Source organism: Macaca fascicularis, chromosome 6 (genome assembly GCF_037993035.2).
Source record: "Macaca fascicularis isolate 582-1 chromosome 6, T2T-MFA8v1.1".
Taxonomy (NCBI): Eukaryota; Metazoa; Chordata; class Mammalia; order Primates; family Cercopithecidae; genus Macaca; species Macaca fascicularis.
In genome coordinates, this window is record NC_088380.1 from 10,899,490 (window position 1) to 11,040,904 (window position 141,415).

Below are 141,415 nucleotides of genomic sequence, written 5' to 3' on the forward strand. Positions count from 1 at the left end.
ATATCCAGTTATGAGATTTCTGGGTCAAATGGTATTTCTGATTGTACGTCTTTGAGGAATCACCACACTGTCTTCCACAATGGTTGAACTAATTTATATTCCCACCAACAGTGTAAAAAGCATTCCTATTTCTCCTCCACAGCCTCGCCAGCCTCTGTTGTTTTTTGAATTTTTTTTTTTTGAGACTGAGTCTCGCTCTTGTCGCCAAGGCTGAAGTGCAATGGCATGATCTCGGCTCACCACAACCTCCACCTCCTGGGTTCAAGCAATTCTTCTGCCTCAGCCTTCCAAATAGCTGGGTTTACAGGCATGCACCACCACACCCAGCTAATTTTGTGTATTTTTAATAGAGACGGGGTTTCGCATGTTGGTCAGCTGGTCTCAAACTCCCAACAGGTGATCCGCCCGCCTCGGCCTCCCAAAGTGCTGGGATTACAGGCGTCAGCCACTGCGCCCGGCCTGTTTCTTGACTTTAATAATTGCCATTCTGGCTGGCATGAGATGGTATCTCATTGTTGTTTTGATTTGCATTTCTCTAATGACCAGTGATGTTGAGCTTTTTTCATGTTTATTGGCCACATATATGTCTTCTTTTGAGAAGTGTCTGTTCATCTCCTTCGACCACTTTTTAATGGAGTTTTTTTTTTCTTATAAATTTGTTTAAGTTCCTTGTAGATTCTGGATATTAGACTTTTGTCAGATGGATAGATTGCAAAAATTTTCTCCTGTTCTGTAGACTGCCTGTTCACTCGGATGATAGTTTCTGTTGCTGCGCAGGAGCTCTTTAGTTTAATTAGATTCCATTTGTCAAATTTTGCTTCTGTTTCAATTGCTTTTTTCTCTGCATGTGACAGACACATATGCCGGAAGAATGCCATGTGAAGGCACAGGCAGAGATCGGGATGATGTGTGTACAAGCCAAGGACGCCAAAGATCTCCAGCAAAGCCCAGGAGTGAGGAGACAGGCCTGGAACAAGTTCCCCCACACAGCCTCAGAAGGAAGCAACCCTATCAACACCTTGGTCTCGGACTTCCAGTTTGCAGAACTGTGAGACAATGCGTTCCTGTGGTGGGAACCCCCACTGCACGGTGCTGGGTTGCAGCAGCCATAGGCAACCAATACACCCCACAAGGAAGCTGAGCTTGACAACTAAGAGCTTGCAGTTTTCCAAGGTGGAGATGTGTTTGCTCATGTCTGTCCATGTTTTTCCTTTTATGGAACGGAGCCCTTGGTACACGTAGGGCAACTTGCTGAACTTTTGGAAAACTGATCACACCTTCCCTGCCTTCCAACAGTTCTCATTCATGGGGACAGAATGTACCTCATACCTTGGTGTGTCCTTAAGACTGTCTCCGTGTTGAGTGCTGGGTGATTTTACGAGCATTTGTATGTCCACCTGTGTGTGTGTGTGTGTGTGTGTGTGTGTGTGTGTGTGTGTATGAGAGTGTTGGGTGTGAATCTGCGTGTGTATGTGTATTTGCGTGCATATGAGTGTGTGGCTGTGTAGGAGTATGAGCGTGTGTGAGTGTGACTGAGCTCTCACAGGAAGTCTGTCAGGGGCTTTGGCCCCTCGTCACTCTGGAAGTAGAGGCTGGAGAAAGAGAAACCCTCTGCAGGGTCTCTTGGCTACACATAGGCAGGGCGGGTCTTGCTGTACCTGGGGAAGGTTTGGGTCTGCGAGGGGGCACCTCACCCTCAGGAGGAGCTGCGTGTGTCCTGACCCCCACAGCCCGATCCTCAGGGCCAGCTGCTGGGAGGCTTAGCTTGATGCCCTGGTCACCAGGGAAGCCCCTGGGACTGGATCCACAGGGCCAACACCGATGAAGAGGGGAAAGGTGGGTTGAAACATTGTTACAAGGAGAAAACACTGCATAGAACCCTATTGTTTTACGGCTGGGGCTAATTTAACAAGATACTGTATGTCCACATAACAGAAAATTATGCAGTCACCAAAAGTGAAATTTGACTAATTTTTAGTGCCTGGGAAGCTGCTTGTGATGGATAGAAAATATCAGAGTTCAAAATGGCAGAGTTCAACATAGCGACAGAGTCATTAGACTCCAGCGCTGTACAAAATTCCTGGGTTTGAATTTGGACTTGCCACTGGCTGGGTGTGAGTCCTAGGGCGTTACCAACCTCCCTACCCTGGTTTCTTCATCGGTTAAGTGGGAACGACAAGAGTACCAGCCCCACAGGCCGAAGGGTGGCATTTAAGGGGCTCTTGATGAAAAAAACCCTGATTTGTTGCATCTGCTGGCTTCCGTGGCAAATACTCCCATAATGGCCAACATCACACTCCCAGTGACTTAACAACCTATTCACAGAATTTCTGAAAACTTAAGTCACCCTCACAAGCCAGCCGGGGCTGACTCTAGCACAGCAACAGCTAGGGGCTTTGGGGATTAAATAAATACATGCTTTGAGCAATGTATAACACAAAAGATGAACAGGAGCTATCACATCTGCTGCATCCTATTTGGACACACATTACCAGAAAAATAAGTAAAATAAAAAGAGCAATGTGTGTGCAAACCATGGTATGTGGTAGACTGAGGGTGGTGACTGCAATTCTGTCCATCTGAGGTTCAAAGGATAACTTAAAATATGTATGTGCCTGGTTGGGCGCGGTGGCTCATGCCTGTAATCCCAGCACTTTGGGAGGCTGAAGGGGGTGAATCTCCAGAGGTCAGGAGTTTGAGACCAATCTGGGCAACATGGTGAAACCTCATCTCTACTAAAAATACAAAAATTAGCTGGATGTTGCGGCCCACGCCCGTAATCCCAGCTGCTCAGGAGGTTGAGGCCGGAGAATTGATTGAACCTGGGAGGTGGAGGTTGCAGTGAGCTGTGATCTTGCCACTGCACTCCAGCCTGGGCAGCAGAGTGAGACTCCATCTCAAAAAAATATATATACGGCTAAAAAGAGGTTCACGAAAATGCTGAGAGTGGTGGGATCATAGACCATATGTGTAAGTTGGCAATTTGTCCTAGTTTTGCACAAGGAGCACATGTGATACAATCATTTAATGTCATTTAAAGGAGCGAGGAGTTCTGAAGGTGGGCGCTCTAACTCTTGGGGTAGGGCCAAGGAAATGAAGCTCCCAGGGCCTTGGGGAAAGTCGTGGTCCTCACAGAGAGTCAGGGCTGGAGGGAGGCGGCTGAAAGGCCTGTCCCCATCACCACCCATTAGGTGGCTCAGCTTTCGTGACACCTTCACTCCTTCCCATCCAAAGGGGAGACTTTTTCTTGGCACAACCTGCCTCTTGGATACAGTGAGAGGGAATCAGCCGGGTTTTCTGTCTGGGCCTGTGGGTGGTCCTGACACTGGATTGAATAATGTCCCCCCAAAACTCATGTCCACTCACACCTCAGAATGTGGCCTTATTTGGAAATAGGGTCTTTGCAGATGGGGTTAGTTAAAATGAGACTATTCTGGAGCAGGGGATCTTCATCCCTGCGACTGGCGTCCTTATGAGAAGGGGCACTTTGAAGACAGGCGCAGGGGAGAAGGGCCTGTGGCAGCGGAGGCAGACACAGGAGCTGTGCGGCTACAGCCAGGAGCGCCAAGGCTGGCCTGGCCACCAGCAGTGGGCAGAGAGGCTGGAAGAGGTCCTCCCTCAGAGCCTCTAGAAGGCAACAGTGTTGCTGATACCCGGGGTTTGGATTTCTGGCCCCCAGAACGGTGAAAAAAACACATTTCTGTTTTTAAGCTACCCAATCTGTAATGTTCCGTTATGGGGGCCCTAGGACATGAACACACTGGGCCCAGGCCAGGAAGCCCCCTAGGTTCCCCCTCCCATCCCCCCCACTCTTTACCTTCGGTCCCTTCCCTGCCCTCCCTATCCTGGGATCCCCCTTGAAGCTACCTCCACTGGACGCCACCCCCAGCACCCTTGGTCCCCTCCCCCGAACTGCTGCCCTTAGTCCCCTCCCTGCCTCCGCCTGCGTCTCCACCCTGACGCAGGGCTGAGTCCTCACCCAGCAGCTTAGGGCCCCTCAGAACTGGAGCGGCAGGAGATTAAGGGTTGCTAATTTGGAAGCAGGGACTGATGTTCTATAAAAAGCAGGGAGGCTTTGGGATCTGTTTGGTTTTTAAGCCATTTTAGAAACTCGTCCTACACACAAAATGGAGAGGTCGGGGGGATCTGTCTCTGCCTCGCCCTTCCCCCCCCAGGATCGGTCTCTTCCCCTCCCCACCTGCCTCCCCCGACCCTCCGAGAGGAGGGGGCCTGCAGCAGCGAGAGGAGTGTCCTGTCCTGGAGGAAGGGCTGGGAGGAGAGGACCCTCCTACCGTTCTGGGTGGCAACGGTGGGAGGGTCCTGGAGCCTCTTGCACCAGGGCCGAGGTGGAGGGAGCGTGGAGGTGGGTGAGTGGCCCCAGAGCCCGTGTGCCCACCACGGCCCCGCCAGCAGCCTGTGCATTTCAGAAAAGCATCCTAGCCTGTGAGATTGTGGTGCCTGTGGTCCCAGTGCTTTGGGAGGCCGAGGTGGGAGGATCACTTGAGGCCAGGAGTTCGAGGCTGCAGTGAGCTAAGATCGCACCACTTCACTCCAGCCTGGGTGACGGAGCGAGATCCTGTCTAAAAAGAAAAGAAAGAGGCTGGGTGTGGTGGCTCACCCTAATCCCAGCACTTTGGGAGGGCGAGGCAGGCAGATGACGAGGTCAAGAGATCGAGACCATCCTGGCCAACATGGTGAAACCCCGTCTCTACAAAAAATACAAAAATTAGCTAGGTGTGGTGGCGGGAGCCTGTAATCCCAGCTACTCGGGAGGCTGAGGCAGGAGAATTGCTTGAACCTGGGAGGCAGAGGTTGCAGTGAGCTGAGACCATGCCATTGCACTTCAGCCTAGCGACAGAGTGAGACTCTGTCTAAAAAATAAATAAATAAATAAATAAATAAATAAATAAATAAATAAGAGAGAGAGAGAAAGAAAAGCTTTCTAGGAGAAGAACCCCAAGGAATGAGTCCTGTTGGAATCATTGAGTCCCAGGGGGAAAACATTTTGGGTGGGGGCCGTCCAGAGACGCTGTGGAAGTCACCATAGTACCTGCCAGGGACACACACAGACATCTGCGCCTCTTGAAGCCAGGGTTAGCGAGGCCTGGGTGGGAAGAGCAGTTTCCCTGCGACAGAGGAGGCTTTCGGTGCTGAAAAAGCCAGAATGTTGAAGATCGCTGTGAAATGTCATTTTACTCATTTTCCCATCTTTCTCATCAGGGAGCCAGGGAGCAAGCTCAGTGACTTTGGAAAGCAGCTGTGTGGGCCCACACGTGCACACACAGGCACATATGTGCACGCACGTGCCCACACACACCCATAAGAGAAAGTTGCTGGTTGTCTCAGCTCCGTAGTGAGCAGGTTACGTAGAATCCTGAAGCCTTGAGTGAACCCACTCCAGTTCCTCTCTGCTGGTGGAAAATACGTAAAGTGGCTTTTGCTTTTGTTTTTGTTTTTTTGAAATTCACTTGAAGTATTTTTTCTGCCCATCATAAGCCATTTCATTCATAAGCCAAATGCTCCTCCCTCAAAAGCTCGTTCCCTGTGACGAGGCCTTCGTGTTCTCGGAGAGGAATTCCAGGATGTTTGTTTGGGGACATAACATCTGCTGTGTAGCTATGAAAAGGAAGGATGCAAAGCCCTCAGGGCAGGAGGCACCCAAGGCAGAGCGGTGACAGCAGAGCCACAGGGCAGCCTGTAGCTCCTGCCATTCATATCACTATGTGTCCTCACATAACTAGGTGCAGGGAACCCAGGCAGGAGGACCAAGGTGTGGTAGGAGCGTCAGCCTAGAGATGGCCCTGCGCCTTGTCCTCTGGAGACTTGAGGCTGCCCCTGGCCTCTCAGGACACAGACCTGGGTGGGAGGGCAGGAAGTGACAGAATCAGAATCAGGGATGCCCCAGCCTGGGCATGGCACAGGGAGATGTTTATGGGGCATCCTTGTCCCTTGATGTCCCTTCTCAGGAAACAAATGGTGTCAGGCTGTCTAGGGGCAAATCCAACCCTAATCCAGCCCTTGTGGGTGGGTGGAAGGGTAGCAGGGAGCAGGGCAAGATGTCTGGCTCCCAGGAAAGTGCCGCCTGAGAAAACCCACCCCCCAACTGTCTTTTTTTTTTTTTTTGAGACATGGTCTTGCTCTGTCACCCAGGCTGGAGTGCAGTGGTACAATCATAACTCACTGCGTCGTCAACCTCTCGGGATCAAGCAATTCTCCCACTTCAGCCTCCCGAGTAGCTGGGACTACAGGCGTGCGCCACCACACCTGGCTAATTTTTTATTTTTTGTAGACACAAGGTCTCCCTATGTTGCCAAGGCTAGTCTCAAACTCCTGGGCTCAAGCGATCCTTCTACCTTGGCTTTCTTAAGTGCTAGAATTACAGGCACGAGCCACCTCACCCATCCCTAATGCCTTTTCTTGTTTTTTAATTGAGATGGAGTCTTGCTCTGTCGCTATCTTGGCTCACAGCAACCTCTGCCTCCTGGGTTCAAGCCATTTTCCTGCCTCAGCCCCCCAGGTAGCTGAGATTACAGGCTCCTGCCACCATACCTGGCCTAATTTTTTGTACTTTTAGTATTTTAGTAGAGACGGGGTTTCACCAAATTGGCCAGGCTGATTTCGAACTCCTGACCTCAAGTGATACGTCTGCCTCGGCCTCCGAAAGTGATCACAGGCATGAGCCACCCAGCCTAATGTCTTCTTTTAAAGTCAGTTTATTGAAATATAATTTTTATTTGTATGTCTTTTTGTAGCATAATATAATTGATAGTATTACATAATTCTATGATATAATTTGGAACAAAATTATATAGTGTAATTTACTGGTGTGTATATATATAGTATTATTTATTTTATAAAATGAGATAGTATAATCTATGTTGTATAATATGGTATATAATATTGTGTGATTTACATGATATACTAGTCTATGATTTTTGACTAATACATACAATCATGTGATCATTGTTACATTCAAGATAGAGAACAGATCCATCACCTCCAAAAATCCCTTCCAAATGATGTTCTTTGCAGGGTCCCCCGCCTCTGACCCAGTCCCTGACAGTCACAGGTCTGTTCTCTGTAACGTCCTTCTGCCTGGCTCCTTTGATAGACACAAGACCATGGAAATTGGCTCCCGTCATCGCAGTACCGGGTCGCTGGAGTTGGAAGGTGTGGCCTTTTCAGTGATCCTGTCTCTCCTCCTGTGTTTTGTTTTTGTTTTTAGGTTTAAATATGTTACTTGTTCTCAAACCAGACTTTATTGTAATTTTACTTTCCAGACTTTAATGGAAGCAAACCCAGCCATAACATTTGAAAATATACTTCTTAGCTTATCTCGTTTTCAACTGGGAGAATTGCCATGTTTGACGATCTGTCATACCTAGGTGACGATCTTAAATAATTTTGCATTCATTTCAACTTCCTGAAATGTGTTTCATAGAACCTCCCAGGGACTGGTATTGTTAAAATAAAAAACAGAACCCACAGAGGAAGTCCATTTCCAAATTTAGATAAGATTGCACTCAGCAAAATTCAAGAAGGCTCTCACGGCTTCTCCTCCTCAACCTGGCAACTGTTCTTGTCACTGAGAAGACTCCCCTGCCTTCCAGAAGAGCCTGTCAGCCACATGCATGGCACCAGCATGTCCTGAGGGGCTGTGGTCTCTCCCACTGCTGCTCACCGAAGAGTTCCAGTGTTATGCTCCACCGGAACCCCAAGGCCTGCATGTCCCTCTGCTGTGGCTTCTCTCCTTTCCTTTTTAAGCAAATGCTTATGTAATCCCACGCTCACTCTGTGACAGGTCCTGATAAGCCTTTCCCACATTAACTCATGAAATCCTGGTGAGGCCCTCAGAGCCAGGCGTTGCTCTGGGCCCCTCTGTGCGGATGGCTCCCCAAAGGGCTCCGACAGAAGGACACTGGCATTCACCATTTGCTGTGGCTCTTGGACAATAGATCCAGCAGGGAAGTTCTCCGTTTAGGCTAATGAAAGTCCCTCCTTGGCTCTTCCATGCCCCACGAGGCATCCCAGGCCACCATTCCTACCACCCTCAAAGGCACTGGGGAGAGGAGCCGGTTACAGAGGGAATCCAGGTCCATCCCTTTAAAGAGGGCACAGCCCAGACTGTCCCAGGGGAGCCTGTGCAGTGCCAGGGGTCCTGAAGCCGGTGGGCAGAGAGAGGACTGCTGGAGTCGGTGGGGAGGAAGTCACCCTGCAGCTCCGTGATGCTACCTCACGATGAGGATGCCCACATCCTGGGCACCCCCTTGGTCTCTCTCTGCCCACCACACAAACCCAGAGGTGGGAGGGAAACTCGCGGTGAGGTGAGGTGCTGTGACTCAGGAAAGCTGGGGTGTGGGCCACCCCAGTCCTGGCCTTTCCCGTTACTCTCCATCATCCAGTGACCTGCGTGATGCTTCCAGGAGGTGGAAGAGTTTCGGGGCAAAAGCCCAGACCCTGGAAGTCCAGATGGTGGCCATAAGAATGCAGGAGAGAACTGGACTTGGTGACCACCTGCAGTCCTGCACAGAAAAGCCCTGGAGAGAGGCTCTTGGGGACGCTCTCCGTGCCTGGTTGTGTTGTGCATGTAGGAGAGAGAGTGTCAGAGGGACTGGATGTGAGTGTGCCAGTGTGTGCATGCATGAGCGAGGCTGAGTGCGTGCATGAGTGACTGTGAGGGTGTGTGGGTGTGAGAGTGTGTGAGTCAGTATGGGCGTGTGAACACACAGTGGGCATGAACCTACACTTCTGAATGGTTTGTGAGTGTTCTGGGGGCTCCTGGTGCCTTCGTCAGGGGTCAGGATCTCTGGCAGTCCCCACCTCCATCTGGAAGAACCAGCCTTCTTTCTGACACTTTTCTGGGCTTCTGAGCATGGGGATGGCGTCCTCTCTGCAGCCTCCCAGCCTGGGCTTGGCGTCCTCTCTGCAGCCTCTGAGACTGGGCTTGGCGTCCTCTCTGCAGCCTCTGAGACTGGGCTTGGAATCCTCTCTGCAGCCTTCGAGCCTGGGCTTCGTGTCCTCTTTGCAGCCTTTGAGACTTGGCTTGGTGTGCTCTCTGTAGGCAACCACCTAGGGGGAGCAGCATGGAGCGAGAGTGGGCGGTGGGCGCCCTGACTCCATGCCACGCCCACTATGAAATGCTGATTCTAAGCTGGGAATAAATGCCTTGTTAGAAGAACATGCTGTGCAAGGTGGAAAAGGAACAAATAGAACCTCCCCACGCCTCCCACATGCGTGGGGCTCTGGCAGGGAAAGGGATGACTGATCGCTGAGGCAGAAGCGCAGATGCAGGGAGCAACCCGACCCACACCTCCATGGCACGGCAGGCTGATTAATGTTCTTCCTCATGATTTCTTATGTTGTGCTACCTCCAAGGAGTCACTGTAAACATTCATTGTAGGATTACTCCTTTCCCCTGTCCCCCTGTAACACATCCAAACATGTAAAACAAGTCATTTGAAAGTTAGACTGATAACATCCAGAATGGAGTAGGATACATCCAACACTTAGCTTAGGCTGGTTTTATAGATGTGTATTCTTGTGAAACAGGTCCAACTGTGTTTGCCCTTTCCGCAGGGAAAATCTAGTGGAGACGCGGCTGGAGTTGAGGCATTTGCAGGTGAGGCTGGATCATGGTCCACTGTGCCGGCTGAGTCCCCCAGCCCCACTTCCCCACGTGGTTTTGAAACCTTGCTGGGCATGTTTCAGCGGCAATACAGGCAAGCCTAGTCCCATGTCTTTGGGTTGACCTGGAAACCTGGCTGCTAGGAATGCCCACAGCCCTACCTCAAAGAACGTGCCCCGCTCCCAGGCCCTGCTGGCCCCTTGTTGGCTTCAGCTGAGTTGGTCAAGAGTGGATGGGCTCCCAACCCCAGAGAAACTCATGCGGCTGCCTGAGAAACACACTGACACACAGAGGGTTGAACAGGAAGGGAAGGACTGGGCTGGTTGCCTTTCTGGTTGTGATAACTGATTGGGTGGAGCAAAAGTTAAAGCTGCAACATGGTCAGCAGGTCAAACAGGAGCCATGAGAGATCCAAGGCTCGTCAGAGTTGTGTGAGTGGGAAGATTCAGTGAGCTAGAGAAAGCACTAAGCCAGTGCAGTGGAGGACCAGAGAGAAAACTGCTGTCTTGGTCAGCTGGGCTGTTATGGCAAAATACCACAGACTGGGTGGCTTACACAACAGGAATTTATTTCTGGAAGTCCGGGATTGAGGTTCTGGCTGATTTGGTTCCTGATGAGGGATGTCGTCCTGGCTTGTAGGTGACTGCCCTCTTGCCCTGTCCTCATATGATGGAGAAAGAGAGAGAGAGAGAGAGCGCGCCCTGGAGTCTCTTCTTACCAGCGCACTCATTTTGTCATGGCCTCATTTAAAGCTAATCACCTCCCCAAAGCCCCATCTCCTGATACCATCACACTGGGGGTTAGGGCTTCGGCACAAGAATTGGTGGAGAGACGAACATTCAGTCCATACCAGCAGACAGGGAAGACCTGACCTATGGCACAGACCTCCTCTAGTTCATTCCACGATGCTTTGTACCCACGGGATACCCAGTTCCAGTGTCGCCAAGGCCTGTCCGAACCACATATCAGGGTCTTGGGCATTAGGAAGCTCTGTCACCTCCTAATTTATTACTCCTGTGACAGGAAACTCCACCCTGTAACTTGAAGGAGTCTTGGGAGAGTCTCTGTCCCTTGGGGAGTGGGGGGGGAAGGGAAAAATCCAGGCCGGGTGGCGGTGGCACACACCTATTATCCCAGCACTTTGGGAGGCTGAGGTGGGTGGATCACTTGAGGTCAGGAGTTCAAGACCAGCCTGGACAACATGGTGAAACCCATCTCTACTAAAAAAGTACAAAAAAAAAAAAAAAAAAAATAGCCGGGCATTGTGGCATGCGCCTATAATCCTGGTTACTCAAGAGGCTGAGGCAGGCAAATCGCTTGAACCCAGGAGGCAGAGGTTGCAGTGAGCTGAGATTGTGCCACTGCACTCTACCCTGGGCAACAGAGCAAGACTCCATCTCAAAAAAAAAAAAAAAAAAAAAAAAAAAAGAAAAACTCAGTTAAGTAAGTCAGTCTTCTGCCAAGTAAGTTTTTGTTTTCTTTTTCTTTTTTTCTTCTTTAAATAATAAAGATGGGGTTTTGCTATGTTGCCCAGGCTAGTCTCAAAGGCCTGACCTCAAGTGATCCTGCCACCTCTGCCTCCCAAAGTGCTAGAATTACAAATGTGAGCCACCACACCTGGCCCCAAGTAGGTGTTTAAAATGCAGATGGTAGAGCGTCCAGATGAGAACTCTAGAGCCTGTCCACTGCTCTAGTTGGAGTGTTCAACCAGCTACGTCTCCCTCTGCCCCAGTGGCCCTCACCCTCACTCACCTACCAGCAGCCTATGAATGATTCGTATTAACTATTAGATGAAATCCAGTTCTATCAAAGTTTTTAGAGATTTGTTAAGGGCCTACTGTGTGCAGGGTACCATGTGGGGTCCCCTGGAGGATGCGTGAATGAGGGAGACACGATGCCAGCCTTCCGTCAGGAGAAGCACAGAAAGAATTTAGCTAAGAAGCCAGCAGGGAAGAGGGTTGCCAGGAGGACCCTGAAGGCCCTGCTAAGGATTAAGGCAATTATCTTTTACATTCCTCCGGAGACTCTGGAAGTAGAGTCTCCAACCGGAGACTCTGGAAGTAGACGAAGTGAGCCCCTGCGGTGAATAGTGACTTCCCTCCAAAGAGCACAGCATAGGAATGGGGAGGGCAAAGAGCAACATTGCCATGGGAAGACCTGACCATTGCCGCCTGTCACATGGTCAAGGTCAAGCGTTAGTCGGGTTGGCGACGTGTGCCCTTGCTGAGATGCGATGTGCGTGGAGCTTTGCCTCTGTGGTCTTCCCACCTAAAACTCACAGCTTTCATCTCACCATGAGAAAAAATCAGGCAAATTCTGATAGAGGAGCATCCTACAATATCCCTGATCAGTCTTCCCGAAAACCACCAAGATCGTCCAAAATCCTGAGTTAGAAACTGTCACAGCCAAGAGGGGTCTAAAGACACATGAGGACTAGATGTCATGTGAGACCCTGGATGAGATTCTGGAAAAGAAAATGGATATTAGGTAAAAATGAAGGAAATCTGAATAATCTAGGGACTTCAGTTCCTAATAATACATTGGTATTGGTTCGCTAATTATAGCAAAATTACTATACTAATGTTAGATATTAATAATAGGGGCATGGCATATGGGAACTCTGAACTATATGCTCAATATATCTGTAAATCTAAAACTTTTTTTTTGAGGAGCATCTTTTTTTTTTTTTTAAACCCTGCAGCAATGAGCTTTGGGATGGACAGCCTGTGAACCAGAATCTCCCTCTCTCCAGGAAATTCGGTGAGCTATTCAGCATCGTTTAAATCTCTTTCTTGCTTAGCCTAGCTGCAGTGAGAGCTCTGTTGTCTGCAACCGAGGATCTAGACTAATACCTGCATATAGTTATTTACATACAGTGTTTTAAAAAGAGAGAGGTGCAGGAGATTTGGTGTCATTTTCCATTTTGAGCTGTGATCATTTTTAAAAGGCAGGATAATGTCTGCAAAGTACCTGGGGATAGAGTCAGGACTAATGAGATAATATCTGCAAAATGCTTTGAGCTCCCTGGAGCTGCTAAGAGGCAAGGAACATGCATTATCATCATTAGAAAAAACGAGCTTTGAAAACTTTGGCAGGAAGGCGGATATAAGTGGAAATCAGTTCAATTACTCATGCCTTTCAAAATAGACAAGTTCTATAAAAGTTAAAGTAATTTTTTTTTTTTTGTAAATCAAATTCCTCTTCATTTCCTCTGTCAAACATTACTGTTCTATGATCTTTCAATTATTTTTGGTTGGACTCCCTTTGACAATATATTGAAGCAGCTTTCGTTTCTCTGCTTCCAGATTCTCTGGCAGAATATTCTCAAACTTCAAATCTGTCTCAATTTTGAGAAAATATACAAAGTATATGCTTTCTTTTAATGTTACTTGAAATTTCAAAACAACATGGTGACCAAAACTAAACCAATACCATGATAGGAATAGAAGAAAATTTTATTTTTATCTTTCAAATTTTTTATTTTATTTATTTACTTATCTATTTATTTTTTGAGACAGGGTCTTGCTCTGTTTCCCAGGCTGGAGGACAGTGGCATGATCACGGCCACAGCCTCCCAAGTAGCTGGGACTACAGGCATGCACCACCATAATTGGCTAATGTTTTATTTATTTTTGTTTTTTGTAGAGAGGGCATCTCCCTAGGTTGTCTAGACTGGTCTCAAACTCCTGGCTCAAGCAATTCTCCTGCCTCGGCCTCCCAAAGTGCTGGAATGTTCAGGCGTGAAGCCACCACACTCGGGCATTTTTAAAGATACATTTAAAAATATTGTCAGTTTATATATGAGTAAGCTTGGAGTCTTGCATTGGCATCTTCTGAAGAAGAGGGAGAACAGAGCTCACCATGACCCTTTCAACATCTAGCCTAATGCACTGTTTTGTTTTCAAAGTCCATAGGAAGGAAAAATCAAATATAGATGGGTAAAAATAGAAAAACCATAAGAATCCTTTGTCTCTTGTTTTAAGGAGGGATATTTTACCCAGCAATTCTCCCAAGTGCTTGTATCAGTTAAGACTTTGTTGTGATTAACAGGAATTATCAGCTCACATTCTACTTGGGCTGCCTTTGACTCAAGCTGTTTATCTTTTCTTCTAAAACCTTACAGAAGATCACAAGAATTAGCCAACACATTCTAGAAAATTTCCTAACACATCCCCTAAAACTATCGTAATAGATAAATGACCTATTTCCTAAGATATAATTGAAGACAATTTAATTAACCATTTTGCAAACATGTAATAAGAACTGCTCGTTTCAAAACTGGGCTAGAGGTATCCTCACTATTCTCTGGGCAATTTAGCTTGTTAGTGTTTATGATTTGCAACACTTACCTCCTGGCACCAAATTCAGATTTAGCAAAGATTCTTTATGTGGCAAGTAATTAGAAACCCAACTTAAACTGTCTTAGATGACAAAGGAGACTCATTGGTTCCCATTATAGAAGTCCAGAGGTGGGCAGATTTCCGGGCAGGTTGATGCAATGACTCAGTTATGTAATCTAGGAAGCCCGTCTGTCCTTTTTCTATTCCTTTTGTAGAGACAGTTTTATCTAGAGACCCATTCCCTTTATAGACTTGTAAATGTCAAAGCCAAGCCGAGTACAGTGGCTCACGCCTGAAATCTTAGCACTTTAGGAGGCCAAGGCGGGTGGATACCTCGAAGTCAGGAGTTCGAGACCAGCCTGGCCAACATGGTGAAACCCTGTCTCTACTAAAAATACAAAGATAGCTAGGCGTGGTGATGCATGCCTATAATCCCAGCTACTCGGGAGGCTGAGTCAGGAGAATCACTTGAACCCTGGAGGTGGAGGATGCAGTGAGCCAAGACTGTGCCACTGCACTCTAGCCTGGGTGACAGAATGAGACTTGGTAAAAAAAAAAAAAAAAAAAAAAAAAAAAAAGAAAGAAATTATTGAGGGTGTTTCCTGGTACAGATAGAATATTAGGAGGAAAGAGGATTTCTTGATAAGCTCTGAAATAGGATTTTTCAGCCATGGTATCTAGAAAAGAGTCCCCCAATTCAGCCTAAGCATGCACTAGGTAAAAGTTTATTTTTCCATGAAATTCTTTTAAGAACATTATGTTTGAAAGTTTTATGTTGAAACAAATAAATATACAATTTTAGTGATGATTCCTGACATCTGTGACTTGATTTGAGCTCTAAATGTTTTAATAAGGGAAAGTTCATATTCAAACTTTCGAACATAGTTGTCTAATATGATAAGCTTTGCTGGAAGATCTTTTAAGGAGCTTCTTTTCTCTAGTATTCCAAACATAGGATACCTGCCTCAACCAGCAGGTAAAAATGCTTATTTTCCTTTCACAACCAACAAACTCCAGTGCCCAGTAGAGCAGCCCTTTCTGATTGGGATTCAGATCTTCATCCAGAGCAAAGCAAAACCTCTGGGGGTTGACGCACAGCTTTTCATTTCATTAATCATCTTTAGTTGAAGTTCTCTTATCAATTTCTGGACAGAGTTTTGAAAGGTACCACTGATGGTGCATGACAGAGCACACACCAGAAATGAGTGTTTTCCTTTGATTTTCACTCAGTATCAGCAAACCCCAGCACATCTGGAGCACTAGCATGGCAAAACCCCATTAATTTTTTTTTCTTTTTTCTTTTTTTTGCTATTTAGCAAACTTGCTTAGAAGAATTTTCATGCAGTGTTAAAAATATCGTAAAGGACTGGGTGCAGTGGCTTAGGCCTGTAATCCTAGCACTTGGGGAGGCTGAGGCAGGTGGATTGTCTGAGCTCAGGGGTTTGAGATCAGTCTGGGCAACATAGTGAAACCCCGTGTCTATTAAAATACAAACCAAAACAAAACAAAACAAAAAAACCAGCTGGGAGTGGTGGCGCGTGCCTGTAGTCCCAGCTACTTGGGAGATTGAGGCATGAGAATTGCTTGAACCTGGGAGGTGAAGGTTGCAGGGATCTGAGATCAGGCCACTGCACTGCAGCCTGGGTGACAGAGACAGACTCTCTCTCTCTCTCTCTCTCTCTCTCTATATATATATATATATATATATGCTTTATATATCTAAATTTATATATATATATACACACATATATAAAATGGTTTTATGATGAACTCCAAGGTCCCAGAAACCACAATTCTTTTCCAACAGAATCTCGAGCCATTGTACCTAGACAAATGACCATGCTCAATTTCCTTTGTTATCATAAGTAACAGGGACAAGAGAGGTGTTATATCAATCTTTTGCAAAACTTGAAGTTTCACGTCCTAAGCTAATTCAGCTAATCATTGTTCAATTGAAAAATGGGACTGGCTTAAACAGCAATCTGAAGCATTTCATCAGATTCCTCTCCAAACAAAACTTTGGCAGCTGTCAGAATGCAAATTGTCACACGACTTCCACTGCCATGAAAGGTTGGCTTTTGTTGTTGTTAGTGTTGTTTTAATCTTGAGGATGGGAAAAGCTAATTCATACAGAATCTACAGCACCTTGTCCATTCCCAAGAGTGTGGTCTTGTTCTGTCCAATCTTCTGTGCTGCTGAAAATGCTCCTTTGATGGAAAAACAAATGTATAAACATACAAAAGTTCTTCTTAAAATATTTTGACTAAAATATTATTTAAATCAAGAATTTCTGGCATAATCACACAACATTTTTGGAAATGTAGCATACTGAAAGAAATGCTCCATTCTTTTGCACGAATCCATACATGACAGTAAACATTGTCAAAAATTTTGATGACATCTTCAACCCTCCCCACACAAAGCTCTGTAAAAGCGAAAGATTTTGGCAAAAACACTTGGTTCCATACTTGTAGAATGACAATATTGTATAGACTTGTACAGAGAAAAACCAGCCCATCTTCAAATTTGGTTACTAGGAGCAGGAAACTCTAATATGATACAGGAAGTATATTTGCTTCCATGGAAAACTGTGCATTTTCTTAGTAGCTAGAACTCCAGGGTAACTGATTTTAGCCTTTCGTTGTCTTTGAGCTATTTCATACTTCAGGAAGTTGTAGATAACTGTGTTAGTTACTTAGGGCTATTGTAACACAGCACCACAAATTTGGTAACTTAGCACAGAACCGAAGGTTCCAGTTCAGAGATTACTGAGACTGCAACCGACGTCTCAACAAGGCCATGCCCTTTCTAAAGGCTCTAGGAGAGGTTCCCTCCCACCCTCCTCCCAGCTCCTGGCAGTCGCTGTCAATGCTTAGTGCTTCTTGGCTTGTAGATGCATCATTCTGATTTCTGCCTCCATCTACACATTGCCTTCTCCATTGCGTGTCTGGGTCTCTGTGTCCGAGTTGCCCTCTTCTTATAAAGATATCAGCCACGTTAGACTTAGCGTCTACTCTTCTCCAGTATGACCTCACTTCACATTATTACATCTGCAACGACCCTATTTCCAAATAAGGTCACATTCACAGGTTCTGGGTGGACATGAGTTATTGGTGGACACTATTCAACCTAGTACAGTAACTGATTGCAATGAGAAATAACTCTTATTTATAGATATGCAAATTCTGTCCTATTCAGAAGAGGTTCAATTGACTTCTTGCCCAGCCACCTTGGAAAACCAGTTTTGCCCTAATTTGCATAATCATTTCCATAGTCCTGATCTAGAAACACATCTGCTCTTCGGATTCTCTTTAAACTGGATGGAACACCTGCCTGGTTCTTTCATTTATGAAAGAACATCTTTAATAAACATTCATTTTTATATCTGTAAGCGAGTCATGATTTTCTTCTTTTTCTTTTTTTAAAATTATCTTTTAACAGTGAAAAGGGGAGAAAACAGGAAGCACAAGGGAATTCCCTTCCCTCCTCATGGGCCAGGTCCAGTCCTAAGCAAAGTGCCGCAGAAGGGCAAGGCTCTCCTGAGCATCCTTGACCTCCTACTCAATACCTGCTCCAGGCTGGGTGTGGTGTCATCTCGGCTCTTTGGGAGGTTGAGGCAGGAGGATCCCATGAAGCCAGGAGTTCCAGACCAGCCTAGGCAACACAGTGAGACTTTGCCTCTAAAACAAATAAAAAATTAACCGGGTGTGGTGGTGCACCTGTAGTCCCAGCTACTTGAGAGGCTGAGGTGGGAGGATCCCTTGAGTCCAGAAAGTGGAGGCTGCAGTGAGCTATGATTGTGCCACTGTACTTCAGCTTGGGCCAAAAACACAAAACAAAACAAAACGAACAAACCTGCTCCAGCCTCCCAGTTCATCTTCTTGGGTTCTCTGTACTTCACCTCAAGTGGTGAGGGGTCCTCACTTGAGGCCCGAGTCAAAGGCTTTCTCCTGAATCTAGCCCACCTTCCCCCATCCAAATACTCATCATCCCCAGTGGCTCCTGTGCGAGCCACAGTTGGGAGATATTTGACCCCTTTTTTCCACCAAACTCCCCCACCATGCTGCTGCTGACCCAATTTCATCGCTGCTCAGTGTGATTTCTAGTAATGAATAATAATTAGACTCTGCGCCTGCTTTCCCCAGTTTCATCCTGTGCTGCCTCTGAACTCACGTCATATGGAAACCTTTTTTTTTTCTTAAACAATTGCTTCCTCCGGCATAGCAACATACAGATAGCTAGAAAGTTAGCTCTGTAAATTGAGAAACTTTTCAGATAAATCATTATTTGTATTTTTTATTCTTTATTTTTTTTCTCATTTGCCTCTTTAGTAGGTGATTTGGCCTAAGTTTTCAAAAGCCTTTCAAAGGTATATGGAGCCAGGTATGGTGGCTTACACCTGCAGTCCTGGCTATTCAGGAAGCCAAGGCAAGAGGATTGCTTGAGCCCAGGAGTTCGAGGCCAGCCTGGGCAACATAATGAGACCCAGTCTCTAAAACAAACACACAAACAGGAACAACCAAGGTATACAAGAAAACTTCTGTGATGAGCATGTTTATTACCTCAGTTGTGGTAACATGAGGATATTTATATGGCCACACTCACCAAATTGTATATGTTAATTAGGTACAGTTTTTTCATATGCCTATTATGCATCAATAAAGCTTGAAAAAATATATAAATAATTCCACTTATAGAAATAATTATAAGCATATAAAAGACAGTTGAGCCAAGATAGATACACAAGGCTGTGCATTGCACCTTTGTTTACAGTAGTGACCACTGGAAATAAGCCAGGGGCTCATCACCATTGGATCATTTGAATGCATGATGGCATGGCAATGCCGTTCAGTGCTACACGGCCATGAAGAAGGCTGCAGATTTGTGTTGTAAGCATGTGTGTTGGCATGTGTTAGCAGGTGTGTTGGTTTGCTAGAGCTGCCATAACCGAGTCCCAGAAACCAGGTATCTTACAACAGAAGTGAATGGTCTCATGGTCCTAAAAGCTGGAAGCTTGAAATCAAGGCATCTGCAGGACAATGTAGGGGAGACTCCTTCCTGCCTCTTCCAGACTCTGGTGGTTCTCAGCAATCCTTGGCATTCATTAACTTCGAGCAGTATCACCTCAACCTCTGCCTCTATCTGCACACGTTCACATGGCCTTCTCTCTGTGTGTGTCTCCCTCCTCCTCCTCCTCCTCCTCCTCCTCCTCCTCCTCCTCCTCCTCCTCCTCCTCCTCCCCCTTCCCCTTCCCCTTCCCCTTCCCCTTCCCCTTCCCCTTCCCCTTCCCCTTCCCCTTCCCCTTCCCCTTCCCCTTCCCCTTCCCCTTCCCCTTCCCCTTCCCCTTCTTCTTCTTCTTCTTCTTCTTCTTCTTCTTCTTCTTCTTCTTCTTCTTCTTCTTCTTCTTCTTCTTCTTCTTCAGATGGAATTTCACTCTTGTTGCCCAGTCTGGAGTGCAGTGCCACAATCTCGGCTCACTGCAACCTCCACCTCCCGGGTTCAAGCAATTCTCCTGCCTCAGCCTCCCAAAGTAGCTGGGATTACAGGCACCTGTCACCACGCCTGCCTAATTTTGTATTTTTACTAGAGGTGGAGTTTCACCATGTTGGTCAGGCTGGTCTTGAACTCCTGACCTCAGGTGATCCACCTGCCTTGGCCTCCAGAAGTGCTGGGATTACAGGTGTCAGCCACTGCACCCCGCCTTGCTTCGAGTGGTTTTTCTAACTTCAGGGCTGGGAAGCAGACACTCTGGTGGGAAAGATTATGCCTGCCCATAGGAGAGAGTGGCAGGGGAGAAGTCAGTGGGTTTTCCAGTTGTTATAGTGGAAGGAGCTGGCAACTCCAGACCACGCCTGTGGTTGTAGAAATCGTAAGGTTCTGGAAACGCTTCCATGTTTGTTATTTTTGTGCTCCTGTCCTGGGCCACAAGGAAAGAAGGCAGTCAGAGTGGAGGTGACTGTGTCTAACTACACAACTAGAGAAGGGCTCAGGTGTGGCTTCGGGAAGGAGGAACATGCTGGAGGAAAAGGATCCTGCAGGTGCTGAGAGGCTGGACCGCTGCCCTGGGCTTGGGGCGGTGGCCCCAAGGTGATTCTCCAGTACCTTACTTTTTGGCACCTGAGGCATTGGAGGTGTGGACACGACATTGATGACCTCTCTGCCTAAGCCCTTCACGTTTTTCTCTGCTGCCGTTTTTAATCTTCCAGAATTGCACCCAGGCCTCAAGTGACTAGTACCCTTGCCAAGCTGCCCTTGGTTTCTCCAATTTGTCTTCTGGACTCTAGTATGACCGGAGGCTGCTTGGAGTAGGTAGGACCACTGCACAGCCCCAGGACAGTTCAATTAGAGAAGCAATGCTCTGTGTTCTACCAGCAATAGCAGGAATGCCAATCCTAACGCTTATGCAATGCTTCTTATGTGCCACGTGCTGTTTTAGGAATTTTAAATAAATTAGCTCATTTAATCCTCACCAAAAAAACTATGAGAAATGCTCTATTCTCACTCCCATCTTTATAGATAGGAAAATAGAAGCACAAAGAGGTTAGACAGTAGCTGAAAGACGGTTCTACTTGTCAAGAGAAGCTGATACATTTCCTGAGCCTAGGGTGTTATAATGCCCCCCAGAAAAAGCCCATCTGAAGGCCAGTGTTTTCGTTTGTTTGTTTGAGACAGAGTTTCACTCTTATCGCCCAAAGCTGGAGTGCAGTGGTATGATCTTGGCTCACTGCAACCTGGGTTCAAGTGATTATCCTGCCACAACTTCCCAAGTAGCTGGGATTACAGGTGCTTGCCACCACACCTGGCTAGTTTTTGTATTTTTAGTAGAGATGGGGTTTTACCCTTTGGGCAAAGCTGGTCTCAAACTCCTTACCTCAGGTGATCTGCCTGCTTCGGCCTCCCAAAGTGCTGGGATTACAGGCGTGAGCTCTAGCGCCCGGCCAGAAGACACGTGTTTATTGTCAGTCTTGTTGTGGGCTGGGAGCTAATGAGCACGTTCTTCATCATCAGTGGCACTCTCTGGGTTAAACGTGCAGCCAAAGTCTGAGGACACCCGGGGTGGGCATTCCCAACCAGTGATCTGGCCCTGGGGAGTTTGGGGTAAACAATGATATGAATCATTAAGCTCAAGAGCCAACAAGAAATGCCTAAACTGTGAGTAGCACTACAAAGGATCCTGAAATCCAATGGGCTGCTTGGAATCCCCACCCGGAGGAGGCCCGGAACTGGGAGGGAGCCTTCCTTCCACCACTGGAGGGAGCGGGGCTAGGAATTCCATTCTCAGTGGGAGGCCACAGGGCGTGGGCACTAGCACTGAGGTGGTTCCCAGGGCGCCTCTTACAGGAGAGGGGTTACGGGAATCAGGAGAATTTCTGGGATAGGGAGAGAGCTGGGGCAGTGGGTTTAGCTTCCTTCTGCATTTGCTAAGTGTTAATTAATAATCACAGCTCATATTAATTGAGCGCTTGCTCAGTTTCAGGCTCCACACTAGATGCCTCTCATGCATTGCTTTCCTCTGTCTTCCATTACCACTTCATGAGGCAGGTGTTGGTATTCCTGGAGAGGGATACTTAACTTACCCAAGCTAAAAAGAGCTGAGTTTTTTTAAAAGGGCCGGGCATGGTGGCTCCTGCCTATAATCCCAGCACTTTGGGAGGTCCAGGCAGGAGGACTCTCTACAAAAAACAAACAAACTTATTGAAGGGTTGCAAACATTCAGAAAAATCTGAAGTATATACATTGATGAAATGATGTTAAAGTGAACCTATCAGGACAACAGATAGGCCATTTCTAGTGCCCCCAAAACCTCCCTTGTCCCCTTCCCAATCACTACCCCATCTTCCTGCCAAAAGGTAGACACTATCGTGATTTCCAGCACTAGCGATTAGTTTAGCCTGATTTCTAAGCTTCTATCGATGGAATCATACCGCATGTGCTCTTCTGTGTTTGCTTTCTTTTGGTCAACCCTAAGTGGGCGGCATTCCTTTCTGTCGTCGCGTGCAGCTCACCTGTTCTCACTGTTGTACGGTGCTGCAATGATGAATGTGCCGCGACTACTCTATCCAATCTATTGTCGGGGAACATTTGTTTCCTCTCTTTCTTTCTTGCCACGGTGAATAAAGTTTCTATGAACATTCCCGTTCATGGCTTTGGTTGGCCATATGTACACATTTCTGCCGGGTACGTGCCCAGGAGTGGAATGACTGAGTCACAGGGTTGGTGCTAAGTGGGGTTTTGAGCTTAGATGTGCCTACTCTAGACTCAAGAGTGGTGCCATGGCATAGATCACCATGTGGATGTGGAGGCCTACAGAGAAGACACCTGAGGTGGCAGTGGGAATGCAGAGGGAGGGATGAGAAGCAGGAGCTACAGAGGGAGGCCTCCTGGGCAGATGGTAGTGTCATGTTAGTCAGGCTTGGGGAGTCTCCAGGTGCCTGTGTGACCCCAGGAAGCACTATCCAGGGTGCCGTCTGGCTATGCCTCTTTAAGCTTGATGGGAACCCTAGGTGTGAGGGGGCCAGCCAGGGCTGAAGATTAGGTGCCTAGGGAGGGAGGGCACAGAGACAAGCCTTGCGCCTTGGGCCCTCCACCCCCACCACTGGAGAGTGATGTTGACTGCTCAGACGAAGTGGGGTGGGACTGAGAGAAAGTGGTGACTGTTTACAAAGCAAGGCCAAGTGCAAGAACTGCTGAGTGACTGGGAACTTCCTGTGTGCAGACCACACCCGCATTTTTTTTTTTTTTTTTTAGAATCTTGCTCCATTGCCCAGGCTGGAGTGCAGTAGCACGATCTTGGCTCAGATCCTGGGTTCAAGCAATTATCCTGCCTCAGTCTCCCAAGTAGCTGGGATGTTAGGCATGCAGGTATGCACCACCATGCCTGGCCAATTTTTGTATTTTTAGTAGAGGCAGGTTTTTGCCATGTTGGCCAGGCTGGTCTCAAACTCCTGACCTCAAGTGATCCACCCGCCTCGGCCTCCCAAAGTGCTGGGATGACAGGCGTGAGCCACCATGTCCGGCCGACACCTGCGTTTTTAAGTAGCCTTCTTTTTCAGCAGTGTGACTTTTGCGGGGCGGTCCTCAGCAGCGAGGATGGTGTGGGGCTTACAGATGCTTAAGGCAGGGCAAGGAGACAATTTGATAAGAGAGGCGTTCATGTGAGACCAGCTAGTGACCCGAGGCAGGAAAGGAAACAAACCAGAAGAGCAGGGTTGTGGTGCTGGGTGGTGAAAAGGGTTGAGCTATTACCCCTAAAGGGTGCCAGAAAGTGAAGCATTGGAGAGTCGCCTTGGGGCCACCGCCCGAGCCCAGGGCAGTTGTCCAGCCTCTCAGCAGCTGCAGGGTTTAGGAGCACAGCCTCAAACCTTTCGGGGCAATCTGGGTGGTGAAAAGGGTTGAGAGATTTAGGGGCAAGGCCTAGGGCAAGGTCAAAGGAGGCGCGGAGGTCAGGAGAGAGGCCAGGTGGAAAGCTCCCTAAGCCACCTGAAATAGCCACAGCTAGAATAAAACAGGCAGCCTTTTCCCAATGCACAGAAAAATGCTGGCTCTGAGGAATTCTGCCATCTCCATTTTCAGTGTCTTTTACGCCAACATTTACCGTTACTTTCAGTGCCTTTTACTGTTTAGTGGCAAATGTTCCTAGATGACCATGGGAATAAATGAGCAGTAAGCACTGTACCTATGACTGGAGATCCTTACTGAGAGACACACTCGTGCTTCACTGGAGAGCTTGTGTATGTGTATGTGTGTGTACGTGTGTGTGTGTGTATGTGTATGTGTGTGTACGTGCGTGTGTGTGTGTGTGTGCATGCAGGTGTGCTGGGTGGAGGGTGGAGGGCACTTGTTGTGATTTCATGTTGTGCCAATAAAGGTAGATCTTCCGCTGGTGAGAGTGATCCCAGTTCACGGGGTGGGATTAAACATATGTGTAATGGATGGTGGCTCCCCCGTGGACCTCTGATTGTGCAGTGATATCTGGGAAGTGTGAGAACCACGTCAGTGTGGAGTGGACTGGATAGGATGAGACGCTGGGGACGGTGGGAAGGTGCAAGAGGAAGAAGCAGTGGAAAGGAGCTGCCAGGTGTTGGAGGCAGTGTGAGGGAAGTGGAGGAAGTGGCCCCAATAGAGGGCCCAAAGCAAGGGTCCCTAGAGTGCTAGAGTGGGGAAAAGGAAGGGCTTTCAATTGAAGATATCATTAGGGCTTAGGAAAAAAAGACTTAAAAAATACACTGATAGGGTTCAGATACCTTCTTCAAGGGGTGGATGATCTGAAACTAAGGGAGAGGTGAGATTTGGTTCCATTCTTCTGACAACCTGGGGAAACACAATTCGGGCCCCAGAATCCGGAACTCAAAGAGAGAGAGTAGAGGATGAGTTGAGGTGCAGTGAAAAACTATATGCAAGACAGAGAAAGAGGCTGGGTGCCGTGGCTCATGCCTGTAATCTCAGCACTTTTGGAGGCTGAGGCGGGCGGATCCCCTGAGGTCAGGAGTTCGAGACCAGCCTGTCCAACATGGTGAAACCCATCTCTACTAAAAGTACGAAAATTAGTTGGGCGTGGTGGCAGGCGCCTGTAATCCTCGGGAGGCTGAGACAGGAGAATCGCCTGAACTTGGAAGGCGGAGGTTGCAGTGAGTTGAGATCATACCACTGACATCAGCCTGGTCAATAAGAACAAAATTCTGTCTCAAAAACAACAACAACAACAACAACAACAATAACAACAAACCTCCCCAAAAAAAGACAGAGAGAGAGAAAGAATTCTTATATGAAGTCAAAACCAGCTGTGCTGCTCTGTCCTCTGAGGCATATGTGTGTGTGTGTGTGTGTGTGTGTGTGTGTGTGTCTGGTCCTTTCCCCTCAACAGACCATACTTTCTGCTCCACCACCTAAACTCCAGAGCTTTACTGAGATCCTGTGCTTTTTGGTGACATCCCACCTCTTCAGCAACACCTTCCCGCCCTTCCCGTTTGAGTGCTCTGTAGCTGCACATCCGGTGAACAGGTTGCACACACAGGAATCTCATCATTATGAATAATTGCAAGCAGGATGACACCGGGATCCTGTTCTCTCCCTCTCAATGCCTGCAGTGGATGTCTGGACTACATATGTAACTGATACATCAATACTGAGTAAATATTATTGAGGAAAACGTTTGCAAGGGATGGGAGAGGAAGTCTATGCCAACGAAGAGACCAGAAGCCACAAGCCCCGAGGCATCCTGGCAGGTCTGCTGTGGGGCCTGGGAGCCGGCTGCTGACACAGGGAATGTGGGCATGAGTCACCAGTGGGGGCCTCTGAGGAGGAAAACCATGACAAAATGTGCATATTGAGAAGTGGAGCGTGCATCTGCTGCGCTCAGTGAGCCAGTTGACTGAATAACTCCAGATTAGGAGAGAGAATAGAATTTGGGAATTTTTATCATTATAAACTTGGGGTATTTTTGGTTCTAAAAATAAAATACCAAAATGTTCTGGTGAATTGTTTGAGAAAATCTATACCCTATATGCATATACAGCCATGGAAACAGAGGCAATCGTACTCAAGTGCAAAAAATAAAAGTGTGCTAATGGAAAGTAGTAACTGGCCAGGTGCAGTGGCCTGCACCTGTAATCCCAGCACTTTGGGAGGACATAGCAGGAGGATGGCTTGAGTCAAGGAGTTTGAAACCAGCCTGGACAATATAGCATAGCGAGACCATATCTCTACAAAAAATGAAAAGTTAGCCGGGCATGGTGATACACGCCTGTGGTCCCAGCTACTTGGGAGGCTGAGGTGGGAGGATTGCTTGAGCCCAGGAGTTGGAGGCTGAGGTGAGTTATGACTTGCCACTGCATCCCAGTCTGGGTGATAGAGCAAGACCCTGTCTCAGAAAAAAAAAAAAAAGAAAAGATGAAAGAAAGAAAGAAAAGAAAAGGAAGAAAATTAGTAACCATCAGCTCCACTGCAGTCCACGTCTTAGGAGCATGGATTTAGTTCCCACACACTTTGTGCCAGCGTTGAGCTGAGCTTTGGCACTGCTAAGCATGTCGCTTCCGGGTTAGGTAGATAGAATAGGTTGCTTTAGGTTTAGGGCCACAGGAGAGCTGGGCTGGCTCAGCCATCCCTCCTTCACTTAGTCATCAGAAATGTTTCCCAGGCACTTAGGGCCACCTGCTGCTTTAGGATACAACAGGGAACAGTCTCTGTTCTGGAGAATTCACAGTCCGCAGCCCTGCCCCTCTGCAAGGCTGTGAGCAGAACTCCAGGCTCCTCTCCCTTCCTGTGGTCTCAGGACTGCCAGGGGCGTGGAGTATGGGGATCCCCACCTTCCAGCTCTGTTTGCAGTGCTTGGATGACCATAGTATGGACAGCTGAAGGGAACCCAGGGGACCGTGTCTGTATTTCCTGGAGATGATCACTGTTCAGGAAAAGTATGGGACACATGTCGTCATCAAATTTGGCTCAGGGCTGGAAATGTCCACTGAATTTCACAGGAAAGAAACCCTTGTGGGATCCTTGGGGAAGCCAGGGATGGTGAGGGTGGGTGGGGCAGGAGCAGATGGCAGCAATTCAAAGAGCAACAGGAGGAAATGAAAGTAAAGGCGTTACCTTCTTTAAATTTTTATTTTATTTTATTTTACTTTTTGAGACAGGGTCTTGCTCTGTTACTGAGGTTGAAGTGCAGTGGTGTGACAACAGCTCACTATAGCCTCAACTTCTCAGGTTCCAGCAATCCTCCTGCCTCAGCCTCCCAAGTAGCTGGGATGAGAGCTCTGCACAGCCACATGCCTGGCTGACACCGCCTTCTTACTGTGTAGAGCATAATGTTTGTGGGTTTTCCCAAGAAGCGTGCACGACTTTTGTAATTTTCCATTATATGTACATACATATGTCAAATGAAGAAATGGAAGATGAAAAACTGCAGCTTGTGCAGATCTGTCTTGCAGAAGGTTCAGCTGTGAGCTAAGCTGGTGGGGGTAGCGCAGGAGCGTGTGGGGGCGTAAAGTCTGTTGTGTTGTGGGGATCTGGTGGGCTGTGGATGCAGAAGCAGATGCCAAACCATGACGGGAGGACCTCAGGAAGGGTTGGGGGGATCCAGAGTCCCAGGGAAGGAGGGCTCAGGGTTTGGCTGCAGGGGACGGTCCTCTTCTCCGTTCCCAGAGATCAGAATGACAAAGTCAGGGATGCTGATGGCTGAGCCTCCTGACATGCGGTCGCTGCCCAGCCTGCATTCTCCCTGCCTTCAGCTTTGTCCCCATGGGCACATTTTGACCAAGAGAGAATAAGCTAAGTGACAAGGGAAGCCAAACTGTGTGATTCACCACAGTAGTTTAAAATCCTGATTTAGGCTTTGCTTTGCTGACTGAATGTATGCTCAGTTAGGGAGAGGATGGGGTGGCAACTTGTAGGCCTGGCATTAAGCACACTGGTCCCAGCTGAGAGCCAGGCACGATGCCCCCATCCCTCCTGGTTCACAAGGTGCTGCCTCTATCAGCTCCAGTCCCCTTGCTTGGTGCCCCCGAAGTCTCAGTCTGGCAGTTTTACTCGTGCTAAGGCATGAATCCAGCTTTACAGAGGGCTGTTGATCCTCAGAAGCTGACACAGAATCTGAGTATCCTCCTGGGTCCCACATTTACCTACCTATGGCAGGAAGTTTTTTAAAAAAGTCCTGAAGATACAAAGACTTTGAAGTGTAAGTGGCTAAAGAAAGCTCAGGTTCCTGGTGATCGGCTGCTCTGTGCTGACCTTGTGTACATTCAGAAGGCTCCAAGATGCAGCAGAGCCGGGTCTAGCAGGCATCGCCTTCTCTTTTGTTTAACGCATCTGTTGAACATCAACCAAGGTGGTGAGGCATCCTTTAGATGCTGGGGATTCAAAAAGAAATTAATGAGACCTGGTTCCTGCTTTTGGCAAACTGTCAGCTTACAAAGGAAGGTAGTTTTACAAAAACATACGGGAAAGCAGAGCAATAAGAGTGATTATAGGCTGGGCAGTGGTTCACACCTGTAATCCCAGCACTTTGGGAGGCTGAGGCGGGAGGATCATGAGGTCAGGAGATTGAGAACATCCTGGCTAACGCGGTGAAACTCCGTCTCTACTGAAATATAAAAAATTAGCCAGGCGTGGTGGCGGGCGCCTGTAGTCCCAGCTACTCGGGAGGCTGAGGCAGGAGAATGGCGTAAACCCAGGAGGCGGAGCTTGCAGTGAGCTGAGATCCTGCCACTGCACTCCAGCCTGGGCGACAGAGCAAGAGTCCGTCTCAAAAAAAAAAAAAAAAAAAAAAAAAGAGTGATTATAGAGGCATGTAATAGGGGAAGTGATAGGGAAAAGGGTGGAGTTTCTCCTGCACTTCGGGGAATCAGGGTGGGTCATGGGGAAACCCTTGATTAGTATTTTTTTTTTTTGAGATGGAGTCTTGCTCTGTTGCCCAGGCTGGGCTACAGTGGCATGATCTTGGGTCACTACAACCTCCACCTCCTGGGTTCAAGCAATTCTCCTGCCTCAGCCTCCCAAGTAGCTGGGATTATAGGCACGTGCCACCATGTCTGGCTAATTTTTGTATTTTTAGTAGAGGTGGGGTTTCACTATGTTAACCAGGCCGATCTCAAACTCCTGACCTCATGATCTGTCCACCTCAACTTCCCAAAGTGCTGGGATTACAGGCGAGAGCCACCACGCCTGGTCGACGAGTAAGTCTTTTAACAGGCTGTCACCTCATAGGACTCCCTCAACTGGCCTTGTGAATCCAACCACATTTATTCTGTTGAGTAAAGGGGTCCGTTGACAACAGACCCAAGGCCTTTTGTTCTTAGAGTAGGCATGGATTTTCTAGTGATACCCCACTATTGCTAATCCCATGCAGAGCAGGAAAAAGGTGGCAGAACTGGCAGTTAAGTGCACATGTGCATTTACTTCTAGATATTTAACCACAAAGGCAAAAAACTTCCTTAAAAGAAGCTGAAGTTCCGAAATGGTGACATGAATTGAGATTATAACAGGAGGGATCTAGTTGCTGTCAGTTGAACGGAGTGAGGCCCAAACAGCAACTAATCTCTTTAATAGGGAGATCCAGAAATACACAGAGAGCTTTCTTTACATTCCTAAGCTGATGAGAAAGGTAATCTGGCCCAGCGATTCTGCAGGTTGACTTCAGGACACTCTAGGTTGCTCCCACGAGTGTGGGAATCAACTCGGAGAAATTTGCAAAAACTCCAAAACAAATCATTTTGGTTTTTAAAAACATGAGTGTTTTAAAACTGCTTTTTAAAAAATGAGTGACTAAGAAATGTCCCATTCCCCACTCACTTCTTCTCTCGTAGGCAGTGGGAAAGCTGGAGGAGCCTGTTACAAACCTCAGCTCATGAGCATCTCCCAGCTCTGTCTTTTGAGAAGATGACTTACAGGAAGGTGGTACTGAGAAAACAAAGCATCCAGCCTTCGTGAAGCTGAACCTTAAGGTCACCTCTGCAGCCTGGACTGACCCCAGACCCTCGTTTTCTTCTCTGGCATCCAACTTCAAGGATTGGCCTGTTTCCCTTTAACTATGGCTACCACTCAGCCCAGTTTCTGAAGAAAGCGGAGCCCACGCCTCCCTGGCACAGTTTCCCCTCGGCCACCTAAGGCAAGCGAATGAATCTTTTTCATTGTAATGAGCTGTATTTCCCTCACTATGGAACAACAGGGGCTAAACCAATTAATAACTATGCTCAGCTTTTCCTTCTTGGTTTGTGAATTCTCTCTACATTTTGGCTATCATCCTAACCACTTGTCACAAGCAGCACAATTAATGATTTTTTCTGAAATTAATGATTTTTTTCCCCATTTAGCTTTTTTTCTTTCTTTCTTTCTTTTTGTGCTGGGATTACAGGCGTGAGCCACCGTACCCGGCCGAGTTTTTTTTTCTTAATATGCTGTTTTGCTGAACTGAGTTTTAGTTGCTAGTAACAGAAACTATAGAAAGCTTTAGTCAATGACAATGAAAACAACAGCAGCAAAAGAAATGATCAGATGGTTGTTATTTCATGAGATCTACTTTAGATTAGTGTTGTCATGTTCCCCTCCAAGAATTCACACAGGAATTTGGTCATGTCATTTCTAGAACAGTACGAAGACAAATAGGATCTTTAGAGCCCTGAGTCTTCCCATCTGAGCTCGAGGTATGGCTCTCCAAGTCTCTCTCACTGAGAACAATTTTTACACATAATGCTGGGGTTTAAAAAACTCAAGCCACTTGAGGTGGGATGTTTTTCTGAGGAAATACCTGGACAAGAGTGCATTTGTGTCCTCTAAGGAAAATGCTGGAAATACCTTAAACATTAAGAATAGGAGATTGGTACCCCCACAGTAATAGACGTTCAAAATCCAGAACTATTATCATTGTAACTTAGCAGTCGTAAAGCCATAATTGGAAGCCAGTCTGTCTGATATCACTATCAGGTCTTTACCCCAAGCTACACTGCCTTCTATATGCATTTCTCATTCACTTCACCTGGCTGGTTCTCTCGGCAAATAAGGCAATGAATCTGGAGAAGCAGCTCCTACAGAACAATTTATATCAAGGCGAATGGATACTTTAATTTTCATACTAATGAAAGTTAACACTTGCTGTTGCCAAACTCCAGACAGTGTGGGAAGGTTTTAAATCACTCTTTCTTTCAGTTCTTCATTTAGCCTTGGGAGGTGGGAGCTGGTTATTTTCTTTTCTTTTTTGAGGGGGATGGAGCCTTACTCTGTCACCCATGCTGGAGTACAGTGGCACAATCTTGGCTCACCGTAACCTCCGCCTCCCAGGTTCAAGCAATTTTCCCGCCTTAGCGTCCTGTGTAGTGGGGACTATAGGCGTGCAGCACCACATTTGGCTAATTTTTATATTTTTAGTAGAGATGGGGTTTCACCATCTTGGCCAGGCTGGTCTCAAACTCCTGACCTCAAGTGATCCACTCACCTTGGCCTCCCAAAGTGCCGGAGCTGGTTATTTTATGACACTGGTTATTTGTAACACTGTGGTACAGTTGTGTGCTCCTCCACCATTAGGTTCCCCCCACCTCCCTCCTTCCAAACCAAGGTGGGGTGGGCCCTATAGGTGCGTGCAGTTTTCTCTCTCTTCAAGATAAACACACTGCTTGTAATTTTGAAAGGCATGTTACAGACAGATAACTGAGCTAGTGCTGAATTTTTAAAAAATGGTCCAAAGACAAATTATTCAACTAAGTGAACAAATTATGTAATTGCTATGTATATCCCAAAATCATAACAAAATAATTCATTGAAACTTGACAGTTGGATGAAGTATAATTTCTCAGAACTTCTCTTTTTGTTTTGAGACACGGTCTCACTCTGTTGCCCAGGCTGGAGTGGAGCGGCACCATCAGGGTCCAGTGCAGCCTCAACCTCCCAGGCTCAGGTGATCCTCCCACCTCAGCCTCCCAAGTAGCTGGGACCGCAGGCACGCGCCACCACACTAGGCTATGTTTTGTATGTTTTGCAGAGATAGGGTTTCGCCATGTTGCCCAGGCTGGTCTTGAACTCCTGGGGCTCAAGGGATCCACTAGACTCAACCTCCCAAAATATTGAAATTACAGGCATGAGCCACCACACCTGGCCTCAGAATGTTATTAACTTAAAAATTATCCTGAGTCGGCAGTTTTGATAAGCTACTTTCTCCTACCTATGCAGATTTTGTACACATAATAAATGTTGGCTTTACTAAAAATGTCCATGCCTGATTTTGTGTCTTTTTGCTTTTTTTTTTTTTTTTTTTTTTTTTTTGAGACAGGGTCTCCCTCTGTCACCCAGGCTGGAGTGCAGTGGCAAGCTCCGCCTCCCAGGTTCACGCCATTCTCTGGCCTCAGCCTCCCCAGTAGATGGGGTTACAGGCGCCCACCACCACGCCTGGCTAATTTTGTTTGTGTATTTTTAGTAGAGACGGGGTTTCACCGTGTTAGCCAGAATGGTCTGGATCTCCTGACCTCGTGATCCGCCCGCCTCGGCCTCCCAAAGTGCTGGGATTACAGGCATGAGCCACCGCGCCCGGCTGATTTTCTGTTTCTTTTAGCCCATCTTCCAGAAATGTCCAGACTCTACTGTCTTTGCTGTAAAAGGAGCATATTTTATTTTTTGTTTATTGTTTCTTCCTAGCAGTTTATTTTTAAAAGACAGGAAAATGATCAGCTTGCATCCTGAATCGGACCACTTATAAACGATAGTTCTTCTTTGGAGCAGACGATGACATTTTAGTTTATATTTAAGGGGAAACACATTCAAATGCTATTTGGACTCAAATTTCTAAGGAAGAAAAGGAAGTGGTAAACTCTGAAGATAGAGCCTCAATTTCCTTGCCGAGTGACGGGGTCAGTGAGCACCAGTCGCCTGGGGGAGGCCAGAAGAGGCTGCGTGGTGCCCCCCTTTCAGGGCCTGGTCCTGTCCACCCGGGCCCTGGTGACGCGCAGCCGGGACTCTTGCTGTAAAGTGACGCAGTGCTCTCCCTGGGAGGACGGTGGGTCCAGCAAACCCAGCTCAGCCCTCAGGGGGCACTTGAAATTGTAAATACCCCAGGCCTTTGGAAACAACCCTCAACCTTGAAAGGGGAAATTCCCAGTGGGAATTGACGCAAACTGTGGTCAGTTACACAAAAAGGTAGAGAATATACCGTAATCTGGGGGGTATTTTTGTTGCAGAAAGAATCCCCGGAGTAGAGAAGGCGGCCAGCGAGGCTCAGTTCGCCGCTCGCTCAGAGCCGCCCAGGTGCGGGGGCGTCTTCACCAGAAATCGCTGCTCCCGCGCGCCCCAGCCTCCGGCGCCCCGCAGATGCCGGGTCCTGGGCCGGCACCAGGCCCTTCGGCTCCTGCTGGAGACACTGGAAGACCAGGCGACCAGGACAGCGGGTCGGGCCAGTGCGGTGTGACACGGGGGCTCGAGCGGCTTCGCAGTTTAAACCTGTCCGCAGCCTACACCTCCCACGGCTGTTTTGGATTCGGTGCCCTCGTGCCCCCTCAGCTTGCCCAGCAGCACGTGGGCCTCAAGCCTTGTCCCTAGCGGCTGCGCCCGCCTAGCTGTGTTCACCTTGGGGCTGCGAGGGCCTCCCACCGGCTGGCAGCTGATGGACACGCTGTCAAGATCGGGGGGGAAAAGAAGGAAGGAAGGAGGCTAGGGGGACGCAGGGCTGGTGGCCTCCGCACTCTTTGATCTGCGACGGGCGCGAGCGCACCACCGTGCCTTTGCACACAGACTGTCCCCCAAGATTGGCTCAAGACGCCTCCGACCCCGAAGTCAGGGGCTCCCCGTGGCAAATCCTCACAGGCCCCCCTTCTCCCCGCCCATCCCCGGCGCCAGGACTGACGGGGAGAGGGCAAGGCCCGGCCAGAGGGGCTCTGGGCCTGGACTGCGGCTGTCGCCCGCGGCCCTTGCTCTTTTGGGCAGCCTCCGGGGGTGAATCCGCAGATCCCAGCACGTGACACAGGCCAGGCGTGGGGTCGGGGAACTCCTCGTCGTCCGTTCCCACCCCGATGCTCCCTGAGGTTCCGGAACACCAGGCTCCCAATCCCAGGGTGTGACCAACCCACAAGCCACGGCAGGCCCGGGTTCTGCGAGACCGGGGGACTCAGGATCGTCCTCCCCTCCCGGCTGGGACTCCCCCACGGCAGCCGACGGCCCCCAGTTCAGAGTGGCAGCCCCCCCGCAGCGCTCCCCTGGCCCAGGTCCCAGGTAGACGGCTCCGCTCCTGCTCCCGCCTCCTCCGCCCGCCAAGCGCCCCGGGGATTCCCCGGCCTCAAAGCAGCCGCTGCCGGGTGGAGTCCGCCCCAAAGCCCGGGATCCCCCGAAGGGAGAAAACTCGCTCGGCACCTCCGAAGCCGCGGGAGAAACTGGCCCCACCCTGGCGCGGGGGCCCGACGCCCTTGGCGGGGGTCGGCTCCAGGGGTCCCAAGTTCCCGAAGCTGGAGGCCGGCTCCACCCCGGCGTCCCCCCACCGCCACCTCCGCCCCCATCCCGCGGGCCGGCGGAGGGGGGGCGGGGCGGCTCGCCGCCCGAGACTCGGGTTCGGCTTCTTTAGTGATTGCTTCTGTTTCTCCTGCGCGAGCTGTCCCCAGCTCTGGGAAAACGCTGCCAGGTGCCCCGTCCCGGCGCTCCGGAGAGCGCGTGCCTGGCTCTGAACTCTGGCCAGGAACGGGCCCCGGGGAAGGCCCCGGGTGAAGGCGTGTCTCTGCGCCCCGCCCCGCCCCGCCTCGGAAAGCCCCCGCGGTCCCGCCCACCCCAGGGACTCGCTCAGCCTCCGGAGACTTTTTTCGCTGAGCGCAGCCGCCTGGCGCCGGTTTCCGCCGAGCTGGAGCGCGCGGGCCACGGCTTCCCTGGGGACGCAGAAGCGAGAAGCGGGGACCTCGGCGCGCGCCCCGCGTCCCGCTCTCGTTGCCCGCGCCCCGGCCCCCGGCCCGCGCCCCGGCCGCAGGCATGGTGCTGCTGGCCGGGACCGGGCCGGAGGGCGGCGGGGCGCGCTGCATGACCCCGCCACCGCCGTCCCCACCCCGGGGAGCGCAGGTCGAGGAGGACCCCACTGACTACGAAGAGTTTGAGGACTTCTCGAGTCTGCCCGACACCCGCAGCATCGCCTCGGACGACTCTTTCTACCCTTTCGAGGATGAGGAGGAGCAAGGCGTCGAGAGCGCGGAGAGCGTCCCGGAGGGCGTCCCGGAGGCGGCCACCCTCCTGCGCGCCGCCTGCGCCAACAACGTGGGGCTGCTGCGGACGCTGCTGCGGCGGGGGGTGAGCGTCGAGGAGGCGCAGGAGACTGACCGCAACGGCCGGGTAAGCGGGCGTCCCCGCAGGATTTGAGCACCCCACTGCTCCGCTCCCCTCCTCCCAACCACATCCCCGCGCCTCCCAGGTCCTGGCTCCGGACGGGTCCCTTGGTCACTCAGCCGCCGCCCAGAGCTCCTTTTCGCCGCTGTTTGGGAGCGCGGTGTGTGGGGTGCCCTAGGTGGCCTCTCCGTCCCAGGCTGGGGGACGCGGTGCGGGGAGGAGCAGTTTGCTCTGCCCGCGGTGGCAGCGCGGCAGGAAACGCCAGTCCGGCGTCCTCACCCCATCTCCTTCTCGTTTACCGGCCCCCAGGGACCTCCTGACTGAATTCGCGCTGGCGGCCAGTGCTGCAATCCAGGATTGGCTTTTTGCGGGGTTTCTTCAACCCGGGCCCCTCCTGACCGTTACCTTTCCCCAGGCCCCTGGCAGGGGACCATTCCTTCTCGCCTGCAGGAGACAGCCCCTCCTGCCCAGCGCCCCATTTGTCCCCTGGGCCCTTCGCGCCGCCCTTGTTCTAACACGCTGGGGCTCAGATCGGCTCCTCCAGTCGCAGTGATTAGGAAGCAACAGTTTATTCCCTCGCCGGGACAGCTTGGTCCCCTACCCCACCTCCGCTGAGCCTTGTGGCCCGCGCCGCGACCAGCCAACGTGATCTCTGACTGGTCTGTCCGCACGGTCACCTCCGCGAGCCAGAGACAGCCGGGGCTCCCCAGAGGCAGGGCCTGGGGAGAGCCCCAGAGCCGCGGGGGTAGGGCACTCCGGGAGGGCAGGCGTCGTGGAGGCAGGCACAGGCTATCCATTCGTTATGACCAGACTCAGAGAAAGCAAGAGATGTTTAGAAAAGAAAAGAAAAAGTTGACTTAAGAAGACCTGAGAAGGACTGGCTGGTGGAACACCTTCCACCAAGCAAAGCACTTCAAGGGAAAACTGCAGAGAGACCACGATGGCCAAGTGCCCATTAGTCTGTGCTCAGTGGGCAAATGGCAGCGTTCTCACCTGATTTTTATATTCCCCGAGGTACCTTGTATCTGCAGATGCAGCCTAGCACAAATGCAAATGCTTTTGCTCAGGAGCCTGCAGCTGATAGAAAACATGTGCTTTGACTTGGGGACCGGGGTGACCTTGTGCCTTTGGTTTATCCTGCAGTGGGTGGGGCAGGTGGTTTGCCCTGACTGTGGTTTGGGCTGGGCTTAGGTGGATGGGAAGCCCTTGAATGTCACTTTCTGCTTGTACTACATTGCCCCCGTGATTCGATTACCTCCACCTGGTCCCTCCCACAGCACGTGGGAATTCAAGATGAGATTTGGGTGGGGACACAGCCAAACCATATCCCACAGCATTTGAACTTGGAGGAAGGGTCTGCCCTTGTCATGTGTTAGGCAGTGAGATCAGATGTGGGGTCCCCGTGGGTAGCATCACCTGGAGTCCTGTAATTCCTGCTGCTGTTCCCCTTGCAGTGCCCCCTCCCCCAGCCCGGGCGACAGATGCCCTGGCTGGCATGTGATTAGGGCTTGGAGCCCCTCCCGAAGTCCTAGGGCCTGTTTCTCAAGCTCTACATTTGGTTTAACTGTGAGTTTTCAGGCACAAATGTGTGTATCAGAAACCTTGCTTTCTGGAAGCCGGTATGGGGACTAGCTTTAAAGGAAGCCCCACCAAGCTCATAAAGGAACAGGAGGGGTGGGTCTCTCCTGCTTCCTGGGCAGCCTGGTTGCCTCCAGTGGGCTGGAATGGGCACAGGAGGGGCCTGGCTCGCCCAGTCCCCACTCTAGGGCACCACTGGGCTCAGCTTTATATAATGTTTCCTTTAGGGGCAAAGTGTAAATGTTTGAAAACAGCTGCATTGGAGAAAACTGACAGCAATGTAAACCATCCCCAGGGGCTTGAGCCTAACAGACTGAGTCTCCAGGCCACACAGCAGAGAGGCAGGGGAGGGCTGTGGTATGGGAGGCTAGCTCCAGCCTCCCAGCAGCTCTCTGCCTCAGTTTCCTCATCTGTAAAATAGGGATAACGGCAGCCTCTCCTCCTAGGATGTGAGCATAAAATGGCTTAGTACCGTCCCGGCCCCAGGCCTGTGTTCACCATCTTGTTTCTCATTCACCTGCCTTCTCTTGGCTTGGAAGAGAGCACCTTCCAGTTTTATTTTGTTTTGTTTTTTGTCTTCTGCCAGGCAAGGCTTTTTCTCTCTCTGCTTTTCTTCCCCCTTGATGACAGCAGAAGTGAAGACTTTGTGTGTCTGTGTCACGTAAAATAATGATGTAGGCCCGTACATAGCCTGCTAACTTAGAGACCCCTGGACTCCTTCATCTTTGGATCAGAGGGAGCAGGACCTGTGTTCTGTGCTTTGGGGGGTCAGTGGGGGGAGTGAGGCAGGAGCCTCAAGGCTGTTGATCAGACATCTTCCTGAAAAACAGCTGAAAGAATCAAGTGTGGCAAAGCCCTGATGGCCCGCTCTGTGGTAAATGCAGTGAGTCATTGCTAAAGTTTACTGCAAACCTACTGTGCTCCCGCTAGGTGCTTTAGCAGACTCAAAGCTGAATCCAGCAGTCCCTGCCTTTGAGAGTCCTAGCCTTTTAGTGAGGAAAAGAACTTGCAGAGGAAGAGCAGCTAGCTAAGACCTAGGAAACTGGGAGACGGACTGCTTTTCGCATGATGGTGTCCAGTCTCCCCGACGGCAGCATGGCTCACTCCCTCACTGCCTGCAGGCTCCTGGTTTAAGGGCACCTTCCCTGGGATGCTTTTCTGTTTCCTCTCCAAGCCTACAGAACCTGAAAGCTGAACAAGGGTAATGTAGGCATTCAGACATTGAGGGCTGAAATTATAAATAGGATGATCATTTAGAGAGCAGGTGACATTTGAGCAGAGATGGTATCTAGGGGAAAGAGGAGTTAGACGGAGGGAACAGTGTGTGCAGAGACTCTGGGGTGGGAACCTCGTTGGAGCCTGGTCTCCAGGCTTATCATGATTATTGATATTGAAAACCTTAAAGAAGGCCGGGAGAGCTTTGGTGCAGTGGAGGGGTAATTGCATTAATGACAGAACGACAGCTCACAGGTACAGCCCACAGCCGCCTTTCTAGGAGGAAATGATCTCAAAAGGCGTCAAAACTTTTCTGGGACGTGCTTGTTGAGCTCTTCATCTCTGGGCGTTTAAGAAGGGAGCTTTGCCTGAGCTGACAGGCATTCCATTTGGTCTGGGTAACTAAGGGTCAGATGCGTTTTGTTTAAGAAAGTGCATTCTCTCCTGCCTCCTGAGATTGATAGAATGTTGGATGTGGCTCAGCACACCATTTTCCTTCTAAAATATTTATTGCTCTAAAAGCATTGCATGATTTAATATGCAACATGTAAATATTTGTCAAATAATTGCCCAGAAACATTCAAAGGGTGCTCCTGATCTCGTCCGGATTTATGGTGGTTTTGTTCCTTCTGACTTGAGGCAGTGAAAGCTGCCATAATTCTTTTTCTTAATTCTTCTCTTCCACTTATTATCACCTGAAGTTCACCTTTATGGCCTTGGTGGCTCTTGAGATGACAGTGAAAACAAACAAAGTGTGCTGTTTTAATTGTTGCAGAAGGGCAGTTTAAATGTCAGACAGCTCTTGGACTTAATTAGGTCCAAATATGTGTTCAATTTAAAATATTGCACTCCTGTCTTGATGGGATTCTGCTTCTGCATGTTTGTGCTTGTTTGTTTTTGAGGCTGAGTCTTACTCTATCACCCAGGCTGGAGTGCAGTGGCAAAATCTCTGTTCGCTGCAACTTCCGCCTCCTGGGTTCAAGTGAATCTCCTGCCTCAGCCTCCCGAGTAGCTGGGATTACAGGTGTGCGCCACCACGCCCGGCTAATTTTTGTATTTTTAGTAGAGATGGGGTTTCACCATGATGGCCAGGCTGGTCTCGAACTCCTGACCTCAAGTGATCCTCTTGCGTGGCCTCTCAGGTTCTGGGATTACAGGTGTGAGCCACCGTGCCTGGCCCGCTTCTGTATATTTAAATTTCCAGGGTCTCTTGGTGACGTTTTCCAAAGGCCCCTCCATTGGTTTGTTTTGTTAGGTCAGCAAAGCCCACATCACACCCAGTGTGGGTGTTTCCCTTTACTCTTGAGGTGCTTAAAATTAAAACTTCATTTTCATAGATTTATAGCTATGATCAGGGCTTTATCTTGAAATGTATGTGAGAAAATTTTATTTTTATTTTATTTTATTTTTTTATATGCTTCAGAAAGATTTATAAGCTTCAGAATCACTTTTCCCCTAAAATGAGACTCCAGTTACTGGAACAGTCCTTCATCCTTACCGGGCCTCCGTGCTCATGGCCTGTGTGTGCACTGAAATGGGCTGATTAGCATAGAAAGTGACTTCTCTGGTTCTTGTTAGTTATCCCAGAAAGTTAATTCTGACCTCAGGCCTCTGTATGCTTGCCGAGGGCCTGCAAGCACAAGCGAGAGGTTTGCTTTGCTTTTTAGGAATGTATGTTAGGCTGGGCGTGGTGGCTCCTTCCTGTAATCCCAGCACTTTGGGAGGCCGGGGCAGTCAGATCACTTGAGCCTAGGAGTTTGAGAACAGCCTGGGCAATGTGGTGAATGCCCGTCTCTAAAAAAAATACAAAAATTAGCCAGGCATGGTGGTGGACGCCTGTAGTCTCAACTACCAGGGAGGCTGAGGCAGGAGAATCGTTTGAGCCCAGGAGGCGGAGGTTGCAGTGAGTTGAGATTGCACCAGTGCGCCCCAGCCTGGGCGACAGAACAAAACCCGCGTTTGAAAATAAATAAATAAAGGCATGTATGCCAGTGTTTTAGTTGCATCACCAGATTTTGAACTGTGAGAAAGGGGGTGAGGAGGGCGAATTGAGCAGAATGCTAGACCGGGAGTCCGAGGGGCTGGAGTCAGAGGAGGACTCAGCTGAAGTGGGTTTGGTGGCAGGTGGGCGATTGGGGGCGCTCTGGGTCTAGCAGCAGTAGAGGTGCCCATGTGTTTTTTGTTTGTTTGTTTGTTTTTTGAGTTGGAGTCTCGCACTGTCACCCAGTCTAGAGTGCAGTAGTGTGATCTCAGCTCACTGCAACCTCCACCTTCCAGATCCAAGCGATTCTCCTGCCTCAGCCTCCTGAGTAGCTGGGATTACAGGCACGCACCACCACGTCCGACTAAGTTTTGTGTTTTGAGTAGAGACGCGGTTGCACCATGTTGGCCAGGCTAGTCTTGAATTCCTAAGCTCAAGTGATCCACCCACCTCGGCCTCCCAAAGTGCTGGGATTACAGGCATGAGCCACTGCACCCAGCCCCCATGTGTTTTTGATATAAGAGTGTCAGTCATCTGTGGCCACAATCATGTTGCCTAACAAATAGCTACAACATCTCACGGGTGTTTGCAACTGTAAATGTTTTACTGGGGGTGGCCTGGCTTAGCTGACGGAGGCTGGATTTGCTCATTCATCTGCATTCAACTGGTGGTCAGCTGCGAATGGCAAGACCAAAACAGTCTTAACTGGGAGGACTCATCGTTGCTCCCTTTGGTCTCTCATCCTCCAGCAGGCTGGCTCAGCTTGTTTTCCGTGGCAGGGGTAGGGTTCCAGGAGAGCAGGCTGAGCAAATATGGCCTCATGATACTTCAGCTTGGCTGAGGTTCAGTATCACTTCTGCTGAAGCAAGCCGCAAGGCCAAGCCCAGATTCAAGAGGTAGGAAAATAGACTCCTCTCAATGCAAAGTCACATAACAAGAGAGGTGTGGATAAAGGGAGGGGAATAATTTTAGCCATTTTTGCAGTTGGTCTGCCAGAATAAGGATGAGACTTTGATAGGGGTTTTCTGATGAGCTCTCCCTCTGGGGCATCTCGGGCTGGACATGTGGTCTGCAGTGTGCTTCTAGCTTTTGAGCTGGGGCTGGGGAGCCGTGGAGTCCCTGGAGGGGAGCTTGAGGTCCGAAGGAGTCAGTAGGATTTGCAGGAGTTTTCTGACTGATGCAGTGTGGCTGCTTTGTCAGGTATTGCTTCTTCATTTTATTTTATATTGAGATAGAGTCTCACTCTGTTGCCCAGGCTGGAGTACAATGGCATAATCCTAGCTCACTGAGCCTTGACCTCCTGGACACAAATGAACCTCCCACCTCAGCCTACTGAGTAGCTGGGACTACAGGTGCACACCACTATGCCAGGCTAATTTTTATTTATTTTTTGTAGAGACAGGATCTTGCTATGTTGCCCAGGCTGGTCTCAAACTCCTGGCATCAAGCAGTCCTCCTGCCTCGGCCTCCCAAGGTGCTGGGATTACAGGCATGAGCTACCATGCCTGGCCTCCTTTATTCTTTTCAATGAGATTCTTTAACAACATGACCCAAATATCTTTTTTTTTTGTCAATTAGGACTCGTTAAAGAAGAGAAAACAGGCACTGAGTTTTAAAAAAAAATTCCTTGATATAAGTGTGTTTGTGTTTATAATATTGTAATTATTATCATTATTGGTCAGCTGCCAATATGAAAACAAACAGAACAGGTAGAATAACCCACTTCAAGTCTGTACTTACAGTGCTGATTTCCCCCACAGTCTGTGACTTTGCCCCTGATCTTCAGTGTGAAATGGAGAGGGGGCTCTGCTGCGTTTGGGTTTCTTGAGTACTTATTTTAAAATCTTATTTGTTTATTTATTTATTTTTTTGAGATGGATCTCGCTCTGTTGCCCAGGCTGGAGTGCAGTAGTACGATCTCGGCCCACTGCAACCTCCACCTCCCAGGCTCAAGCGATTGTCCTGCCTCAGCCTCCTGAGTAGCTGGGATTACAGGCGTGCACCACGACGCCCAGCTAAATTTTGAATTTTGAGTAGAGATGGAGTTTCACCATGTTGGTCAGGCTGGTCTCAAACTCCTGACCTCAGGTGATTCACCCACCTCGGCCTCCCAAAGCGCTGGGATTGCAGGCATGAGCCACCGCACCTGGCCTCTTGAGTGTTTATTTGAGCCAACAGGTGTCCACACTGGGGCTTGCGCCTGGACCCCAGAGCGTGCTTTTCGTTTCCTGGTCCTGATCTCCAGCTCTGATTTTTTAGATTGAGGAAATATCCATCACCTCAAGGAGTTAATAGTTTTCTGAAATAAATTTAAAAAACAAAATTTGGATAAATTTGAACAACAATGACAAAGTTTAAAAAAATGTGAGTCCAGATTTCTGAGGTGTTTTGCACCAGGTAGTCTCCCAGCGATGGTGGTTCCCAGCTTGGACTGTACATTAGAATCATCTGGAAAGGTCTGTAAAAGTCCAAGTGCCCAGGCCACATCTCAGAATTAACTGAGAATCTGAGGGTGAGATAAGACATCAGTATTTTCTTTTTTCTTTTTTCTTTTTTTTGAGACGGAGTTTTGTTCTTATTGCCCAGGCTGGAGTGCAATGGTACAATCTTGGCTCACTGCAACCTCCGCCTCCCAGGTTCAAGTGATTTTCCTGCTTCAACCTCTCAAGTAGCTGGGATTACAGGCACCTGCCACCACATCTGACCAATTTTTGTATTTTCAGTAGAGATGGGGTTTTACCATGTTGGCCAGGCTGGTCTCGAACTCCTGACCTCAGATGATCCACCCACCTCGGCCTCCCAAAGTGCTGGGATTACAGGCGTGAGCCACCACGCCCGGCCAGGACATCCGTATTTTCTAAAGCTCCCAGAGTCAATTCAGTGTGCAGCCAACATTGACAACCACTGGTGCAGACTCTTGAACTCAAAGTGGGGTCCTCAGACCCGGAGCAGGGGGTTCCCTGCTGGAGAACTTGTTAGGCGTACAGAATCCCAGCCCTCCCCACCAAGACCTGCTGAGTCAGGGCCTACTTTTCAGCAAAACCTGCCAGGGGCTTTGGGAGCAATGGAGCCTTTGAGAAGCCTTAGCACAGAGCATCTCATTCCACTCTCGGAGCGCTGAGATGTGGACGTGGGTGTCTGTGGTGAAAGGATGAAGTCACAGGTTCAGGGAGGTACCACAGGCGCTCCCGTGGTGGAACCAGGAGGCAGTTCCAGTGCAATCTGAGTCTGAAACTTCGCATCCCCACAACACATGGCTTCACCTACTGCCCATGCCACAGCATTAGTGACAGGCAGCCCGGTCTGGGCCTGTTCCCCAAGTGGACACTGGAATGCGACTTCTATCTTTCCTTGTCTCAGAAAAAGTGTGCCACCGTGAATGCACTTAACACCGTTCACTGGGCACCTCTGCTGAGCACAGGCTGACATGGTTATGCCTGCTTCTTCCTGGGCCTCCCTGTCTGTGCCTCTCCCAGCTGGAATGTCCCTTGCCAGAGGTATGGGTCCTAATTCAAGAGCCAGGTAAGCATCCCAGAGACAGAGGCCAGAGGGAAATGCTTCATTCTTCATTCCCGTGTGATCAGAGGCCTGCTTCTGATCTGAGTTTCATCAGACCCAACACAAATATGCCTCTGGAAGCATACATTGTTGTTTCTCCGTTTCTTTGAAATTGCTCTCAAATCCCACCACTCCAATCCAATCAGTTGCCACTGAGCCAGCTGTGACATGGGATTTCACTTCTACCTCAATTTCTGTATCTCTGAGTTAGTAGAAATAAGAAAAATCCACCTTCAGCTGTCCTTTAAATTCAGGGACATCATTTAAAAATAATCTCTTCCAGCTGGGCGCGGTGGCTCACCCCTGTAATCCCAGCACTCTGGGAGGCTGAGGTGGGCAGATCATGAGGTCAGGAGATTGAGACCATCCTGACTAACATGGTGAAACCCCGTCTTTATCAAAAATACAAAAAATTAGCTGGGTGTGGTGGCAAACTCCTGTATTCCCAACTACTTGGGAGGCTGAGGCAGGAGAATCACTTGAACCTGGGAGGCAGAGGTTGCAGTGACCCGAGATCGCGCCACTGCACTCCAGCCTGGGCAACAGAGTGAGACTACATCTCAAAAAACAAACAAACAAACAAACAAAAACAAAATGAACAAACAAAAAAACTCTTCCAATTCTTTTATGGACATACATACTGTATTAGTCTATTTTCATACTGCTATAAAGAAATAAAGAACTGCCCGGAACTGGGCAGTTCTTTATTTATAATTATATTCTTTATTTATAATTATAAGAGGTTTAATTGACTCACAGTTCCGCATGGCTGGGGAGGCCCCAGGGAACTTACAATCATGGCAAAAGGCGAAGGGGAAGCAAGGCGTGTCTTACTACATGGTGTCATGAGAGAGAGAGAGAGAGAGAGAGAGAGCGCGAGGGGGGAAGTGCCACATTAAAACCATCAGATCTTGTGAGAACTCACTATCATGAGAACAGCAAGGGGGAAATCCATCCCCAAGATCCAATGACCTCCCACCAGGCCCCTCCTCTGACATGTGGGGATTACAATTTGAGATGGGATTTGCGTGGGGACACAGGGAAACCATATCACATACTTAATTACATCAAGGACTCCTGACACGCTGCTTTATCTTAAACTCTGACATCATCAGATCTACAAACAGGTAACACCATCATACCCCTCCATTCCCCGTCACGACTCAAAGGGGCGTCTTCTCAGTCATGCTCTTCAGGTCTGTGTGACAGCCATCAACTCCTTCCTTGCCCATGGGCTCCTTTACACACGCACAAACATGAGTGAGCATGTGAATACACACACATACACACATATCATCCACCGGCTGTCTAAAACAGTGCCACCTTTTGTGAACGAAGCATATTTTCTTTGTTCACATATTTTAATAACTTTTCTACACCCTTATTTCTTTTAATTAAAAGGATTTATGTATTCTTTTACATATGGAATTGTCTTGACTTAATTTGGAGAAAAATTTCACATGGTTATGATTTAGAATTATTAGCCCAGTAGTCTGTAAAGCCAAGCTCAAGAAAATGCAAAAAAGTGGTGTCATAAACACCATATTCTCTGAATTTGGTTAATTTCTTTTTTTCTAAATCTAACACAATTGTAAACTCCTAGGTAAAAAGGGAAACCATAATATAAATTAGAGCTGAAAAGTAATAAAAATACTACATATCAAAATTTGTGGGGAAAAGCAAAAGTGATATCTTGAAGGAAAATTATAGGTAGAATAAAACTAAAGGAAGGAAATAATCAAATGAAAAGCAGAAATTGATGAAACGATGAAGATTATAGATCCAGGACAAAAGCTGATTCTCTGAAAGTAATAATAAAATAGATATTTTTGACAATAGTTGTCATAAAAAAGAGAAATAGCACAAATTTGAAAATACAGGATAATAGATTATAGCACAGTTATAACAAAGATTACAAAGAGATCCTATAAGAATGTCATCCTATTACATTTTAAAACTGGCCAGGTGCAGTGGCTCACGCCTGTAATCCCAGCGCTTTGGGAGGCTGAAGCAGGAGAGTTACTTAAGGCCAGGTGCTCAAGACCAGCGTGGGCAACATAGCAAGACTCTGTCGCTACCAAAAAAAAAAAAAAAAAATTACAAATTAGTCAGGTGTGGTGGCACATGCCTGTTGTCTCAGCTACTGGGAAGGCTGAGGTGGGAGGATCACTTGAGCCCAGGAATTCAAGGCTGAGGATGAGCTAGGATGGTGCCACTGCACTCAGCCTGGATGACACGATGAAACCCTGTTTCCAAGAAACAAACAAACAAACAATTCTCACTTAAGAGTCTTGCTGGCGGGCCAGGCGCGGTGGCTCACACCTGTAATCCCAATACTTTGGGAGGCCGAGGTGGGCAGATCATGAGGTCAAGAGATCAAGACCATCCTGGCCAACATGGTGAAACCCCATCTCTACTAAAAATACAAAAATTAGCTGGATGTGGTGGTGCGTGCTTATAATCCCAGCTACTAAGGAAGCTGAGGCAGGGCAGGAGAATCGCTTGAACCTGTGAGGTGGAGCTTGCAGTGAGCTGAGATCGCGCCACTGCACTCCAGCCTGGTGACAGAGTGAGACTCCGTCTCAAAAAAAAAAAAAAAAAAAAGGTCTCGCTGGATTTATTACTCCTTCCCCGTAGTCCTAATTCTATGCCATTGTTGGGCCTTACCTTTATGAATAAGTAAACAGAGCCTGGCAAATGAAACCAGTTTTCTGTCCTTTAGAGCTAAAGCTAAGGGTAAATGTGACAGAGTCCCCTATTTAAGTTGGAGAGCTTCCTGTAGCTTTCCAGAGTATGGCTGACACCATCTCCAGAGACCTTCTGCTGTACATTCAAGCACTTCCAGGCCACTCTGCTTCCCTTCACAGGGACACTGACTTACTCTTGCTGATTTAAAAATAAAGGAAGGACAGGGAATTACAGGGAGTGGAAAGAGCCAGTCTCAGAAGGTTATATGCTGTGTGCTTCCATTGACATCACAGTCTTGAAATAATGCCGTTGTGGAGACGGAGAACTGATCAGAGGCTGCTGGAGCCGAGGGTGGGGAGGGGAAAAGTGTTACCACAAAGGGGTAGCTGGAGGGGGCCTTTCAGTGCTGGAGCCGTTCTGTGCCTTGATTGTGGTGGTTACAGGAAGCTACGTGCATAGACGGACGTACACACACACACACACACACACATGCACGATTGTGTGCATACAGGTGCAATCTGAATAAGCTGCTTGGATTGCAGCAATGTCAAGTTCATGGCATTGTTATTATATGGTAATTGTGCAAGATGCTACCTTTGGGGAGGGCAGGTGAAGGGTACAAGTTCTTGTGGGGCTGTAACTATTTCAAAATAAAAAGTTGAATGAGCCTGAAAGGCTGCACACATGACCTTTTTTCTGTAGCTTTGCTTCCATCAATCAATCAAATTTTGGACATGAAAGCAGGGTCAGACCTAGTTGTTAATAGGTGGGAAGAGAACTCCCTGGAAATATTGGGTGACAGAACCTGGCTACCTTCACTGTGGCTCATGGGCCAGCAGCATTGGCATCGCCTGGGAGCGTCTACCAAATGCAGGATCTCAGGCCCCTGAGAATCTGCATTTTAAGGTCCTGAGACAATTTGCACATACATTTAAGCTTCAGTAGCTCTAGAACTTTTCTTAGAGTAGAAATCCAGTTTGTTGGTTACATGATCCTGGACAAGTCCCGTGATCTTTTGATCTTCAGGTTCCTTTAGATCCCCATCTAGAAATTGGGAGGCTTACTCTGAAGGTAATAACACCTCCTAGAGGTTCTAGGCAGAATTAACGAGTAAGTTATAGAGAACGTGCTTGTGCCATAATAGACACCCAGTAAACAGAGCTGTTGTTTCTAGGGGCGAATGAATCTCCAGATGGTTTTCCAGTACTGCTAGTTCCATTTTAGCCAAGGGGAAAAGTGGAAGCAAAGTGAATGTTTAACCAAAAAGGAGTAGTTAAGAAAATAGCACATCCACATGGTGAGGCCTCTTTTGTAACTGTTAAAAGTGGCAGCCAGTGCCATGGGGAGAAGCCCAGAAGGGAGCAGAGGAGGGTGCTGGGGCTTCTGGTGCATCTTGTGGGCACCTCTGATGACGCGAGGGTAGAGCCTGAGACGCTGGCCCAGGAAATGGAACAGAAGCCTATCGCGAGTGGGAGGAGATTCGGAAGTGGCATGAGGAGAGCTTTTCAAGGAGGGGGAAGAAGCTCGTGCCGGGGATGGTCACAAGCCTTTCCCTTTTCTTTCTTTCTTTTTTTTTTGTCTTTTGAGATAGAGTTTCGCTCTTTTTGCCCAGGCTGGAGTGGTGCAATGGTGCAATCTCGGCTCACTGCAACCTTTGCCTCCCGGGCTCAAGCAATTCTCCTGCCTCAGCCTCCCGAGTAGCTGGGATTACAGGCACCCACCACCACACCCGGCTAAGTTTTGTATTTTTAGTAGAAACGGGGTTTCACCATGTTGGCCAGGCATGTCTTGAACTCCTGACCTCAAGTGATCCACCCACCTCCGCCTTCCATAGTGCTGGGATTACAGGCGTGAGCCAGCATGCCTGGCCGCCTTTCTCTTTTCTTCAGCATTTCCCTTGAGTACCAGTTACTGCAAAGACCCCTGGAGTCGGGGTCCATCCTGGGTCTTGCAGGGACTGATTCTGTCTGGTGTTGGGCTATGCACAGGTGACTGGTGGATTCCCGGGTTCTCCCCACATCTGCTTCCGTTGAACGCTGTCAAGGCAGCCATCCAAAGGCCCTGGTCCTCTCCATGTGTAGCGGGAGGGTCAGTCTGCATCCTTTCCTTCTAGACCTTACAGCTTTTGCATTTTAAAACTCGAGGGACAATAGTCATCTCCTAAAAATAGCAGCAGTGACATAGCTCCGCAGTCAGTTTTGCTGGCACTGGGAATTCAGCTTTTGTCTCTGGTGTTAGATAATGGGCAGGTTTCTAGGAAATGAATTCCATGTAGAGCCGGGTTCAGTTGACCTCACTGGAGACCTTGACCCCACCTTGCGGCACCGTGGGGTCCTTCAGTCATCTCCCTGCTGACTTCCATGCTTTGGAGGGTCCAGGTCTTTGGGGGACGTGTTTCCTTGCGAGTGCAAAGGCCCTAGACACATAAGAGTCATGTTTTGGGAAGCTGGCACGGCCTGGGATGGGCCCTCAGGAGTGAGGGAAGGGGCAGTGCCTTGTCACCTGCATGTCCTCTGTTGAAGAGTGAACTGCACCAGGCCGTCTCTGAGGCTCTTTCACACACTGTGATGGGTGGAAGGCCACTTCCAGCTGCAAGTACAGGTCCTGTAGGCAGGCAGCTCATTCTGGTTTGCCTGGGACTTTCCTGTTTTTTGTTTTTAGCACTGAAAATCCTGCATCCTGGGAAACCCCTCTGTCCCCAGGGAACTGGGATAGTCACCCCGCCTATGAGCAAGGCCACCCTTAGGCTGAGGCTGCACACAGAGTGCTGCCTAAGAGAAGCTGAAGCACCCACCAACCACAGAATTTCTCCTTTAGCACTATCTGGCCCCTGACTTCGGAGGAAAGCAGCGTGTGAAGTTACATTATATGGAAGGAAGCATTGGACTAAACTTAGTCCCTTATACTGCGTTCTTTTATCACACAAGAAAGCCATCACCCAGCCAGGGGCAGGGCCCACACGGGGACACAGAAGAGATAGATCTTCTTGGGAGGATTTTGGGAGATAGGAGAGCCCTTGATCAGAGAGGGCTCATGGGGTGGAGGGTGGGACTGAATTGGAGCTGGGGAAAAGTAGATTAAGTACATTTCTTGAAAAAATTCGGTTACTTAAGAGATGCTAGAGAATCTACGGTCCATTTCTGTTTAATAGAAATCATCATTTTTAAATTTTATCAAGTGTGAACAAATTTGAACCATTGGGTTTGTTTATGAGGCACAAGTGTTTTGAGTTAATTTTGAAAAACCCCAAACCTATCTCATTTGTTAGAGACAGTGACTTACAGTGACTCTACTAATAATTTTATTGGGTCTAAGAATATTTAAGATACTCTTGGCTGGGCGCAGTGGCTCATGCCTCTAATCCCCCAGCGCTTTGAGGGGCTGAGGTGGGTGGATTGCCTGAGCCCAGGAGTTCAATACCAGGCTGGGCAACATGGCAAAACCCCATCTCTACAAAAAAATACAAAAGTTTTCTGGTCATGTGGCATGCATCTGTAATCCCAGTCACACAGGAGGCTGAGGCTGGAGAGTCACCTGAGCCCAGGAAGTCAAGGCTGCAGTGAGTGGTGATCATGCCACTGCACTGTAGTCTGGGCAAGGGAAGTGATACTGTGTCTCAAAAAAGAAAAAGAAAAAAAAAAAGATACTCTCCTTTTTTAAAAATTCCCTTGTTTTAATCTGGCAGAGGGACCTTGAAAATACTTAAATACTCGTATCATTCTTACGGATTGGTTTGGGTGTGTGAGTTCTAACATAGACAGGAAGGCTATGTTTCCTATCAGTAAAATCCAAGAAGACTGTGAGTAATGTTTTTTTTTTGGAAAAGAATAGATTTTCCTGAACTTTATTAAAACACAATATCACATGTTGAAGGGATAATTTTGAAATTCTGTATTTTGAGTGTCTTTCCACTCGCAGAAGAGGTATGTAGTTTTTAAAATTTCTGAATATAACTACTTGTGCATGACTTTGAAAAAGTCACTTTCACTCAAAAAATGCCAGGGTCTTTATCTGGAAAATTAATCGATGCTCAAATAGATTATCTCTAGCTCTAAAAATTGATGGAATTCTATCTTATGATTAAAAAAATTAAATGATTAGAATTAAATGATTAAAATAAAGTCGTCACGGGATGACTAGGAACAGAAATTTTTTTTTAAAGAAACCTAATGGAAAAGGTCAAAGTAATGGGAAATCCCCAAAAAGCATACTAAAAGGAAGTAATTTGAAAGGCAAAGTGAAGAAAGAGGAACCTTTTAAATAACAGCTGTATTGATACAGAATTCACATACCATACAATTCAACCGTTTAATGTTTACAAATCAGTGGTTTTTAGCATGTTCACAGAATTGTGCAATTGTCCCCACAGTTAATTTCAGAACGTTTTCATCAATTCAGAAAGAACCGCATACCTTTTAGCTTTTACTCTCTATTCCCCACCCCCTCCAGCCCTAAGCAACCATTAGTCTACTTTGTGTGCCTATTTACATGACTTATGGGAGGATTTTTATGAAAGAACCAGATCCTTATAACTTTATGTTACCTTGTCTTGATATTTTCCTCAGTAAGAGAGTAGGGCATTCACTCTACCCCCAGGAGTGGCTGCCACGTGCAAGACATATGCGGGTTCTACCTGTCAGTGTCTCACCATAAATTACCTGTCAATTACAGTGGAGGATGAGGGGCTGAGTCTTTTCAAGTAGGCAAAGCCCTAAGTCTGACTCATTCTGTGTTGAGCATTGGGCCACGCTGTCCGTTCATTCATCTCTAGTTGGTTTGCTGACCTGTCGCTGCAGAGGTCCTCAGGGTGTGGTCCCCACCCAACCTCACTTGGGACCTTACCTTAGACCCCTTGCTGGTGCAGGGTCAGCATCACTGTTGAGCAAACCCTCCAGCGGATTCTGTTGCCTGCTTACCTTTGAGCACCATGGATGGACTGCTTTCAGGACATCGTCTATTTTGATGTTTCTTACCCCCTCCACCCCCGGCCCTGCCGCCCCTACCCCACCACCCTTCAGGTTTTCTCTCCTGCTTTCTTTTCTGAAGAGAAGGTTGCGATTGGTTTCTCTGGGTCTTGTCTGTTCCCTTCCTCTCTTTTCTTTCTTTTCTTGCTCCTGCTTCCGGTTTGGGGTGGGGGAGCTCTGTGGAGAGTAGGCCATTTGGCTTTGCCCTTGGTGGGGTGTCCAGGGGTGGGGCTTGGGAGGGACTCGGGAGTGGACAGATGTTGATGGACATCTGCTTCTGCCAGTGGCTTGGGTCTGGACTTGCCCCTGGATCCGGTCTTGTCAGTGGCTTCCTCCCACCGCTGCCTCCATCCTTCCCTCTCTGCTGGTTCTTTCCCTCCTTTTCATGAACATATTTAGATCCCTCCTGTCATAAAAACAGAACCAACCCAAAACCCCAAACTCATTTGGCAGTGGGTTGGGCTCCAGCAGGTCCTCTAAATCTTCTGCTTCCCAAGGCCAAAGGGCTGCCAATTGGTGGGTCCTGAGTCCTCGTCCTGCCTCCAGCCTTGGGGTGGACTGGTTCTGCCCTTGCCAGCCCAGGGCTTCTGCCTTCTCAGGCTGCTTCTCCACAGCATATGTTGGCTTTATTGGTGGGTGTCATGAAAGCATCTGTGCCTGGGGCCTGGCCCTACCCCTTGAGTCCTGATTTCTTCCCCATCCAACCCACTGAGACTTCTCATGACCTTGGCAGGGCTGCCTCCTCCTCCCCAAGCGTTTTGGGCACTATTGTCAGAATTGGAACATGATGACAAACCTGCTTTGGGGGCTGGGATGCCAGGGCAGAGTCTCAGATTCCCTTGGCCCCTTGCCTCTCAACCAGGTGTCCTAGGTGTGAGCAGCCTGTTCGAGGTGCACAGTGGCCCGGTGCTCTGGGCTCACCAACACTGTAGCTCCTGGGAAATGCTCTGCGTCTGGGATCCTGACACCACAGCCTCCACCCTGGACCCGGGAGCCTCTTTTTGCTTCTTTACACTGCTCATTTTTGGTCTCCCCTGGACGGTCTGGTTTCCCTTCCTTTGTTCCACGAGGTGCTTTTCACGGGCTGGCCTATTTACTCCCTGTCATGGTTAGTTTTATGAGTCAGCTGGGCTAGGCCACAGAACCCAGGCATTCAGTCAAGGTGTTCTGTGCAGGTATTTTGTAGCTATAGTTAACATCTACAATTAGTTGACTTTAAGTCAAGGAGGTTACTCTCTATAATTTGGGTGGACCTCATTCAATCCATTGAATAAAAACAGGTTTCTTGGAGGAGAAAAATTCTGCCTCAAAGCAGAAACTCCTGCCTGAGTTTCCAGCCTGCCTTCCTGCCTGCCCTGTAGATTTTGGACTTGCCAGCCCCCACAATCCCATGAGCCAATTTCTTAAAATAAATCTCTTTATGTCTGTGTCTCCTCTTGGTTCTGTCGCTCTGGAGAGCCCTGACTGATGCATTCCCGTAGGAACACTGTCTGCTGGCAGAGCCTCCGGAGACTCACGCAGCTGGTGCCAGCTCTCAGCCCTGGACCACTTTCCTAAGAGTCACGTGTGCATTCAACCTCATGTGCAGAGTTCCTCCTGCCAGTCTTCTCCCAGCTTCTCCTTCTTAATGTGTTCCTGTTGACTCCGGGGCCAGCTTCCTGGGTGTACAGCCTGTGCAGTCCACAGGCCTGTGCTTCAAAGGGCCCTGTGTCTGGTATAACGCTCTGCTGTTACTGTTTTGAAATTCTTAATGGTTTTGAACCAGGGCCTGCATTTTCATTTTGTACTGGGGCTGCGAAGTACAGAACTGGTCCTGGCTGTCCCTGCATTTCTGGCTGCCCATGTTTACAGTCCAAGAGTCAGCCCAGCCTTCCTCGTCTCCTGTATCCAGTCACTTCCCAAGCAGGGGGATGTCCACCATGATGGTCTCCCATGTTTCACTGGGGTCTCACTTAAACAAGTGCTATAACCCCCTGCCCTGGAGTCTCTCACCAGTCTGTTCTGCTGCTGCTTCTAGATTTATCTTCATGTATGTGGCTTTTTTATTTTCTTTTTTACAGCAACTCGTCTTTGGAAACTCTCCCTGGAGGGCCCCTCCCATTAGTTCTCCAGATGCTTCCCTCTGTGTCACGGAAGCCAGGTGACTTGCTGTCCCCCCAGCCATGCGCTGTGCCTCCTGCTCCCTGATCCACCACAGTGGATCCTTGTTCTCCATGGACCACACACCTCTCCCTCCTTTGACTACAGGCCACTTAGAGGTCCCCTCCCATGGGACTTCCCGTGGGCCCCTTTGCTGCATGGCTTCCCCGACTTTGGACCCTCATTGCAGTTTGCAACTTGGCAAAGATGCCTTTCATTCTACATTGTTTTGTACTGATTGGTGGATATTTTCTCTTGAAGCTCGGTCAGCTGCATGAGGGAGATGCTCAACCTCATTCAGTTTCTGCCCTGTACAGTTCAGCAGTTTGTTGCACATGGTTGGTGGATGATGGTCCCTGCTTTTTTTTTTTTCTTTTCTTTTTTTGGGATGGAGTCTTGCTCTGTCGCCCAGGCTGGAGTGCAATGGTGTGATCTTGGCTAACTGCAACCTCCGCCTCCAGGGTTCAAGTGATTCTCCTGCCTCAGCCTTCCGAGTAGCTGGGACTACAAGTGCATGCTACCACGCCTGGGTAAGTTTTTTGTATTATTAGTAGAGACAGGGTTTCCCCATGTTGGCCAGGCTGGTCTTGAACTCCTGACCTTAGGTAATCCGCCTGCCCTGGGCCTCCCAAAGTGCTGGGATTATAGGCGCGAGCCACCGCGCCCGGCCTGTCCTTGCTTTTTGAACATGATTCAAGTACCATGCCCTGTTGCCAGTTACATACACTATTTTGAAAGTTCTTAAAAATAAAGCAGGTCTCAGCACAGTGGACGTTTCGGTTCCAATAATCCTTTGCTGTGGGAACCTGTCCTGTGCATGGCAAGGTGCTGAGTAGCATCCGTGGCCCTTGCCCACTGGATGCCAGCACCTGTGCCTTCCCCTTTGTGACAACCAAAGTCTCCAGACATTGCCAGTTTCCCCTGTTGAAGTCACTGGAATAGAGACTGAAGGGAGTAACATGGTTGGAGTTGTGAACCTGGGCGCCTTCTTACCTGGAAGGATCTGCGGTATTTGGCACTCCTCGCTGCTCTCTCCTGCCTCTTCCTCACCAAGAGTTTTGTCAGGTGCTTTTTACAGTTAAAGAATTTATGTACTTTGGTAGGAAAATTGTGTTTACCAGCCCCTCCAACAACAAGTGGTCCTATTCTGTAAGATGGAAAATACCTACAATTAGAGTTCCTGGCTCTGTAAATGATTCTCTTGTTTGTTATTTGGAGTGTTTGTTGTTTGAATCTTAACATTTGACCGTATTTTCCTCTTGGATTTGTAATAGGACAAGGGAGCTTTTAAAAGTGTAATCTGAGGAGATTAGCCCCAGGAGGCATGAAATATCCCTCTGAAGATCACAGTTGGTCTTTTGAGGACACCTGCCATGTTTATCCAGTGCCTGGCATGAGCAGCCTAGAAGACGAGTGGTGGCAGCTGCCACCTGCCCGGTGAAAATGTAATTGACAGGAAGTTAATGAGGGGCCAGAGACGACTGTTTTACACCTAACAGAACCGCATGACACGTGTTTTACCAAGAAACCATGCATTTGGCTTTGATTTTCAAAGTGATTTTTATGAACTAATAACACTTCAAGCAGGCACTTTCTCTGTTGGAATTCTCCCTTTAAAAAGAACTGTCAGCTGGGGGCGGTGGCTTATGCGTGTAATCCCAGCACTTTGGGAGGCTGAAGTGGGCTGGTCACTTGAGCTTGGGAGTTCGAGACCAGTCTAGGCAATATAGTGAGACCCTGTCTCTGCAAAAATGCAAAAATTAGTCAGATGTGGTGGTACATGCCTATAGTCCCAGCTACTTTGGAGGCTGAGGCAGGAGGATCACTTGAGCCAGAAAGTTGAAGCTGCAGTGAGCCATGATCATGCCACTGCATTCCAGCCTGGGAGACAGAGCAAGAAGACCCTGTCTCCAAAAAAATAAAAAATAGATAAAGAAATGTCACAGAACAGTTTGCCTTAAATAAGCCTCTTGATTCAGCATGAAGTTGCCTCTTTTTCAGTTTAATGTATTTATTTATTTAGCAAATATTTATTGGACGGGAGTACCTGTGCCAGGCTTTGTTCTAGGGGACAGAATGCCAGACAGGAATGGAGATTGCTGCTGAAGTGCAGCTTATGTGATTGTTGGGGAGAGAAACAATAACAAGCTTAAATACATGCACACCTTCTCAGGGGAGGGAGCAAGTGCTCAGGAGATGCGATAAGGCAGGCAGGGAAAGGGTTTTGTAGCACTGGGCTGAAGCTGAAAATTTCCATCCTCACTGAGGAAGGAACCTTTGAGTAAAGACCTAGAAGGAAGTGAAAGTCTTGCTGTTTGGAGGTCTAGGAAAGAGCCTTCCAGGCTGGTGGAGCAGGTGGTAGAGCCTGGAATGTTCTAGAAGAGCCAGGAGGCTAGGGGGACTAGAGCAGAGCACCGTGGGGAGAGGGCAGGAGATGAGGTCAGAAGTGACCAGTGCTTAACTCACAAAGGGAAGGACAGACTTGGGTAAAGATTGCTGGAGGGGAAGGAAGAAGACCCACCTCCAGTCGTTAGTGAGAGCTTTGCTAGCGTCTTGTGGAAGTTTGGTCCTCTTTCAAGTGGACAAAGTCTTCCAGGGCAGATCTTCTTAGATTCTGGTTGTGGTGAGCTCGTCTCTTATATTGTGCTTGATTAGATCAATGCCTTTTCAGTGTTTGTCTAAATCAACAAGTGTTTTCCTGGATGCATATAGAGCTGGAACCTGAGGTCCCCTAAACATTGTCCTTGATGGACAAATCCATATTTGGGATGCTGACCTGCGGTCCTCAGCTTAGGCGTTTTAAGTCTGACTTCGAGTCTCTGCAGTCATTTCCATTTGACAAAGGGAGTTTAAGCATGTGGTTAGATGGGGTCTGTGGAGCATGTGGCTTTGCTTGTTCTGGGGAAAAGAAACGCACTGAGAAACACCTAGAATTAGCACTTCCTGGGCGTTTGTGGCTTCCTCTGTTAGCCCCGGAGACGTGGCTGCCCCAAGGCCTGTGTGGCTAACAGGTGTGTTGGAGATGTCTGGGTTGTAGCCTTGCTGGGCACCCTCACGAAAGATGATGCCCTGGGCCCAGGTGTTTGATGGGTTACCATGCTGGGTGAAGGTGCTGTGCCAACAGCGTAAAGCATGGGGCCATGAGGGCCATGCGTGAAGCAGAGCTGTGGGCCTAGGGTCTGACAGATGGGACTTACCGCAGGGCCTCTCCTCTCTGTCCTCACCTTAAGCAGATGCAGCCATCAGTCTTTTGCCCATCCCAGAGTTTTGGTGATGGCTTCTGCATGCCAGGCTTTCCACAGGAGACTGGAGGCCAAGACAAGTACAAGCCATGGGGCTCTATCCTCAAGGACCCAACAGGCGGCAACACAGGCTATGGTGAAGAACCTGAATTCTATGTTATTGTGGGTCTTGGGAGTTTTTCTGTTGTCTCTGCTCAATGCCAATTGCATAGCATTTCTTTCATCCATTATGTAACACCGAGAAATACAGTCATTGTTCAGGACATGTGAGGAATTTGTTCTAGGACTCCCCCACCTATACCCAAATCTGCATATACTCAAGTCCCACAGTCCGCTTTGTGGAGCCCCTGTATACAAAGAGTCAGCCCTTTGTAGGTAGATTTCACTTCCTACTATTTGGTTGAAAAAAATCTACCTGTAAGTGTATTCTGAGAGTTCAAGAGTTGTTTAAGGTTCAACTGTAACGCAGCCCTACATGAAGAAGAAAGGTCTGGTGTTGGTGCCACAGCCTGTGGCTCTTTACTTGATTGGAAGTTCTTGTTTAGACCTGATACACTGTGAGAATACGATGTGCATTGGGTTCTTGTAACTTGTGTGTGTGTGTGTGTGTGTGTGTGTATATGTGTGTACTGCTTTCTTCTCTTTATTTTCCATACAGTTTATAAGAGGACATTTAGACCAACAAACAGTTCTCATCTTCAGTCTTTTAGTGCCGAATAAGTTTTGCTGTGTGGCATCTTAATGCACAATTTAGGAAATTGCTCTTGGTATCTTGCAGTCACAGCCAGAATCAGTTGGTGAAGGATCTTTCCAGTGCAAACATGGCCTTTTCCAATAATTTACATATCCCGGGACATTACTCATTTGTTTGCTGGCTTTTAACTTCACAGCACTGCAAATATGGGCCTTTTCCGATACATTTACATGGACCAGGATATTTGTCATGTGTTGCCTGGCTTTTAACTCAACAGCAGTATTTGCTTAGCTAAGAAGTTGGGAGAATTTTTTGCTTACTGAATTTAAAAAAGCAATGAATTTGGGAGTATGTGAAGTTTTCATTGTGGGAGAGTGTTTCCGATTTTAGTGATTTTATTTAATTAATTAATTAATTAATTTATTTATTTTGAGATGGAGTCTCATTCTGTTGCCCAAGCTGGAGTGCAGTGGTGCGATCTCGGGTCGCTGCAGCCTCTGCCTCTTGGGTTCAAGAATTCTCCCACCTCAGCCTCCCAAGTAGCTGGAATTACAGACACCTGCCACCACGCCTGGCTAATTTTTTTATTTTTAGTAGAGACGGCGTTTCACCATGTTGGCCAGGTTGGTCTTGAACTCCTGACCTCAAGTGATCCACTTGCCTCAGCCTCCCAAAGTGCTGGGATTACAGACGTGAACCACCGCACCCTGCCAGATTTTAGTGATGTTAAAGATCTTTCTGAGTAGAGTTACTTTATTTTCACTGTGAATGATCACATTCACAACATGATCCTTATTCTTTTACTCGGACAACATTGAATAGTAATATTTATTAGGTATTTTATTATTATTCTGATAGAATTTTTTTGTATGTGTGGAAAATGAAAAAAAAAGAGAAGTACAAAGAAAAAAACCAAAAACCAGTCACCTGTATTCCCAGTACCTGGAGCTAATGATAGTGAACATTCGGTGTTCTTTTCTGACGTGTGCTGTGAAATATATATGCTCTGTCTGATTAGTTATCTGTAAAGTTATCTATCTATAGATAAAGTTTTGAGTCCTGTTTTATTCACTTGTAGGGGTCATTTCTATACTAGAAATACTTCAGAATCTTGATTTTAAAAATCCGTCTTCTGCATATATCATAGTTTATTCATTAATTTTAGGTGTTTTTTTGTTTCTGAAATTTTTGCTATATAAATAATGCTCTGATGTATGAATGTCTAAGTATGTGTCTGTTGGCTCTTTGAGCATTTCTCTTTAGATCAATTCCAAGAAGGTATATTATTGGTATGTTATTACTGTACCAAGTTTTCCTCCCACCAACAGGGTATGAAATTACCTGTTTCACTGTATCCTCATCACACCAAATGTTAACTATCAAAAATATTGAAATGGCTTTGCTGATTTTCAAAATATTAAGTCATGCATGCTTATTATAAAATAGTCAGGTAACATAAAAAGGTAAAATGCCAAAGATGAAAAAAAAAGTGACTGCCAATTCATGATCTAGGCATATTTATGTATTTGAGGTATAACTTTAGTGACATTTAATATAACATGATACTTATAATCTTTTTTCTTTAGCAACTTCATGAGGGCACCTTTCTTTGCCAGCAAATACATCTCATTTTTAATGACTACAATGTAATCTTTCTGGATCTGTTTATTTCTTTAACCTATGACTTCCTAGTGGTTATTTCTAGTTTGCAGTTTAGTAACAACACAGAGATTTGCACATCTTTGTACAAAAACCTACTGACTCTCTTAGGAAATTGTTAGATTTTGTTTGGATCTGTGTAGTAGGTTCTCTTATTTTTGAAAGTAAATCTGCCTTTCCCTGGGGTAGGATTAGACTTCTCTCCCCATAACATCACACTTGGCCATGTCACTTGCTTGGCCAATTCAGTGAGAAGTGACTTGTGTAACTCTTGGCCAGAAGTTTTAAAATCCAGCATATGATTTGCCATATCCTTTTTCCCCCTTCCAGGCAACCCACAATTTTCCAGGTAGAGTTTTCTGCACCATCCTGAGTCCTGGAAGGGAAAACAATGTGGAAAAAAGCTGCATACCAACCATGTGGCATGAGCAGGAAGCAGACGTTTGTCCTGTGCTGTTGGGACGTGGAGATTGCTTGTTCTGCTGCACAGTCTTAACTCCCCCCGACCCACCGAATGCATATTAGCCAGGGGCCCCCTAGAAAGAGTGAACTTGCTTATTGTTATCACTCATGCATATGAATACTGCCTGGGCATCCATCTGCTTGTTCTGTTCCTGGCTTGTCACCCTTGGCTAACATATTTTGAGGCAGTCTTCATGCAGCTCCTGTTCTCATGTTCTGGGTGGATAAGACGTCATACCCTGAGCTGCTTAACCACATTACTTCTGCTTTAAGCCTGGGGGATCTGATAAGGTAACCCCTGAGTTCCCGTGCTGAGGCTCATGCTTCCTTCAAGTGAACTAATCCAACTGTGCTGTGGGAAACCCACCTAGGTAACCCCATAAAGGATCCAACCCACAGGCCCCTCCATTTCTCTCTTGTTTCCCACCTGCTGGTCGAAGGAGCAGGTCCTGGATGGCTCCTCCCCTCTTCTCTTTGGTCTTGCCAGGGGTGCTGTCCTCTTCTTTCCAGACCTGTGAGTAGTAAACTTGATTCATTTTCCAGTCTGAGTGTCCCACACTGTGCTGCACCTGACTACATCAAGCCTCACTACCTCACTTAACATCACAACACTTAAGCTTACTAGCAAGGTAAGGGAGTCCATTTCCTTCCACACTTTTGCCAACACCAATTAATTTGACTCTTTTTACTTTTTTCCCACTTGTCAAAAAAATGATACCTCACTTTTATTTGTGTATTTTTGTTGATTAGTGAGGCTGAGACGTATTTCATATCACACGTTTACTAGCCCTTTGTATTTCTTTCTTTGAACTACTTTGCCAATTCTTTTGTCAATTTTTTGATTAGTCTGTCTTGTCTTCTTGAGGTCTAAGGCTACTTTTACATATGCTAAAGTTATTATATTCTACCTTCTTTTTCTAATTTGTCATTTAAAAAATCCTGTTTGGGGTTTATAGAATTTCCTGAATATGTGGCTTGATATCTTTTGTCAGTTTTGGAAAATTCTCTGCCATTATCTTGTCAAGTATTGTTTTTGTTCCAATCCCTTTTTCTTCCTATCCTGTGACACCAAATTCACACACGTCAGACCTTTTACACCATGCTGCCTGTGTATGTTATGCTTTTCTTCCTATCTTTTAAATCTTTTTAAAAAAAATTTTGTGGGCATTTTTGATTAAACTTATCTTTTGATTCACTAATTATATCTTTACCCTAATCTACTATTTAATTGCTTTTTACATTCTTAATTTCAATTATGTTGTATTTCTAAAATTTCTGACTCTTTATTGATTCTATTTCTGTGATAAAGTCCTTCATTCGTCGTTGTTTGCTTTTACATATTAGTTATTTTAAAGCCTGATAATTCTAATATCTGGATCTTCTGGGGATATTTTCTATTTTCCGTTTTTCTCTTGGCAATGTCTCCTGATACATCTGGTAATTTTTGGAATGCCAGACATTGTGTATGAAAATTGAAGTAGCACTAGATTATGTTATCTTGTCCAGGGAGTATTTAATTTGCCTGTGGCAGACAGAGTGGGACAGAAGATTTAGGCTAGGTTGTAGTTTTTATAAGATCTGGCCTCTTTCTAGCCTGTCTTGTAGGGGATAGCCCTTTTGGCTTCCTATAGAAATATGGCCTGGGCAGACCATGAATGCCACTTTTGTCTCCTTAACCCAAGCTTATCCAACCTGTGGCCTGCAGGCCGCACGAGGCCTAGGATGGCTTTGAATGCAGCCCAACACAAATTTGTAGACTTTTTAAAAATATTATGAGATTTGTGTGTCTGTGTGTGTGTATGTTTGTTTTCAGCCAATGTTAGTGTTAGTATATTTTATGTGTGGCCCAAGACAGTTCTTCCATTGAGGCCCAGGGAAGCCAAAAGATTGGATACCCCTCCCTGCAAACCCTTGAGAGTATGACAGACTCTGCTTAGCTCCTCCTACCCTTCACTACTGCTCTCTGCTTGGTTTCTCAGCACCCAGCCTTACGACTCAGCAAATGCCCTTAGGGAAAGCTATGAGAGTGGAAGCTCATCTCGGGACTTCCGCCTTCTTTCTGGAATACAGTCAGGCCTGCAAGTCCTGGTTGTCTTGGAAACTGGATGCCTCCAAATAGTATTTCGGGAAAAAAAGTATTCAGTTGTTCTCAGGGGAAAAGTGCCTCTGATTGAAGCCAGTTTCTCAGAGCTGAAAGTAAGAGTCCCTGTCATTTGCCTTTTTACTTTGTTTACACTGTTGTTTTGCTGAGAAGGTTTAAATTTTTTGTGTAGTCAGATGTATCTATTTCTTTATGGTTTCCGGCCTTGCTATATTGCTTCAAAATGCTGTTTCTAAGCCAGGTTTATAGAAATAGTCATCTAAATTTTTTTTAGTGTTTTTTTTTTTTGTTTTTGTTTTTTTTGAGATGGAGTCTTGCTCTGTTGCCTAGGCTGGAGTCCAGTGGCACCATCTCGGCTCACTGCAACCTCCCCTTCCTGGTTTCAAGCAGTTCTCCTGCCTCAGCCTCCTGAGTAGGTGGGACAACAGGTGCATGCCACCATGCCCAGCTAATTTTTTTTGTACTTTTGGTAGAGACAGGATTTCACCATATTGGTCAGACTAGTCTCGAACTCCTGACCTTATGATCTGCCAGCCTGGCCTCCCAAAGTGCTGGGATTACAGGCATGAGTCACTGCACCGAGACTTTTTAGTGTTTTTATGGTTGAATATTTAATGATTCATTTCAACCTGAGATATGAGATGAAGATCCAACCTTATTTTTTTCCATGTGACTAGGACTTTTGTCCAGAGCCATTAATTAATTCATCTTTTGTGAGGATCTGAAATACAATATTTATTGTTAAACGTATGGTGTCTCATTAATATTTTAATTTCCATTATTTTGCTTACTAGTGAGATTATATATATTTTACATGTCTTTACTGGCTTTTTGCTATTGTTTGGTTTTTCTACTCATTCCTTTACCCTTGAAAAATTGTCCTCTTGGTGTATTTATGCTGATATTTAATATAATATTTCTGTTGATATTTAAATCATACTGTGAATGTCACTAATCTTGATTGCTCTTTTTCATTTTTCTTTCATTTTTACTTATGATTTTTATATAAGGAATATTATATTTATGTAGTAAAGTACATTTATATATTTATTGTTATCTTCTTTATTTTTAGCTTTTGAATCTCTTTCTTACCTCAATCAGTAAACTATTTTAGGATTATAAGTATGTATGTATGTATGTATGTATGTATGTATATATGTATGTACATTATACCCTTAACTTTTTAGTCCTTTTGTATTATCTTTTGATTGTATGGTGTGTGTGTGTGTTTGCTGCTCGGTAATCAACTTTTCCAGCAATGTTGGTTGAGTCATCCATCATTGCCCAGATTGCTCCTTCAACACATGTTCCCCTTTAAAGACAGGGTCTTATTTTGGGCCATCTGCTTTATTTTCTTCTCACTAATTTGTGGGGAAACTTTATTCTTGTTAGTATTCTACCTTTCTTGTCTCTCATTTTTGTTAAACAGAGCATATATGTGATAGAAAATAGAATCCTGGCCGGGCGTGGTGGTGCTCATGCCTGTAATCCCAGCACTTTGGGAGGCCAAGGCGGGTGGATCACCTAAGGTCAGTAGTTTAAGATCAGCCTGGCCAACATGGTGAAACCCCATCTCTACTTAAAAAACAAACAAACAACAACAAAAAATTAGCTGGGTGTGGTGGTGGCCACCTGTAATCCCAGTTACTTGGGAGGCTGAGCATGAGAATCGCTTGAGCCGAGATTGCACCATTGCACTCCAGCCTGGGCGACAGAGCGAGACTCTGTCTCAAAAGAAGAAAAAGAGAAAGAGAAAAAGAAAAAGAAAGGAAAATAGAATTCTGCAGATGAGCTTGCAGTGAGAGATCCCAGGCTTCTGGGCCACCCATCTGCTTCTCAGAGCTGTCACTTGCCACCATTCCTGCTTTCATTTCACCTGGCAGTCCCCTCCCTGCCAATTGCAACCTGCTCATCATAGCTCCTCTTGGTTTGCCCATTTGAAGCAGTGGAGATGATTGTGTGCAATGGCAGTAGAGCTTTTTGCTGACTTGCCCTTTTCACCTCTCTGATCAGACCCATCCACCTGTCATTTTTCGTATGTATTTTTTTCAACCCCAGTTCCTTCTCCGTCAATTCTAGTTGGTATTTCCTGACTTCTCCTCTGTTAGGTAAGGACCTTCCTAACCTTTTCCCACCGCCCCGCATCTACCATTCATATTGTCTCCACTAACTTTCCACTTACAAGACTAATAACATTTTCTTGGATTAATTATGCTTATTATTTCAACTTTATAGTTTGATTCCAAAGGTAGAAAACAAGTAACCCTTATATTGTTATAATACTACAACTATTATTAGTTGGGTCAACTGGCATGCTAGGACTACCTTTTTTTTCCTGTGCAGTAACATATTTTAAATTATTATAGCAGATAATATATTTTACTCTGTTTACTTTTTTTTTTAAGTGTTAGCTATTGACTCTTTTAAGAAAGAACAAAATAAAGCAAAAACCTGTGCCATCAATGAATGTGCTACCCCATCTGCAATGAGAGAATACTTTCCTCCCCTTTAGACACTGAATATTTGAGTGGGGAGCTCCTCAAAGGGGCCATCTACACATTTGTTGTGTGACATTTACTTTTTAGTGCCTTAACTTCCCTTGCACTGTACCTCACCCCTGTCTCAGTCCACACCCGACCCTGCTCATCCCAACCCCACCCTGGCTCAACCTCCCGCTCGCCATGGCTCCAGCTCAACTCCTCCAACCCTAGCTCACCTCGAGAGCCCTGAGTCTTCCCGTCTCCAGCCCCTCTCCAAGTCACCACCTCCCGGGCAGGAGGGCTCACATCAGACCCTGACTCAATGCCCCATTCACTCCTCAACCCCTCACCCTGGCTCAACTCCCCTGACCTGGCTCACCTGGATCCCCATTCCAGCACAACCCCCACCCCTCTCAACTCACTTACCCTCACCTCCCATGATCCCTCTCCTATTTAAGGATAGTTTATCTGCTTTCTGCTGTGAGACTACTCTTGGCTGTTGAGCTACAGTTTTTTCAGACCCAAGGCCTGTGCTGTCTCTGAGCCAAATTCTGGTCCTGTGGCAAGGCAGAACCTGCCCCAGAGTCTCTGCAGTGAGCAAAGCCCAAAGACTCAACAGCGAGGAGTAACCACATGTGGGAGCTGTCAGCTCATGGGGATTTTCTCTCCTCTCCAGGGCCAGGAATTCTCTTCATTGTCACAGATCTATTCCTTACTTAAAGCTTTTCCTCACTTCTTATTCAGGGAGTGATGTTTAAAGATATCATATATTTATTTGTTGATCTCCAGTGCTGCAGAACATACGCATTTTGAAAACACACATCCTTCTTTTTTTTTTTTTAAGACAGAGTTTCGCTCTTGTTGCCCAGGCTGGAGTGCAATGACACGATCTCGGCTCACCACAGCCTCCGCTCCGGGTTCAAGTGATTCTCCTGCCTCAGCCTCCCGAGGAGTTGGGATTAGAGGCATGTGCCACCACGCCCGGCTAATTTTTGTATTTTTAGCAGAGACGGGGTTTCTCCATGTTGGTCAGGCTGGTCTTGAACTCCTGACCTTAGGTGATCTGCCCACCTCGACCTCCCAAAGTGCTGGGATTACAGGCATGAGCCACTGCACCCGGCCAAAAAACACATCCTTATTTCTACTTCTTATTCCCTTCGTGCGTGCACTCATTCCCGTGCGTGCACTCATTCCCGTGCGTGCACTCATTCCCGTGCGTGCACTCATCCCCATGCATGCCAAGGGCACATGTTCTGGAAGGTCCCTGGGAGCCGCATGGGGTTCACGGCCTCAAAACTGAAGCCCTCAGAGGTTATTTGATTCATTAGGTGGGGTAAGATGTGAACCTAAGAAGAATGACTTCTTGGCAGAAAATGAGGTAACAGGGAAGGAATTCACGGATACATGCCAGGAACCCAGAGCTGCCTGCGATGTGGGTGGGATTCGGCATTGGGAAACCTTGTGTGGGGGGCCTTAGGAGAAAGGAGGATTTGACTGCCGATGGAGGGGGGTGGTAGGAAAGTGCCTTCTAGGTGCAGGCAACAGGAGTGGTGATTGTCTTGGTAGAGGCTGGGTGAACTGCAAATAGAGTTGAAGGAGCTGGGCTGAGCAGATGGGATTTCACTCCCCGGGTGATCGGTGGGACCCAGCAGGGGCAGTCCTGGACTTTTCCTATGGCAAGTAAGAGAGTTGCAGGAGCAGATGTTTTTAAGCAAGGAGGAAACACCAAATATGGATCATATCTCTAGAGAGTGTGCCCTGTGAGTGTGGAGGGTGGAGAGGAGTCAGGCCAGAGGGAGGTGCTCCGTTGGGGCCAGACCTGAGGGTGACGTTCTGAGCAGGAGAGGAGGGAGGAGGCCAGGTGGAGGAGCAGCTTGGGGGACATGGGCGGTTGTGGTGGTGCTAGATGGGCAGTGGATTTTTTTTCCTAAGGCTGCCATGACAGATGACCACAAAGTAGGTGGTTTAAACATCAGAAATGGATTCTCTCACAATTGTTGGGGGCAGATGTCTGAAGTCCAGGGGATGGCAGGGCTGCGCTCCCTCTGGCAGAGCCGGGGATTCTGTGGTCTGTAGCAGCATCGCTCCAATCTCTCTCTGTCCTCATCTGTCCTCTCTGCACATCTGTGTCTCAAATCTCCAGGATGATCTCATCTTAGGATCCTTAATTATGGTCTATAAAGATGTGATTTCCCAACAGAGTCTCCTTCACAGGGCCCGGGGTCAGGACGTGGACCTATCTTTTCTGGGAGATACATTTCAACCTACTACAGGCAGTTAGTGGGTAACTGAAGGAGAGGGGCTCAGATTCCTCCAGTGGGGCCCGATGTGGAGAGGAGAGACCTGGACACCCCCTTAAGAGAAGAAACGAATCTTCAGAGGTTCAGCTATTGCTTGCGATGTCATCTTTCCTTCTTCAGAGGTTCAGCTATTGCTTGCGATGTCATCTTTCCTGGGCTTATCTCTGCACTCCAACCCTGGACATTTTCTCCAGTCTTTTCTAGTGGCCACCATCTGGATGATTATGACTCTGGAAATCTCTGCCCGTCATCCATTTTTTTGTCTCCTCTGTGAACGAGCAGGTGTGATGGCCTGAAACCAGAGAGGGAGAAGGCTGAGCGTACCAGGGCAGGGGAGGCGCTTCCTGGAATTACGTGTCCCAGGACAAAAGTGAAACTGCCTTCGCTGACTCATGGAAAAGTTTGAAAAGATCATGTTTCGCCTGTGCCTGGGGGATCTTTGTTTTTGGCATAAGCTGAGCAGATTGTTCCAGGTCAGAAAAAACTAAGCCAAACAAAACAACAGAATGACTTAATTATGTACCAGCACCCTTTAAAATTAATTATGCTTGCTTGCTTTTTTTTCCCTCAACTTTCAGTTTAAGTTCTGAGGCACGTGTGCAGGATGTGCAGGTTTGTTACACAGGCAGTGTGCCATGCCCATTGTGGTTTGCTGCACAGATCAACCCATCAGCTAGGTATTAAGCGCAGAATTCTTTAGCTTTTCTTCCTGATGCTCTCCCGCCTCCCACCCCCTGATAAGCCCATGTGTGCATTGATTCCCCACTGTGTGTCCATGTGTTCTCATCGATCAGCTCCCACTTATAAGTGAGAACATGCAGTGTTTGTTTTTCTGTTTCTGCATTAGTTTGCTGAGGATAATGCCTTCAGGCACCATCCATGTTCCTGTGAAGGACATGATTTTGTTCCTTTTTATGGCTACATAGTATTCCATGGTTTATAAGATTATGTAAAGAGATTGAACCTACAACTGATTGGGGTACCTGAAAGACATGGGGAGAATGAAACCAATTTGGAAAACATACTTCAGGATATCATCTGTGAGAACTTTCCTAACCTAGCAAGACAGGCCAACATTCAAATTCAGGAAATGCAGAGAAACCAAGTAAGATGCTCCATGAGACAATCAACCCCAAGACACATCATCATCAGATTCCCCAAGGTTGAAATGAAAGAAAAAATATTAAGGGCAGCCAAAGAGAAAGGCCAGGTTACCTACAAAGGGAAGCCTATCAGACTAAAAACAGTGGACGTCTCGGCAGAAACCCCACAAGCCAGAAGAGACTGGGGGACAATATTCAACATTCCTAAAGAAGAAAAATTCCAACTCAGTTTCATATCCAGCCAATCTAAGTATTCATAAGTGAAGGGGAAATAAGATCCTTTTCAGACAAGCAAATGCTGAGGGAATTTGTCACCATCAGGCCTGGCTTTCAAGAGCTCCTGAAGGTAGCACTAAATATGGAAAGGAAAAAGCACTCCCAGCCACTACAGAAACACACTGAAGTACACAGACAAGTGACACTATGAGGCAACAACATAAACAACTCTGCAAATAACCAGCTAGCATCATGATGAGAGGATCAGACTCACACATAGCAACATTAACCTTAAGTGTAAATTGGCTAAATGTCCCAATTAAAAGACACAGAATAGCATGCTGGATAAAGAGTCAAGACCTATCAGTGTGCTTTCTTCAAGAGACTCATCTCACATGCAAAGACACATGTAGGCCGAAAATGAAGGGATGGAGGAAAATTTACCATGCAAATGGAAAACAGAAAAAAGCAGGGGCTGCAATTCTAATTTCTGACAAAACAGGCTTTAAACCAACAAAGATAAAAAAAGACAAAGAAGGGAATTACATAATGGTAAAGGAGTCGATTCAACAAGAAGAGCTAACTATCCTCAATATATAGGCACCCAACACAGGGGCACCCAGATTCATAAGGCAAATTCTTAGAGACCTACAAAGAGACTTAGACTCTCACACAATAATAATGGGAGACTTTAACACCCCACTGACAATATTAGATCATCAAGACAGAAAATTAACAAATATTCAGGACCTGAACTCAGCTCTGGATCAAACAGACCTGATAGATATCTACAGAACTCTCCACCCAAAAACAACAGAATATACATTGCTCTCATCACCACATGGCACTTTCTCTAAAGTTGATCACATAATCAGAAGTAAAACTCTCCTCAGCAAATGCAAAATAACTGAAATCATAACATACAGTCTTTCAGACCACAGCACAAACTAATTATGCTTTCTAATATGAACCTCTGATTCTTGATTATATCTTGTACATACATGTGATTTTCCTTTTAGTTTTGGATTTCTGGACCTTGACATGTTTACCAGGAGTACTAGATTTTCTTGCTGTGTTCCTTTTCTTGGCATATGACTTCTGAGGGGTTGGAGTCAGAATCTAATTACCACTACTTTTTCCTCACTCCTCCCTCATCCAGGTGTCTGTTATCCAGCCTCCATCTCTTCTAAGTTTGCCTTCTCCTCTCAGCACCTGGAAGCGACCACCCCATTCAGTGGTGTCATCTCTACCTAGTGACTCCTAGGAGCCTTTTGAGTATTTTCTGACTTCTAGCCTGCCCCTTCTAGCACTCTCAATGCCTTGTTGCGTTTTAACCATATTTTATATATATATATATATATATATATATTTTTTTTTTTTTTTTTTTTTGAGCTGGAGTCTTGCTCTGTTGCCCAGGCTAGAGTGCAATGGCGCAATCTTGGCTCACGGCAACCTCTGCCTCCTGGGTTCAAGCAGTTCTCCTGCTTCAGCCTCCCAGGTAGCTGGGATTACAGGTGTGTGCCACCATGCCTGGCTAATCTTTGTATTTTTAGTAGAGATGGGGTTTCACCATATTAGCCAGCTTGGTCTCGAACACCTGACCTCAGGTGATCCACCCACCTCGGCCTCCCAAAGTGCTGGGATTACAGGTACGAGTTGCCGTGTCTGGCCGTGTTTTCGTTGTTGTTATTTTTTTAATTAAAAATTTTTTTTAAATGTTTAGAGACAGAGTCTTACTATGTTGCACAGACTGGTCTTGGAACTACTAGGCTCTAGCAATCCCCCCACTTCAGCCTCCCAAAGTTCTGGGATTACAGGCATTAGCTACTATACCTGGCCAGTCATATTTTATGTTAATAACACTTGGTTAGCCAGGCGTGGTGTCTCATGCCCATAATCCCAACACTTTGGGAGGCTGAGGCAGGTGAATCGCTTGAGCCCAGAAGTTTGAGACTAGCCTGAGCAACACAGAGAAATTCTGTCTTAAGAAAAAATAAAAGAAAAAAAAATACTTTGTTGAGGTATAATTGATATATGAGAAAGAACACAAATTCTAAATGAACAGCTGTATGATTTTGACAAATATATATACCTGTGCAGTCATCCCCCTACTCAAGATATAGAGCTTTTCCATCACCATAGTAAATTTCCTCTTGCCCCTTTCTACTCAGTCCCCGTCCCATCAGAGGCAAAGACCTGTTCAGATTTCTGTCACCATGGATTAGTTTAGCCAGTATTGAAACTTAAGTGGAATCACAGTGTGTGCTCTGGTGCCTGGATTCTTTCACTCAACATAATGGTTTTGAGATTTAGCCATGTTGTGTGTACCATTAGGTTGCTTTTTTTTTCTTTCCATATTTAACAGCTCTTTTGACAATTCATTAAAGTTATACAACTTGATAGTTTGGGGCATATTCCATTATTAATTTTAAAAATTGTGGTGAAATATGTACAACATAAAATTGTTCATTTTAACCATTGTAACCAGTGTACAATTCAGTGGCATTTGCAATGTTGTGCAAACATTACCACTATTTCCAAAATGTTTTTATCATCCCTCTCCCCGCAGTCCCTTCCTCCTCCTTCCTTCTTCCCCTCAGCCCCTGGTAACCGCTCCCCTATTTTCTGTCTTTATGAATTTGCGTATTCTAGATATTTGCATAAATAGAATCATACAATATTTGTCTTTTTGCATATGGGTTATATCACTTAGCATGATGTTCTCAGTGTTCATCTATGTTATAAAATATATCAGAATTTCCTTTTTTTAAAGATTGAACATATTCCATCATGTGTATACCACATTTTGCTTATCCATTTATCTGTTGATGGACATTCGGGTATTCCATGTTTTCACTACTGTGAATAATGCTGTTAGGAACATGAGTGTACAAATCTCTGTTTCAACTTCTGCTTTAAACTCATTTGGGCATATACCTAGGAGTGGAATTACTGGATCATATGGCAATTCTAGGTTGAGCTTTTTGAGGTAAAACCAAGCTACTTTCCACAGTGGCTGCACCACGTTAGACTCTGACCAGCAATGCACAAGGGTTTGTTTCTTCACATCCTTACCAAACACTTGTTATTTTTATATATAGGTGTGTTTTAAATTGTAGCCATCCTAACAAGGGTGAAGTGATTTCTTTTTGTGATTTAGATGAGCATTTCTCATGACTCAATGACTAATGATGTTGAGCATTTTTTCATAGGCTTATTCACCATTGTATGTCTGCATAAAAAGCAAATTTGCTTTTTCTGCTATCATTACTTCATTGAGAGATAATTTACATACAGTGAAATGCACAACTCTTAAGTGTATAGTTCAATGAATTTTCACAAACGAATGTGCACATGTAAATATCACTCAGATTAAGATATGATTCCATTACCCCAGAAAGTTCTCTTGTGCCACTTTCTAATAACCCCCTTCACTATTTTTTATTACTGTATACAGTATTCGTCTTGCCTGTCCTTGGATTTCGTTAAATAGAATCCAACAGCATGCACTTTTTGATGTCTGGCGTATTTTGTTCAATGTAATATGCATGAGATCCACTGGTACTGCTGTGTGTATCAGGATTTTGTTCTTCTTTTGTTGTTCAGTAGAATTCTCAAGTTTGATTATAGCAGACTTTGCTTATTTAGTCTCTTGATGAATATTTGGGTTGTCTGCAATTTTTGGATGTTATGGATAAAGCTGTCCTGAACATTCTTGTACACATCTTCATGTGGATATAGACTTTAATTTATTTTGAGAGTGTATCCGTGAATGGAATTGCTGGCTTATAAGGTAGACATGTGTTAAACTTTAATAGAAACTGCCAGTTTCCCAATGTGGTTCTTCCATTTTACACTCCCACCTGCTGGGAACATGAGAGTTCCGCACCCTTGCCAACATTTGGTATTGTCAGTCTTTTTAATTTTAGCCATTCTGGTGGGTGTATGGTGGTATCTCATTGTGGGTTTAATTTGCATTTCCCTGTGACTAATGATATCGAGCCCTTTCACATTTGGAAAAGGTTATAATTTAAATTTTGTACATTAAAAAGAAATCAAGTTAGAAGACGTTAATGAACACCTGCAGAACAGACATCCCAAAGCCCAGAATATCATGTGGAAGCCGCTGCCCTGACAGCTATGAGTCAGACAGACAGATGTCAGTTTCAGTTACACCTTAAATCACAAATGAGTTGCCAAGTCAGTTTAAAAAGAATAGGGTTGGGGGGCATATATTTAAAGAATATTTTGAAAATAGAAGAAAATGGCAAGGCTCTCTCCTCCCACACCAGCTCCCACCTGAGAGCCAGATATTTAGCAGGAAAATCTGATCATGATGCTTTCTAAGACCCTGCGAGATTCTGCACTAGCTTTGGATGCATTTCAGCCTCCTCAGCCCTCCGTGGAAGCCCGTCCTGGCACAGAATTCCCCACTCGTCAGCTCCACGCCTTTGCACATGCTTGCCTCCCGCCTGGGACACGGTCCCTTCACCCTCTCTAGTGCTGCAGACCTCCCGCCTCCATTGCTTGGCTAACGAGGCACAACCTGGCTGGGTGCCAACTCCTCCCAGCCTGGGCCAGTTGCCAGTCGTCTGTGCTCCCACCGTCCCCTGGGCTGAGCCTGGCGTGGTCATTGTTTACTTCTCTGCCTCGTTCCCCAGACTGAATGTCCTGAAGGGAGGGACTTTCATTTCAGCGATCATTGTATTTTCAACACCCAGCCAGCGACCAGTGAGCCTGCTGATGGTGAATAAATGCTCATGAGTGATGACAACAGCCAGCTGAAAGCAGTGCAGCCCTCCTCCCTGCGGGGCATGCTCTCTGTGGATGTGCTGGTTTAGTCACACACATTTTAAGTGTGACGACACCTATATATTCTTAAATCTGTAAAACAAAGTACACACCACAATATCTCGAGATCTGCCCTTCTCCTTTGACCACTCCACCCCAGCCTGTGACAAGGGGCTGCCATTTCCCCCTGTGGGGCCAGGGATGAGTCGGGTAGAGCACCCAGGAGCTGGTGCAGATGAGAACAAGACCAGTTAGGGGGCATGTGAGGGAGTGCTGTAGGCACCAAGGCCAGGACTAGGCAAGAATTTATTTGGATTTGTGTCTAGCAGAGACTGGGCGGGACAAGAAGGTGGGCGCATTTCCCCACTGAAAGAAAGCCAATCAAGTGAAAATGAACAAGAACACAAGCTGAGCTCTGTGTCCTGTGTCCCTGAAGGGGTGACTGAGCAGCCTCCGTTCCTGGGTGTAGAGGTGACACCACCACTGTCCATCCCGGAGCCTCACCCAGGGCATCAGCATAGCATGCTCACACTTTAGGTCCTGTAGACAAAAGTCATTACAGGCTCCCAGCCAGGAGCGTAGGCTGAGGCCGGAGTCTGCGTTTCTCACACACTCCCAGGGGACGCTGATGCTGCTGGTCCTGGGACTGCACTATGAGTGGCGGAAGTCAAACCTGCGCCTGGCAGAAAACAGTAAATAGGTCATTTGGCTAAATCATTAGCCAGGTTGTTAATTCTGCATCCATTAGGTTGGGTTGTACTAAGTTAGGCCACACTTTTTGTGAGGTAGACCAGTATTTGTGCATGACAGGCCCGACATTTGTGAAAACATTGCCTTGAAAATAGTTGGAGAGTTTTATTTCTCATGAGTGGAACATGCTGTCGTCTGAGAGCCTGCTTCAGAGCAGCTGGCTGGGAGCCTCCGGAGTGGGAACCACTTGGCAGAGTAGGTAAAAAATCCAAAAAGGGTTTCAAGTCTTTGAGTCTGAAACAAATGGACAATGTAGATTCCTTTCTTGAAATTTTATGCAGCGTTTTGCAAGGAGCTTATGAAGCTGATCATAGTCCAGAGATCCTGAAAGGTCCAATTTGCTTGTCATTTTTTTTTTTTTTTTTTTTGAGACTGTGTTTTAGTCTGTCACCCAGGTTGGAGCACAGTGGCATGATCACAGCTCGCTCACTGCAGACTTGACCTTCCAAACTCAACCAATCCCTCTGCCTCAGCCTCTGGAGTAGCTAGGACTACAGGTGTGCACCACCACACCCAGCCAATTTTTGTATATTTTTGTAGACACAGGGTTTTGACATGTTGCCCAGGCTGGTCTCGAACTTCTGAACTCAAGCCATCCTTCCTCCTCAGCCTCCCAAGGATCTGCGCTTATAGGTGTGAGCCACCGTGCCCAGTCTGATTGTCTATTTATATCCTCCTCTCTCTTTCTAGAAAAGGATGGGAAGCAGCTTTCTGTCTTCTGTAGTTTTCTCACAGCCTGTGAACCTATTTGTACACAACTACAGTTAAGCAGGAGACTAGGAAGCTTCATCAGAATTTTTTCCTCCTTAATTTTTTTTTTTTTTCCCTCGCCTAGGCTGGAGTACAGTGGAGTGATCTCAGTTCATTGCAACCTCTGCCTCCCAGGTTCAAGTGATTCTCCTGCCTCAGCCTCCTGAGTAGCTGAGATTATAGGTGTGCACCACCATGCCAGGTTAAGTTTTGTATTTTTAGTAGAGACGGGGTTTTGCCATGTTACCCAGGCTGGTCTTGAACTCCTGACCTCAGGTGATCCACCTGCGTTGGCCTCCCAGAGTGCTGGGATTACAGGGGTGAGCCACTGTGCCCAGCTCCCGTCCTTAAAAGTGTTGTATTTTCTGATTATTAAATAAAAATAGATGTTCATCGTAGGGGAAAATGAGACTTTTTACAACGTTTTATAACCTCCTCATTCAGAATCAATTACTACTGAAGGTTTAGTGCATTTTCTTTCTTGTTTTTTGTCATGCATTGTTAATAGATGATTTTATATAATTTTTTAAATGTATATTTATTTTTTTATGGTAATTTAAGCCTTTCCTCATGATTAAAATTCTTCATATACCTCAATTTCACTATTGTTTGATAACATGTAAGATTATACAATAGAAAAAGGGTTTTTCTTTTTTAACTTTTAAAAATAATTTCAAAAGGATGACTTTTTTTTTTTTTAAGATGGGGTTTCACTCTTGTTGCCCAGGCTGGAGTGCAATGGTGCAATCTTGGCTCACTGTAACCTCTGCCTCCTGAGTTCAAGTGATTATCCTGCCTCAGCCTCCCCAGTAGCTGGGATTACAGGTGTGTGCCACTACACCTGGCTAATTTTGTATTTTTAGTGGAGACAGAGTTTCACCATGTTGGCCAGGCTGGTCTCAAACTCCTGACCTCGTGATCTACCCGCCTCAGCCTCCCAAAGTGCTGGGATTACAGGTGTGAGCCACTGTGCGTGGAATTTTTTTTTTTCCCCCCTCAGACGGAGTCTTTCTCTGTCACCCAGGCTGGAGTACAGTGGTGTGATCTCGGCTCACTGCAACCTCCACTTCCTGGGTTCAAGTGATTCTCCCGCCTTAGCCTCCTGAGTAGTGGGGACTACAGACATGCACCACCACACCTGGCTAATTTTTGTATTTTTTGGTAGAGATGGGGTTTTGCCATGTTGACCAGGCTGGTCTCGAACCCCTGACCTCAAGCAATCTTCCCACCTCAGCCTGCCAAAGTGCTGGGATTACAGGTGTGAGTCACTGTGCCCTACCAAAAGGAGAACATATTTGGAAAAAAAAAAAAAAAAAAAGAGAAATATAGCACTTTCCTGACGTCTTCTGGGAATATAGTGAAGTCCAGAGAGGAAATTTTCTTAGCTGATTTGTGGCATTAATTATATCTAATCTAGCTGCACCTAACATCTAGTAGATCTCAATGGCTATTAATAAAATACTAATGTGTTTTATTTAATTATATATTATCTTGTATAAGCATATATTCAACTTTAATGAATGATCCAGTTCTCAAGACAGAAACATGGAATTGTGTGTTAATATGACAGGCTTTGGAAAATTGTAACTGGATTTTGTCATTATTCTATCCTTATGACTTGTTGATGTTTGTATTAGCTAATGCTACATGCATCACCCCAAAACATAGTGGTTTAAAATAATAATTATCATTTCTTTTCTCTCACAGTGTCTATGGCTCGGGAATGTGGGAACCTGGTTGGGCAGTTCTGACTGAGGGTTTCTTGTGAGTTGCAGTGGGGATGCTGGCTGTGGCTATAGTTGTCTGAAGGCTTGACTGAGGCCAGAGGGTCCCCTTCCAAAGTGTCTCTGTCTCGTGGCTGGCACATTGGTGCTGGCAGTTGGCCGGGGGCCTCAGTTCCTCTCCCTGTGGGTCTCTCTTGAGTGTCCACAGGGCATGGCGGCCGGCTTCCTCAAGAGCCTGCAATCCAGGAGACTGGGGTGAAAGCTGCAAGATCCTTTAGGATGTGGCCGTGGAAGGCATACACCATTAATCCTGCCATAAGGGGCCAGCCCTGATTCAGCATGAGGGGTGATCACCAAGGATGTGAGTACCAGGAGGCAACAGAGACCACTGGGGCCATCCGGGAGACTGGCCGCCATAACTGTGGTTGTGAATATTAGAAGTACAGGGTGCGGAATGAATAAGAATATTATACTCATGAGCTCTTTCTCATTGAGTGAGTTTCTTTCTTTCCTTTTCTTCTTCTTCTTTTTTTTTCCCAATGAGCTGGAGTTTTGTTCTTATTGCCCAGGCCTGGAGTGCAGTGGCAAGATTTCAGCTCCCTGCAACCTCTGCCTCCCGGGTTCAAGCGATTCTCCTGCCTCAGCCTCCCAAGTAGCTGGGATTGCAGGCACTCGCCACCACACCCAGCTAATTTTTGTATGATTAGTAGAGACGGGGTTTCACCATGTTGGCCTGGCTGGTCTTGAACATCTGACCTCTGGTGATCCACCTGCCTCAACCTCCCAAAGTGCTGGGATTATAGGCATGAGCCACCAAGCCTGGCCGAGTGAGTTTCTATATTCTGCTCTTCTAGCCTTGCTAGTTCCTTTAAGTTCTCTGTCAAGCTTTGTACATCCATTGTAAAAATTCCAAGCTTAATTTCGAAAAGATTAAGTGAATCAATGGTCAGAAGAACATGTAATTGTTACAGTCACTGCCTTCAGGTCAACTGTTAACAGGCTTCGTTTTCTTTCATCACAGAACGCTTGTACGATCACTGCGTGGAAACCATTCCCGGTGTCGGGAAAATTAGGCGAGCCTCTGAGATAGAAATAGATTAGGTATATACATGAACTTGGTAGAGGGATTAGAGTTGAACAAAGTAGTAGTTTCATACATTACTAATCTAAAATCATAAATCCCAAAAGAGGTTTGCAGTGATAATAAGATTTACATTTTATGCAAAATTTAGTCTAAAGAGAAATTGTTTTGAATTACTGACAACCTTGAATTTATCAAATCCTAATTACAGGGCTACAAGGTGACCCCATGTTGGAAAGAATTATCTTGATGTGTTTTACATATTTATTTATTTTATTAGTAAAATGTCTTATTTCTTTATTTAAAACAGTTTATTAGGCATCTCTATTTGAAGCAGAAAAGCATAGATAAAAATACAAATATTGGCCTGTCGCAGTAGCTCACGTCTGTAATCCCAGCACTTTGGGGAGGCTGAGGCAGGCAGATCACAAGGTCAAGAGATCGAGACCATCCTGGCCAGTATGGTGAAACCCCGTCTCTACTAAAAATACAAAAATTAGCTGGGCGTGGTGGCGGGCGCCTGTAGTCCCAGCTGCTCTGGAGGCTGAGGCAGGAGAATCGCTTGAATCTAGGAGGCGGAGGTTACAGTGACCCGAGATCGCACCACTGCACTCCAGCCTGGGTGACAGAGTGAGACTCTGTCTCAAAAAAAAATAAAAAAATAAAAAAACACAAATATCACCTATAGCACTGCTGCCAACATAATTTTATTTGTGTAATTTAAAAATACGTGACCTCAAAAGGACATTGAAACAGACCCAAAATCTATAATAAAATCCCAAAAGACTGCTCCCTCTCACTATGTGCCTTGATGATGGCTACTTAAATTTCCTACATCCCCTTTCAGAAAAATGAAAGACATTTTACGAACATAGCCATGCCAAAGGCACGCACACATTTTAGAAGTTCACACAAGAAGAAATAATACGGTATCAGCTCCTCTGACCTGTGGTTACTATTATTACTTCTCACTGAAGACTCTCCTATGAAGCTCTTCCCACATCAGCACGTGCATCATAATTTCATTCCTGTTTTGGGTGAGTGACATCGTGTCCCATAGCATATATTTATTTATTTTTGTTGTTTTTGAGACAGAATCTTACTCGTCACCCAGGCTGGAGTGCAGTGGCATGACCTCGGCTCACTGCAACCTCTGCCTCCCAGGTTCAGGTGACTCTTGTGCCTCAGCCTCCCAAGTAGCTGGGATTACAGGTGTGTACCACTGCAGCCAGCTCATTTTTTGTATTTTTAATAGAGGCGGGATTTCACCATGTTGACCAGGCTGGTCTTGAACTCCTGACCTCAGATGATCCACCTGCCTTGGCCTCCCAAAGTGTTGGGATTCCAGGCAAGAGCCACTGTGCCTGGGTTCCAGAGCATGTATTTCATTAGCCAGTCATCTCTTGATGTATGTTTTATATTTGGGTGTTTTTCAGGCTGTGTAGTTACAGGTCTTTATACAGATACAAATCTCTTGACTTCCTTTTTTGTTTGTGAGACAGGGAGACAGGGCCTGGCTAGAGTGCAGGGCCATGATCATAGCTCACTGTAGCTGATTCCTGGGCTCAAGTGATCCTCCTGCCTTAGCCTCCCAAATTGCTGGGAGTACACATGTGTGCCATTGCACCTGGATAGTTCTTAAATTTCTTTTTAGAGATAAGGTCTCATTATGTTGTCCAGGCTGCTTTCGTACTACTGGGCTCCAGCATTCCTCCCGCCTTGGCCTCCCAAAGTGCTGGGATTACAGGTGTGAGCCGCCGGGCCCAGCTCTTGACGGACTGTTGTCTCTGAAGTGAATTCCTCAGAATGGAGTTCTTGGGTCCACTTTCATTTTCTTTTGAGTCTGGCTCTTGCTTTCAGATCTATATTGTTCATCCCCAGATCTGGGGGTACCTGCTGAGAGTGACACCACACTGGAAGGGAGCTGCATCTTTGAGGTCTCTGGGGACCTGAACTCATTTCCTTTCCTGACTGTAGAAGGAACATAAAAAGCTTCAAGCTCATGGCACTGCGTGTCGGCCCGCAGTTTAGAGTAAGCTGGGTGTTATTCCGGGTAGGAGGCACTGATCCATTTCAGGGGTATGTGCCTTCATTCAGCAAGTGCTTATTGAGCGTCTTGTAGATGTCAGGCACTTGGGAAGCAAAATTAAAAAGATATGATCTTCCTCCACTTGGAGCTTATTGTTCAGTGAGGGCTGGTGTGTGAACGGCAGCCCCGTGAGACCGTCAGAAAATGGGCGTCAAAGGGCTTGGGCCATACTGGCAGGAGACTCAGAAATGTGTAGGCCGACTTGGTGATAGGGTCAGGGGCAGGGAGGATGGGCATTCCCGGCGGAGGCCACTGCACCTGCAAAGGCTTTGAGGCCTGAAAACATGAGGCACGGCACCAGGGGGAACACAGACCACCAGGGGCTTGGTGTGGCCATGGGAGAGTTCAGAAGCTATGGCTGCAGCATGCTCGGCCGCTCAGTGGCGCAGCACAGGACCGTGGCGCCCAGGCTGCTGGGTTCACTTGGTGTAAAATGGTTTTGGAATAGGTGGCATGACGTGATTGCCAAATTATTGTTTTACAAGCTAAGAAATAAATTTAAAAGTCATAACGCATGTCATCATCATTTTATTTATTTATTTTTGAGACAGGGTCTCACTCTGTCACCCAGCCTGGAGTGCAGTGGTGCGATCTCGGCTTACTGCAACCTCCACCTCCTGGGTTCAAGCAATTCTTGTGCCTCAGCCTCCTGAGTAGTTGCGATTACAGGTGTGCCTTACCACACTTGGCTCATTCTTTTGTATTTTTAGAGACAGGATTTCACCATGTTGGCCAGGCTGGTCTTGAACTCCTGATCACAAGTGATCCACCCACCTCAGCCTCCCAAAGTGTTGGGGTTACAGGCATAAGCCACCACGCCCAACCCATTTTATAAGTATGTTTTGTGCCCAATCAAGTAGCAAAGACATAATCTTAAAATAAAGGACAGTTCTTCCCAAGGGGAACAAAAAGTAGGCAACCTGACACATGCATAGATGATGTACGCTGCTGTTACACACACGCACACACACTCAACTGTGTTGCTGTGATAACAAACCACCTCAAGTCTCAGTGGCTTAAAATAACAAAGGTTTGCCTCTCACTCATTCATGCTCTTGTGCACTGGCTGGAGGGGGCAGGGCTCTGCTCTCTTTGCCCTCACCCCAGAGGCCCAGGCTGAGAGCCGTCCCATCTCCGAGCTTCATGGGCAGTCAAGACAGAGAAAAGGGAAGGTGGCACATCGTCCACCGTCTCTCGAAACTTCCTCCTGGAAGCGACACCTGCTATTTCACTTACATTTCATTACCCAAAGCAAACCAGATGGTCAAGTCAGAACTCAGAAAGGGTGGGGAAATGCAATTTTACCGAGAGGCAGGAAGAAATAGATAATGGAATAATGCCAGTGCGTACTGCGGCTGAATCCAGTGCAACTGAATAGTCCTGGTTCAAACAATTAAAAAAGACTGTGTGTGTGTACTTTCACCGGCTTCTTCACAGACCGTCGCCCATACTTGAATGAATCTTCCTCCTGTGCGTGCTACTGTATAGGATAAATGGAAGAGAATGGAGGGTGTTGTCAGGGACGTTTTTGAGGAATACTGAGGTCTACTTGGGGCGGTGAAACACGCTGGATGATGAGCTTCCAGCTGCTTGTTTTCCTGCTGGACTGTCTGTGAGTTCATCTTCTTATTTATAGCTCCTTGTTACTGAGTGCCTCCCAGCAGCAGCTTCCTTTAGCCCTCTCTAGGAGGAGACAAATGCCTATTCCTGGCAGTCCGGGCATGTCGTCTTAGGTGTCCTCTGGTGACCTATGGTCTGGTGTTTTGCACAGTCTTCTTCACCACGTCTTCTAGGAGGATTGAGAACTGAATTTGATTTTAAAACGAAGCTTGGTAATCAAGAATAGTAACAGCTGGCTGAGTGTGGGGGCTCACGCCTGTAATCTCAGGACTTTGGGAGGCTGAGGCGGGTGAATCACTTGAGGTCAGGAATTTGAGACCAGCCTGATCAACATGGTGAAACCCTGTCTCTACTCAAAAAATACAAAAAAAAAAAAAAAAAAAGCTGGGCGTGGTAGTGCATGACTGTAGTCTTAGCTACTCAGGAGGCTAAGGCAGGAGAATGGCGTGAACCCATGAGGATTGCAGTAAGCCGAGATTGCGCCACTGCACTCCAGCCTGGGCAACAGAGCAAGACTCCGTCTAAAAAAAAAAAAAAAAAAGAGCCATGGCAGTTCTGAAGGGGAAGAGCAAGGAAGGTTTCTTCCTTGCAAAACACAAGGCTGCAGTGTGGAATCAGGATTGCCTTGGGGCCAAGGTAGATTGCTAGACCAACGGAAGCAACTCTCAGTGCATTCGTGTGCTTATGGGGAGGTGGGATGTGCTTGAGCATGCTGTTACTACCAATGGGAAAAGAATGCATGTGTTCATATATTGTGCTAGGAAAACAGAAAAAGGTAAATTTAAATTTCCATAATAAAAACCATGGTGGATTCAAGACCTCACTGTGAAAAAAAATAAACTTCGAAACTTTTGAAATTAAATACAGAGGAATATCTTTAGGGTTTTTGAATAAGAGACATTGCTTAAACACATGACAAAAAGCATTCCCATGAAAGAAAAGATTAATAATATGACTGCATTGAAATGTAAAATGGGCGCCGAGCGTGGTGGCTCAGGCCTGTAATCCCAGCACTTTGGGAGGCCGAGGTGGGTGGATCACAAGGTCAGGAGATCGAGACCATCCTGGCTGACACAGTGAAACCCCATCTCTACCAAAAATACAAAAAATTAGCCGGGCGTGGCAGCGGGCGCCTGTGGTCCCAGCTACTCAGGAGGCTGAGGCAGGAGAATGGCGGGAACCCGGGAGGCGGAGCTTGCAGTGAGCCGAGATAGCACCACTGCATTCCAGCTTGGGCGACAGAGCGAGACTCTGTCTCAAAAAAAAAAAAAAAAAAAAAAAAAAAAGAAAGAAAGAAATGTGAAATGGGATGGTAAATGAAAAAGCAAGTGGTGTAGAGAAAACAATTGCAACACCCTCGACAGAGCTTCAGGGGCAGCACTGACAGAGGCACCTACTCTCTGTGGTGCCTGAGATGGATCGCCTCTTTAAATTTCGTGTCCCAGGGCCTCCTTTGCTACATCTTAGTGTCAGCCTTGGGCACCAGTGCCATCCTGATGCCAGCTTTAGTGTCCAGAGTTGTGTTGCCCAGTAGTGTAGCTGGTAGCTCCAGGTGGCTGTTGGACACAGTGCAACTGAGGTGTGCTGTAAGTGTAAAATATGCACTAGATTCATCCCCAAAAAGTAAAATAGCTCATTAAATTTTTTCTATTGATTGCGTTTTGAAATGGTAATATTTTGGATATGTTGAGTTAAATCAATATATTTATTAGGATTTCATTTGGCTTTTATTAATTTGGCCACTAGAAAATTTAAAATTATCAGCCAAGGGCAGTAGCTCATGCCTGTAATCCCAGCCCTTTGGGAGGCCGAGGCGGGCAGATAATTTGAGGTCAGGGGTTTGAGACCAGCCTGGCCGACATGGTGAAACCCCATTTCTACTAAAAATACAAAAATTAGCCAGGCATGGTGGAGGGCACCTGTAATTTCAGCTACCTGGTCAGCTGAGGTGGGAGAATCGCTTGAACCTGGGAGATGGAGGCTGCAGTGAGCTGAGATCGTGCCATGGCACTACAGCCTGGGTGACGGAAAAAAAAAACAAAAGCAAAACAAAAAAGAATTCATACTGATCAATGAGGAAGAGACAAAGAAGCCAATGGGAAATGGACAAAAGACATAATTAAATCCTTTAGCAAAGAGGAAATCCAGACTGCCAATAGGTACATGGAAAGATAGCCAGTCTTACTGGCAATGAGGGGAATGTGAAGTGAAAACACAGTAACAGTGTTTACGCATCCGACTGGTGAAAATGCAAAGGTATTGGGAATTGGTGAGAATGAAGAAAAACTGTAACATTCACCCATGAGTGGTGGAGTTGAAGTTGTTACAGCTGCTTTGGAGAGGACTTTGGCTCATGTTCTACCCCCAGCTTGTCCACTTAGAGCACTGGTTCTCTCCTGGGGGCAATTTTGCTTCCCAGGGTGCATTTGGCAATGTCTGGAGGCATTTTGGGTTGTCATAAATGAGGGTAGAAGATGCTCCTGACATCTAATGGGTAGAGGCCAGGGATTGTATCGTACAGGGGACAGCCCCCCCAGAATAAAGAATTATCTGGCCCCACTTGTCAATAGTGCCCTAGTCGAAAAACTGACACAGACAAGGATCCCAGTTAATTTCCAGCTGAGGTGCATCAGGAGATACAGATCAAGGTTTTAATTTCAGTGCTCTGTGTTTGTAATCACAGAACTTTGGACACAGTGTCTATCAGTTCAGGGGCATGGATGGACATGCAGAGACACTATAGTAATCACAATGCATTTGCCAGTGATTTGGCTAGATCACGTCCAGCACTGCTTGAATAAACCAAGTTTCAGGCTCAAATGTACATGCAGAGCGTTTTGTGCAAATATTTGAAATAGGAAATAATGCTCTCTATTAAATATATCGCTTATGGGCCGGGCACAGTGGCTCACATCTGTAATCCTAGCACTTTGGGAGGCTGAGGTGGGTGGATCACCTGAGGTCAGGAGTTTGAGACCAGCTTGGCCAACGTGGCGAACACCTGTCTCTACTAAAAGTAAAAAAAATTAGTTGGGCGTGGTGGCAGGAGACTGTAATCCCAGCTACCTGGGAGGCTGAGGCAGGAGAATTGCTTGAACCTGGGGGGCAGAGGTTGCAGTGAGCTGAGATTGTGCCACTGCACTCCAGCCTGGGCAGCAGAGTGAAACTCTGTCTCGAAATAAATGAGTAAAAATAAATAAATATATTGTTTATGGATACATGCATATGTAATAAAAATGCAAAAGCAAAATCAGAGCATTCACAGCAGCACCAAATAGTGATCACCTCTGGGAGGGACGGAGAAGAAAGTACAAAAAGGCATTTCAACTTTTTCTGTAATGCGGATTCCTTTAAAAAGTTTGAAGCAGTTATGACAAAATATTGACCTTCGTTAATGTAACCGATGAAGACATGGGTGTTTATCTTACTTATCTTACTTTCTATTTTACTTTTCTCTATATTTGGAATTTTTTTCGTAATAAACACTCATACACACATACCAAAGGGCACTTGGAACAGGGGCTGCCTGAGTCCAGGCAGCTCACTGGGGTTGTCCCTGTGTCTGTGTGGTTCGCCCGCTTTTCCCCAACACTGATCCATGGTTAAGGTTTGGTGCACGGAACGTTCCACGGGATTCTTTATAATGAGCTGGCTTTGGAGAGGCAGTGGACTGAAGTGGTGGTGTCTGACCTGCAGTGCTGGGTCCTGCCTCCTGGCCAGGAAATCCTCTCCCCTTGCCACTTGCCACCCCTCTGCACTAGAACTGGACCCGACCTTTACCCTCCAAACTTCTAACAACACATCCCAGAAAGTATCTGGTTCAAGATACTAACAATCACACTTAGGGAGTGTATTTAAAAGAAAATAGATGTCATATCATAGAAATTGCAGACAAATCGGAACTCCTAGGGAGACCCTTCAGAAAGGAAGTTTGCTGGCTGGTCTTTGCAGCTGAATTCATTTACCAGCCTTGAGAGTTGACCGGGAAGGGTTTGCCTTGTATGACACCCAGTGCATAGCGTAGTGTGGAATTTAAGGCCAGCAGTGGTGGTTGATGTGCACACTTGGTCTTCTCTACAAGCCACATGTGTTGAAGACTCCCTGTCTTCCTGGGGCCTCCCTCTCATGCTCTTTCATTCCATTTAGGCCCAGGGAAAGGATTCCTGCCTGTGGCGCTGGGCTTGAGGCTGCAGTACTCACTGCTTTTCTATGATATGTTGAAGCAATGAACTGGTGTTGAGGGATCTTAGAATTTTTAAGACTTGTATGAAGTATCCTTTCCTTTGGAATCTTGTTTGGAGAATAGCTTAATTAGATGATGTCTTAGTCTGCTGAGGCTGCTATAACGCAATACAGTAAACTGGGTGACTTATAAACAATGGAGATTTATTTCTGACCGTTCTGGAGGCTGAGAAGTCCAAGATCATGGGCCTGCTTTCTGGTTCATAGACAGCACTTTCTTACTGTGTCCCTACAGGGTGGAGAGGGCAAGGCAGCTCTTGGGGTCCTCTTGTATAAGGGCACCAATCCCATTGGCGCTGCCCTTATGACCTGGTTACCTCCCAGCGGCTGCATCTCCTAATACCATCACCGTGAGGGTTAGGATTTCAACATATGAATTTTGAAGGGACACAAATGTTCCGTGCATGGCAGATAGTAAGGCTCTGTCTCCAGAGGACATTCAGAATGGAGCATTTGAGTCAGTCTTCATTCATGCCGCCTGAGTATTCCTAAATTACCTGTGTGAACTGAACCGGGAAGTCGGCTCCTCACAGGGAATCCATCTCTCTTGTGCCATTGCAGCTGCTGCGACCAAATGCTATCATTGATGTTTATCCTGGATGCCCACCCCTGTCCCCAATGCAAGATTCTTTTCTTAGACCCCTGATGATTTTAATTTGCATTGTCTTAAAATATCCTGAGATGATTGAAACTTGCCTAAAATAGTTTACCCAGCAAATCAGACATGTGTTAGCAGGAGCTCATGGCCACCTTTTAGAAATATAGTAGCTCTTTAGAGGCCAGAATTCTTGCATTCAGTCATAAAGCCACACAGACATCTCCCCTGACCTATTGCTGGTGTTATTATGGGGTTTTATAGAAATGGATTTTTAAGTATCTGAAATGTACTCTCTTGGTTCTTGGAATTTTTTCTCACACTCAAGCATGGTGACATCCTTTTTATTCTGGGTCATCAGGATGATGGCTCCCCTACTGTGGTACCATAGGCCCCACGTGGTTCTGGGGCTCCCTGGGCCTCTGGTGCCTCGGTCTCTCCCCTGGCTGTCGTGGACTCCCACTTCTTCTGTAGACTGTGCTGGGCCTCACACAGCACCCAGCCCTCCTTTTTCTTTCACAGACAGCTCTTGTTTGCATTTGTTTACAGTGGTTATTGTAAAACTATTTCTTAATGAGGATGTTATTAATGTAAACATTGTGTTTGCTTGCTTTTTTCAATGTTAATTAAAACGATATCATTTCCTCATGAATACAGCTTTGTTTTACATAAGAATTCTAACTGCACAGAATCATATGGGGTGGCTCACATCTGTAATCCCAGCACTTTGGGAGGCCGAGGAGGGCGGATCACAGGGTCAGGAGATTGAGACCATCCTGGCCAATATGGTGAAACCCCCGTCTCTACTAAAAATACAAAAATTGACTGGGCGTGGTGGCATGCGCCTGTAGTCCCAGCTACGTGGGAAGCTGAGGCAGGAGAATCGCTTGAACCCAGGAGGTGGAGGTTGTAGTGAGCTGAGATCGCGTCACTGCCCTCCAGCCTGGTGACAGCGAGACTCCATCTTAAAAAAAAAAAAAAAAGTGAAAGTAGTTCTTCCAAAATATTCCTTCACCACCCCACCCACCCTGGATTAGTCAGGGGTCTCCAGAGAAATTGTATGTGTGTGTGTGTGTGTGTGTGTACATATATGTAGAGAAAGAGAGAGATTTGTTTTAAGGAAGTGGCGTGTGTGATTGTAGGGGCTGGCAAGTTCAAACCTGGAGATCTGGGGGAGAGTTGCAGTTTGACTCCGAAGGCAGTGCTGCTGGTCAAGTTTTTTCTTCCCAGGGTGTGGGGAGGCTAGCCTTTTTCCTCTTAAGGTTTTTAGCTGATTGGATGAGGCCCACTCACATGACGGAGGGCATCTACTTTACTCAAAGTCTGTTGATTTAAGTATCAGTCTCATTTAAAGAATACCTTCACAGAAATATCTAGAATAATGTTTGACCAAATACCTAGGTACTGTGGCCTAGCCAAGTTGATACATGAAATTAACCATCACATACCTCCCATTCATGTTCCTTCTGTTCTTAATATTTTGGTGTGGTTCTTCTAGATGTTTTCTATGCAGTTTCCTGTGTGTGCATGTGTATGTGTTGAGAGCTTTAACTCACTTAGATAATGATCATCTACCTCCCATCCCCAATTTTTTTTTGAGACAGGGTCTTGCTTTGTCACCCAGCCTGGCGTTCAGTGGCGTGATCTCGGCTCACTGCAGCCTTGACTTCCCGGGCACAAGCAATCCTCCCATCTCAGCCTCCTGAGTAGCTGGGATGACAGGCATGTGCCACCATGTATGGCTAATTAAAAAAAATTTTTTTTTTGTAGAGATGGTGTCTCACTGTCTTGCCCAGGCTGTTCTCAAACTCCTGGCCTCAAGTGGTCTTCCCACCTTGGCCTCCCAAAGTGCTGGAATTATAGGCACGAGCCACTGCACCTGGCCTCATTTAATTTGTTAATATAATAAGTGATGTTCTGGCTGGGTGCTGTGGCTCATGCCTGTAATCCCAACACTTTGGGAGGCTGAGGTAGATCATTCAAGGTCAGGAGTTCAAGACCAGCCTGGCCAACATGGTAAAACCCTGTCTCTATTAAAAAATACAAAAATTAGCTGGGCTTGGTGGCAGGCACCTGTAGTCCCAGCTACTCGGGAGGCTGAGGCAGGAGAATGGCTTGAACCCGGGAGGCAGAGGTTGCAGTGAGGCAAGATCGCACCACTGTACTCCAGCCTGGGCCACAGAGCAAAACTCTGTCTCAAAAAAAAAAAAAAAAAAAAAAAAAGTGATGTTTTTAGGTTTCTAAATACTATATCAGCCTTCCCAAGGTGGCTGCCAGCAGGTGCCTGCTGCACATTTTGGGAAGTTTTACCTTAGGAAGCTGGAGGAGTGTGGTGGAGGGAGGAGGTGCTATCTGTCCGGAGCAGAACCCTTCCCTGGTTGAGGTGAGAAGGAGGGGAGGGGAGGGTGGTCCTGAAAGAGACCTAATTCAGGAGCCAGATACTTCCGGAGCCCTGAGCATGTCCCTCTTGTAGCCACCTAGGGAAGGCGTTCCTTTTAACCTGAGCCCTTTAAGTGCAGGTTGGATGTCAGGGTTGGCAAAGGCAGATGCCATCTGGGACCTTCCTGAAGGGCAGGTTTGCAGTATATGCTAAAAGCTTTCAAAATACCTATTTTCTTTAATCCAGAAATCCTGCTCCTAACAATGTTTCCTGAGAAAACAAGAAACAAAATACACAAAGCCTTAGCTCCAGGGCTTTCATTGCAGGTTTTACTCATGAGAAAGTGAGAAACAGATCATCTGAGTATCTGAGAATAGGGGTTTGTTAAATAATGACAATTCTACCCCACATAGAATAGAATACTCCGTATCTATCAGAAATTTTGACACAGAGTTACTTTTACTGATGTGAAGATATTGCTGATATAGTCCTAACTAAGACATATAGCAAATGGTCCTGTTTTAGTTTAAAGAAAAATGTGGGCATATGTGTGTGTCTGGTCTATAACTTTACTTCTTCTCTTTAATTTTTGGATCTTTTTCTGCAATAAATATGAGCTACTTGTGTAATTATATGCAGAGGAAGATGTTACATTATGTTCAATATGTTTTATTTATAAGTCAGGAAATTGTAGAATACTAGAGCAATATCTCCATCCAAAGAAGCTAAAAACGGTTTTTGGGCGCTCCCTGGGTGGAATGACAAGTTTTCCGGCACATTTATGCGAAAGCAGGCTGGTAGGTTAGCTGGGAGAATGGAGGTGGTGGCGGCAGCGAACTCTTAGTTCCCAGAGAGGCTGAAAACCTCAGCGGCTTCTAAGGAGAGCCTGCCTGCAGCCACTTTTCTATTTAAAATTAGATTATTGTGAAATATTTCACCGTATCGATGGAATGACCTATTTCAAAGGGCGCATAAGCTAGAGTGTATTAAAGACCCTTTTCCATAGTCAACAGTTATTGAGTTCATTATGCCGTGGTATGGATGTCAGTGTTAGAAAATCAATGGTATTCTGTAGAACTTTAAAAACATGAATATTTGTGATTTAATATTCTTCTGTGGGGCAACTAGGAGCCTTATTGAGGTAAGTGGGCAGAGCTACTCGAGTCCTCTTATTGTTCCATGAAAAATTATATTCTTACTAAAAATTGGCCGGGCGTGTTGGCTCACGCCTATAATCCCAGCCCTTTGGGAGACCGAGGCGGGTGGATCATGAGGTCAGGATTTCAAGACCAGCCTGACCAACATGACGAAACTCTGTCTCTACTAAAAATACAAAATTAGCCGGGTGTGGTGGCACATGACTGTAGTCCCAGTTACTTGAGAGACTGAGGCAAGAGAATCACTTGAACCCAGGAGGTAGAGGTTGCAATGAGCTGAAATTGCGCCATTGCACTCCAGCCTGGGCAACAAGAGCGAAACTCTGTCTCAAAAAAATAAATAAATAAATAAATCTGGTGAAAATCGGCTGGGCCACTGTGGAGTGGCTCTCAAGGTAAACTTTGTGCCTCCCATGCAGTGGTGGTGTGGCTGGCACTGCCAAGAGTGACACTTGATTGCTTGGTCATTAGCTCCTACCCTGGGTTGAATTTTAGCATCTCACTTTATGTACGTCTGTGAGGCGGTGAGCCTCACACCTGAGTCTACGCTGTTTTCCTTTGTTATAAAGTCTCCTTGTCAACTTGGGCTGCTGCAACAAAACACCATAGACGGGGTACTTACTTATAATGGAAGTTTATTCCTCACAGTTCTAGGGGCTGGAAGGCTAAGATCTTACACAGAGTGGAAATTTATTTCTCACATTCCTGGAGGCTGGAAGCCCAGGATCAGGGCACCAGCACGGTGGGGTTCTGGCCTGGGCCCTCTTCCAGTATGCAGACTGCAGACTTCTGCCTGCGTCCTCACTTGGAGGAGAAAGGCACAAGAGAGCTCTTGAGGTCCCTTTTATAGGACACTAATCCCATCCATGAGAGCTCCACCCTTGTGATTTAATCACCCCACCAAAGCCCCACTTCTTGCGCCATTCCACTGGGAGCTAAGATTTTAACGTTTGGTAATATTTAATTGATAGATGTACAAAATCAACTCTCAGTGTATCTATCGAGCTTGGTTCTCTCTCCATGACTCCACGCTGCTATCCATCTCTACCTGACGTCACCACTGGGTTGTCCAGAGACAGTATCATACAATACACTGGAGTCTGCAGGCCATCTGTCCCCACGCCCACCCTGTCCCATAGCCTGTCCCTCTCATTTGATGGCAACTGCATCCTCTCAGCTGCTAGGGCCAAAACTTTGGGGTCATCCTGTGCTCTTTTTCTACTCAACGTCACCTCCATTCTAACAGCAAATCTTCCTTTCCAGAATCCAAATTTGCCTCCCCAACTGCTGTCCCCACCCTGGTGTGACACCATCCTCGCCTGCCTGGCCCCACAGTGGTCTCCCACCAGCTCCCGCTTCCACCCTGTTCTTCTAGAGCCTGTTTCCTGCCCAGCAGCCAGAGTGGATGCGGATGATTGGCAGCCGATGGCTCAGGACACTCACCCTACTCGGGGGGTCCCCAGGGCCCTGTCCACGGCCTCTGAGACCCCCTGTTGCCTCCTGGACCCAGGTTACTCCTCTTCTTCTCACTCACTCTGCTCTAGCCCCGCCGGCCTCTGGGCCGCTCCCTGGTTGCACCAGGCACGGTCCTGACTTGGGGCCTTTGCTTGAGCTGTTTCCTCTACTGGGGCGTTCCCCCTCTCTTTATCCCTGTGGCCCATTGCCTTGCCTCTTTCACACACAGACCCCAACCTCACTTCTGCCAAGCCCAGCCTGACCACCCTATTCCCTAGAGAGCTGCACCCTGCCCTGCACGCACCTTTTTTACCCCATCGCCGTCTGCCGCGCTCTGTCGTTTATTTCTCTACGAGCCCCATAGTTGGTGCGTTTCCCTCCCTGGGGGAAGCACACCCCAGGAGGGCTGAGGCCTTAGCAGTTCACTGATGTTTTCACGTCTAGGCCCTCACTCGAGTCAGTGCTCAACACACATTTGAGAAGGATCGAGCAGCTGGCTCACTCTAAACCACCTCTGAGAATTGGGACTCCAGGTCCCTGTCATTGCCCTGTCCAGCCCCCTGGAGGGTAGTGGGTGCCCCTTGGGGTCCCCAGTGCTGACCCACCATGCTCCGGCTCTGCCCCTCTGACCCGCTTCCCCTCTTCATTTCTAGACCGGACTTATTGTCGCCTGCTACCACGGCTTTGTGGATACCGTGGTGGCCTTAGCAGAGTGCCCCCACGTTGACGTCAACTGGCAGGACAGCGAGGGGAACACAGCCCTAATCACAGCTGCACAGGCAGGTAAGAGCTGGCTTCCCCCTTTCCTCCCAGAGCCGTGGCCAGAGCACCGCCCCCAGGCAGCCCGGGCTCCCGGTACGATGCAGTCAGGATGGAAATGATCAGAAACCATGTCCTGCTACTGAGGGGTGCCAGGGAAGGGCTGATCGCTGTGAGTGCACAAGCTGTGCATTTGGGACACTATGCATTTACCCACTTGTTCAGAATTCAGTGTGGGCAGATCAAGCTCTGATACTGTCCAAAGTTTTTGAATATGAATCTGCACCAGAAAGCCACCCTTGTCACCGCTTCACCTGGAGCCTCACACTCCATCCTGCTCCAAAGACAGGGGGTGGCACAAGGCTGGCAGACCCACCAGTGGAAGAGACACAGTCGTGTGTCTCGATAATAGTTAATCATGAAAGTAGACACGTGTAGAAGGTGACCTTGCACTTTACCTGTAGAATTAAAGAAATGCCAGGAACTGTTTCTGAGAGCTGTTAGAGTATCCGTGTAACAAGCTGAGACGAAATTAGTGGGAGCCTCTTGTGAGCGGGTATCCAAGCACGTGGCCCTCAGCCCATCATAGTCATCGAGAGGACGGCGCTTATGTCAGTGTTGCCAAGTGCATGGCGGCTCTCCTCCTTTGGAATTGTATCCAGACATTTTTTTGAGGACTGACATGAAACCTATGCTTGCCTCTTCATAATTACACTTCATTTGGAACAGTGGTCTTGACCAGGTTTATCACTGACCCCTTTCAAATTTCTTGGCCTCCAAAGATTCTGTCTGTTTCATTGGTCAGGTTCTCAGTTGCAAGCAAAGAAGCTGCCTGTGGCTGAGCCAGGAAGGACAGGCGCTTGTGTGTTGAGGGAAGCAGGGGAAGCTCACACGGTTGTCAGGGGTTGTTGAGAATCCCACTCAGGGCCCGGAAACTGGAGGAAGTGCCCCGGACCACACTGTATGTTGATTCTGGTTGGGAAACAGCTGTTGCTGTCACCAAAGGGAGACCTCCTTGTCCCTTGTTGCTTCACAAGCCCCTGTACCAAAGCCACCCTGGGTGGATCTGATGGGTGAGGGGCCAGGGAGGCTGGAAAAACCAGTGTTTGACAGTTTCATCCCCCATGGTGGGAGTGGTCTGGGCACCCCACTTTTCAATCAAGACGAATAGAGTGGGGAACTCTCCAAACTTAGAAAGGGCTAGGGGCTGCGCTAACATGTGTTCACCTCCTCAGGTTTCGGAGCGTGAGGCATCACCTCCATGGAGGATTCCAGGCTTTGAAAGCCTAGCAAGAGTGTGAAAAGGCTTTGTAAGGCATTCAGTGATTCATTTCCTCTCGTGGGCCAGCTGCCATGTCAGGGACCAAGGATACAGAAGTACAGGGCAGCCCCATCCTTGAGTAATTCTGCAGCTCATGGGACAGAGAAACAGACGTGAAGCCCGGCACCATCTGTCTGCTGGAGCTCGGTGCTGTGGGTCAAGAACACTCCATCTAGCCTGAAGGCTAGAGGTCTTGCAAGAAGGGGGTTTGAGCTGGGGCAGAGAGGGAGCCGGGCAGTTCTCAGGAATGGCGAGTCTTAGGGACAGTGTAGGTGGGCATGGCTGTAGGATGGCATGTGTCTAGGAGAGATGAGGGGAGGACGGGGACCAGACCATTAAAAGTCTAAGCACAGTGCAAGAGAATGTATTTCAGTAGCGTGAGGCTGTGTGAGTGGTGACAGGGGTGAGAGGATCCTGGGGGCCTAGCAGAGGGCTCAGAGCACAGGGAAGGGCCGGGAGCTGTGCGGCTAGAAACACAGGTGGCGGTGGTGGTGATGTGGGCCATTGAGGAGAGCTGGGGATCTAGGATGGCTTTGGGCTTTGGGACAGGGGATAACACCAACTGCAAAAGGCATATAAGTAAAAGAAGAGGAATGGGAGGAACACTGGTTTTGAGCTGGCTCTCATAACTTTGAAATGCTCTGAGACCTCTAAGTAAAGAGGTCTCCATGGCAAGTCAGGAAGAGATGGAGCTCCAAAATCTGGTCCCTGCTAGAAATCCAGATGAGGGACAGGTGTTGCTGGTGAGAGCTGGGACATGGATTAGGTCATGACGGTATGAGACTGTACGATAAGAAGGGATTTCTTTTCTTACTGATCTGCCAGAGCTCTTTGTGTGTTAGAGATAATAGCTGTGCTTTGATACTCATGAGGTACTTCCCAAAGTCTTGCCTATTTGCAGGTGTTTTGATTTCGTATTCACCCATGATTGTTTCTTCAGAGTCTGGAGCACAGTGTATATTTTTGGCAAGAATATGGCATTGGCCGTGCTATATCCTTGGTGTGTCCGATCAGGAACACATACCGCCAGTTTGTCCTGATGTGGGTGATGCTAAAATTTGATGAACTGCTTACTGTGAGAATCACCACATTTCTCCATTTTAAAGGCAGATATTTCCCCTCTGTAATTAAGAAGTAATCTGCAAGGTGATACTTAGAAATTGTATAAATATCCTGTCTCCCCACCAATTTTTGCCCTTGATAATCCTTTTCTGAATCATTTATTTTACACTTATTATCTGATATTTTTCTATAAAGAAGAGCTTTCCTTTAGCCCCACCCTTTTTTTCAGTACCATTACTCATTTTTTAAAAATGTTGTGTGTTCTACTTCAATAACACCTTCGTTCTTTTCAGTGCTGAAGTTATCCCAAACCTAGCCAGTGGGTAACCCTGAAGATGGCTCCAGTGTCTTTTTGTCATGTTTCTGTCAGTTTTGAGTATTTTCTTGATTTATGGCACACCAAAGTGTTCCACATTCTCCCTGGACTTTCCCAGTCCCCATCTGCAACCAGCTGTATCTTCAAGGAATGATAGCTCTTTTTTAGTGGGGAATGGTGTTTAGAAACCAAAATCTGGCCTCTAGCTGTGCTCATTTGCACTAAATGTTATTGCTTCTAGGCATTTCAGTGAGCAGAGTTAGAAAAAAAATTTTAAAAATAAGGATACCTCCAATCCAAATGCAACACCATAGTCTTCCTCCTCTTCACCCTCTATATGCTTCTCCCCATTCTTTGTCAGCAAGAAACCTGGTTTGCTGCAATCACAATGCATTTACTCATTTTCCTGTCCTGTGACAGATGTGCACAAAATGGTGATACTAAAGGATAATTTTCAAAAGCTTAAAACTTGACTGTTAGGTGGATAGAAAGTGAAAACTCATTAATTAGTGATGGGCTAGTAATTAGTTAAGGCCAGTTCAAAGGAAATTTGAAGAACAGGCACATAGAGGCAGTCACAAATGCTGAAATACATCTGCTAATAGATGCAAAACTGGTTAATATCCTATAAAGCAATATAATATAATGTTGTGGGTTATCTTTTCTATAAGGTGATGTTATAGACTGAATGTTTATGTCCCCCCTGTCAAATTCATATGTTGAAACGCCAACCCCCAATATGATGCATTAGAAGGGGGGGGATTTGGGGAAGTAATTAAGTTTAGATGAGGTCATGAGAGTAGGGCCACCATGATGGGATTAGTGTCCTTATAAGAAGAGGAAGAGGCCGGGCGCGGTGGCTCAAGCCTGTAATCCCAGCACTTTGGGAGGCCGAGGCGGGCGGATCACAAGGTCAGGAGATCGAGACCACAGTGAAACCCCGTCTCTACTAAAAATACAAAAAATTAGCCGGGCGCGGTGGCGGGCGCCTGTAGTCCTAGCTACTCAGGAGGCTGAGGCAGGAGAATGGTGTGAACCCAGGAGGCGGAGCTTGCAGTGAGCCGAGATCGCGCCACTGCACTCCAGCCTGGGCAACAGCGTGAGACTCCGTCTCAAAAAAAAAAAAAAAGAAGAGGAAGAGACCGGAGCTCGCTCTTTCCCCACCATGTGAGGACACAGTGAGAAGACAGCTGCCTGTAAACCAGGAGGAGGAGCCTCATCAGCAAAGGAATCTGTTGGTGCCTTGTTCTTCGACTTCACAGTCTCCAGAACTGTGAGAAATACATGTCTGTTGTTTAAGCCATCCAGTCTATGGTATTTTGTTATAGCAGCCTGAGCTAGAACAGGAAGTAAATTATATCTCTACCAGATACAGTGCCATTGCCTTGCTGTAGACAATCAGTTTTACAGCTTAACTTCTATGCCCGTAGAGTTGTGGAGCCGCCTAGGAAGTAAGTACTCCCAGAGGGTCCCCTGGACAGCACCCAGCACCCAGAACCCAGCACCCAGCACCCAGCACCAGCACTTTCCTGGAGGGAAAAGAGACCCAGTCACCTCATTAGCTCAGTTTCCAGCTATGGATAGTTTGTTTGTTTGTTTATTTATTTATTTATTTTACCAAAGAGTCAGAAATTAGAATACCACCACTGCTACCAACATCAGACCTGCTAAGTAAAAGCCCGTTATTTCTTTGTGATTGTTTTCTTCCAATATATTCCACCAAAAGTTATTTGGTCTTATACACCGTATTCAAAAATGCAGTTCAATTTTTTTTAACTTCATGCCGTCTCTCCAGATTTCAAATTGCTTCCCTTTCCACAAATGCTTATGTTTTTCACTGAATCAGTGACCTATTGAATTTTTCTAAGAATATGGATTGTTAAAATTTGAAAAATTTTCTTTTGCTTCTTGCAATAAACCAATTTCATTTTTAAAATGGTTTCCTAGGCATGAGACAACCGGGGAGCAATCAATCTATTGCAGATGAAGGTGCTGCCCTGATCCTGTAGCCCAGCCGCCTTCTTTTTGAATCTCACTGTCTTTACACTGATCCAGGGTTTTTTGTTGTTGTTGTTGTTTTTTCTGGCTTGCTCATCCTTCTGCTGGGACTGCGCTCATCCTCCGGTTTATTTTAAGTCAAGGATGACACAGGTCCTCTTGGAGATTGGAGGGCGCTCTGGCAAAGAGAGGAGGAAAAGGCTCCAGCTGCTTTCCAGGCTCCGCGCCCAGCAGCCTGGGGCATGGCGGGAAGAATTCGGGACCAGGTGCAGGCCCCACAGCCACTCCCCTCCTGCGCTGTGTAGTTTTACTTCCGAGTTGAGTGTGGCAGGGGAGGCTGTAACAACCAAGGAGGAGCCCCCGCTCTTTGCCTGGTGGCACCTTAGGGGGAAGGTGGCATCGGGAGCTTAGTGCCCTGCCTGGCCTCGTGCCTGGGGTGTTGCAAGATGTCATCGGTGGGTCTCAAAGCATCCCCATAGGCCACCTCTCCTTTTCTGCCCTTCTATCTGTGGGGCATTGCCGGAGTTTTGCAGGGTTCACTGAATTAGGTGTAATACCTCATCCTCCCCATCAACAGGGGCCTGTCTCTGCCATCTTACTTAAGAAACAGAAATAGGGTGGTGGTCCTTGATGGTTCTAGTCCACTCCTGGCTTCTCTCTGTTGCCTTTGGTCACGGATGGTGTCTTCAGCTGCCCAGGCTGCGATAAGGAAATAAGGAGCTCTCCAGGGCCTCTTTTGTGAGGGCACTAATCCCACCACGAGGACCCCCTCCCTCAGGACCTAATCACCTCCCAAAGCCACCTGCTGTAGCATCGACCTGGGTACAGGATTTTCGCACAGCAATTTCGGAGGACAGAAACATGCAGACTGTGGCAGGTGGGAAGCTGGGTAGGGGCGAAGATTCCCGTGTTCTCAGCTCTCCTGGGAGCTGGCCTACCCAGGGGGACCCAGGCTGCCAGACAGAGCTGGAGTCCAAGTCAAGTAGCAGGATTGGATGGCCGGGGTGTGGACAAGGGTCCGGGCTGTCCTGAGGGCAGCGTCACAGCTGGCAACCTGCCTGGGTGGACAGGAGGAGGCGAGCAGAGGCCTCAGCCGTTATCCTGCTTCCTCCACTTGGCCTGGCTGATGTTCTTGGAGTCTGATTTTAAAATACAATACAGAGTGTTTGGGAGGAAAAAACCCCACATGAACAAGGAACTTCTGGGTGAATATCTCCTGCACCTCACTCTCAGCCCTCCTCCAGTTCTGCTCTCTGGAGTTAACTGTTGTTAATGATTTGATGCCTAGATGGGTTTACTCTGCCTTTTACATTTAAATAAAATCATTATTATAATGTATTTTGTCTTCTTGTTTTCTTTCTTTCTTTTTCTTTTTTTGAGTCTGAGTCTTGCTCTATTGCCCAGGCTGGGGTGCGGGGACACGATCTCAGCTCTCTGCAACCTCCATTTCCCAGGTTCAAGCGATTCCCTTGCCTCAGCCTCCTGAGTAGCTGGGATTATAGGCGCCAGTCACCACGCCCAGCTACTTTTTGTATTTTCAGTAAAGGCGGGGTTTTACCGTGTAGGGCAGACTGGTTTTGAACTCCTGACCTCAAGTGATCCACCCACCTTGGCCTCCCAAAGTGCTGGAATTACAGGCATGAGCTACCGGGCCTGGCCTTTTGTTTTTCTTTTTTACTGGCTTTTGTTATCTTCCCCTATTTACTGATTTGCTTGAGCTCTCTGTGGCCAGCTCGGTGTGCACCCACCCTCTGGCCTGGGCTCTGATCCCTGGACACCCAGCCTAGGCCGCTGCCTGAGGCTTTGGGACTGAATTGTTGAGGTTGCACAGGGAGGCGGAGGGGAGAGGGACTTCACGTCATTTAAACAAACACAGATTAAAAAGCTTCCTTGTGTGTGTCTTAATTGCCTCAACGTGCAGAAGAGATTTTCCTTAATTTCTTTCTGAAACTTTAGGGGCTGCCCCATCCCCATGGGCATCGTTGCTTAGACACTGGCTCCCAACCTTGTGCCTCTGGCATCAGCGTCACCTGGGCTGGTTCATGTGAGCATTAACACAGGTCTGGTGGAAGCACAGACTGCCAGGCCCTGGCCCTGGAGTCTTTCTTTGGATAGGCCTGGGGTGTGGCCCAAGAATGAGCAGATCAACAGGTTTCCCAGTGAGGCTGATGCCACTGGCCCAGAGACCCCATGTTGAGGATGGAGGGCTTGGAGGTTTTTAGTCTGATGACGGCCAAGGGCGCCTCTCAGTGGACACTGACGACGATCAGAGTCACAGACCCCAGGAGAGATGTTGTCAGAAAAGACACAGAGGCATCAGGGAATTACAGTGAAAATGACTTTCCTGTGCTGTTTTGCCAAAGAGGCTGTTTAGGCCCAATCAGGTGATGTCCCATTTTAATCAATTTCATAACCAGTTTTATTTATTTGATGATTTGTTAATTTCAAAAGTTGTCTACGACTATGTGCTCACAGCCATAAATGACTACAAAAGTAGTATCAGGAAGGAAGAAAAAGATCCCTTCTCAATCTCCCAAACATTCCAGCTCCCTTATCAGCACTCAGGAGTTACCTCTTCAGACCTCATTCAGTCCTTTCCAAACACGCACGTATGTATGTGCACTTTTTATTCACATGACTAGGCTAGTTCTGTTGAGATTGTGTGTTTAGTGGTTTTGTTCACTTAGTAATTAATCTAGGAGCTCCTGCTGCATCGGTGTCCCTGAGCCCTCCCGGGTGCTCATAGCGCTGCCTTCCTGCATGGGATGTGTGGCTCATACCAGTTCCCCACCGAGACTTCAAGTTTGGGAGGCTTCATTCTGATTGCTTTCATTCATTGTGGTGGACCCGGCTCTTAGGCCAGTCCTTGGACATGAAGTACTTGCTTCCTAAATACTTGTTTGAAAAGAGGATATTGTGTAAAGTGCATGAACCATGGTATACTTAACTGTCCCGGTTATTGGACAGGTGAACTTTTGAGTTACCCAATGGCAGCAAGGCTGTCATGAAGTCCTTGGGTTTGGGGTGCATCTCTGAGGAGAGCGTGTTAGGGTCCTGGCAGGAGGCATGTTGAGTGACAGGTGTGCTCAGAGGGCTGAACAGAGGACTTGATGAGGGCCTGTCAATTACAGGGGAAGGGTAGAGTTAAGGGAACCAACATTGAAAGGATTAAGGGGAGGGGCTCTGCAGAGAGTGACCCAGGCCAAGAAGCTGGAACCTGAGAGGCGGCCTCAACCTAGAACCCCAATCAGGGGCTGGAGTGGGAGGTAGGGCGGGATATCCCGCTCCTTCCACCCTGGTCCCCTGCTGAGCCACCCCAGAAACCTCACTGGGGTGGAAACCGGGCAGGTGCTGGTGGTGCAGGTCAGCTTCCTAGGCCGAAAGCAGGGCAAGGAAGAGGAGAAGCAGTGTGCAGACGCACTCTGAGAACAGAATTGCTTCAGCAAGGGCTGTGCCTGTTTTAAGTGTACACAGCTGCCAATGGCCGTGAGAAAGCTGTGGCGATTTCTCCTTTCCCCTGAGTGACCAAGAGTGTTCTTGCCAGCCCTGACTGAGATCAGTCTTTTCAGTATTTCCCTACTCACAGCGAACCAAAACTCTGGTTTTCAGTTGTATTTCCCCAGCTCTCTTTTGAGCCTAGTGCCTGTTAGGATGCTTTTGGCTTCAACCACAAGGACGCTGCCTTCTCTTGCAACACAGGACATCTGCAGGTGATGTTGCAGGGCTGCTTCACTGAGTAGCTGGGTGATGCTGGGACCTAGAGCCCCTTCTCAGAAATTCTTTTACCTTTTCCCTCATGGTCCCAAGCTGGCCCCAGCTGCTAGAAGTGCCATGGCTTCACGTTGCAACACTCAGGGATGTCAAGGAAGAGGAGCAAATCCCTGTCGGCATTTCCTTTTATAACACAGGAAAACATTTCCAGAAGGCTCCAGAGGAGTGTCGTTGTCATCTCACCAACCAGGGTTGTGTCACAAGCCTGTGCCAAACCAGTGATGGAGGATGGCTTGTGTAGACGGCAGTCACACTAAGCAGAATCAGCATTGTGAAGCAAAATCTTAAAGCAGCCATATGTTTATATTATTTGCTATGGCAACTAGGTTGGTTGTCTGGGAGTTGGGAGCTCTGGGTTTCTGGAGGACGCAGCATTTATGAGCACAAATTCGGATGCAAATGCCTTCATCTGCCATTTGAGTGTTCTCTAAAAAGTCTAATTTCCTCTGCTATCTAATGCACAATAAAAATACAGCCAAATCTGTACTAGGTCTGTAAATGGAGAGAAATGTATGAAAATAAATCCTCATGTAATCTCTAAATCTCATTTAGCCAGTCATTTCAACTTTCACCACCTCGCCTCTAACAAAAATAAAATAAGATAACCAAAGGAATGAATAAGGAGTCCCATGGATAGAGCTGTGTGTTTATATCTGTTTCCTTGCTGTGCTTTAACAGAACAGCATGAACGTGGTGAAGTGAGGAAACGCCAGGGGTCTCTTTGAGCTGGTGATGGGATAGAGCCCGTGAAGCTTGTTTTGGGTGTAAGGAACCTCTGATGTGTGCTTGCAGCTTGTTATTTCTTGCATTTAATTGTAAAATTCTGAAGGCTATGTGCTGAGAGCCAGCCTGGCAGGATGCTGCCCGGAGACGGGGACGGAACGGCAGGGATTCCGAGGGGTGGCTGTGGGTTTGGGCTGCTGTGGAGCCCTGGCTCCTGAGCTGAATCAGGGAGAGTCCCAGTTCAGAGGAGAATGTATGACTTGGTCGGAAGCCAGGAACAATGCCTCTTCATGCTATTTATCTTATTTTATTAAGCAGTGCACATGATCACGATCTTATTTTATTAAGCAGTGCACATGATCACGATCTTAGTGTGATCTCATTGTGATGTTCATGTTGTTTGGAAGTGCTTTCTTTTTTCTCAATTTGTACTGCTTCAAACAAGAGAGTAGAACTTGGCGAGTCTTGGTTTCCCAACGCTGCCTTATCTTTTCCTGCGAGCTTTTCTGAGCTCTTCTGATTGGCCATGGCAGGGCCACACCCCTGCCCACTGGCCAGCCAGGAGGGCTCCTTAGCCAGGTGGGGGCTTGCCCGGTTCCTGCATCAGACTCCTGCCTGTTCTGCAGAGAGCAGGGATGCTGCCCTCCCCTACTAACCCTGCCCGGCCATCTGCATGGTAAATGCCTTATGCTAAGAATTTCTGGAGTGTGTTCATGCCGCGTGGCTGGTATGATGTTATAGTTTCAAAGCCGACAGCCCCCTCTACTGGCCTCGTCTGGAGAACTGCAATTTGAATGCCTTGAGTCAGTCAAGTCTTAGACAACCCAATTCTGTAACATTTTCCCATTTTTAGAGCAGTTTGTGTTCGTTGCCTGTTTTTTTTTTTTCAGATGGAGTTTTGCTCTTGTTGCCCAGGCTGGAGTGCAATGATGTGATCTTGGCTCACAGCAATCTCCGCCTCCCGGGTTCAAGTGATTCTCCTGCCTCAGCCTCCCGAGTAGCTGGGATTACAGGTGTCTGCCACCACGCCCGGCTAATTTTTTGTATTTTTAGTAGAGATGGCGTTTCACCATGTTGGCCAGGCTGGTCTCGAACTCCTGATCTCAGGTGATCCATCCCCTTCAGCCTCCCAAAGTGCTGGGGTTACAGGCATGAACCACCGCGCCTGGCCAGCCCTGCTAATTTTTATTTTTATTTTTTGAGATGGGATCTTGCCATGTTGCCCAGGCTTGTGTCTAACTCCTAGGCTCAAGTGATCCTTTAGCTTCAGCCTCCCTGGCCTCTTCTGGCCTTGGCCTCTCTGCTGGGATTGCAGGCATGAGCCATCTTGCCCACCCTGATACTTTCAATAAATAAACTTTTCCCAAAGGAGAAGTAGGAATGTTTCAGCCTTTTCATCTAATGCATATTTATTGAGCACCCCAGAGCATGCAGTCAGTTGGAAGTTTTAGGCTTGTGAATTGGGTAACGAGGGCTGTGGCGGCTGTGGGATCCCCACACGTGCATGGGAATGTGGGCAATGAGACACCGTGGGGCCGGGGCACCAGGGAAGACCTGGCATTGGAAGGGATGGCTCATCAGGTCACCAGGTAAAAAGACGAGGCAGAATATTCCAGGTAGAGGGACTCCTAATAGACTGAGTGGGGAAACCCCACGGGCCCGCCTGTCTAGATTCTTCCAGGTTTCTCTGAGCAGCATTCCTTCCTTCTGGAATGGCGCTTCTAGAATGGGGATCTTAAGACCTACGGTCAGACATGGCAGGCCAGATAATTTCTTTATGTTAGAGCAGTACTTTTAGGTTTTATGGCTGGCTTTAGGGAAAGGGGGTTCTGGTCAAAGATCTGCCTTGGGGAAGAGGGATTCTGGTTTGGATGGTTGGCCTCCGGGAAGAAGGGACTGAGAGACGGGAGCGCAGGAGGGCAGAGAGAAACCTTTGCTTCTGAGGCCTTCACTGTGGGGTATTGCTTCCTAAGCCCCAACAGCATTCTGAGGGAAGTGTCTGCAAGGAAGGAGAGATTGAAGAGAAACAGGAGGGATCTGATAAATATTCCACAGCAGTGGGCAGGGAGTGGCTGTCAAGCACAGGAGGGGAGAAGCAGGGATGCGCCTCTTTCAGCAAGAGGAGAATCCCCTGCGTTTTCTGTAGGAAATGTGAACTGAGGACTGGCGAGGTTCATAAACTTGGAAAGAAGAGCTTTCTACTCATAAAGGGTTGCAGCCTGCAGGGTGGCCATTGTGGCAGGGAAGCAGAGCCTCTGGCCAGAAGCCAGAAACAGACCCTTCCAGGGGCAGAAGAACAAGACAGAGGAACAATGCGTGTGAACGAGGTGGCTCAGTACACACATTCTGTAAGCTATGGGAGAAGCGTTGAATATTGATGAGAGGAGAAACATGCACGTGTGCAGTCGAGCTCCGAGCTCCGTGCCTCTCCCTGGGACCTGTGTTCAAAAAGCGACAGCGTTAGCAGGATCCGAGGGTAGAATGCTGGTCGGTTGTTTTGTCCAAATCACAGAAGGGCGGGGCAGCATCAGGCGGTTGGTTTATATCAGTGGAGGAGTATTTAGAACGGGCTGGTTTCTGTTTAGCCTTAGAAAGGAAGCCTCGCGGTGGTTAGCAAGGAATGGGTATAACAGGCGAATTGCCCTTCCATCCTGTCATAGCCGGGAGTCAGTTTTCAAGAGTTCTCTGGGGTCCTCTTGGCCAGGAGGGGGCTGGTTCAGTCCGTTGGAGGGCTCAGGATTTCACTTTTCCTTCTCGGAGGCCCATGAATGTGGGCAGCGTGGGGGGCGATGGGGGAAAGCCGAGGGACTTCCCTTCTGGTGGTTTCTGTTCCCTCTGTGAACTTGAAGATGAGTCATCCAGGAGAGGGGTTTGCCTGAGGTAGGTGACTTCCATATGAAAAGTTTAACATTTTCCCCATGGGGCCGGGGGAAAAGTCAACCGGGAAGCACAGGAGGGCTGTTGGGCCAGGCTGAGAAGCCGGTTGGGCCCAGGTGGTGTGGGTGTCCACCTCTGTGTATCTCCCAATAAAGGCGCCTTGGCATCCATGCAGAGCGGAACCAGGGGCGTGGCAGGGCCAGGCGTCATCTCCAGCTTTCCTCTTTTGCATACCACAGACCTGTGCATCCACTCGTTTAGGAGCTCTCTGAATCAAACACTCCACTCCCTCCTCCTGCCCGCCCGGGGTTGGGGGCTGGACTCCAACTCTGCCTCCTGAATGCTCCTGTGGTCTCCTGGTGAGCTCCCCACCACTCGGAGAGCCTTGGGTCCAGGGTGGAGAGGCCCCACACCAGGCTGCACAGCCAGCCCTGAATCATCGTCCCAACCTTGCACTCATTTTGAATAGCTCTGTGCTAGTTCTCCCCTTTTTTTATTTTTATTTTTATTTATTTATTTATTTATTTTGAGACAGTGTCTTGCTCTGTTGCCCAGGCTGGAGTACGCTGGTGTGATCTCTGCTCACTGCAACCTCCACCTCCTGGGTTGAAGTGATTGTCCTGCCTCAGCCTCCCCAGTAGCTGGGATTACAGGCATCTGCTACCACTCCCAGCTAATTTTTGTATTTTTAGTAGAGACGGGGTTTCACCGTGTTGGCTAGGATGGTTTGATCTCTTGACCACGTGATCCACCCGCCTCGGCGTCCCAGAGTGCTGGGATTACAGGCGTGAGCCACTGCACCAGGCCTGTCTCCTCTTTTTTAAAATAAACTTTTGATTTGAGAACAGTTTATGCTTACAGAGAAACTGCAAACACTGTACAGAGAATGCCTGTGTGCCTCACACCAGTTCCTCTGTTGTTAAGATCTGACGTCTGTGATGCATTGGACACAATGAATGGACCTGTGTCAATGCACCATTATTAACTGAAGTCTATTCTTTATTCAGATTTCCTCAGCGTTTCCCGGATCTCCTTTTTCTGTTGCAGGATCACATGTGGCATTTAGCACTCATGGCTCCTCAGGCTCCTCTTGGCTGTGAGCTTCTCAGACTTCTCTTGTTTTTCACGACCTTGACAGTTTTGAGGAGGACTGGTCGGGTACATTGCAGAATGTTCCTTAATTTGGACGTGTCTGATGCTTTTCTTGTGATGAGACTGGAGTTATGAGTTTTTAGAGGAAGGCCTCTGATAAAGGGCCATTCTCAACACATGGCACCAGGAGACACACTACCAACCTGACCCATTGCTGATAATGTTGGCCTTGGTCCCCTGGCTGAGGTCATGTTAGCAGGTTTCTCCCTGGAAGGTTCTCTCCCTCCTCCCCCGTTTCCGTGTAATAGTCTTTCATGGGAAGTCATTGCGCACAGCCCGCGGGTTAAGGAGAGGGGAACACGTTCTGGCCCCTTGAGAGTGGAGTGCCTGCCTAGATTACTCAGAATTTTTCTTCTGGATTTTTCTATTCTGCTGGTCACCGTTTACACATATTGTCTCCTGTAATTTTCACAAATGGGAGGTGAATATTATCCCTTATTTTACAGATGTGGAAAAGCTGACTGCCAAAAGCCACCCAGATTCTGAGTGGCAGGCCTGGCCCTTGAACCTGGCTGTTCTCAGAGCCAGCTGTCTTCAGTACTGAGCTCATTGTCTACACTGTGTCCGAGTGATGCAACTTCATTCAAATTCACTTCCTCCCTGGGTCACTTGTCACCTTCTCTTAAGCAGGGTAGGGCTCACTGGGGGAGAGGGGGTGTTCTGGGGTTCTCTAGGTGAGCCTACCCTTTAAAAGGGCTTCTCTGAGGATTTCAGGAATTGAGTCAGATTCCGTAATGTCCAAGTTGGACTGGGCTCAAACTAGATTTTTTTTTTGGAGGCAGAGTCTCACACTGTCACCTAGGCTGGAGTTCAGTGGCGTGATCTCATCTCACTACAACCTCCACCTCCCAGGTTCAAGCAATTCTCCTGTCTCGACCTCCTGAGTAGCTGGGAATATAGGCATGCACCACCATACCCAGCTAATTTTTGTATTTTTAGTAGAGACAGGGTTTCAGTATGTTGCCCAGGCTGGTCTCGAAGTCCTGGCCTCAAGTGATCTGCCTGCCCGGCCTCCCAAAGTGCTGGGATTACAGGAGTGAGCCACTGCACCTGGCCTTAAAGTAGATTTCAATATGGCGTGTGTTTGGGTTCCCTTGTGCAAGGAAGGCTGTGTGTCTCATATATATAAAGAAAAGGAAAGCTCCATTTGGTTACTCATCATTGTTTTTAGAGAATAAAGGTTGATACTTATACATTCTTAGAAGTATTGGGTCCACCTTTGATTTCCATTGAATGGGGTCATCTGTGTGATGAGAGGTATTATTCTGCCATCCTGGGAAAACCCGTGGGAAGCAGGGCGTGATTTCTTGGATCATCAAAAGCTCAGGCCTATAGTCAGAACGAGCTGGCTGCATGTTGGTTTTTCTGAACGCAACATAATATGCAGAACAGATCTGTATAATGGGCGGTTTGCTTTGTGGACTTTCAATTTTTCGTGTTTCCACCTATTCAAAGCGCTTAGGATATATCAGTGCAAAGGAACATCCTGCTGAAGATTGTGACGGACACGCTATTTCACAGTTTAAAGAAATGGCTCCAAATGAATTGCAATTCGTTTTACTATGACCCTGGCTAAATCTAACTGACAGGTGCCGCCAAGCATTTAACTGGACCATAAACCAAACTGAGATCAAAGGATTCCCCCAGCTTCCCGCACCACCGCCCAGTTTAGAGTAATTCAGCAGCTCTGGGTACCTGACAGCTGGCCTTATCCCCTCCCCGCACATAGTAAAGGACGAGGGAGGGCAATGTGGTGTAAATGAGTCAAAAAAGCACCAGCGACTGGCTGTGAGTCACGCAGCGAGGGGATCGTACCCTTTGTTTCCTGCTTATAACTCGAACACTGTTACACTCATCAGGGCTTCTTTTTCAAAAAGATACAAGGTTCCCCTTTTCACATTTGTGGTGAAATGTGAAAAGGAGATGGGCTGAGGTCAATGGCGAGCTTGTTCCTCAGGACAGTTCACTCCTGATTTTGGTTGCCCGTTCCTTCTTCGCTTGGATTGATGGAGAGCAAACCCACAGGATTTCATACTGGTGGGGCAGCAGCCCAGAGTGGCCCTCAAAGAGGGAAACTGGGTTCCAGCCCCGGCAGTACTATCCCTCAGGGTGTGACTGGGGAGACAGAAGCCACTTGATATATCGGAGGGTTTCATATTGGATTTGCTGAACTGAAGGGGCTGGGGGAGCAGAGATCAAGGGCACCCAGCCCTGCCTGCTGGAATCTCAGCCGCAGTGGGGAATGCTGGAAGCTCTGCAGCCTCATGCTCACTTAGTATTCTGTCTGCAGAGGTGGACTGGGCTGGGGAGGCACCTCAGGTCTCATGCCTGCCCGACCCCAGAGTAATGTCCTTGCCACCTCTCTCCCATCCCAAATCTCAGGCAGTGCCACCCATTGGAAGTTTCTGTGCAAACCAGATGCCTGTGGGGAGTCTGGGCCCTGAGCCCGGCTTCTCCGTGATTCAGGGGTTCCTGGGGAGAGGTGATACCAAGTTAAGGAGGGAGTGCATAGAAACGTCCACGAGGCCCCTGCAGCTACAACAGTGGGGGCTGAAAGGAACACGCTGGAGTTGGAACGAATATGTGGGGATTTCTGAACACTGCATCCCCGGTGCATCAGGATGGGGCACTGTGGCTAGGCACAGTGGCTCACGCCTGGAATCCCAGCACTTTGGGAGGCTAAGGCAGGTGAATTGCTTGAATGCAGGAGTTTGAGACCAGCCTCGGCAACGTTAGGAGATCCCATCTCTACAAAAAAAAATTTTTTTTAATTAGCTGGGCATGATGGTGCTCGCCCGTGAGCCCCGTTACTTGGGAGGCTGAGGAGGGAGGATCTCTTGAGCCCAGTAGGTCCAGACTACAGTGAGCTATGATCGTGCTCCTGCACTCCAGTCTGAGTGACAGAGAGAGACTCCATCTCTTAAATAAACAAAAGAGATGGGAACTGGGTACCCAGCACCTCCCCTGGGGTTCAGGAGGAGAGACTCGGGCAGACTGCTCATGTTCCCAAGGGGTTCAGACCTCATCAGCAGGGGCCTGGATGGAGGTGGCAGCTAAGGGGAGGGTGCGGCGGAGGGAGGGAGGAAGCTCTTTCCACCAGCTGTGGTTGGTCATGAAGGAATGAGGTCTGAGTTTGGGGACAGTGGTTCTCACCTGCGGTGTTGTTGCCCCACTGATGGTGATTTGGCAGTGTCTGGACACAGTTTTGGTTGTCACAACCTGTGCGGGAGTGGGGGTGGTTGCTACTGGCATCTACTGGTGTAGAGACCAGGGATCTGCCCAGCATCCTGCAGTGCGCAGGGCAGTTCCCACAACTGAGAGTCATGTGGCCCCCCGTGCCGACTGTGCCAAGGCTGGGACTGACCCTGCTCCAGGGCACTGAAGTGGGGGAGGTATACGCACACAAGGACCTATGGGCTAGCTGGCATCAGGCGGCATGGACAGTTGACCCAAAGAGGATGCTCTCCCACTCCATTTTGGTTTTCCTTGGGTGAATTCTGGAAACAGCACTGTTGCTCTGATGGTCTCCTTATTCACCATGAACTGAGAGCACCATGGGCGTGCCTGGGAATGAGCAGAAAGTTAGATCCTTTTTGGAGGTGCAAGGTGAGAAAGGGGAGAAATCTGTGTTCTCTAAGAAATCTCTTTACCTGCTTTGCTTTACAGCTGAGGGCCTTGCCTGCGCCACTCTGTGGGATGTGTGTGGGGGTAGGTACGTGGAGAGAGAGAGAGAGAGAGAGAGAGTGAGAGACGGCGGCGGGGGGGAAGGTGGGGTGGCAGATACGGGTGGAGAGAGAGAGACTGCCGCTTCTGGGTGGGAACAGAGGGTGCCAGCGTGAATTGGCACTGTCCTATTGCTGTGATGATGACTTTTTCCTCCCTGCAGCTCCGGAGCACTTGGAAGTGGTTCTGAAGCTCATTTGCAGCTTTGCATCTGTTTGCATGGGCGTCTGCTGCTTGGAGTTGAGGCTTCCTGCCTGCATTGGCTGTCTGAGGCTGAGCTCCCTACCTACCCGCAGAGTCCCTGCCCCCCACGTCCACTCCCAACAGTGTGATGGGACAGCTCCTCCCGCAAGTGCTTTGTGGAAGGAGACCTGCAGGAACCCAAAACAGCAGTGCTGCAGCCAGGGCGGTGCCCTCTGCTTTCCTCTGTTTCCTGGGCTCCGGGAGAATTCTATCTTGGGTCCGAGAAAAACTCACACAGCAGACTGGCTGGCCCAGGGCTGACTCGGTGTTTCTTTCTCCCTCTAGGAAGGCCTGGCTGGAATCAGCACATTTTGTGGAAGTGGGAACCAATACACGTGTACACTTCTCTTTACAGGGCACGCTATCATCACTAACTACTTGTTGAACTATTTTCCCGGTCTTGACCTTGAAAGGAGAAACGCATTCGGGTTCACCGCCCTGATGAAAGCCGCCATGCAGGGTCGAACGGACTGCATCCGAGCCCTGATGCTAGCAGGTATGTCCACCTGTCCCGTGCAACTTCCGGGGGCCCCGGGACACCAGAGTTGCTCCTTTAAGGAATATATTTTGAGATTAATCACTCCCATAGAAACAACGCCTAGCTGCTGCAATAAGGAATAGTTTCTTCACTGAGGTACACTGCTGTAATTATCTGAGTTTTTTAAAAAGCCAACAACAAATGCTTTCAGGATCACGGGGAGAAGCCATGCATTTGTTCCCTTCAGGACGCCCCTTCCTGCTCCCTGCTGAGCTTTGCAGTGGGTGGCATCTTCCCTCACCTTCTGTTTTCCTCCTGCTCACCCATTCTACACCCCCAGCCCTGTCCATATCTGTTCTTCCTCAGAAAGGGGTGATCTCTTGGCTGTAAATGGCAAGACTGTGCTGTTGAAGGTGGGTGTAGGGATGGTGGGAACGGCCCAGGCCATCCTAGGTCCCTGCTTGCTGGTGGGTGGCATTGCATAGTAATGTTACGAGGCGATGTGGAGTTGCATGGTAATGTTAGGAGGTGAGGCGGAGTTGCCTGGTAACATTGGGAGGTGATGTGGAGTTGCATGGTAACATTAGGAGGTGATGTGGAGTTGCATGGTAACGTTAGGAGGTGACGTGGAGTTGCATGGTAACGTTGGGAGGTGACGTGGAGTTGCATGGTAACGTTGGGAGGTGACGTGGAGTTGCATGGTTACGTTAGGAGGTGATGTGGAGTTGCATGGTAGTGTTAGGAGGTGACGTGGAGTTGCATGGTGACATTAGGAGGTGATGCGGAGTTGCATATTAATGTTGGGATGTGATATGGAGTTGCATGGTAATGTTGGAAGGTGACGTGGAGTTGCATGGTGATGTTAGGAGGCAACATGGAGTTGCATGGTGACGTTAGGAGGTGATGTGGAGTTGCATGGTAACGTTAGAAGACGACATGTTGTGTGGTAACATTAGGAGGTGACGTGGAGTCACATGGTGACGTTAGGAGGTGACGTGGAGTCGCGTGGTGGCGTTAGCAGGTGACGTGGAGTCGCGTGGTGACGTTAGGAGGTGACGTGGAGTCGCGTGGTGACGTTAGCAGGTGACGTGGAGTCGCGTGGTGACGTTAGGAGGTGACGTGGAGTCGCGTGGTGACGTTAGCAGGTGACGTGGAGTCGCGTGGTGACGTTAGCAGGTGACTGCGGAGTTGCGTGGTAATGTTAGTAGGCAATGTGGTATTGCATGGTGATGTATGTGGCAATTTCTGTTTTCTTTGATGTGTCATAGAGTGGAAAATTCTCAGGCTATCAAACTGAATCAACCTCCCTTTGTCTTTCGCGCCATCTTGGAGAAAGCACTTTCCTGTTCCATCTGTGAAATGGGAGTAATGACCTTTCTCCCTCACCTCCCTGAGGCTAAAATATGACAACACTTTATATACTGCTAAAGGCTATCCGGCTGCAATGAGCTACTAAGCTAAATGCTACACAACTAATAGCTTTAATTCTGTTCTTCACTCTGAAATAGAATCAATGATCATCCTTCGGGCAACCTCTTCGGGTTATTTTGAGAATTAAGTGAGAAAATATGTGTCAAGCACATGTGGTGTTAGATTCAGTGAGCAGCTGAAATCTCGGTGAATGTGCGATGCTGCTTTCACCGTTACTTAATTCTGTTATTTTAATTTCTCTTTATTTTTGCTCTTGGCACTGGGTTCAGCCAGTCCTGCTTGGCACTGCAAGTTCCTAAAGAAGTGGATTTCCTCTCTGTTCTTACTTGTTCTGCTGCTGTAACAAAATACCTCACCTGGGTAATTTATAAACTGTAGAAATGTATTGCTACACCTGGGGAGGCTGAGAAGCCCAAGATCAGGGTGCCGGCAGGGCCGATGTCTGCTGATGCCCATTCCTTCTTGCTGTCTCCTCTCATGGCAGAGCGGACGCCGAGGCACCCTCAAAACCTCTTTCATAAGGCACTAGTTTGATTCAGGAGGGCACAGCCTTCGTAATCTAATCATCTCCTCAAGGCCTCACCTCTTAATGCCATCCCAGGGAGTCTAAAGTTCCAGCATAGGAATTTTGGAGGGTCGTCACCATTCAGACCACAGCATCACCCCTGTCTTGATTATCCTGAGGGTGGCATCAGAGTTTTCCCAGGCATCGGTGCTTCCAGTAATGTCACTTTTCTGTTCCAGGACCCCTGCTGGGCTCCCACATTTAGTTGTCTTCTTAGTTGTCCCCAGTCTTTTTCTTCTTTTTTTGTCTTTTTTTTTTGAGACAGTCTCACTTTGTCGCTGTCCCTAGTCGTCGTCTTCTTTCCAGTCTTCTTCTTCTTTCCAGTCTTCTTCTTCTTTCCAGTCTTCTTCTTCTTCTTTCCAGTCTTCTTCTTCTTCTTCTTTCTTCTTTCTTCTTTCTTCTTTCTTCTTTTTGAGACACACTGTGTCGCCCAGGCTGAAGTGCAATAGCGCAATCTGGGCTCACTGCAACCTCCACCTCCCGGGTTCAAGTGATTCTCCTGCCTCAGCCTGCCGAGTAGCTGGGATTACAGGCACCTACCACCACACCCGGCTAATTTTTGTATTTTTAGTAGAGACGGGGTTTCACCACGTTGGCCAGGTTGGTCTCGAACTCCTGACGTCAGGTGATCTGCCCGCCTTAGCCTCCCAAAGTGTTGGGATTACAGGCGTGAGCCACCGCATCCCACCCCTAGTCTCTTCTTGGGTCTGTGAAGTTTCTGTCATAACCTGTTGCCCGTGACGGGACAGTCTTGATTCCAGCCAGTGTGCCGCGCTGCCTCGTCTCAGCCTATCTGTTGTTTTTCTCGAGATCAGTCTGGAGTTACAGGATTCACAACTGCTTCAGATTTATCTTTCCTTCTGCTTTAACCTTAGGGGATTCTTTAGTCGTAGGGGATGCTATAAGAAAAATAAGTTCAGTGAATAAGAATAGAGGCTTCAAAGATGAAAACTTTCTTGGAAATAAAGAAAAAAAATCATAATTAAAAGTGAGTCCCATCGATTGTATTTTTGATTCAGAGATGATAGTTTCATTTAAAAAAAAAATCAACGAGATATCAGTTTCAACAGAGTTTTGGCCCTGCCTGCCCTTATCAATGAGAAATGGTTCCTTCTAATTAAATGGTGATTATGTGGTGCTTTTGTGTTTGGCGGGAGCTTCAGATGCTTTTGCTATTTCTGGATCTAGTTATAATTGAGTGTAGATCTTTGGTAATTTACTTTTTCAACTGAACATTTATGATGTCAGTCACATCAGTGCACTTTCCGACTGAATTAATTTGAACTGCAAACCTTTTGTAGGTCAGTTGCCCTCTCCTCATTTGGTTCAACTGCTGTGCTTTCTTCCCTGGGTCTCCTGGGGGTTTCAGGCATGTGTGACAGCATTTAGAGGATTCCAGAAACACCTTGCACATCTCTTGGAACGATGAGCCTGTGGGCAGTGGGTTTGCTGCTGACATTGCTTTTCCCCCATCAGTTATTTGGATACAAATTTGGCATTAGATTTTATACTCTCCCTCCCCTGTTCCCCACTTTGCAGGCCCATCCCCCATCACAGTCTAGAACAATCCACAGATTATTGTCTGTGGGATCCTGTAGTGAGTCTCTCCCTGTCCTGTGCAAGGTACAGAGCAAGGAGCTGAACAGAAATAACGCAGGAGCCAGGACCCAGTTTCAAATTCGTCTTCTCCACTTCCCATCTCTACACCTGCAGCCTGTCACTCACCTCTCTAGGACTCAGTTTCCTCTTCTATAAAATGAGGCTAATGATAGCACCCACTGCAGGAAGGCGGGATGCAGATTGAGCAAGTTCACGTGGGAGCAGCCCCCAGGTGCCTGCCAGGCTTGGAGAAGCCTTCTGGACATGTTGGTTGTGATTATTGTTATTGTTATTATTATCATTATTTGTGAGTTTATGTGTTCAATAGTTATCTGTTAAGTGAATGAAAAAATATGGTTTGTTTTTCCCTTTGAAAAATATCTTGTGAATGAGATACTTAAACTTTCTTAGTGAGGGTAGTAAGCCCCTACTTCAGGGTTTTTGTATTTTGCTTTTTTTTGTTTTGTTTTGAGACAGAGTCTCACTCTATCGCCCAGGCTGGAGTGCAGTGGTACGATCTCAGCTCACTGCAATCTCCATCTCCCGAGTTCAAGCGATTCTCCTGCCTCAGCCTCCTGAGTAGCTGGGACTACAGGCGTCTGCCACCACGCCCAGCTAATTTTTGTATTTTTAGTAGATACAGGGTTTCTCCATATTGGCTAGGCTGGTCTCAAACTCCTGACCTTGTGATCTGCCCTCCTCAGCCTCCCAAAGTGCTGGGATTACAAGTGTGAGCCACCGCACCTGGCCGGGGGTTTCTTAATTTCAGCACTGCTGACATGCAGAGCCAGATAATTCTGTGTTGTGGGGGCTGTCTTTCAAACTGTAGGATTTTTAGTGGCATCCCTGGCCTCTACCCACAAGACGACTGTAGCACCTCCCCAGTTGTGACTACCAAAAATATCTCTAGGTGTTGCTAACAGTCTCCCAGTTTGGGGGAAGAATTGCTTCCGGTTGAGAACCACTGATGTAAATAATTTAAATGGGAAAGGATGTACAAAGTGAGAAGAGACATTCCCCTGTGTGTACTCTTCCTCTCTTGTTCTGTATTCCTCCCTCAAATAAAAGTGTGACATCTTGGCCGGGCACCGTGGCTAACGTCTGTAACCTCAGCACTATGGGAGACTAAGGTGGGTGGATCACCTGAGGACAGAAGTTCGAGACCAGCCTGGCCAACATGGTGAAATCCCGCCTCTACTAAAAATACAAACAAAATTTAACGGGGTGAGGTAGCACACGCCCGTAATCCCGGCTACTCAGGAGGCTGAGGCAAGAGAGTTGCTTGAACCTAGGAGGTGGAGGTTGCAGTGAGCCGATATCGTGCCACTGCACTCCAGCCTGGGCAGCAGATGAAACTCTGTCTCAAAAAAAAAAAAGTAATGTATTTTTTAGGGAGCTTTTGAGCTGCCTCTTAAGCTTTGGTTGTAGTGTAGAACTTATAGAAAATTTTCATCTTCTACTATTACTACTAAGCTTACAGTTCGCCCAAGAAAAGTGGGTTTTATTTTCCTTTTCCAGTAGATGGATAAGTATTGTAAAAAAAAAAAAAGTGTTGAATTGCTTCCCCAGGATTAGTGGACAGCAGTAAGGACAGATGTTGGTATATTTGTAAAATTTGTGCAAATATTTTAAGTCTTATTCTTTCCATTTAAATATGTGATATTAAGAAAAATTAAACCATTTAAAGAAACTAATAGCCAGAGCCTTTGTTTTAGACGGACACTTCAGATTTTAATAAAAAGTATAACTGGGTTCTGAGAGGCTGATCGATTGCATCTTTGGTTTTGGCCTCGTAAGGAATAACTCAGGCTGTTCTGAAGAGCATTGCAAGGGGAGTTGCAGAACCTTGTTAATTCATTGAAATATTAAGGCCCACAGTGACAGGTCTGTTTAAATAGGTGACTCCGAGAAGCATATCGAGGATGTGATTTTTTTCTGAAGACAGGCAGAATCTGTGGAGGTTAGCAGGTTCCAGGCTTGCTTAAGGGAGTTCACTTTCAGACCTGAAGTACGGTGTAACTGCCCCAGCCTTCAGGAAGCAAAAACAAGCAGCAGTAACCTCAAATCTTGCTGTGATTCCAAGGAGCAAAGTGGATTTAAAGGACGGCGAGGAACAGAGATCACAGATGCTCCCACTGTGGGTCGGAGGGTTGCTCTTGTCTCAGGGAAGCCCTGATATCTCCTGGAAAGTCAGATGATTTCCAACCATATAGAGGTTTCTTTCTGTTTATAAGGAAAACATAAGTTTCCTATGAAGTGTGAATTTGCCATGTAGAATTGTTTGAAGTCATTAGGCAGAGGAAGGATGAAAAGTCAAGCATTCTGTGTCACCTGAAAAGCAAACCTTGAGACAAGGACTTGAGGGCAAGTAGTTTCGTAGGAAGGTGGCCCCAGGAAGTGGAGTGAGGGAGCGGGAAGTGAGATTGGGAAGAATGGAAGCTAAGAAATGTCCACCAATGAGCAGCTTCCCCTTGTGGGCAGCTGGGACTCAGATCCCCTGGACCCTCCAATATGAGGAAAAGATATCGCAGAGATGCTGGGACGTTTATTTTCCAACTCCAGTCCCTCTTTGAGGGGAGATGAGAACTTTGAGCACACTTCCCACCTGCTGTGTGGCGGGGGTAGCTTGTCCTCCCTGCTGGGCTGGAGCACAAGCTCTTTCTCGGGACCCTAATCCAGATTTGTCATCCTGATTATACCCACAATGCCCAAGATACAGGCTGGAGGTGGCACAAGAGGAAGCAGTGGAGGGCTGGTCCATAGTGGTCCCCTGTGGCCAGGAAAGGCCCCCTTGCAAGAGAGAGACCTGAGCTGGGGTTTGTAGGGTGGATAACATGGGGGTGGGTGGGGGCTGGTGGAGAAACAGGAAGGGAAGTGACACATTCAGGGCTTCACGCTCCACCCACCTCCTGCTAGTCCTGGGCCTGGCCATGGCTCCCGGAGAAAGCCTTCTTGAGAATGAGTGATGGAAAGTATAGATTTTTTTTTCCCATTAGCACCTGTTTGGAATGTTTTTGGCTGCAAGTAACAGAAATCCTGACTAGACAGCGGCTTAAAGAAAACAGGCTGCATTTCTCAGCTCCTTAGAAGTCTGAGGTTGGCAGTCACCCTCCAGAGCTGGCCCTGGACTTCATGAGGACAACACAGACCCCAGTGGTTTCCTCCTGTCCATTTGGCTCCCCTTAGCCTGTTGATCTGTCACCCCTTGATTCCACAAGAATCACCCAATCCATATTTCAGACAGGAAGCTGCAGCAGCACCAACCATGCTGGTCCCTTTCGTCAGGATGCAAAACCGTCTTTAGGGCTCAGTCACCACTGCTGGGTTGCTTGGCTACTTGTAGCTGTAAGGGAGGCTGGAAGAATGGGGAACAGGATTGCAGCCATTAGATTCGACTAGTGCTTCTCAGCTGGAGGTAATGTTGCCCCAGGGGACATTTGACCATCTGGAGACATTTTTGGTTGTCAGAACTGGCAGAGTGCTACTGGCATCTAGAAGAAGGTAGAGATCAGGGATGCTGTTAAGTGTTCTCCAATGCACAGGACAACCCATACCAAATAATTACCTGGCCTAATATGTCAATAGTGCTGAGGTTCAGAAGTCCTGGGTTAGACTGATTGTGATGCATTGCCAAGAACTGAGGATGTTGCTCCCTCAAGTGAAATAGAGGATTTTTGTGTAGACTTAGAGCGCTCAACAAGGCAGCAAGTGGACCCATGGGCGGCAGCCCCACTTTTGTCCATATGGTTGCGCCCTGGGCAAAACGACACTAGGTAGGAGGTGAGGATGCTGGGGGGTCTGCTGGCAGGAAGATGGATACAGTGGCATTTCAGAAATCCTCTGTATTCTCTGAAAGGTGTTTGCATAAAATGTTATTAATCAGTACTTATCTTTTATAATTTAATTACTGTGTTCAGGTCATTAATATGACCCTTTACAGTCTCTTCCTAAGGCAGCTGATCCCTAATTTATAGCATGACTCGGATTCTAGGATCCAGTGGCCTTTGTTCCTTAGAGTCTTTGTCTTTTCTGAGATCATTTTGAAAAGATAGGTGAACATCAGGACGAAGAGTGCAAAACTTTGGACAGCTCTTCCTCTAGTTTTCCATTAGCATTTGAAAAATGTCTCTTTCAGGCAGTGTTCATTAAGATTTTAATTTTGCAGTTTGTTCCTTTTTTAAGTGACATGCAATTAATTAAGGTTTAATGTGTCATCTATTTTTTGCTATGACACTTTTACTGCCCCCTTTTCATTTTAGTCAGTTTATAAATTGTACTCTCGCTAATGAGTTCCATCCTGATATCCAGTTCCAAATAATTACCACTCTTCTAATATGGCTATTCTTTAATGTGTCACAGAATTCAGATCCTTACCAGGCCAGCTCAGGTGAGCTGGGTCTGCGGGAGCCATGAGGCCACTGTGGGCCGGCAGGCCAGGGCAGCGGCTGGGGACCCGGCCTTCCTCAGTTCAGCACATATTGATCAGCCATCACATGTGAGACAACTGGGTCTGGGTCTGCATGGGATATACATGAAGAAGCGTCTGTTGGGCCCAGTCCCCGAGGAGCTCACAGACTAGATAACTGCCCTAGTTCTCCACGTTGCTTTGCTGGTGGAGATGGGACTAATGGGACTTGAAATCCTCAATGGTTTCTTTGGTTTTGAAATGGAGTCTGGCTCTGTTAGTCAGGCTGGAGTGCGGTGGCGCCATCTCGGTTCACTGCAACCTCCCCCTCCCGGTTGAAGCAATTCTCCTGCCTCAGCCTCCTGAGTAGTTGGGATTACTGGTGCCCGTCGCCACGCCAAGCGAATATTTTGTGTGTTTTTAGTGGAGATGGGGTTTCACCATGTGTTGGCCAGGTTGGTCTCAAACTCCTGACCTCAGGTAATCTTCCCTCCTCGCCCTCCCAAAGTGCTAGGATTACAGGTGTGAGCCACTGCGCCTGGCCCCTCAATGATTTTTAACAGTATGTGGGATTGAGATTGGACCAGTATTAATTGAACAGCAATTCCATATTAATTTCTATACTGCAACATTGAAATTTATGCAGATTTCATCAAGTTGAGTTGAAGTTTAACTTTGCCATATTTAATATTTGGGGGCAGTGGGTGGCCTGGGGAGATTTATTAAGTGACTAGTGACTAGTGTCAGGGAGACTGTGTAAGGGGACCTGTCAGTCAACCAATAGGCTGTGGATATCAAGAGATTTATTTTAAGGAGCTGACTGTGTGGTTGTGGGGATTGGTGAGTCTGAAATTGGTGCAGTAGGCTTGAAGGCTGGAAACTCAGGCAGGAGTACGTAGATGCTGCAGTCTTGAGGAGGAATTTATTTTTCTCCAGGAAACCTTGGTCTTTGCTCTGAAGGCCCTCAGCAGATTGGGGGAGGCCCACCCACATTATGGAGGGCAATCTTGACTTAAAGTCAACTGATTATAGATGTTAACCACAGCTGCAAAATACCTTCGGGGCAACACTTAGATCCATGTCTGATTAAATCACTTGGTATTCTAGCCTAGCCAAGTTGACATAGAAAACTAAAACTAACCGTCACACCGGGCCTGCCGGGTGGTAGGAAGTATATTAGACTGAGGTTAGGACACCCAAGTCTTAGACCCTCTCTCTGTTACTAGCTTGGGGGTCTCAGGCAGGTCCCACAGCCACTGTGACTGCCATTCATTTTGCAACAAGCCTTTTTAAAATTCATGCCCCCTACCCACCAGGATGAGATGTGTTGAGCAAACAAAAATGAATTTTTCTATTCTGGAAAAGCCCACCATCTGTTAAAGATAGACAGAGCTCGGCCAGCTAGTCCGCAGTGGGAGAAGCAAAGGACCACCCATTTCCCACAGTCCAGGACCCACGGCAGTCCTCAGAGTGAGGCCACAGCTGGGGCACCAGCACTTTGTGAGTGACTGTTACTAGTCGTATTTTAGAATATTCTAACCACAGCATTCAGGTATCCAAGGCAGCTTTATTGTCTGTTCTTCTCTCCATTGACAGAAAGCTATAGGATCTTATTTCTTTAAAAAATTCTGTAATTTGGCCGGGTGTGGTGGCTCATGCCTGTAATCCCAGCACTTTGGGAGGCCAAGGCGGGCGGATCACCTGAGGTCAAGAGTTCAAGACTAGCCTGACCAACATGGAGAAACCCCCTTTCTACCACAAATACAAAATTAGCCGGCTGTGGTGGCACATGCTTGTAATCCCAGCTACTTGGGAGGCTGAGGCAGGAGAATCGCTTGAACCCAGGAGGCAGAGGTTGCGGTGAGCCGAGGTCGCACCATTGCACTCTAGCCTGGGCAATAAGAGCGAAATTCCATCTAAAAAAAAAAAAAAAATCTGTAATGTAGGTGCTGAATTCAGGCAGGGTTTCATTCAAGACAGATAATCAAATGGAGCACTTAAAAGGCAGGCTGGACTGGGCTGGGCAACGGTGGCTCACTCCTGTAATCCCAGCACTTTGGAAGGTGGAGGCGCGAGAATTGCTTGAGCCCAGCAGTTCGAAACCAGCTTGCGCAACAGAGCAAGGCCCCATCTCTACAGGTGGGCCGTGGTGTAGTCCCAGCTATTCGGGAGGCTGACTTGGGAGGATGGCTTGAGCCTAGGAGGTCGAGGCTGCAGTGGGCCGTGTTCCCATCACTGCACTCCAGGCCCAACTTTGGGTGCTCCGATAAGCGCAGGGTTCGCGCAGTGGCCGGGTCTAGGGTGCCCTCTGTTAGAAGGCTCGGCTTTGCCCCAGGCTCTGCCTTGGGAGGGAGGAGTCCTTGTTGCCGCCACCCACTCCTGTGTGTGTTTTGCGTTTTGCAGGGGCGGATGTCCACGCGAGGGACCCTCGCCGTGGGATGTCGCCGCAGGAATGGGCCACTTACACGGGCCGCGTGGATGCCGTCCGCCTCATGCAGAGGCTGCTGGAGCGCCCTTGCCCGGAGCAGTTCTGGGAGAAGTACCGGCCCGAGCTGCCGCCGCCCCCCGAAGCGGCGCGGAAGCCCGCGGGCTCCAAGAACTGCCTGCAGAGGCTCACGGACTGCGTGCTGTCCGCGCTGACGCCGCGCACCATGCGGGGCCCGGAGGACGGGGGTGCCCTGGACCACATGGTCCGGATGACCACGAGCCTCTACAGCCCCGCCGTGGCCATCGTGTGCCAGACCGTGTGCCCCGAGAGCCCCCCGTGCGTGGGGAAGAGGCGGCTGGCGGTGCAGGAGATCCTGGCGGCGCGGGCGGCGCGGGGCCCCCAGGCGCAGGAGGCGGATGAGGTGGGAGGCGCAGGGCAACGCGGGCAGACCGGCACGGAGGATGTGCACTGCCGGGAGGGCTTCCCGAGAGCCGACCCCCCGCCCCCGTCCCGGGGCCCCGCCGCGCCCTCCTCGCGGAAGGCCAGCCTCCTGCCCCTGCAGCGCCTGCGGCGGAGAAGCGTGAGGCCCGGCGTGGTGGTGCCCCGGGTCCGAGTCAGCAAGGCGCCGGCACCCACCTTCCAGCCCGAGCGGCCGGCGCGGAAGGGCAGCACCAAGGACAGTGGCCACCTGCAGATCCCCAAGTGGCGGTACAAGGAGGCCAAGGAGGAGAAGCGGAAGGCAGAGGAGGCCGAGAAGAAGCGCCAGGCCGAGGCGCATAAGGAGAGGCGCTCCGCGCCCTGGAAGAAGAGGACGTGAGGGCCTGTGTGCCTGGCGTGGGGGCCGGGGCAGGGGCCGGGTCCGGGGCGAGGCCGCGGGGCTGGTTGCGGAGAAGGAGGCGGCCTCGTTGCGCATCGCGCCACGGACGCTCCATGGACCACGGGGTCACGCGCATTTCCAGGCTGTCTGTCCAGGCTGCTTCCAGGAGAGGGCTGGGAGAGCCACATCGATTCGCCTGTCACCAGCCCTCCTAGCAATCAGTACACCTAGCGGGCACGTTGCCTAAAAGGCTCCATTTAGAGAACCTCAATTAGGATTTTTTTTTTTTTTTTTTAAGATCAATTTATCAAAGGGCGTTTTCTGCGTAATTTTGTATTTTTAATCATTATTTATCAAATTTGCAACGTTTTACAAGTGATAGGGCCCCTTATATCCAAGGCAGTTTTAATACACTTGCCTGAAGACCTTTTGTTTAAAATACTGTTTCTAGCAATAAGTATTCATGATACCTGTATGAGTTCACACAGACATCATGGGATTCTCCCCCTTTTTGATTGTTTGGTCTTTTCTCCTCCTCGTGGGTGTAGGTGTGCACTGGATGTTCTTACTAATTAGCTTAAGTGATGCCAGATAGTTCTGTTTGACAGAGGCATTGACTCGTTCAGCCACATGATCAGGTGAGACAGAGAGATCAGATGTTATTGTATCTTTTTAAAACTCTTATCCATTCAGTAATATATTGAGGGAAAACATATTGTCAAATTATAAAACAATGGAGAGATAAACATCTATTTATTGCTAGAATTAAACTCATTTTAAGCAAAGGGTTTTAGATAAACTGGATAGGAAATCTTTAACATTAAAAATAGATATGAGAAAAAAACTGTCATTCGATAAAATGGGGCAAATTTAATAAATGATTACCAGAAATACAAAATTAAGCCATATGTGCTCTTAAGTAATTCAAATCCAGATATCCTTAATACGTCAAAAAGATGCAACAAGAGTCAGGAGCCCAGAATGATACAAATTACAGGAATGGGGAGGAGGCGATTTGTAGAACAGGCGAGAGAATGGAATGGGGAACAGACTTGTTTTCGGCAAATTCTCCTGGAGTAGACGGGGCAGCCCCCTCCTCCAGGCTCAGTTCCAAAGAGTCCCTTGTGTGGGTATTTCTTTTCCTTTTCCTTTGAGGACTGCACTTGGTGTTTAGTTCATCCTCATGCCGACCTCATAGAATTTCCAAGATGCGGGGCCCTGAGCAGGGCAGGGCACGGGTGTGATTTGCCTTGGGTCACAAGCTCTTGGTGAGGGTTTTAAATCCACACTTTTATCTCCAAAGTCACATGGAGATGACTTTTCTCTCCAAGGTGACATGAAGATCACTTTTCTCGGTGATCAAATTTGAATTTATCAAAGGGGGTTTTCTGCATATTTTTGTATTTTTAATCATTATCAGATTTGCAGCATTCTAATTTGGCAGTGCAGGGTATGAAAGCTGGAAACTCAGGCAGGAGCTTCTAATTCTAATGGCTCTGGCTGTGTGGGTTGTAGAGTATCTGTCACATATGCACTTTATTTCAGTATTAAATACTTGGACACGCACGATCACAGGCCTATTTGGAGGCTCTGTACTATAACCCTAATAACCCTAGATACATCGTGATACAGAGTGTCTGTCTCAGGACGCAGGCAGGGCTGGTGCAGGCTTCTCCATACTCCCTTCCACTTGGCACCATCAGGCATCGAGCAACCAGGGATCCTAAACTGGCCTCTCCAAAAACTCCATTGAACAGGACTGCAGGCTGCACCCAGGTTAATGGAAGATTGGTGCGATGATGATACAGTGTTTAAGGTCAGATTGCAGTGAGTTCCTCCTTAATCCCAGAAAGGTACCGTGATGAATGCCGCAGGAGACTGGACCCTCTTTGAGAACTGCAGATATTAGTTGACTGTGGGTCACTCTCGTGGCCAAGGAGTTGGGATTGGCCATGTCCCCTTTGAGGAGGTGGGGACTGTGACTGAGACTGGTTATCTTTGGGGGTTGTCTTTTCTGACTCCTTTGGCATGTGGCACCTTCCTGCCACACGTACATAATTCACAGCATTACCAAGACACCACGAGCCCCACCCTCACCTCTGTCAGCCGAGGACCCAGCCAGGCAGTGCCACGTGGTCTCCCAGGCACACTTCTCAACACCGGCTACCCCTGCTGTGAAAGTTCTCAAGGTCCTGGTCCCAGGAGCTGAGCCCTGGGAGCATCCTAAAGCTCTGCAGGTGACTGCACTGCAGCCTGCATTGAGAACTGCGGCTCTAACATAGTGATTTCGGGAGGACACCCATTCTGAGCTCCCGCAAAGGCTCCACCTTCCCAAGAATGTCTGATTGTCATTGGAACCGCCAGGGCCAGGCAGCTTCTGCTTGGGCTGACGTGGCATCTGACCCTTGGTGGGTTGCCAGGCATTCCTGGCAATGGTATGGGAGTGGTATGGAGCCCCCACTTCTACCCCAAGCCTGGGTGTCTGCTGCTTCCATATCAAAAATGGACATTTCTGGTCCTGCCCAGCTGCTACCTCACCACAACCCATGCTCAGAGTCTCCAGGGTTGTGTGGAACAGCAGTGATGGGACAGCAAATGACTGGTGATTTCCCCAGGTCCCACGCTGTTCTGGAGTGGGCGTGTTACGGCCCTGCCTCCAATGTGTTCCAGCCTCATCCAGGTACACAGGATACTCTGGGGCCAGCAAAGGGCTTGTCCAGTGATGCTCCTGGTGTCCACAAAACAGCTCTAGAGATACCTGCATTTTGAAAAGCCTGCTGAGCCAACAAGCGTGGGGCAGGACATGGATTTCTTTGGCAAACCTGAAGGAGGGCTGGCCACTTGCCTGGTGAGTGGAAGCTGCTGTTACCTGGCCAGTGTTTGCAACTTGAGGGAAAAACGACAGCTGCATGGGGGGAAGCCTGACCTCCCGGGGAGCTTTGGTGTGGCCTCAGTGGAAAGATTGGATTTTGAAAACCTGCCAGACCCAACTGAAAGAAGGGTCATTCCTGATTGAGTTGGAGACTCTCCCCAGTCCCTCTCTAGACTCATTCTAGCCATAGCCTGCCTGTGGACAGCCCTTCCCTTTGGCCCATGCAGTGGGTCCAGTCAGCTCCTGCAGCTGTGCTCATGGCTGCTGGCCCAGCACTTCTCATTTTTGCCATGTGGAAGCAGATTTGCTAGTAGAGGAATTTTTCAAGTCAAGGAAGTGTTGCCAAGCCTCTAGCCTTGACCTGTGGGGGGCCTTCTGCTCTTTGTTTCTTGTTCTCTTTGGAGTGGGCACAGAGGGGACAGGTGGGCCCTCAGTCAGGCTCAGGGAGTGCAGGAGACCAGGGAGGGAAGCCCAGATGATGGGGAAACAGAGCCACCTTGAGGGGGTGTCATGGAGTCAGTGTCGGGGTGACCTGACGGGTCAGTTTATACTTAAGCAACATTATTATGTTCACTTCTTTTGGGTAAGGGATTCCTCACGGGAGGTGTGGTCATCTGGTCATAGAGGTGGGGAGAAACACCCCCTCATCTTCCTGAGCCATTTGGAAGCCCTTTCCTCCAGCCCTAGGTACTGGTGACACAGGCCCCTCGGTCTCAGGATGTGGACAGGGCTGGGAGGGGCAGGCTTCTTGTCCCATCCCCACTCAGCACTGCTGGGTATCTGGCAGTCAGGGGTCTCACAGTGGCCTCTCCAAAAGCCTAGTGTCTTCAGAGAACATTTTTCATTTTTGTCTATTTTCGTTGCTTTGAACAGCTGCATTCACTCACCGAGGGCTCACCCTCCCTGCATCCCCAATGTGGTTCAGGGAGGAGGGGACCGATGAGCACCGACCCCTTCTCCTCTTCTGTCAGTGGCCACGGCAGTGCCCTCTCTGGCTTTGCCTCCACATTCTCCTGCCCCCATCACCTCATCTCTTCTTCCTCATTAGCCTTTCCTTCCTTTGCCTGTTTTCTTCTCCCAGCTGGTTAAGTTCTTGATCATCCCTGGCACCACCTACACTAAGGTCTACCAAGGACAGAAAAGCCAGGGCCTCTGCGAGGCATGTGGTGTCCCTGCGGGGTTATCATGGTGGGACCTCCTAGACCCCAGACTGAATGAGTGGCAGGCCTGCTAGGGTCTGCGCTGATGGCTTCGAATTCCTCCACAGCTGTGCCTCTCCCACCGCCTCTTCTTCGCTCGGAAGGGAGGCCTGGTTCGCTCTCCCGCCAGGACAGCGCAGCCCCTGCTGTGCAAAGGGATGGGACTTGGGGTCCCTGCCTGCACCCTGATGTTGATTAACTGTAGATAGTGAATTTCAAGTTGACAGGTACCTTCTCAGGGATTTATATATAAATTTATATATAAAAATAGAGGAAAAGTTGAAGTCTATTTTACTACCTTTTAGTGTTTGAGTAAATTATGCTTTAACTGGACAGAAAAAATATTTCTCAGACAATGTCGATGCTGCTGGTAACAACTGAGATACCTGGGGCTTACCCTTGATGGAGACTTCTTGGTGATTCTAGATCGGGGACTTTGGTGGCAGAAACGGCTTTGGGGTGGGCGTGAAGTCGCTTCAGTCCCTCTGAGTTGCCTCTTGTGGATGGAACATGTGTATCAACAACAATGAAATCCACCTCCGTGTGCATGGAGGCGGCTGATGAGAACACAGATAGGCCAGTCCTCTCTCTTCCCTCCGGAACCGGCTGCTCCCGGTCTGACATTGGAGCACATGAACTAAGAGTGACAATTGTTTCTACTTGTTTCTGTGAATAAAGTGTTCTACAGTCAGCCCAGCACTAAACTCACCAGAAAGGAGGAGGGAACAGCCTGGAGCCGTTCATCTGGAATTACCTCGGTGTGCAGAGGCTGCCCCTTGGCTGCACTTGGGAACATCGTGGACGTCTTCCGTCCTGTCAAGCTCCTCCTGACAGACTCCTGGCAGCACTGGAGACCTCAGGACTATGGAGATCAGAATTGCAATGGCTTTGTCATCTCAGCGTGGCCACTCCTGAGGCAAGAGGCTCCTCCTGGGAGCGGGAGAGAGGGAGTCCGTGATTTCGGTTGGAAAATAGGATTTATGGATGCAGGAGGGCCATGCTAGGCCCCTCTGCCCGCTTCTCTCCCTGCTGTTGGTGGTGACCAGGTTTCAGGAGTGGAGATGAGGCTGTTGTGAGTGAAACAGAAGCCCCTGGAGTAGGGCCAGGCCCCAGGCCTGAAAAGGATGCACAGCCTGCTGTTTCCAGGCTGTTGGGAAGAAGCGTGGGTACTGAGTGATTATGATGAAATGCATCCCAGAGAGGAAATGAATGGGCCCTGAAAAGTGGGTCTGCCATATCCCTGGTAGCCCGCCTGCAAGAGCACTACATTCCCCCCAGCCCCGCTGTCCACACTACATGACGTGGGAAGGCTGCTGTTCATCTGTACCCTGGGGACCCGAGTGTGCTCTGCGGAGTGAGGCACAGCCCTGATGTGCGCCCTGCGCTACTCTTTCCCCAGGTGCACCGGAGACTCTGGCTTGCTCATTTCCGTCCTGACACAGCTCACTGTTCCTGAGTGGTCAGAGTCCCCCTGTGCTGTGTCAGCTCCTAGACACCATTAGTCTTTCACATGATAAAGCGCAAGCACTTTTTCCCTTTTGCAGTATTTGGGGAAATTCTAGCACACTCCCTGGGGATTTGCAAAGGTCCCTCTGCCTCCCACAGTGGGTAACTGTGTGGATTCTGCACCTGGCAATCAGTGCTTCCCCTTGGAAACACCTGGGGACCCTGTTTCTTTGGGCCTGGTCCTTGGTTTCTACACCAGCCCGTTTCAGCCGGCACCTGCCTGGGACTGCCTGGAGGGCCACGGTCCAGGGAAGGACAGGTGGGACCGTGACTATGATATCTTTCTAAAACAATAAAGTCCCATTGATGACAACTGCAGTGGGATGAATGCCGTTGCAGCGGTCATGCTGGGAGCTGCGGAGAGCTTACAACAAAAGCAGTGTCTCTCAAGGCGCTGCTTGCATCTTCCCCTCCACGCCTCTCGGTGCGTTTGGAACTTGCTTACGCACTGGTATAACTCTTGAATCAGCTGCTCATTTCTGTGCCCTTGCACTCCCAGGTTCCTTCATTAACATTTTAAATAAGTGACTAAAAAATCTCCTCTGGAGGTTGTTTTGAAAGAAACAGGAAAAAGAAACACACACTACCTGGATTGCTTTGACTTACTTTCGAGCGACTCAGCTGAAAGCTGGTATTACATACACAGTTTCCTCAGGCTCACCCAGCCTGAATAAGACTTGATAAAAGGCACAGCCCTCGGCAGCAGGCAGTGCCAATGTGGCCAGTGTACACTAAGGTGTGAGTGTGTGCACAGGCGAGCACACGTGTGTGTACTCATACACACAAATGAACTAAAGGGACACTGGGCTTTGTGCTGGCAAAGGTTACAATGCTGCTATAGCTTGGCTGTGGGCAATGTCAGATGGAACCTGCTTTGATGGTGTGTTGTTCAGTGTACTCAGTGGGGTCTCACTGTCAGCATTCCGCCTGCTGTGGCACAGAACACGGCTAGGGTCATCATAGTCCAGGTTTTTATTGAAAGGCAGCGTTGACCCAGGCGGCTCATAGAGAACCCATTTGGCCAGCTCTGGGCCATCTCTCTGCCTCTGCCCTACCTTGGCTGCACGGAGGAACCCAAACCCAAGGGGCCCAGGCCCAAGAGGATTCTTTACCCCTGGAAGAGCTCCCCAGGAATTCAGCCTACAGCCCTTGACATTTGGCTGCAGGTTACCCGTAGAATCAACACCTTATCCTGAGGAAGCCCTGGTATTTCCCCAAGTCTGCCTATGTATTAGATACTCTAATCAATGCTAACACAGTTTGGTTTTTGAAGGAACTAGTTTTGTCATAATACTACACCCTTCTATTGTATTTAGATAAAAAGAAAAAAAAAACCCACGAAACTTTCCATCCGGTAAAGCAATGGTCTGTGTTGGCCTGATGCTTTAAGAAGTTTGGGGAGGTAGGTATGGAGGCACCTTAACACCAGTTTTTTGAGCAAAAGTTCTGGTAGCTGGTTTAGAACTGCACAGCTATGGATACACCTGATGAAAACTGCAAAAGGCGATGACAGTCCCAGAAATATGACCAGCATCCCTGTGAGCCTTCGGGGCATCCGAAGGAATTTGAAACTTATACCCCATTCAGATGAACTGTAAAAGCCAGTGTACTGGAATTGTCTTTGGTCTGCCTGGCATTTGGGGGTGTCCAAGGACCTGTGTTTTTAACAAAGATGACTTTATGGCCATTCTAAGGATTGAACAGATTCCTGCACAGGGTGCCAGGTTGCAAGTTAGGTCCTCTTAGTATAAGCTGTCTTTTTTTCTGAATGTAAACCTATTTGCATTGTCATTTCTAATAATCCATTAGGTTTCTGGATATTGTAAAGATACTAAGTACAGATATATTGTGTAAATTTCATAGTGTTTTATTTTGAGGTGAGAGTTTTGTTATAGTTTATAAAAGATATTTTCCTATTCAGACCTCAGGGCTATTTGGGAACCTACAAATAAATGTGATTCCCAGCAGCTTCAATTTTTGATATTCAAAAAGTTAATAATCTTTAAGCTAAATATAATGTGATATTAGTCAGAAAAAAATGTTTTTCCCTTTTAACTTCTAACAAATTATGTACTAATGTTTAAAAAAATATGGAAAAAATGGGATAATGTAAAAATGTGGGAGAATTGTAGCTAAAGAATAAAAAATCACTTGTTAAAACACATTCTTATGGTCCAAATGTGTGATATTTGAATAAACTTGAGTGTGTATAAATTAGAGAGTGATACAGTGAACTATACCAGGATTTTTTCATGTCACTCCCTTCTTTTCATTGAAATAGACGTGCACCTTCTTATTGTGACAAACTTTCACTTTATTTTTCAAAGATAATATTTAAAAATTGTGAGTTCCCCACAAATAGTTTGTCACATGTTCAGATGATCTCATTACAATCCGCCTCTTCTCAGAAGAACCCACTGGCAGGTGGGCATCCTTCAGGGGTGTTGCCATGAATTTATGTACATACATAAAAACAAGAATATAGTTCAGTTTCCGTGTATTCTTTTGCCTAAATGGTATACTGTACAGGTTGTCCGTCAGTTTCTTTTCTTTACTTAAAATATGTCCCTAGAGAGATTTTTAAATAATTTAAATATTAGTTTTATTTTCTTTTGACAGCTAAAAAAGTAATACACAAATATGAGAGAAAAAAAAAACGAAACATTTTACAAAGTTCTCAGATGAAAGTGACTTACCTTCCCCCAGGGCAGTCCCTCAGACCAGCTATTTGTACATCCTTCTAGAAATATCTTTTTAATGCCTTCTTCCCTCTGTGCTGTGCAAACAGGACCCCATGGGACATACAGTCCCATTCACTCACTGTGTTTTGAGAAGGGTGTGTTGGTCCCCACTTTGTTCTTTTTCACTGCTGTGTAGTATTCCTTAGCAGAAGTGCACCATGGTTCATTTAACCATTTTCTCATGGGTGAACTATTCAAATGGTCCCGGTTGTTACGATTTGCTAGTAATGAAGATCCTTGTACCTACCCAATTATATACACAAATGGATATCTTTTAAGATAGCAGTGCAGAAGTGAGATCTGCCGGGGTTTAAAGAATATGTGTTTTAATTGCCATAGTCACTGCCATGGCGGCCTTTTCAAAGCTCTGCGGTGTGTGCAACCACCAGCAGGGGGCAAGAGAGGTCCTTTCCCAACAGTTAGAAAATTGTATCTCGTTTTAATTTTCTTGTTCCCAGTTGTTGATGAGGCTGAACATCTTTTCACCTGTTTTTCAGCCATTTTAATTTCCTATTTTTACACATTGTATCCATGTCTCATCTGATGTTGGTTTTTTTTTTTTTTTTTTCCTAAGGGTGGGAGTTGTGGGTGGAATTTTATTTTACTTTTTTATTTTTGAGACGGAGTCTCACTCTGTCTCCCAGGCTGGAGTGCAGTGGCATAATCTTGGCTCACTTCAACTTCTGCCTCCTGGGTTCAAGCGATTCTCCCGCCTCAGCCTCCCGAGTAGCTGGGATTACGGGCACTAATTTTTGTATTTTTAGTAGAGATGGGTTTTGCCATGTTGGCTAGGCTTGTCTCGAACTGCTGATCTCGAGTGATCCGCCTGCCTCGGCCTCCCAAAGTGCTAGGATTACTGGCGTGAGCCACCACACCTGGCCCCTCATTTGGTTTTCATTTCACTTTTTGGTGTCATTTTTGCTGGAGGTTGATATGTATTTGGGATCATATTTCATTCATGTGGCGTGCATTTTCTCTTGTTTTATCACTTATTAAGGTATCTTCTGTAATGTAGAAGATTTAAATTATAATTAAGTCAAATTTGTCCAACTTTTGTTTGTTTTGTTATTTGCATCCTGTGTTTTTTTAAAAAAGGCCTTTCCTACCCCCAATGAACAATCTTTTTCTTCTATACTTTCTTCTAATGACATATAGGTACTTTGTTTCCCTTTAGCTGAAAGACATGTACATGTGTACACAACTCACTTAGGTTGTATCTGATGGGACTGAAAACAACCAGCCCCTATTTATTTGGGAAGCTCCGTTTTGAATGTAGGAAATTGGAAGTCTCAATCATTAAATATCATAATCCTACGTGATTATTAAAGAAGGGTCTAAGTAGGGAATAAAATGTTATCTATGAACCTTTGTCCTAGGGGGAGATTGTTATGGGCGATTATTTGTGCTCATTTGTGAAAGAGCCAATGTGCCTGTGTGTTGGGTGAAATATGATTGAAAAGGAAGGTAAGGGGGGCGGAGCAAGATGGCCGAATAGGAACAGCTCCAGTCTCCAACTCCCAGCGCGAGCGACACAGAAGACCGGTGATTTCTGCATTTTCAACTGAGGTACTGGGTTCATCTCACTGGGGAGTGCCGGACGATCGGTGCTGGTCAGCTGCTGCAGCCCGACCAGCGAGAGCTGAAGCAGGGCGAGGCATTGCCTCACCTGGGAAGCGCAAGGGGGAAGGGAATCCCTTTTCCTAGCCAGGGGAACTGAGACACACAACACCTGGAAAATCGGGTAACTCCCACCCCAATACTGCGCTTTAAGCAAACAGGCACACCAGGAGATCATATCCCACACCTGGCCGGGAGGGTCCCACACCCACGGAGCCTTCCTCATTGCTAGCACAGCAGTCTGCGATCTCGCCGCAAGGCAGCAGCCAGGCTGGGGGAGGGGCGCCCACCATTACTGAGGCTTAAGTAGGTAAACAAAGCTGCTGGGAAGCTCGAACTGGGTGGAGCTCACAGCAGCTCAAGGAAACCTGCCTGTCTCTGTAGACTCCACCTCTGGGGACAGGGCAATAACAAACACAGCCGAAACCTCTGCAGACGCAAACGACTCTGTCTGACAGATTTGAAGAGAGCAGTGGATCTCCCAACACGGAGGTTGAGATCTGAGAAGGGACAGACTCCCTGCTCAAGTGGGTCCCTGACCCCTGAGTAGACTAACTGGGAGACATCCCCCACTAGGGGCAGTCTGACACCCCACACCTCACAGGGTGGAGTACACCCCTGAGAGGAAGCTTCCAAAGCAAGAATCAGACAGGTACACTCGCTGTTCAGAAATATTCTATCTTCTGCAACCTCTGCTGCGGGATACCCAGGCAAACAGGGTCTGGAGTGGACCTCAAGCAATCTCCAACAGACCTACAGCTGAGGGTCCTGACTGTTAGAAGGAAAACTATCAAACAGGAAGGACACCTATACCAAAACCCCATCAGTACATCACCATCCTCAAAGACCAGAGGCAGATAAAACCACAAAGATGGGGAAAAAGCAGGGCAGAAAAGCTGGAAATTCAAAAAATAAGAGCGCATCTCCCCCGGCAAAGGAGCGCAGCTCATTGCCAGCAATGGATCAAAGCTGGACGGAGAATGACTTTGACGAGATGAGAGAAGAAGGCTTCAGTCCATCAAATTTCTCAGAGCTAAAAGGAATTACGTACCCAGCGCAAAGAAACTAAAAATCTTGAAAAAAAAGTGGAAGAATTGATGGCTAGAGTAAGTAATGCAGAGAAGGTCCTAAACGAAATGAAAGAGATGAAAACCATGACACGAGAAATACATGACAAATGCACAAGCTTCAGTAACTGACTCGATCAACTGGAAGAAAGAGTATCTGTGATTGAGGATCAAATGAATGAAATGAAGCGAGAAGAGAAACCAAAAGAAAAAAGAAGAAAAAGAAATGAACAAAGCCTGCAAGAAGTATGGGATTATGTAAAAAGACCAAATCTACGTCTGATTGGGGTGCCTGAAAGTGAGGGGGAAAATGGAACCAAGTTGGAAAACACTCTTCAGGATATCATCCAGGAGAACTTCCCCAACCTAGTAGGGCAGGCCAACATTCAAATCCAGGAAATACAGAGAACGCCACAAAGATACTCCTCGAGAAGAGCAACTCCAAGACACATAATTGCCAGATTCACCAAAGTTGAAATGAAGGAAAAAATCTTAAGGGCAGCCAGAGAGAAAGGTCGGGTTACCCACAAAGGGAAGCCCATCAGACTAACAGCAGATCTCTCGGCAGAAACTCTCCAAGCCAGAAGAGAGTGGGGGCCAATATTCAACATTCTTAAAGAAAAGAATTTTAAACCCAGAATTTCATATCCAGCCAAACTAAGTTTCATAAGTGAAGGAGAAATACAATCCTTTACAGATAAGCAAATGCTTAGAGATTTTGTCACCACTAGGCCTGCCTTACAAGAGACCCTGAAGGAAGCACTCAACATGGAAAGGAACAACCGGTACCAGCCATTGCAAAAACATGCCAAAATGTAAAGACCATCGAGGCTAGGAAGAAACTGCATCAACTAATGAGCAAAATAACCAGTTAATATCATAATGGCAGGATCAAGTTCACACATAACAATCTTAACCTTAAATGTAAATGGACTAAATGCTCCAATTAAAAGACACAGACTGGCAAACTGGATAAAGAGTCAAGACCCATCAGTCTGCTGTATTCAGGAGACCCATCTCACACGCAGAGACATACATAGGCTCAAAATAAAGGGATGGAGGAAGATTTACCAAGCAAATGGAGAACAAAAAAAAGCGGGGGTTGCAATACTAGTCTCTGATAAAACAGACTTTAAACCATCAAAGATCAAAAGAGACAAAGAAGGCCATTACATAATGGTAAAGGGATCAATTCAACAGGAAGAGCTAACTATCCTAAATATATATGCACCCAATACAGGAGCACCCAGATTCATCAAGCAAGTCCTTAGAGACTTACAAAGAGACTTAGACTCCCATACAATAATAATGGGAGACTTCAACACTCCACTGTCAACATTAGACAGATCAACGAGACAGAAAGTTAACAAGGATATCCAGGAATTGAACTCATCTCTGCAGCAAGCAGACCTAATAGACATCTATAGAACTCTCCACCCCAAATCAACAGAATATACATTCTTCTCAGCACCACATCGTACTTACTCCAAAATTGACCACGTAATTGGAAGTAAAGCAATCCTCAGCAAATGTACAAGAACAGAAATTATAACAAACTGTCTCTCAGACCACAGTGCAATCAAACTAGAACTCAGGACTAAGAAACTCAATCAAAACCTCTCAACTACATGGAAACTGAACAACCTGCTCCTGAATGACTACTGGGTACATAACGAAATGAAGGCAGAAATAAAGATGTTCTTTGAAACCAATGAGAACAAAGATACAACATACCAGAATCTCTGGGACACATTTAAAGCAGTGTGTAGAGGGAAATTTATAGCACTAAATGCCCACAAGAGAAAGCAGGAAAGATCTAAAATTGACACTCTAACATCGCAATTAAAAGAACTAGAGAAGCAAGAGCAAACACATTTGAAAGCTAGCAGAAGGCAAGAAATAACTAAGATCAGAGCAGAACTGAAGGAGATAGAGACACAAAAAACTCTCCAAAAAATCAATGAATCCAGGAGTTGGGTTTTTGAAAAGATCAACAAAATTGACAGACCACTAGCAAGACTAATAAAGAAGAAAAGAGAGAAGAATCAAATTCACGCAATTAAAAATGATAAAGGGGATATCACCACCGACCCCACAGAAATACAAACTACCATCAGATAATACTATAAACACCTCTACGCAAATAAACTGGAAAATCTAGAAGAAATGGATAATTTCCTGGACGCTTACACTCTTCCAAGACTAAACCAGGAAGAAGTTGAATCCCTGAATAGACCAATAGCAGGCTCTGAAATTGAGGCAATAATTAATAGCCTACCAACCAAAAAAAGTCCAGGACCAGATGGATTCACAGCTGAATTCTACCAGAGGTACAAGGAGGAGTTGGTACCATTCCTTCTGAAACTATTCCAATCAATAGAAAAAGAGGGAATCCTCCCTAACTCATTTTATGAGGCCAACATCATCCTGATACCAAAGCCTGGCAGAGACACAACAAAAAAGAGAATTTTAGACCAATATCCCTGATGAACATCGATGCAAAAATCCTCAATAAAATACTGGCAAACCGGATTCAGCAACACATCAAAAAGCTTATCCACCATGATCAAGTGGGCTTCATCCCTGGGATGCAAGGCTGGTTCAACATTCGCAAATCAATAAACATAATCCAGCATATAAACAGAACCAAAGACAAGAACCACATGATTATCTGAATAGATGCAGAAAAGGCTTTTGACAAAATTCAACAGCCCTTCATGCTAAAAACGCTCAATAAATTCGGTATTGATGGAACGTACCTCAAAATAATAACAGCTATTTATGACAAACCCACAGCCAATATCATACTGAATGGGCAAAAACTGGAAACATTCCCTTTGAAAACTGGCACAAGACAGGGATGCCCTCTCTCACCACTCCTATTCAACATAGTGTTGGAAGTTCTGGCTAGGGCAATTAGGCAAGAGAAAGAAATCAAGGGTATTCAGTTAGGAAAAGAAGAAGTCAAATTGTCCCTGTTTGCAGATGACATGATTGTATATTTAGAAAACCCCATTTTCTCAGCCCAAAATCTCCTTAAGCTGATAAGCAACTTCAGCAAAGTCTCAGGATACAAAATTAATGTGCAAAAATCACAAGCATTCTTATACACCAGTAACAGACAAACAGAGAGTCAAATCAGGAATGAACTTCCATTCACAATTGCTTCAAAGAGAATAAAATACCTAGGAATCCAACTTACAAGGGATGTAAAGGACCTCTTCAACGAGAACTACAAACCACTGCTCAGTGAAATCAAAGAGGACACAAACAAATGGAAGAACATACCATGCTCATGGATAGGAAGAATCAATATAGTGAAAATGGCCATACTGCCCAAGGTAATTTATAGATTCAATGCCATCCCCATCAAGCTACCAATGAGTTTCTTCACAGAATTGGAAAAAACTGCTTTAAAGTTCATATGGAACCAAAAAAGAGCCCGCATCTCCAAGACAATCCTAAGTCAAAAGAACAAAGCTGGAGGCATCACGCTACCTGACTTCAAACTATACTACAAGGCTACAGTAACCAAAACAGCATGGTACTGGTACCAAAACAGAGATATAGACCAATGGAACAGAACAGAGTCCTCAGAAATAATACCACACATCTACAGCCATCTGATCTTTGACAAACCTGAGAGAAACAAGAAATGGGGAAAGGATTCCCTATTTAATAAATGGTGCTGGGAAAATTGGCTAGCCATAAGTAGAAAGCTGAAACTGGATCCTTTCCTTACTCCTTATACGAAAATTAATTCAAGATGGATCAGAGACTTAAATGTTAGACCTAATACCATAAAAATCCTAGAGGAAAACCTAGGTAATACCATTCAGGACATAGGCATGGGCAAAGACTTCATGTCTAAAACACCAAAAGCAACGGCAGCAAAAGCCAAAATTGACAAATGGGATCTCATTAAACTAAAGAGCTTCTGCACAGCAAAAGAAACTACCATCAGAGTGAACAGGCAACCTACAGAATGGGAGAAAATTTTTGCAATCTACTCATCTGACAAAGGGCTAATATCCAGAACCTACAAAGAACTCAAACAAATTTACAAGAAAAAAACAAACAACCCCATCAAAAAGTGGGCAAAGGATATGAACAGACATTTCTCAAAAGAAGACATTCATACAGCCAACAGACACATGAAAAAATGCTCATCATCACTGGCCATCAGAGAAATGCAAATCAAAACCACAATGAGATACCATCTCACACCAGTTAGAATGGCGATCATTAAAAAGTCAGGAAACAACAGGTGCTGGAGAGGATGTGGAGAAATAGGAACACTTTTACACTGTTGGTGGGATTGTAAACTAGTTCAACCATTATGGAAAACAGTATGGCGATTCCTCAAGGATCTAGAACTAGATGTACCATATGACCCAGCCATCCCATTACTGGGTATATACCCAAAGGATTATAAATTATGCTGCTATAAAGACACATGCACACGTATGTTTATTGCAGCACTATTCACAATAGCAAAGACTTGGAATCAACCCAAATGTCCATCAGTGACAGATTGGATTAAGAAAATGTGGCACATATACATGGAATACTATGCAGCCATAAAAAAGGATGAGTTTGTGTCCTTTGTAGAGACATGGATTCAGCTGGAAACCATCATTCTTAGCAAACTATCACAAGAACAGAAAACCAAACACCGCATGTTCTCACTCATAGGTGGGAACTGAACAATGAGATCACTTGGACTCAGAAAGGGGAACATCACACACCGGGGCCTATCATGGGGAGGGGGACGGGGGGAGGGATTGCACTGGGAGTTATACCTGATGTAAATGAGGAGTTGATGGGTGCAGCACACCAACATGGCACAAGTATACATATGTAACAAACCTGCACGTTATGCACATGTACCCTACAACTTAAAGTATAATAATAATAAATTAATTAAAAAAAAAAAAAAAAAGAAAAGGAAGGTAACACACAAGGGAGGATCCCCATGGGAAATCCAGAGAACTGGGATGGGAAAAGGGAAATGGGGTTGGGGAGGGCTAGGAGAAAGGTGGTCTTGTCTCCTTCATCTTCCTGACTGGAGATACTGGGGGCACGTGCGCTAAGTTCTTTCCTGTGGAAGAGAGGAGAACCTTCCCAGGGAGCTCGCCCAGTCCAGCTGCCTCGCGGCTGTGTCTGCCCCCGCTGGGCTGAAGCGGTCCAGAATGTCCGCTGAGGATTTTGCACATAGCCCCTTGTGCTCCTCCTTCACCAAGACCCTTTACGTGGTCTTTGCTCCCAGCAGGTCATGCCTGCCATTTTCCTTGATGATGTCCAGGCTGGTTTCCATCCAGGGACATGAAAGGTGGCCCCAAAGCTTCCAGTCTGATGACAACTTTGATGTGCAAATTGCTCAGGCAGAAATTGTCAGCTTGCCAGCCAGGGGCTTCCCAGACCTGAGGGGTCACTGTTCCCCCAGCAGTGTGGCCTGGGCAGGAGTGGGGAAGGGGTGACAGCCCCCGGGCAGGACGGCCGCCACTGCCATACCCCTCACATTGCCTGTACTTCCAGCCTTATGCTGCCTAAGCCCTTTACTGCTCTCCCTTAAAAAGCCAACAGAAACCTAGCAAAAGGTTAATAGGTTCTTTTGGGTAAAAATAATTAAAATACATCAATCCAACTCAAAAGCACCTTGATATTCCAAAAGCAGTATTTTTAAAACAAGAAATCAAGAAATCGGTCAGCTGCAAGGAAAAGACTTCACCATTTTGTCAGCTCTTATGTAAGAAAAGCCTTATTAATCCCCACAGCCTAGGTGAGAAGCTAGACCCGGAGGCCCCTCTCTGGGCCGTGGGAGACAGGAGGGTTCGGGTGCACGAACTGTGCGGGGAAGCCGGTGCCCTGTACTGAAAAACGCTGTGGAATGTCCTCACGCCCAGTGCAAGGGGGTACCTGGGGAAGCCGCCCTCCAGCCTGGGCTAAAGATGGCTGGTCTGTGTCCTGCCAAAAGGGCCTGCCTTGGTGTCAGCCCTGAGCACCCCAATGCCCCTTCACCCCGTGACAGGGGCCCTGACCTGCTCGTAGTCCACGGTGACCATTTGAAGGGATGAGAAGTCCTGCCTCGCCAAGCCCCATCTGAAAGGGCCTCCCAGGTGCACACGAGCTTCTCCTGGCTTGATTTAAGCCCACAATGTCTGTTGGAGGGTGTGAGGGGGCAGGTGGGGTGGTAGAACCACGGCCACCTGCGCTTCCTCCCCCTGCTTTGCAGGTGCTGCCCCTGAGGGTCTCCTCCACGTGCCCAGCCCCAGGCTGTGTTCCTCTAACTCCACACGCTGGTCCTCATTGTGGACTCAGGGCCAGGGGGCCCTTGAGACGTTGCAGCAACTCTCATCTTCTCGGTGATGAACCGCAGTTACCTGCACCGTGGTTCTCCGTGGGCGGTCCCCGGACCAGTAACATCGGCATCACCTGGAAAACTGTAGAAATGCAGGTTCTCCAGCCCCACCTGTATGCCTTTCTTCGAGTTGCCTTAGCCAATTACCACAAACATGGATAGCTTGAAATAAATGTATTCTCTCAAAGCTTTGGAGGACAGAAGTTCAAGGTCACGTGATGTTGTCAGGGCCGCACTCCCCCTGAAGGCTCTGGGGGAATTCCCTCCCACCTCCTCCAGCCTCTGGCGGCTGCTGGCGACCCTTGGTATTCCTTAGCTTGTAGCAGCATCGCTCTAGTTTCTGTCATCACGAGGCCATCTTCTTTGTGTGTGTGTCCAAATGTTCCTCTTTCTATAAGACCACCAGCCATTGGCTCATCGCTACCCTCATCCAGTGCAACCTCATCTTAACTTGCTTGTATGTACAGAGACCCTATTTCCAAATAAGGTCACATTCACAGGGACATGGGTTAGAACTTGAACATATTTTGGGGGGGACACAATTAAACCCACACCACTACCACAGACTATTGAATCAGGATGCTGAGAGCCTGGAAGGGCCCTCACCCCACCACCCTGGCCAGCTGCAAATCTGATGGCAACTTCTCCATCTGTGTGAGGGAGACATTTCCACCCCGGGGCATCGGGATGGCTGCACACCCAACACCCGACACTGGGCACACTCAATCAACAGTGGTGTATTTATCACACGCACTCACAGCCCGGGAGGAGGCCACTGCCTGTCAGACCACAGGGGGAACAGTGTAAACAACCAGGGCCTGGGTGAGGCAGGCTCTGTGGTATCGAGAAGGTGGGGTGCCCCCACCCCATCTCCACAGGAAGATACAATCGGCTTGTTAGGAACATTGCAGGGGCTGGTGGGCCATGGAAGCCGCTCTGTAGGGGTAGCAGGACTGCATCTGGTCCGGTGACAGGAGGGCAGGTTGGCTGAGGGCCGTATCCACGGCAGCAGAGCAGTACAGGACTGTATCTGGTCCGGTGACAGGAGGGCAGGTTGGCTGGGGGCCGTATCCACGGCAGCAGAGCAGGGAGCACAGCGCATGGTTGGACCACTCCGTTCTTTCCTGGGTTCACCCAGTGTCAGGAGCAAAACATCTTGAATTTTAATTTCAGGCTTTATATTGTATTATTTGTGAAATAGACCTCAAATCGTTCACCCGTTCTCTGCTACCAGCCTAACCTGAGCTACCATCACACCTCCCTGACAACGGCCTCATTACACGTTCGTTCCCCGCAAATCCATCCTTCCCACAATGGGCAGAGGATCTGTTGAGGGTATGGATGGGATCCTGCCGCTGTCCTGCTCAAAACCTGCCAGCAGTCTTTGGTTGCACCTAGAAAAGCCACCCAGCCCCTGGCCCATGGCCTGGAGGCCCATGGGGTGTGGCCTACCTGCTTGTTCCTCTTCCTGCTTTCCCTGCTCGGCCTTCAGCCCAGTGTCATTGCTCAGGTCCTTGCCGGACCCCCAGCTAAATTTAGCTCCCCTTGAAGTGCACTGCCCCCTGTCACTCTCCTCTTTCCTTTATGGCATTTTCTCTACTCTTCTGCCTGGAGTCCATTCCCCATGATGCGTCCGTCCCAGCACCTAAACTGGGCTTGGCCCACGGGAGTTGCTACCTGGTATTTGTGAGCTGACAGAGAGGAGAGCCGGGGCCACGTTTTGACTTGGGCCTCGCGACTGAGCAGGGGCCGTGAGCAGAGCCCAGCTCTTCACCCCGGCAGCGGCAGCCTGGACCTCGGAGTCACGGCATGGCCTGTGGGTCAACCCTGCCCGCGTTGGCTGTGGTGTGGGCATGTTATTTAATTTCCCATGCCCAGGGTCCTCATTTGTAAAGTGGGGATTGTAGGGTTTGCATAACAATTTAATTAAATGACAGAAATTCGACTCAGATCTTTAACGAGGCTGCTGCAGAGTTGGAGGTCACTGAAAGGTGGTTTCCTGCCTTCCTCTGTCCTGCTTCAAACTAAATAACAGATGGCTACAAAACCCAGGACCACCCAGGGTCATCTTCCCAAGGGTCAGTCACTGAGGCTGCAGGTGAGGGAGGGCAGTTTTAACCCAACCCCACCCCTGTCTGCCACGCCCACCGGCTCACTTTCCATCAGCTCTAAGTTTCTTGACTATTCAGGGCCCACAGCCGTGGCTGCCTGGGCTTTTCCATTCCTGAGACTAAAAGAATGTTCACAGCTGGAACCTGACCAAACCCACCCAGTGACCCCAGATGAAAGCCCCCTGCACCCCACAGAGAGGCAAGAGCGGAGAGAGGGCCTCCAGTCACTCCGCGCTCCAGGGCCCAGGGCCCAGCTGGGGTTTCCGGCTCCCCCGTTGGCACCTGTTCCCCTCTGCATCTCTGGCAGTGACTCATTCCCAGGGACAGAGCTGCCTTCCTGGGAGAGGAGCAGGAGCTGGAGGAAGCCAGAAGCGAGGCTCAGGGCAGTGGTCCACCTCCTCCCTTGTGCCCAGGGGTCAGAAAAGTGACCTGCCGCCAGGGGCTGCCTATTGGCCTGTGGGAGGTGGCTGTCCTCCCAAATGCTGCAGGACATTGCTGATTAGCCTGCTTCAATGAGGGCATTGTTTGACTAGGGACATATTAAATGACAATGGAAACAAGTGAAATCAGCCCTCCAGGAGACAGCAACGCGGAAAGTACCTGCTCCATTAGGCTTGGCTTGGCTCTCCTCCCAGAAAAGCAGACTGGATGAAGGCACTGTGCCAGCTTAATGAAACCCAGCAGCAGTCCGCATATTCTAGGCTGTGTGGGGAGGGGGCTTTGGGGCAGAGGCGGGGTTCCAGCCCTGGCTACACAGTTTCTCCAGCCTTGGATGCATACTCTCTGTGTGACTCTGACAGGGTGTTACATCCTAGAGAAGAGCGAATTTCTGAATTTGCTGCAAACCCTGCCTGGGCCAGTCCTGGACAGAACGATGCTGGGGGCCACTCTGAGCATAGACTCTGTGCCCATCACCTTGACTGACAGTCCTCAGGAGTTCTCCATCTCTGCCTCCACACTCTCCCAGTGATCAGGAGCAGTTCCCCAAACTCCGCCACCCCCCAGCGATTCTTGATGGAAGGTAGATCAGCATAATACAACCTACAGTGGGGTGTGTTTTAAAGCAGGGGCCCCAACCCCTGGACCAAGGCCACACAGCAGGAGGTGAGCAGCGGGTGGGCGAGCATTACCGCCTGGGCTCCGCCTCCTGTCAGATCAGCGGTGGCATTAGATTCTCATAGGAGCGTGAACCCTATTGTGAACTGCACATGTAAGAGATCTAGGTCTCACACTCCTTATGAGAATCTAGTACCTGCCTCATGATCTGAGGGGGAACAGTTTCCTTCTGAAACCATCTGCTGCCCCCTCTCTGGCCACCCACCCACTCCCAGTCATTGGAAAAATTTTTTTTCACGAAACCAGTTCCTGGTGTCGAAAAGGTTGGGGACTGCTGTTTAAAATCCTTCTGAATGATCACGCCTTCCATTATAGGTCTCCAGGAGAATCAGGCCACAGCTCTTTGCCCCAGGCCCTGTGTGAGCCCTGGCTCTGGTGCACTGCCTTACACCGTGCATGGCCTTCCAGCTGGTGAAGAGATACCCCCGCTCCTTGCCCCTAGGGCCATGCTGTCATCATGGTCTGGAAGACCCCGTGGTGTCCTCAGTACCAGCAACAGCGTCCCAGACCATCTGGGCCCAAATCTTTCCAATCCTGGTAAGAATAGGCGAGCAGCCCCCAGGAGAAGCCCCCCGTTTCTCCCAGAGCCTAGAGTAAGGCGTGGTGAAGAGGCCTGGCCTGGGGCCTTCTGAGAGGAGGGGACCCCTCCGGGGTGGATGGTGTCCCTAATCTGCTCTCCCACCGTCCAGCCACTTGGAACGAGGAGAAAAGCTAGGGCGACAGGAAACGTGGGCCTTCTGTGAAACGGTGGAGCCTCTCCTCTCGGCCCTTCACCCTGCAGGTGGCACCCAACTGCAGCCCATGCTGGCGTCCTCATGGCTAGAGCTCCAGCAAGCATGGCCTGCTGCTGCCTCTAGACTGCAGAACGCAGCCAATAGATGAAGGATTTCATTATGTCCAGCTTGTTTTCTCATCTCCAAGCGAGGAAAAATCATGCCACTTTTATAAAGAAATTATGGACATATGGGAAGCTTCAGAAAATCAGGGCTGAGAAAGACATGTGACAGCCTGCTCAGACACAACCCACTGCCCCTGTATTTCTGACCAATGAAACAGTATGCAAGGGGGTCTTATTCGAGACTCTCTGCCCAGACTGAGCACAGAGTGTGGCGTGCCCCTGACCCTCGGGCAGCAACTGCTCCCCCAAGAGAAGGGCCTCAGCCAGAGGAAGCTGCATAAAGAAATGGGGCTGAGGTGGCTACGGAGCCATCTGATGCCTGTGTCTGCATCTGTTTCCCAAAAAGGTTATGGGTGCACCAGGCACCCCGACTGTAAGGTTTCAGGACACAGTTTCCAAGTCTGCCCTCACTTCTGACAGCAACTGCAAGCTTGGAGGGTTCCCCAAGCTACCTCCCACTTTAAGAGTTTGCTAAAAGGATTCACAGAACTCAGTGAAAGCTATTATA

The 141,415-nt window shown here is 47.6% G+C and overlaps 1 protein-coding gene and 1 long non-coding RNA gene across 4 annotated transcripts; both read left to right on the forward strand.

The window, feature by feature from the left end:
- The first annotated feature begins 34,251 nt into the window (after positions 1–34,251).
- Positions 34,252–120,317, forward strand: ANKRD33B (ankyrin repeat domain 33B). 3 transcript variants are annotated; one of them, XM_005556596.5, is made up of 4 exons: positions 34,252–34,743; positions 90,405–90,534; positions 108,052–108,192; positions 118,578–120,317. In XM_005556596.5, the coding sequence occupies exons 1-4, from the start codon at positions 34,390–34,392 to the stop codon at positions 119,417–119,419; spliced, it is 1,467 nt and encodes a 488-aa protein (XP_005556653.3). In that variant the 5' UTR covers positions 34,252–34,389; the 3' UTR covers positions 119,420–120,317. The 3 variants fall into 3 exon arrangements, with proteins under 3 accessions (XP_005556653.3, XP_045249481.2, XP_073849249.1); XM_045393546.3 differs by lacking the exon at positions 108,052–108,192; XM_073993148.1 differs by lacking the exon at positions 90,405–90,534.
- On the forward strand, positions 92,682–94,831 carry LOC141406959 (uncharacterized). Its single transcript, XR_012413587.1, has 2 exons — positions 92,682–94,055; positions 94,351–94,831. It is a non-coding gene; the product is annotated as an uncharacterized lncRNA (long non-coding RNA).
- Positions 120,318–141,415: the final 21,098 nt, after the last annotated feature.

Coding starts and splice junctions, on each gene's coding strand:
- ANKRD33B (XM_005556596.5), top strand. CDS start 34,390: ATGGTGCTGCTGGCCGGGACCGGGCCGGAGGGCGGCGGGGCGCGCTGC. Junction 34,744..90,404: donor AGACTGACCGCAACGGCCGG/GTAAGCGGGCGT, acceptor CTTCATTTCTAG/ACCGGACTTATTGTCGCCTG. Junction 108,193..118,577: donor CCGAGCCCTGATGCTAGCAG/GTATGTCCACCT, acceptor TGCGTTTTGCAG/GGGCGGATGTCCACGCGAGG.